Genomic DNA, 144,179 nt, shown 5'->3' with positions numbered 1-144,179 from the left:
CAGAGCACCCGGAGGAAATCCACGCAGGCACAGGGAGTACATGCAAACTCCAGGCAGGCAGCGTCATGATTGGGATTCGAACCAGTGACCCCCTTCACTGCTAGGCGAGAGTGCTAACCACTACACCGCTGATGCTACCAGTGCTTGTACACAGGGTGGAAGTACTCTCGTTGCACTGTCTATTTCTGTAGAGTAATCCTTCCTCTATGAGACCCCTCTGGTTCTGCCTCAGCAGTGTACTCTTCTGCATCCTCCTCTCCTTCATCACCTTGCATAAGAACCTTTACTTTCACATTCTTTTTTGCTTTTGCTTTCAAATACTTCTCAGAATGCTTAGCATATTGTAAAACATCTAAAACTGATGCAGTTCGGTAAGTAACCATGTTTTTAACAATGTAATCCTTATGATCCTGTTTCAATCCATTTAAAAAGCAATCTTTAGCTGTTAATATGCACTATTCACATCCTCAGCTTCGGGGAGCCCGGAGAACACTCTAAAAATCTCTCGTAATTTATTTAGGTAGTCACTGACACTTTCCTTGTCTTCTTGTACTGTCATATTTTTTTTTTTTGCCAATCAGTCCGTTGTACCCATCTTAGCTGGCATCTGTTCAGTAGGGCAGTCAACCTGTTTCCTAAGTCTGGGCTTTCTGGAGGCAATGGATCCCCCCGTCCATGTGCATTTGCTGGGGCGCAGGGGTCCCAATCCCCCTTTACCGAAGCCCAATCTGATCCTAATACTCTCCTCAGGGCTCTCTCTACTTCCACCCCATTCAATTTATAACTGTTCCGTAATCCCTCTATGTTTTCAATGAATTCAGCTGGACCTAATTTTGGATGTTTTATGTGTTCTGTAGCCTTTTGTATATCACTGTCAGTCCATGGTCGAAAAACAGTCATAGTCAAGGGATATGGCTGGCCCAGTGCATCATTCTGTCCTCCCCTTGGGTTTGGGACCTCTATCAAGGGGTATTCCTCACCGTCCTCCACACCATACCTAATAGGAGGTTTACTTAGTCTCTTGGCTCCTGCTGGGGCACCCAGTGCATGAGTTATGGCGTCAGTTAATGTTTCAAGGATCGATCTGTTCATCTCCAGGACTGAACTACTGTCTGGAGAGATTGAGGAAGTGGAGTTGGGGTTTTGTTCAGAGGCGGTTCCTTTGACAGGGGTGGATGTCACAGGGAAGGTGTTACTCTGGGCAGTTACTTGCACCTGAGGGGGAGGACCACCATAGGGAGGTGGTCTCTGGGTACAGCAGATGAGATCATCCTCTTTGTCCACTAGGGGCAATTGGGCTTGGCATTTTTCCTTTGTTCTTTTTCCTTCTACCCTAATTTTAGCATGCTGAAGCCAATACTCCGCCATTTCCAACCCATACCTTTTTTGAACTTTGGGTCCTGACATTTTAAGCTTATCCACAGGGCCCCAAAATAGAACTTTCTTTCTTTTTAATTTTTTTTTAGTATTCTGATTCAGAACTTAGCCTTTTGACTTATAAATGTACACAAATATAAACAGCATTGCATCATTAACACTTCACAGTTGAAAGTCTATGAATTCTAAAAATAACTCCAATCCAATATAAATATTTACTTTAAGACTATTATTCAGACTCTTTTCCCACCAAAAGTCCTAATATTTTCACAGATGCACAAATTAACCTCTGTCAGGCAATCTGCATTTTCTTGTTTCTGAGAAACAGCTTCTTAACCTTCATAGCAATGAAAACATTCTCAGCCTTTTTTTTTTTCTTTTCTTTTCACATTCATCAAGCCACCTGATAATTCTACACATTCTATTTACTCCAAAATGCCATCTACCTTCTTTTTCTTTTATGCTAAGTTTCAATATATACAATATAACCCTTTTGTATTGTCATAGCTAATCAAGGGTTAACATTTACAACTTCTGGCAGAAGCAATCCTTCCATGAGGGGAGGGGGAGGGTGAGTGCAGTGCTTAGGTGAAGAATGACTTCTTATCTCCTTTTAGAAACGAACAAAGCAGCAATACAAGAGAAAAAACATCAGCACTCCCCACACTATCGAGAGAATCAAAAAGGGTTAAACATGAACAAAGCTAAGTAAACACACAGAAAAAAGATAGCCTTGCGATCTTTGTAGATCACTTAACTAAACAGCGCTGAAATAGTCAGGCATTCAACCTCTGACATTCGGTATACCTCAAATCTTTTTGTTATCTGTCCGGACAGCGGGCGACATAATTTTTTACAACGTCCCCAAGTGTCTCTGTCTACGAGCACTGGATCATCTAGATATTATACGATCAATACCAATGTCGGCAATTACAACACATTAAACCAGAAGCAAAGAGAGAAGAAAAGACTCTTAGAAAGAATTAAGAATAATTTAAATTATCTTACCTCTCAAACACCTGGACTGGATCACACAAGGTTCGGAAACAGACAGTGGAATCCAGATCTTTTTTGCCCCTGCCCCTTTTTCACCAATAACTTTGATTGGGGGGACTTTAAATCGGTCGGTGAGCTTCAAAGTCCAATACTCACCGAAGTGTTGTCGGGGCAGTCTGATCTGAAAACCAGCGTGTTGCTCCCGGCTCGAAAGACCAAAAATGTTAGGAATTTCCCTTGTGATCAGTAAAAAAACTTCAGGTGTTCTGAGAAGCAGGAAAATGTATTTCTGATGTGGCCCACAACAGAGAGACATGCTTACAGGACGAAAGCTGAAGAAAAATGTCTGCCAAAAGACTGTGTTCCGCCCTCACATACCCCATAAGAATAACATCTCTATGCTTCTATTGGCTGAGGAAACATAAATAACGTTGTCATGGTACGAACTGGTACCTTTATTCTTTTAGCTATGTTTCCTGTACATTCTTAGGCTATCATATTTAGTTAAATCTAATGATTCTACAACTTACTATGGAGTTAATTAAGACAAAACAATACAATGAGTTAATACAATAATGTGCTCAGAAGTAAGTTTTTTAACAAATCAGTCTCAGGACTACTGTTTTTCTAATAGTCACACAATAAACATTTAAAACTTTTCTAACAGCCACCATCCTATTCCCTTTTTGGGTCTGTTGGGTTACTTATCTGAACGTGGCCAAAGGTAATGCATTCACATTCAACACCTGCTCTCTTTTTGAAAGCAATGATTTTTCATTTGAGACTATGACCGACCAATTTACTCATTTATTTCATCTCTTTATTTAGCGATTTTTGATGCATCCCACTCCTGATGATTGGCTGAAATCGCCATGAAACGCGTAGAGTCCATACTCAGGGATGCCAAGTCAAGTTTGCTACAATCATGAATTTCTTTTATTCATTTATAGTTATATTTATTAGGATAACCATGTTCACCTGCTCTGTATGTCCATTCAATTTTTTAATTGTGATTGCTTGTACCAATTATGTCTATCCATTATATACATTAAATATGTCAATATGATTATTACTACAATTAATTATGCTTCTTGTTGCATGACCCATGTATTATATATTATGATACATTATATATACCTACTATTCAGTATCTGTATTTAATTTATTGGATTGATTGGCAACTCTTTATGGGTATACAGATTTTTCCCGCAGGGACAGTGACAATGAATAACATTTTAGGTATCCTAGACCAATTCAAACACATATCCATGCCTCATTTAAAGTCCCACAATCCACTTTCAATGTCTTGTATCATGTCCGCAACCTCTGACACTTCCTGTATCATGTCCATAGCCTCTAACCATCTCTTGTATCATGCCCACAACCTCTGACCATCTCTTGCCTTGTATCATATCTGCAGTTTCTGACCATCTCTTGTATCATGTCTGCATTCTCTTACCATCTTTAGTATGATGTCTTCAGTCTCTGACCATCTCCTGTATCATGCCCGCAGCCTTTGACACCTCCTGTATCATGTCTGCAGCCTCTAACCATCTCTTGTATCATGTCCACAACCTCTGACCATCTCTTGTCTTATATCATGTCTGCTGTCTCTGAGGCAGTCTGGAAAGGAGTCGAAAAGTGGGAGAGCCACCAGGATGGGGGTCACGGGAGAAGTCAGATGTGTATGGACTGTGGAGAAGAGACTATAGGATAAAACCAGAGCCACCAAGCTGGAGCCAACTGACCAAGCCCTGCACAGCGCACCTGAGAGGAGGTCAGTGACAGCACCACCAGGCCAGTCTGAGGGGGGGGGGTCCCTGATGTAAGTGGGGAGTGAATACAATAATGTAAGGGGGCACTGATATAAAGGTTTCCCCCTTATATCAGTAACCCACCCCCCTATTCTTTCTGTGAAAGGTAGTCTCTGGTCAACAGTGTTCCCCCCACGTTCCCAGTGTTCCTGGGGTCCTCCTTAATGATTGATCACTTTAACACTTTTAACTGCAATTAGCTTTTATATACTGTATATAAAGCCCTGTGTGTTTTTATATCTGTCTTCTCTATATATGATACACTCTTCAAATGTGGTTTAAAATGCTTGGTTTTCCCTTTCATGAACAATAAAATAATGACGTTATGATGTTGGGCTGGTATGATATTGCTATGGGGCTGGTATGAAATATTTTCCAGGGCTGGTTTTTATTCTCAGTCCCGCCCTGATTTTAGGATTGTGTTATAGTGTTTTAGGGTTTTTTATTTGCAGCAGCAGTGGAATTGCTTTTCTATTTTTGTGGTTGGACATTTTACTTAGCAGATCACACTGTCACTATCCTGAGCGCAGACTAGGTGAGATCCAATAAATATGTAAAATGACAAACAATAATCATTGAGGTATGACCTGGTACAAAGAGGAACTGAAACAAATAAATATAGAATAAAAATTAAATATTGCATCTGTGCACAGGAAACGAAACTATTAGGACATGTTTCACAGATTGTATATGCAACATGCAGAATTATGTGAATATCTGTTACTGTTATTACAGGAAACAATAAATGTAGAAGTCACTTATACCTTCTGACCTCACAGAGCTCACTCCATACAGACTATTGGCTGGGGTGCACTCACACAGTAAAGTCAGTATACATAATCTAAGTTTGTCAGGGGCACTCTCAAGTCTTGAAATAGGAGCTAGTTTATTACATCAACATTTGGAGAGAGGGCTGGCCATCTTTATGAAGAAAGACAGCAAGCGTGTTATAGAAACAACGGCAACATATAGGCACACAAATTCCTCCCCCCCGATCGCCCCCCCCCCCCTCCCAGTCACAGTGTCACTGATTGCAGTGATCATTTATTTACTGATCACTGCATTTAGTGTCACTGGTGCCGCTAAGTAGCTAGTTAATTTTTTAGGTTCACCGCCAGGTTTTTATAGCGCTAGGTACCCCGATATACTAGCCAATAATGGTTTTAAACCCCTGATTGCCCCTAGTTAACCCTTTCACCCCCTTTTGCCAATGTCACTAAGCAAACTTTTTTCTGATCGCTGCATTAGTGTCACTAGTGTCGCTAGGTAGCTAGTTATTTTTTTAGGTTCACCGCCAGGTTTTTATAGCGCTAGGTACCCCCATATACTACCCAATAATGGTTTTAACCCCCTGATTGCCCCTAGTTAACCCTTTCACCCCCTTTTGCCAGTGTCACTAAGCGATCATTTTTCTGATCGCTGCATTAGTGTCACTAGTGTCGCTAGGTGGCTAGTTATTTTTTTAGGTTCACTTATGCCCATAGCATGTGTGAGCAATATATCATTTAGTGACAACTTTGTGGCAAAATATAAAATAGCTTGGGGTGTCTACTTTCCAAAATGGGGTCATTTGGGGGGGGGGGTTGTGCTATTTTGGCATTTTAAAAAATATATATTCTATGGGCTCAACATGCCCCTCAGCAATTTCCTTGGGGTGTCTACTTTCCAAAATGGGGTCATTTGGGGGGGGGGGTTGTACTGCCCTGCCATTTTAGCACCTCAAGAAATGAGATAGGCAGTCATAAATTAAAAGCTGTGTAAATTCCAGAAAATGTACTCTAGTTTGTAGACGCTATAACTTTTGTGCAAACCAATAAATATACGCTTATTGACATTTTTTTTACTAAAGACATGTGGCTGAATAAATTTTGCCCTAAATGTATGACTAAAATTGAGTTTATATTATAACAAAAAGTAAAAAATATTTTTTTTTCCTCAAAATATTCGGTCTTTTTCCATTTATATCGCAAAAAATTAAAATCGCAGAGGCAATCAAATACCATCAAAAGAAAGCTCTATTTGTGGGAAGAAAAGGATGCAAATTTCGTTTGGGTACAACATTGCATGACCACGCAATTACCAGTTAAAGCAGTGCAGTGCGAAATTGTAAAAAGACCTCATGTCCTTAGGCTGACAATTGGTCCGGGGCTGAAGTGGTTATACAAAAATACACTCAAATATACACATATAATGGAGGCCTTAAAGAGGAATTCAACCCCAGGGGTTGATTTTATTATTAACCCCTGTCCTAGAAATTTTGGCCCTACGGAGAGCACACAGCCAAATCTCCTGTTTTCCATAATAATAACATTTCCGTCTTAATGATATAATACTTCTTACCTTCCAACCCACTCATCCAAGTATTCATACATCACTCGCATTCCTACATCCTCTTCTCAGCCTGGCTGCTCCTCCACTAGGCCCCTCTGGTTCCCCATTAAAGAGACATCACCAGAATTCTTACATTCTCCAATCAGTCAGCATCTGTGACCTCTCTGAGCTGAGCAACCTTTTATTTACATTTCAACAGGAAGCCACACCCTGGAGGGTTTGCCTCCGACAAAGCTTGTGACCTCACAGCAGCAACACAGGATGTGAACGACCATATGAGGACAATACAATACAATACAATACAATACAGAAGAAAGTGGTGTCTTCACAGACAGCCAATCAGACATTTGTTTTCCTTCAAAAGAACCAATTACAGACATGTATACATTCAAATAGTCAGTGACGCAAACTAAATGCTTTCAATGATGTGAACCATACAAAACCAATGAACGATGACTACAATTCCATTGATAAAAATCATTAATATACATTGTTCCAGAGAACAATGTATACCTGGATTATTCTACACTTCCGTGTGGATGGAAGCTTATCCACAGATGCATGCTGCCCATCCCCACATATGGTGATCAGACACAGCAGAAACAATGAGTGCACATCCGCCTACAACCAATCCTTGCAGAGCAAGCATATGCCCCCAGACAATCGTCTGTATAATGTACAGGGGCCCTTTTGCTGGCAGACATACCCCCACTCCGCAAACACCTCTTTCCAATCCCAGGAAGTTATCCACTACCTAACGGATCTCAACCAGCATCAGTCTGCCCCAGTCAGCTCTTTTAGAGCGGGCTAGGGGAGAATGAAAACAGGGGGACTCTTATGACAATACATATAAAAATACATCTAAAATTTTCCACAACAGCTCCTCCTCTTTGTCATATGATCCCATGTGTCCCTCGATGACTTTCGATCTTCTTCTTACACCTGGCCTTACAGTCCATATAAGTCCATAAAAAGGAAAACATGGCTTGACATGTAGACTCTGTTCCTCAGGAGAGATGACATGGTGAGTTGTAGTAGTCGCTGGTTGGTCTGGGATGCTCTGTGTCTTGTTCCTGGGTCGGGCTTCTTGGGTGTCTCATTGAGGAAGATGTGCTCATCTGCTCCGGCTCTGGTCATGCGTCCAATCAGGCAACAGGAGCATATAGAAGGAATATAAACAAAAACAACATGAGTAAATATACCCCTATTTCCTTCAACTATGATCCGCTGCAAAAAATAAAAATTAAATGCCCACAGATTCACAGACCCTTGAGGATTCCAACCTTCACTAGCTATAGCTCTGGCTTTGCCTTTTAGGTTTCTTAGCCTTATCCATATGGGCCTGAACTTTGTCACCAGTATCCCCGATCCAGGTGTAGCAATCTTTACATATGAAATCCCAGGAACCACCCTTGGATTGTGGGAACTTCCTCATAGCTTCAACAGTTACATGAAAACATCCCATCCTCAATGGATGAGAAATTCTTCAATCGTTTCATAAGCTCATGCCCCCACTGTGTACAAGCAATTCTCTTCCAGCTTTCCCTGCCATTCTTACCTTCTCTCGCGCCATCAGATCCTCATAATCGCCTGCAAGATAAGATGCTGGGACAAGATTCACCAGCACACATGAACCTCTTGTCTTAGGGGAATTACCTTATAAGCTGTAGAGCCACATTAATACCAAACTAAAGTTGAAACACGCTTGTGGGCTACCTAGTTATCCCGATACCAAAGCTGGCAAGATCCAGAGCGATTGTTAAAATTATAATGAATTTTACCCTCTACAAATGTAGATTCGTTAAATTCTATTGACAAGTGTCTGTTTGGATTTTACTAGTTTGTCAAAACTCCTCACACCAATATGCCTATATATATCATACACCGTGCCTTTGCTGGGGCACTTAGAGCTCAGTGAAGACTCAGAGTAGACCTAACCATGTGTCTTGTTCGCTTTCTTAGATAGTTGGGAAATAAACTTTAAAAATATAAATAAAAAGATACTTCTCATCCTTGTCTCATTCTTCAATCTTCTTTCCAACGACCCAGTCACCTGTCACAAACTTGGCTAGAATTAGAGTAGTTAGTATCATCGGTTTGAAAAAAAATGGTCATTCTCACCACTCTCACCCACCCCCCCACCCCCCCCCCCCCCCCAGCCCCTTTTTCCTCATTACAAACTGGAGGAAGACACACAGGGTTTAGAATGGTGCAGAAAAAAAAACAGTGAAATAGCCTACGATACTTTTATCTTCTTATACACTTTCAGAAACTCCTTGGACCTGAAAAGATACTTATAAACAAAAGTTATTACTCTGTCCTTCATAAACAATACAACATTTGTGTACATTGGTAAATTGTCAATGACATTCCTCAAAACCGATAATAACTAAACCCTCTGTAACCCTTACTTTCACGTTCTTACTAAAATACAACACCCATGACACGTAAGAGGGCTGCCGCGGTGGGTTCAGACATTTTCTTGTTACCACATACAAACAATGAGAATACTAAAACCTGAGACAAACACTTAGATACAAATGTGGGGGAGATATTTCATAGTTCCCAATCAAAAATTAAAAATTTAAAATGACCAAATGGAATTCTGCCTTCACTCTTAGAGATAGAACAAAATATATACAGTGGGAAAGACATGACAACATCTCAGAATATTGTATGGACCAGCCACACAAAGTTCTAAAACGGGCATGAGAATTTTAACCACAGTTCCTCCTCTGAGAATCAAAAAAGCAAGTACTACACATCCATCAATGCACTCACCATTACAGATTTCTGAAGCCGCAGTCGCGCTACATCAACTCCAGAGGGATACCCAAAATAGTATGTCAATCTTTAAAGGAGTCTAATGGCCTAAGCCCCAAAAATAGGCTCTTTTTGTACTGTGCAGCAGTCTGACTGTAGGAAGCCTCCAATCCTTCCCTTGCATGGACCTCCTAGTGCCCATGGCGATTCAAAACGGCTTATCGTCTTATCCCTGCGTCCAGGGAAACCATTGCATCTATTTAGGAGAGCACCGCCAGGTGTCTTCTTCTGTGGTGGATTGACAGACTACAGCTAGTCCCCCAACATGAAACTCCATCCGAGGTGTTATCACCCCAAAGTGTTTCCTTTGTATGCCTATATACTGCATCGCCAGATTAAGCCGCACAGAAAACACAATTACGCCCGCTTACTCAACAGAACAATGTGGCTTCTCACTGTACCTAGATATTACAACAAACAACATGGATGCCTCCTTTTTGCTCTCTACCCAAAACTGTATTACAGTATAAAACTAAAATTGTCAAACACTCTTTCAAACTCCAGTGTTTTCCCATTGTCCTTCGAAACATGAGTCAGAAGACCGCTGACTCCTCCCACCAACTTCCTGTGGATACATCAAAATGTTGCAGCATGAATCCATCAAACTGGTTCATTCACATATCAATGTTACAGGAAAAGGGAGGGGGAGCCTAGCTCCATATGTAGGCTATACAATACAAGCCTAAAAAAAACAATGAATTGCCCTCTGAGAAACTCCCATACATTTGTAAAATAAAAATAACACACAACGCTGTGTACAAAAACTCAGTTAAAGCTGGTTTCACTATCCACTGAAAACCAAAATTCAATACAGAAAATGCAATAGCTTAACTGAAAAATCATGTAAAAAGTACAAAAATAGAATTCACTTAAAAGGAAATGGTGCCTAGAGAGAAGGTGACGGCCCAGACCACATGGCCTAGGAACAAGATGGTGGCTCATGTCACATGGTTTCACACACAAGGCAATGGTGTCTGCACCTTCTCCTATAGGAAGATTCAGAGATCCTCAAAATGGCCACTGACCCTGGTCACATGGCAGACAATGAAAGCTAGGCTATGACAAAATGGCGATTTTCCCGCCAAAACCAAAATCCAATACAAAAATTGCCACTCTTATACTGAAAAGTTGATAAAAAAGTACAAACACAGAAAAGGAAAATGATGCCTTAAACTGGGCCTCTATAAACCAAAATAGCAATTCCACCAACAACACAGCGGACACAAAATGGCAGCTGGGACAAATGAAATCAAGACATGGCCACATGCTGCCTACAAGAAAAGCCAGGCCACAACAAAATGGCGATTTTCCCGCCAAAACTAGCACAAGCTTCCCTACTAGCCAAACCTTCTCCCCAAACAAACTGACAAAAATGGGACATCATATTTAACACATAGACAAACACTTTAGGCTAACTCACATTTAAAAGTGTTAGTTTCATGAAAAAGCACAACTTAAAGCGGAGGTCCACCCTAAAGTGGACCTTCCGCTCATCGGAACCCTCCCCCCCTCCGGTGCCACAATCGGCACCTTTCAGGGGGGAGGGGGGTGCAGTTACCTGGATAATCCAGGTAACTGCACCCACTTCCGGGATAGCTCTCTGCGGAAAGGGGCGTAACTTACGCCCCTTTCCGCAAGTGCCCGCCCCTTCCCGCAAGTGCCCCGCTGCCTGCTGGGAAACACACAGATCCCAGAGGCAGCGGGGACCGTCCTCATTGCGCAGCGCGGCTCGCGCATGCGCAGTAGGGAACCGGGAAATGAAGCCGAAAGGCTCCATTTCCTGATTCCCATACCCAAGATGGCGGCGGCAGCACTCGAGTGTCGATCTAGAGATCGGCTTCGGGTGCCGACATCGCGGGCGCGCTGGACAGGTAAGTGTCACTATTTTAAAAGTCAGCAGCTGCAGTATTTGTAGCTGCTGGCTTTTAAAAAAAAAAAAAAAAAACGCGGAGTCCCGGTGGACTCCCGCTTTAAACATACCACCTTGTCCCCACCTAAAATTCATATACTCACTGTGGCATCAGCTTCCATAACAAGCCATTGAGACATAGTTATGTTTGCTTAGAACATAAGTTCCCTTCCCACAGGGTGTACCCCGTTCAACACAAAACATTTTCCTATTGTCCACAACATTCGGATAGCTATCTTGGCTGACCCTCCCCCAAGCCACATGGCACACAAACATGCAGTTACAAACTGCTCTACAAGAATCATGCAATCTACTTGTCCCATACATAGGTAAAAAATCTAAATTCTTCCATTTCTCATTCAGTTTCTTACACAACACTCGAGCTGATCCAGATCACACACACACACACACACACACACACACACACAATCAAACTTACAGTATTATCTCAAAAAAAGATGAAAAATGTGTTCTTTTCACAAAGCAGAACCTCCCCAATGTATCAGGTAGAGAAAATGTACCCCTTTTGTCTCAGGACAACAAAGTTTTGATGTCCTGGACTGGGATCTGTTCTCCCCCTTTCTGCCTGTGCAGAGGGGGGCTCTGTTTGCTCCATAAGACCATGGCCCACCATTGATGTCCTGGAAATTTTTGCTGTACACAGAGCACACAGCAAAATCCCCTGTTTTCCATAATAATAACATTTCCGTCTTAATGATATAATACTTCTTACCTTCCAACCCACTCATCCAAGTATTCAGACATCACCCGCATTCCTACATCCTCTTCTCAGCCTGGCTGCTCCTCCACTAGGCCCCTCTGGTTCCCCATTAAAGAGACATTACCAGCATTCTTACATTCTCCAATCGGTCAGCATCTGTGACCTCTCTGAGCTGAGAAATCTTTTATTTACATTTCAACAGGAAGCCACACCCTGGAGGGTTTGCCTCCAACAGCTAAACACCTTCTACAAAGCTTGTGACCTCACAGCAGCAACACAGGATGTGAACGACCATATAAGGACAATACAATGCAATACAATACCGAAGAAAGTGGTGTCTTCACAGACAACCAATCCGACATTTGTTTTCCTTCAAAAGAACCAATCACAGACATGTATACGTTCAAATAGTCAGTAACGCAAACTGACTAAATGCTTTCAATGATGCGAACCATACAAAACCAATGAACAATGACTACAATTCCGTTGATAGAAATCCTTAATATACATTGTTCCAGAGAACAATATATACCTGGATTATTCTACACTTTCGTGTGGATGGAAGGTTATTCACAGATGCACGCCACCCATCCCCACATATGGCGATCAGACACAGCAGAGACAACGAGTGCACAACCGCCTACAACCAATCCTTGCACAGCAAGCATATGCCCCCAGAGGATCATCTGTATAATGTACAGGGGCCCTTTTGCTGGCAGACATACCCCCACTCGGCAAACATCTCTTTTCAATCCCAGGAAGTTATGCGCTACCTAACGGATCTCAACCAGCGTCAGTCTGCCCCAGTCAGCTCTTTTAGAGGGGGCTAGGGGAGAATGAACACAGGGGGACTCTTATGTCAATACATATAAAAATACATCTAAAATTTTCCATAACACCCCTTATTACTTTGTATGGTAGACTGAGCTGGATTAGCATACTCATCAACCAAGTGAGTCCAGCACTGTCTCACTGTGATCCGCTGAAGGACACAAAAATCAGGGTTCCATGCCGCTATCTTCTTCGTGACCTTATCAGGAGGCCAGCTATCTCTTCTAGATGCTTGAAAATGCTGACTGTACATGAGCAGTGGTTTCTGCACAGGATTCAGGTACACTATGATTGACTGCAGTGCAACTTGGGAAAAAAAGATCCCACATAGGAAAAGGACTTCTGGGAGCTACCTCGAACTATGGGGGATGTAGTCTTCAGGAGACTGCCTCTATATACGTTTTACTAAACCCACAACAGTAAAATCAGTCTGTATATACAGGAAAGCATGATTCTTATACTCAATGTGGAACCTAAGGGGTTATTTCTCTGCATTGTGTAAAAAGGCTGTTTGATCCTGTTTCCCCTGATCTTCCACTTTCCATGATCCACCTCCTGATAAGACAGAGCTTTTGGAGTCAAATTGCACATGCTTAGTTTGGTGCGTATTATTAAAGAGTTTTTTTTTTCTTGGGAGAGTGCATGTGATCAGCGCAGGGCCAATCAGCACTGTCCAGGCAGAGGGCCAGGAGTCCTGCAGCCTCATAGTACAGTCAGAGAAGAATGAATACTCCTCCTACAAGATTTAACCAGACACTGATAGTCACAAGTCACAAGACTGCTCTAACTGTTGATCAGAAAAGGTATTTAGACGTGTATATTTACAAAAATAATTGCATCTCCATGTTCTTTGTGCTGTGGGAGACCAGATATAGTGAATACAGGGTTCTGGGTTTAGTAACACTTTAAACAAAGTACTGTATGGGACCCCTCAGCAAGCTGTGTGCACTCGTGTAGGTGTGCTCCTAAGTCAGGCTGTGTGTGTCCATAGACACACACAGCATGACTCGGTCCCGCCCCACTCTCTCCTCACATGAGTTGATTGACAGCAGCAGATGCCAATGGCTCGTGCTGCTGCCTCTGTGCCCTGTGAAAGCACAGCAAGTGGTAAAATATATTTTATGTTGATGCAGGGAATGCATTACGGTAAAATACATTTTACCTTTATAATCACCTGAAAGCCCAATTCCTGAAAATTTCTTTTAAATGGAGTGCCTAACAGGAGGTAAAAAAAAGTAGTGCAGGTTGTACATACCTTCAATCTGGAGCTGTTGCCCCACAGTATTCGTTTTTTTTTGCCTGAGATGTCCTCAGTCTGTTGAATTGAATGATGTCTAGTGTTACTCAGGCTTACAGACTGAGGAGATACTGGGAGCTCAGGGCCTTGTTGGCCCATATTCTAAGATGGCATCACTACAGCATTCTTTATTCACAGTATAATGATGTAGAGGACTCTCTGAAAGCAGGGGAATTGTGGCAGAAATGTCATATCCTGCTTGTGTTATTGACTCACTGATTGTGCCAGAAGTCTACAAATACAAATCAGATTTATGGCATCCTTGCAAAAAAAATCATTTTTGGTGTGATAATCCCAAAGGGAAATCATTACTAAAGGGATGCAGACCCTGCAGTTTTCCTCATTAGAACACTGCAAGTACATTAGTTGACGGATAATTATGAAATCACTCCCATTCACATTAATTTTGCACAGACAAACAAACAGCTATTTCTTCAGCATAACAAAAGGTGGGAATCTGCAATAAAGTTTGTTAAAATCCCTGCAATGTACATAAATCACCCAGAGAGGAATGTTTTTTTCCCCAACACAAGTGGAGTCGCTCTTTAACCACTTCCCACCCGGCCAATGCACATATACGGCCGGGTGGGAGCCGTCTACTTGCACCTACGCGCGCGCGATCCCGATGTGCTCGTGTCACCCGGACACGGCACATCTCAGATCGGCAGGAGGGCTCTGTGATTGGCCCTCCTGGTCACATGAAGGCCGTGTCCAATCACGGCCGTCATGTGATGTAAACAAACAGCCGGTTGCTAGGCAATCGGCTTCTCCTCTCCCCACACAGAAGTCATCGCTGAGGAGAGGAGAGCAGAACGCTGCAGCCGGCTGATGATCAGTGAGTATGAGCTGTTTTTTACAGCTTTTTACTCACTGATCATCAGTCTAGTGTAAACACACAACACACCACACAGTATAAACACAATGTACCCACATATGTCCCCAAAACACACATGTCCCCAAAACATACATGTCCCCAAATAATAAAAACACATGTCCCTAATAATAAAAACATGTCCCCCACATATGTCCCACTAAAATCACATGTACCAATTATTATACACTTAACGAAATTTATTTTACCAAAAATATGTAGCAGAATACATTTTGGCTTAAATTTATGACAAAATTAGATTTTATTGGATTTCTTTTATAATAGAAAAAAGAAAATATTGTTTTTTTTCCAAATTTCCGCTTTTTTTGCGCTTATATCGCAAAAAATAAAAAACGGAGTCACGAATAAATAACACCAAAATAAAGCCCCATTTGTGTGAACAAAATGATAAAAATTTCATTTGGGTACAGTGTAGCATGACCGCGCAATTGTTACTGAAAGCGCTAGAGCGATGAAAGCTGAAAATTGGGCTGGGAAGGAAGGGGGCAAAAGTGCCCTGTATTGTAGTGGTTAAGTATAGCAGCTTATTTATCTTAGACCCAACCATGACTTTTTATTATTGAAGTAACCACTTTCTACCCAGGTAACTTGTTTACAGGGTTTTTTTTTTCTATATTCTAGTTTGTTTATCTTTATAGCAAACCATATTTTAGCTCCTTTGTGTGTGTGATACACTAAGCAGAAAGTGGGTTCAGTAGTATTATCTAAAGGATATACTCACCCAGAAAATGAAAGGTCTAAGAGCTCATGCACACTGCAGCTAACAAAAAAAAGCTGCTTTTACAGGCATTTGAGCTTTTCTTTCAGCTTGAAGAAGCTTGTGCTTTTTTTTTTTGCTCTTGTGCGTGTATTTATTGAGCTGCGTCAAGCTCCTTTGAGCTTCTTTGAGCATTTTTTTTCACAAATCCTCCTAGATAGTATTTTCTTAACCACTGTATAAACAAAACAAAAAGCTGGAACAAGCGTTCTTGAGCTTTTCCAAGCTTTACTGAGCGTTTTTGAGTTCTTTGGGGTACTAGCTCCACTCAAAAATGTGAGTTTTCTGCCTGTAGGAGCGTATGCCTGAAAAAGCCAAAGTGTGCGTGGATACATTGGCTAACAGGGAGGGGAGTTTGCAGGCAGAGAAAAATAAGAGCTCAAAAGCCTGTAGGGGCTGCTTCTTTGAGCTCCTTGCAGTGTGCATGAGCCCTTACAGTCTCTCCAAAACTTTTCCCACTGGTGAGGTTGATGCCTAGGTTCACACTTATGTTAATTAGATGTGAGATTTTTTTCGCATCCAATTCGCATGACAGGAGATTGTGACAGGCTCTCAATGGAGCCGGTTCACACATCTCCAGAGCGGCTGCAGAGTTAATTGCACAGGAGTCCTGTGCGTCTTTGGCTCCTTTTCAGGTCTGACTTCAGGCAACAATTTGAGCCTGATTTGTCCCTGAAATGTAGGATGGGAACCCACCACACACTGCTGTCAACTGCATCCATTTTAAGTGTGAACCCAGCCTAAATGTTTGGGTCCAGAGTTCTGTGTTGGAGAACGCAAGTAAATTTGCAGTCCTATGGTAAGGGGTGTAAGTCCACAAATCAAGTTGGGGTGGTGCTGTTCCTTTAAGATGAGGGTACTGAGAGGAGGAGTGGAGAGTGTCACGGGGGACCCCAGAAGAGGAGGTAAGGAGCACTTTGTGCAATACAATTGCAGAGAGCAACTAAGTATAATATGTTTTTCATTTTAATTTGAAAAAAAAAAACAGCCTTTAGAATCACTTTAAAAATAATCTTTGGTGAACCAGGCCAAGACAAATCTAAAATTGTCAGCTCATGTGGGAAACCAATATGTATTCCATCCAGGACAGATAAAATCTATGATAACTTTTTATTTCTCCCTTCATGTTCCAGGGAGTAGCAGAATTACTATTGGTTTTATTAGTAAATACCATGCATAGTGGGAAAAACTTGTTCAGATGTTATCTGGAAGATGAGTGTACATATAGTGCTTTAGAATACTGTACTTAATGTTATTACAATGATATTGCAAAACTATTACATCATAAGAGCCAGTCAATTTTTACAACCACTGTTGGTAAACAAACAAAAGTCAAGTTTTTGCACTAAAATATTACCCCTAGTCAAATCTTAAAGCCGTTGTATACCCGCACATGTAAAAAAATAAAAATAAAAAAGGAAAAAAAAACCCTGTATGGCAAAGGCATAATGAAATACCGTTGAACGAGGTCCCCTTATTGCAGCCTGGTCCACGCCAAGGGAGCTGACATTTTGCACTCAGCATTTCTTCCAGGTTCGCAGCTTCGGCGCTGTGAGTGGCCGGAGCCGCAATGATGTCACTCCCGCATGTGGGAGTCTTCTTCCGGCAAGGTTCGTCAGCGGTTGCATGCAAAGGGACATTTTTTTTTTAAATCAGCACCAGGGACAATACTTACATGAATGGCAAGTGTCCTGCTGGTATCTGCAGGTATCTCTTTTCTTTAAAAGGGTAACTCCACTTTTGTGGGGAAAAAAAAATAGCAAATAAAAAATATTATAGTATATACAGTTGCAACACGTCATATTGTAATTGAATGTTGTTAAAAATTATATTTAATTTTCAATCTGCAGCTCTGTAATTTTCTGTAAAATGCAATGCAATATGGCTACCTGGAGGTGTTCTGTACAAATGCCCCCCCAGAAATGTAATTTCCTACTTGTGTGATTGGCTTACAGGTTTTCCCAACAGTCTGCACTAAGATATAAGTCAGATATCAGGCACCCCCTGCAACAAAAATATCATTTTTGGTGCGATATTCCCAATAGGAAATCATGTCTAAAGGGATGCAGACCCTGCAATTTTCTTCATTGGATCCCTGCATGTGCAGCAGCCAATTGATAATTATAAAATCACTCCCATACAGATTCATTGTGCACATTGACACAAACAAACAAACAGCCATTCCTTTCAGAATAACAAAAGGTAGAACGTTTGTTAAAAATCCTTGCAATGTACATAGATAACCCAGAGGGGAATGTTTTTTCACAATGAAATCTCCTGTCCCCTGCCTCCCCCGCAGGGGTGATCTTCTGATGCTGTAGTGGTTAATGTAAGTGGCTTCAATTGCAACAGATGCTCTTCAAAAATGCCGGCTAAGCCCGTCCTTTCCATCCCCCTGCTCCATTCATAGCAGCTGTGCTATCACTTCCCCCAATGAAAAGAGCTCTATGAATGGAGGGAAGACAGATGAATGAAAGGTCTTCCTCCTATAATTTTGGAGCGCCATTCCTTATGGGAACTGATAGTGTTATCACTAACAGTCGGAGGAGTTTAAAGCTTGAGCCTATATACAGAGTATGTACTGTATGTAAGTATGTACCATTCATATTTCAGAAGTCTGGGTTGGGTAATGTATATAGTGCAGGGTCAGGTGAGTAACGTATAGTGTGGAAGTCAGGTGTATATAACCCCTTGCCGCTGCCTGTACAGCCTCATTGAAGAAGGTCTTCTTGAGTGAGGCATTTGTTTGTGCCAAGAGTGTGCTACACTGTGCGCTCCCAGCACAGGGACTGGGCTCTTATTGAGAACCCTGGGTCTCATGCTAACGCTCAAGAATTGTTAGGCCCAGTTCCCAGTCACCTGATCACTGGGATTGCCAATCACAGGCTATCACAGTGATCAGTTACTGTTCAGCTTACCACTGTGTTTTTTTTCTTCTTCTTTCACACGAGCTTTCTGATCGGGTCCGCCTGTCAGTTTTTCAGGCGGACTGGATCGGACTCTCCATGCACCTCTTTTGAGCGGGGAATAACATTTCCACTGACATCTGCTGCTATCCAATCCTATCCTGTCCATGAAATCCAGATGGATGGAAAACCTATTTTCCATCCATCTGGAGAATCGGATTGGATAGGATCGGATGAAAACAGAAATGCAGTCTGTTTTCATCTGACCTCCATAGAGGAGCTTTGATGGGTCCAGTGAGTGGAGACGGACCTGTCATCCACGCTGAGCAAAGCGGAGTCCGTACACGGACAAGCCCGTGTGAAAGGGGCCTAACTGGAGAGAAAGATACATTGTATCTTTTTCTTCTTGTCAGAGGAGAAAAGTGTAAACAAATAAAAGTATGTAAGAAAAAATGCAATTCCTGATGTAAGCTTCCAATGTAAGCCCAATGGCCTGAGAAAGAAGGGTTAACAACCTGGACATATATGAATAGCTATATAAGGGCTCCTCGGACAACACAGGGCGGATCTGAGGAAGGAGACCATGCCCTCTGAAACGTGTTGTCCTGGCAAACGCATAGCGTCCCCTGCCAGTCTGTTCCATCAGAAGCTCCACCTGGATTACGTGGTGGAGGTTCCCACAGCCTTGTCCTGACTGTCCGACATCTGGAGTCAATCAGTGGCTTGCTCACAGCCTGTTGGCAGCTGGGTGGTTAACCAGCACTTATGTAGGTAGTACTCATGCATACATCCTGTGGACGATCCCTCTATCTTGGCACTCAGATCTGACCCTGTTCAGGGCTCCATACAGGAGGATTCTGGACGCTTATGTTCTATCTACACTTGTAATGCCATGTACACACAACTTTGACGGACTAGGTCCGACGGACTTACTGAACGAACGGACTTGGCCTCACACGACCGGACTAAGTCCATTCGAAAGTCAGTTCATTTTGAACATAATGACGTAAACGGGACTAAACAAGGAAGTTCAATAGCCAGTAGCCAATAGCTGCCCTTGCGTCGTATTTGGTTTGTCGGACTAGCACAGAACGGTTTTCCTGATTTTTAGTCCGATGGATAGATTTGAAACATGTTCTATTTCTAGGTCCGTCTATTTTTTTTTTAATAAAAAGCAGTCGGACTAGCCTACACACGATCAGATTGTCCGACAGACTGATCCCGTCTGACCTAGTCTGCCGGAAAGCCTGGTCGTGTGTACGCAGCATAAGTGTATTCATTTTATTTCCTTTATCCATTAAACAAATGTTATTTGCACCATGAGCATGTGCGCTGGTATCTCCCTTTATGTTTTCCCAACTGTCAGTTCCCTGCTAATCACAAAGCTGCAAGGAGAGTGGTGTTAGATAAACATTTGATATTAACTCTTTCGCTGGAGGATTTCCTTGGAGATTTCTCCTTGGACTGTGTTTTTGTTTTTTGGACTCCTTACACAGCTTTGGGTAGCTAGTTGCCAAACGGGGTTATTTTGGGCCTTTGTACTGTCCTGGAAAATATATTTGATACTTTTTAATAATGGACAGAAAGGGAAAGTTTTTTTCAATATGTTTGGTCTATTTGCCTTTATAAAGTAAAAAAAAAGAAAAAAAAAGAAAAACAAACAAACAGTGGTCATTACATGCCAAACGGTAGCTAGTTATGTCTTGAAAAATATACCTTTCTATCACAGCTGCCAATGTATGGGGTATTCTTCCCAGTTACCAAACGCTTCATTTCACTAAATTCTCATGGAAAGGAATGTTACAATTTTCCAATTGTTGCTGTCTACCTATTTTTTTGTTCTTTAACCACTTGCTTACTGGGCACTTAAACCCCCTCCTGTCCGGATCAATTTTCAGCTTTCAGCGCTGATGCACTTTGAATGACAATTGTGTGGTCATAAAACACTGTACCCAAATGTTATTCCCACAAACAGAGCTTTATTTTGGTGGTATTTGATTACATCTGCGGTTTTTATTTTTTGTTAAAAAATGTAAAAAGTCCAAATTTAATTATTTTTTCTTTTATATTTTGGGCGCTTATGGGTGACAGTAATAGGAACTGATCGGCACCACTGCTGGGTGGCACTGATTGGCACCATTGGTGGGCATTGATAGGTGTCACTCATGGGCATTGATAGGTGGCACTGGTGGACACTGGCAGGTAACAATGGCAGGTGGCACTGGCAGGGGATACTGGTGGGCACAGACGAGGCATCATTTCCTCTTCGGGACCGATGTCCCTTGCAGATAAGCCGGTGATCGGCTTTTTTTTCTCCTCATGCTGTCCCCTGGCATGAGGAGAAAAAAGGGGCCTTAGGGGAACAGCTGTCCCCCTAAGGCCCCTGCCCGCAGCCACAACCGGCCAGTGTTATCGGGAAGAGGCCCTTGGCCTCATCAACATGTGGGCAAGGTGCTTTGGGGTGGGGGGCGCAGAGCAAAAGCACCCACCACCCCATGCTGAGGGCATGCGGACTGATATGGTTCAAGAGGGGAAGGCGTTTGCTCGCCCCCTCCCTTTCCTGACCTACCGGGCGTCATGCTCAGATAAAGGCCTGGTATGGATTTTGAGGGGGGCACCCCATGCCGAATTCATACTAGACCTGAAGAGCCTGGTATAGACCTGGGGGGTAACCCCATAGCATTTTTATTGTGATTCTTTTTATTGCGGCAATTTATTTATTTTTTATATATTCAGCTTTGAGCGGGGAAGCCCGCTGACAGCTGATTATTCATCGATTAGTAAGGATGCGGTGGCCGGCTTCCCGGCCTCCTACTTAGCAACCATTTATATACAGTTTAAAATAACAAAAAACATCAAAAATCGCATCACAAATACAACACTTACATTTTTGATGTGGTTCCATTGAAGTCTATTACCTGAAAATCGCAGGAAAAAAGTCCCCGGACCCTTTACAAAAAACGCATAGATGTAAACATGTACCATAGGAACCTATGTTAAATGGACTGTAGTGCATTTCTGCAAAACGCATAGGTGTGAACCTAGGGTTATTCTTGTAGAAGAGGGTGTTGTGGAATCACCTCACAGTGTTATAGCTAGCAACACATTGTATTTTTAGATTGATTTTTGCATAGATTATAGCAGCCAATTTCAACCAGCGTGCCCAGAGGTTTCTTCGGGGGTGTCTTGGCAAAATGCTTAAAAATTGCCCCAAAATTGTATGCAAGCTCATGAGTGGATGAAGCCTGCCTTTTAGTTACACAAAGCCCCAGGTTTGGCACACCATTAGAACCTTCTAGCCACCAACCTCCTAGCCATCAAATGACATCATCAGTTGATAAGGAGGATGTCAGTCGCCTGCATATCATCTTGTTTGACCCTCCCTTGCCTCTCTCCATCAGCTTTGGGGTCTTATTAGATAAGTGATGGAGAAAAACTGAGGGAGAAGAGAAACATTGGAATACTAGTCAATACCAGTTTACAAAAAAGTATTTTCTTTGGAAGAATAAATCACCTTTAATGTTGGGTGTCTACGCATGGATGTTGCTGCATTATGTAAAACGATTAGAATAGTTTTTTCATTTTAGAATGGGGCGCCTCAAGCCTGTCCATAATTTTGGAATGTGCCTCAAGATTGTCTAGAATTTTAAAAGGTGCCTTGACTGAAAATGGTGGAGAAACACTGGCATATAGGAGGTATTGTGGGCTGCACTGATTGAGATATAACTATTAATATGTTACATGTTAACTATTAATATGTTACATCAATATGCTGTGATCTGTAGATCTAGGATTTATTAGCAGATCTGACATTATACTTCCCATGACCATACTGCCTTGGTGCCAATCGCTGCCTGGCACATACAGTGCCTTGAAAAACAATTTAAATCCCTTGAAATTTTCCACATTTTGTCACGTTACAACAAAAAATGTAAATGTATTTTATTGGGATTTTATGTGATAGACCAACTCAACTAAGTTCCCAGCCCCACTAGACTTGCTGATCCACTGTCACTGGATCCCCTGAGCTCTTCCAATCTTCTCACTGAGTATCTTCCTCAAGTGCCACCCCCGCGCTCCTGCTGGATCCCTAGCTTGGCACTCACAGATACTCAAGCGTCACCCCACTAGCCTGCTCGGTCCTTGGCTTGGCACCCAATATTGCTCTGCAAGCATCACCTCCACTGGCTGGGTCCCTGGCTTGACACATGCTGAAGTTTCCCAATTCTTCACCATCCCTGGTTGGTGAGAATATGAGAATACTGCCCTGGTACTTGCTGTAGCTACTCACAGTGGCCCCTGGTAGTAAGGTGGATGGACCCTTAGTGGCAAGCTTCCCCTCTACCTCCAATCACGACAGGTTCTCCGGCCAGCAGAATGGTCACTTCTGGTTTGAATGCAAGCCACATTTCCAACCCTACGCTGCTCTCTTGCTTCTGGGTAGGCCCTCAGTCATGCTAGCACCCAAATGTCCCTGGAATAGGCCTCAGGCTCTGGCCTATCATCCCCGGGCAGCACAACACACGGCCACCCAGACAGCCATCCAGGTGGCACAGAATCCTGATCACCTGACCTCAACCAAATAAATAGGCTCCGGATACCCAGCCATCTAGTGACAGAAGAGAGAAGTTCAGCAATTCCATAATTAGGGTGAAATCAATTGATCTCCTATCAATTGGCCAAGGCAACTATCACTTTGCAAATCAATTTACTAGCAACCCTGCCTAAACATCAGAGTGCTACAAAAATATCTGAAAAGTGTGCCGTTTATTTGTATTCCCCTTTTACTCTGACACCCCTAACTAAAACTCTAGTGGAACCAGGGGTCAAGTGAAAAAGTGTGGGAACTCCCACCCAAGATCCACTCCCCAACCAAAAAAAAAAAATGATACGCTCATATGCACGAACACTACAAAAGTGGTATTTTTCATCCAATTTTCGTATTGTGTGTATGAAGCTTAACTGTTATTACATATAAAAAAAAAAAACAGTCCTCAATGAACATAAATACGGTAATTTTCTGAATAATCAGCTTTCATTCAATTGTGCTTCCATGCAAATGTGAACATCATGTTCTGATCTTTATTGGGGAATGTTATTTTGTATATAGGGTGTTTATGTGGTGAGTTTACACTTTTCATTGAACAGAGTTTGGATAACACAGGGTTAAATGGAAAGGTCATAAATTAACTGCACATTATCTGGACAGAATGCTTAGGGAGATAGTGATGTGTTCCTGCTTAGGAGATGTATGTTAGCTTGGGGGGCTGCAAACTCTGCAGGGCTCCAACACACACTCGCTGCTATTCCAACCCTTCACATATTTACACATCAACTTCCATCCTGGCATTAAACTTTGCCAGGTATTGTGCTCAGCTTACCACCCCAAACTGATGTTCCTCCCTCAGCTCACCTCTCTCCCTGCATGTCCTGTGAGCAGAATAGCTGTGCTCCTCCTCATTATATGGCACTGAAGTTAGAGGAGGGGGGGATTCAGCGGGACACACAGAGCAAGTATGCAGGAAACTGGGGGAGAGGATGAGGAGACAGAAAATCAGGCGGGGCCGGCGTGGAGGAGCGCATCACGAGAGGTCTGACTAAATACAATCTCAGCAGGGACCTGATCTACCCATCAGCGAGCTGTGATTGACAGGTAGATCGAAGAGGAAGCTGTCATGGGGCCCCCTACTGGCAATGCCTGAATGGTCAGTCCACCCCTGGTGTGTGGCACTTACTATTGCGAGCTGTGTTGGCGGCTGCTGGTGTAGCACCTGCCACACACCTTGCATACTTCAAAGTCTTGCAGGACGCGGCTGCTAACGGGAACTGAGTTCCTGTTGTGGAAAAAGTACAGGAACTCCGTTCCCATGCGTTCCCGCAGGACTTGAGCCCTGAGTGGAACCAATTGCCTTCAGAAGTCACCTCATTAGTAAATAGAGTCCACCTATGTAATTTAATCTCAGTATAAATGCAGCTGTTCTGTGTAGCCCTCAGAGGTTTGTTAGAGAACCTTAGTGAACAAACAGCATCATGAAGGCCAAGGAACACACCAGACAGGTCAGGGATAAAGTTGTGGAGAAATTTAAAGCAGGGTTAGCTTATAAAAAAAAATCTCAAGCTTTAAACATCTCACAGAGCACCGTCCAATCCATCATCCAAAAATGGAAAGAGTATGGCACAACTGCAAACCTACCAAGACATGGCCGTCCACCTAAACTTACAGGCCGGCCATAGAGGGCATTAATCAGAGAAGCAGCCAAGAGGCCCATGGTAACTCTGGAGGAGCTGCAGAGATACACAGCTAAAGTGGGAGAATCTAAAATTATTAGTCGTGCACTCCACAAATCTGGCCTTTATGGAAGAGTGGCAAGAAGAAAGCCATTGTTGACAGAAAGTAATAAGAAGTCCTATGTGCAGTTTGCGAGAAGCCACGTGGGGTGCCCAACAAACATGTGGAAGAAGGTGATCTGTTCAGATGAAATCGAAAAATTGAACTTTTTGGCCTAAAAGCAAAACGCTATGTGTGGCGAAAAACGTATGCCTTGTACACATGGTCGGACATTCCGACAACAAAATCCATCTGATTTTTTCCAATGGATTTTGTGCCAAACTTGTCTGGCATACACACAGTTGGACAAAGTTGTCAGAAAATCCAATCATTCGGAACTAGGTGATGTTTGTGGCGTACAACAGGACTACGTACAGGCTAGTAGCCAATAGCTTTGGTCTCGTAATTTAATCTGAGCATGCGTGGCACTTTGTCCGTCAGAATTCTCTACAAACGATCAGAAAAAGTCTGATCGGATTTTATTGTCGGGAAATTTTAGATCCTGCTCTCAAACTTTTTCTGTCGGGATTTCTGACAGAAAAAGTCCGATAGAGCCCACACATGATCAGATTTTCTGACAACATAATCCGATCGGACCTTTTCCGTTGGAAAATCCGACTGTGTGTACAGGGCATAACACTGCACAGCACCCTGAACATACCGTGAAACATGGTGGTGGTAACATCATGTTGTGGGGATGCTTTTTTTCAGCAGGGACAGGGAAGCTGGTCAGAGTTGATGGGAAGATGGATGGAGCCAAATACAGGGCAATCCTAAAAGTAAACGTGTTATGCCATGTACACACGATGAGATTTTCTGACAACAAATTTTGGATGTGAGCTTGTTGGTTGAAAGTCCAACCGTGTGTATACTCCATCGAACATTTGTTGTCGGACTTTCCACCAACAAACGTTGGCTAGCAGGTTCTTAAATTTTCCGCCAAAAAACGTTGTTGTCGAAATATCCAATCGTGTGTACACAAGTCTGACGCACAAAAGTTCACGCATGCTCGGAATCAAGCAGAAGGAGCCACACTGGCTATAGAACTTCCTTTTTCTTGGCTCGTCATACTTCTTGTACGTCACCACGTTCCCGTGTTTGTAATTGTTGGCCAACATGTGTGTGACCGTGTGTATGCAAGACAAGTTTGAGCTAACATCCTCCAAACAAAAATCCACAGTTTTGTTGGCGGAAAGTCCGATCGTGTGTACAGGGCATTAGAGTCTGCAGAAGACTTGGGACTGGGGTGGAGGTTCACCTTCCAGCAGGACAACGACCCTAAATATACAGCCAGAGCTACAATGGAAGGGTTTAGACCAAAGAAGATTCATGTGTTAGTCCAGACCTAAATCCATTTGAGAATCTGTGGCAAGACTTGAATATTGCTGCAGACACTCTCCATCCAATCTGACAGAGCTTGAGCTATTTTGCAAAGAATGGGCAATTAGGGTATTTCACTCTCTAGATGTGCAAAGCTGGTAGAGACATACCCAAAAAGACTTACAGCTGTAATTGTACAGAGGTTTTACTACAAAGTATTGATTCAGGAGGACTGAATACAAATGCACACCACATTTTTCACATATTTATTTGTAAAAAATAAAATAAAAAAATGAAAACCATTTATCATTTTCCTTCCACTTCACAATTATGTGACACTTTGTGTTGTTCTATCACATAAAATACATTTATATTTTTGGTTGTAACATGACAAAATGTGGAAAATTTCAAGGGGTATGAATACTTTTCCAAGGCTCTGTACATTTACCCATACCTCCCAACTTTTTGAAATGGGAATGAGGGACACTTATCGGCAAAAGCATGCAGGCATAGCACACACCCCATTGCCATGCCCCCTTAAAGGAGAATTGTACAAAAAACAAGATTGGTTAAACCCACAAGTGCTTTTTTTTTTTTACCACTACTATTCCTTTATATTGGCTTTTGGAATGTACAAATGCAGCAATTTAATAATCAGATGAAAGGTTTAGCTCTGGAAAACACTTTTTTGATAGATAAAAAGTGCATTTTATATACAACTATATGGATCAGACCAACATTAGGGACAAATAAGGAGGAAAGAGGGACAAAGGGACATTGCTCCAAATAAGGGACAGTCCTTTGAAATCAGGGACAGTTGGATGTAGTATGCATTTACCTGTCTTCTCCCTTGCTGGCTCCAAGAAAGTTGATTTGATATGTAATATATACATATGTGTGTGTGTGTGATCCCTCTCCTTCCTATATGTGTCACATATAGGAAGAAAAGGGATCACACACACACACACATATATAGGAAGGAGAGGGATCACACACACATATGGGAAGGAGAGGGATCACACACACACATATATAGGAAGGAGAGGGGTCACGCGCATATATAGGAAGGAGAGGGATCACACACACACATATAGGAAGGAGAGGGATCACACACACATATGGGAAGGAGAGGGATCACACACACACACACACACACACACACATATAGGAAGGAGAGGGATCACACACACACATATAGGAAGGAGAGGGATCACACACACATATGGGAAGGAGAGGGATCACACACACATATGGGAAGGAGAGGGATCAAACACACACACACATATAGGTAGGAGAGGGGTCACACGTATATATAGGAAGGAGAGGGATCACACACACACATATGGGAAGGAGAGGGATCACACACACATATAGGAAGGAGAGGGATCACATACATATATAGAAAGGAGAGGGATCACATACATATATAGAAAGGAGAGGGATCACATACATATATAGAAAGGAGAGGGATCACACACATACATAGGAAGGTAAGGGATCACACACATACATAGGAAGGTAAGGGATCACACACATACATAGGAAGGTGAGGGATCACACACACACATAGGAAGGTGAGGGATCACACACACACATATAGGAAGGAGAGGGGTCACACGCATATATAGGAAGGAGAGGGATCACACACACATATAGGAAGGAGAGGGGTCACACACACATATGGGAAGGAGAGGGGTCACACACACACACATATAGGAAGGAGAGGGGTCACGCGCATATATAGGAAGGAGAGGGATCACACACACACATATAGGAAAGGAGAGGGATCACACACACATATGGGAAGGAGAGGGGTCACACACACACACACATATAGGAAGGAGAGGGGTCACGCGCATATATAGGAAGGAGAGGGATCACACACACATATAGGAAGGAGAGGGATCACATACATATATAGAAAGGAGAGGGATCACATACATATATAGAAAGGAGAGGGATCACATACATATATAGAAAGGAGAGGGATCACATACATATATAGAAAGGAGAGGGATCACATACATATATAGAAAGGAGAGGGATCACATACATATATAGAAAGGAGAGGGATCACATACATATATAGAAAGGAGAGGGATCACATACATATATAGAAAAGAGAGGGATCACATACATATATAGAAAGGAGAGGGATCACATACATATATAGAAAGGAGAGGGATCACACACATACATAGGAAGGTGAGGGATCACACACATACATAGGAAGGTGAGGGATCACACACACATATGGGAAGGAGAGGGATCACACACACACATATAGGAAGGAGAGGGATCACACACACATATAGAAAGGAGAGGGATCACACACACACACATATAGGAAGGAGAGGGATCACACACACACACACATATAGGAAGGAGAGGGGTCACACACACACACACACATATAGGAAGGAGAGGGATCACACACACATATAGGAAGGAGAGGGATCATACACACACATATAGGAAGGAGAGGGATCACACACACACATATAGGAAGGAGAGGGATCACACACACACATATAGGAAGGAGAGGGATCACACACACACATATAGGAAGGAGAGGGATCACACACACACACATATAGGAAGGAGAGGGATCACACACACACATATAGGAAGGAGAGGGGTCACACACACACATATAGGAAGGAGAGGGGTCACACACACACATATAGGAAGGAGAGGAATCACACACACACACATATAGGAAGGAGAGGGATCACACACACACATATAGGAAGGAGAGGGATCACACACACACATATAGGAAGGAGAGGGGTCACACACACACATATAGGAAGGAGAGGGGTCACACACATATAGGAAGGAGAGGAATCACACACACACATATAGGAAGGAGAGGGATCACACACACACATATAGGAAGGAGAGGGATCACACACACACATATAGGAAGGAGAGGGGTCACACACACACATATAGGAAGGAGAGGGGTCACACACACATATAGGAAGGAGAGGGGTCACACACACATATAGGAAGGAGAGGGGTCACACACACATATAGGAAGGAGAGGGGTCACACACACACATAGGAAGGAGAGGGGTCACACACACACATATAGGAAGGAGAGGGATCACACACACATATAGGAAGGAGAGGGGTCACACACACACACATATAGGAAGGAGAGGGATCACATACATACATAGGAAGGTGAGGGATCACACACACATATATAGGAAGGTGTGAGGGATCACACACACATATATAGGAAGGAGAGGGATCACATATATATATATATATATATATATATATATATATATATATATATAGAAAGAAGAGGGATCACATACATACATAGGAAGGTGAGGGATCACACACACACATATATAGGAAGGAGAAGGATCACACACACATATAGGAAGGAGAGGGGTCACACACACATATAGGAAGGAGAGGGGTCACACACACATATAGGAAGGAGAGGGATCACATATATATATATATATATATACACATATATATATATATATATATATATATATATATATATATATATATATATATATATATATATATATATATATATATATATAGAAAGAAGAGGGATCACATACATACATACATACATACATACATACATACATACATAGGAAGGTGAGGGATCACACACACACATATATAGGAAGGAGAAGGATCACACACACATATAGGAAGGAGAGGGGTCACACACACATATGGGAAGGAGAGGGGTCACACACACATATAGGAAGGAGAGGGGTCACACACACACATATAGGAAGGAGAGGGATCACACACACATATAGGAAGGAGAGGGGTCACACACACACATATAGGAAGGAGAGGGATCACATACATACATAGGAAGGTGAGGGATCACACACACATATATAGGAAGGTGAGGGATCACACACACATATATAGGAAGGAGAGGGATCACACACACATATAGGAAGGAGAGGGATCACATACATACGGGAAGGAGAGGGATCACACATATATATATATATATATATATATATATATATATATATATATATATATATATATATATATATATAGAAAGAAGAGGGATCACATACATACATACATACATACATACATACATACATACATACATACATACATACATACATACGAAGGTGAGGGATCACACACACACATATATAGGAAGGAGAAGGATCACACACACACACGTGCTGGGAACATCCCTCTAAAGGGCAGCGCAAGAGTTAAACCGCGGCCTGCCGAGCCTGGATGACGTCATGCGATTGTTCGGCCAGCCCCGCCCCGCACGGATTTTGTCCTGTCTGTGTTGCCATACGCGTCTCCCGATTCCATCGGATCCTGTCATCCCAGGGATCGGAGCGATCGTGTCACTCAGGGATCCCAGCGGCCACCAATGACAGCCGGAGATCGCCTTCCCTCTACTACTAGACAGGATCCCTACACAGCATATATACTGCGACCATGACCGACATCAGCATCGACAGCTCCAAGCTGCCAGGAGTCAAAGAAGGTACGGGGGGGGGGGGGTCTGTCTGTCTGTGTGTACCCCTCTTCCACCGATCTCCCCTCTCTATTAACCCTTCCACCCCCCACAAGCGATCACTGGTATTATTGTGGGTGGTGGTGATGGGCCCTCTGTGTGTCCTATAGGAGATCTCTGATTATTCATTCCCTCTATATGTCCTGCCCATAGTGCTCTGTATACACCAGGCACAGCATTGTCTCATTGCTTAGTATCTGGAATCATCTCTCCTGTGCAGTATATACCTCCTGATTCTGGATCCGTCTTCCTCCAACTCTGACAACCTTCTATAGGAAGGAAAAACTTTTTTGTCCCATGTTGGATACAGAAGACTAAGAGTTAATGGTATTGGCTCACATTGGAGCCACATGACAGGTCAAATCGCATGACCAGTTGCAACCATTGTTGTCAATCGCACTGTTCAAATTGGGACGGCACCAAATGTGTGGTGCTGCAGTGTTCTGCACTACTTTTGGTGATTTTTGGGTGCAACTTCCATAGACCTCTGTGCATGAAGCCACGCAGATGTCTTCCAAATCGCACTGACACGCCGCTTTGAAATGACTTTGTCTCTGAAATCGCACAATGTGAACGAGGGGTTCAACACAAAACCAAAAGTGTAATCTATTGCAGCTCACCAATCATTAGATGTGGTGGCTGCATTTCTTTTCTTTTATTTGGGGGGGCGCTCTTTTTACTCTGTTTTCATTATATGATGATCTGGTCAGTAACAAACCTTGTTTTAGCTTAGAAAAAATAAAAATAAAATAAAAAGTAGAAAAGTGAGCAACAACTCTGGAGGAATGAGAACAGGAGGCACACAGGGTGGATTTGATTTAAATCAAGTCAATTTTAAATAACATTTTAAATTTCTAATAAAAAGGCTTGATTTAAAGCAACTCGATTTAAATAATAATTTTTAAAGCGCAACTGTCATCTCTGTCCTGGAGCGGCTGCTCCTCTGACTCGCTGACAGTCTCGTTTACTTTAATGGGACAGCTGGTGATGCGGCAGTGACACAACAAGGTGAGGGATGTGGTGGCAGTAGGTGAGTGGATGCCCGCTAACGGGCACTGCCATGATGGATCTAAATTGACAGGTGCTCTTTAAAGGTAAGGACATATTCTTGCTGTTAGTTAGAATCTCTAATATTAGGAAACCTTCATTTTGTTTGCAATTTCGAATAATAAGCTGTCAGGTTAGTAAAACATCGATATCATAACCGATTCAATCATACCGTTTGTAGTGTACATAGATTTGCAAAACAAAGGAATAAAGGAATATTCCTGAACATTGGTTTATCTCATGGTTACTGTGAAATTATGTGAATGCATCAATGTATTTCAGCTTGCAGAGCTTGGATTCATTGAATGAGTTTACCAAAAAATTTAATATTGCAGACTAAACTGACTTGTGTTACATAACTAAGCTCCTTTTCATCCTGAATAAACTACATTTTTAATTTATCTTAAATAGAAAACTATGTTTTAGATATATTTTTTTACTCCAAAAGCCTTTTTGTTACAATAAGTTTGATAAAAATGAAAAGCATGAGATTTAAATCTTCCAATCTCTCTCCCCCCCTTTTTATTTATTTTTTATCATTGATTTATATTCTCTCTGGAGGCACACAGCAGGCAGCAGAATTGTCATTTTAGGGGAGTGTTAGGTGGATTAGCAGGTTTAGATAAACTAACAAATTAAAGGCAAGCTGCAGCTCACACTTTATAAGCAGTTACAGCAAAAAAAAGTGTGTGTGTGTATTAAAAAAAATAAAAAATGTTTATATATATATATATATATATATATATATATATATATATATATATATATATTTTTTTTTTTTAAAGATAAACTTTTTTGCATATGTAAATAAAATACTTTTTTGTCCTGCAAGCACACCGCCCCACACAGGCTCTCACACTGGAGTGACAGGAGAGGCACTTTACAGGCGCTATTTTTAGCAATAAAATGCCTGTAAAGGTACTCAGTGTGACAGTTGCCCAATAAGCACATCTGTCAGTGTTAAAGCAATTGTAAAGTCTGTTATTTTTATAGGAAAAAAACGCATTCTATGAAATTTGGTTTTGTAAAGAGCAGCCCAGATTCTCCTGTTCTTGGGTCCCTCTTCAGCTCTCGTGCCCCCACAGCAAGCTGATTGCTATGGAGGCACCAGAGCTGAGCCACTGCTCCCTGTGTCCATTCAGACACCTAGCTACGGTTTCACCCCGCCCCCCCCTCTCTCTCTCTTGATTGACTAACTGACTTTAATTGACAGGGAGCCAATGGCGCCGCTGCTGTGTCTCAGCCAATCAAGAGGGAGGCCAAGACACTCTTGGACTTCACTGGACAGAGATGGGGTTCAGGTAAGTATTTGGGGGGGGGGGGGTCCTTCTGCACACAGAAGGATTTTTATCCTAATGCATTAAGATTAAAAAAAAAAAACCTGACTTTACAACCTCTTTAAATGGTTTGTCTCATTCCTGTGAACTGATACATTCTGCTGGAGAGCTTGTTCTTTTGAAAAACAGACTTACTGGCTGAATCACCAGATGAAAATAAATGAAGGTCTAAAAGAAAATATACAGCCATCACATCTATGAATTGGTAAGCTGCAATATGATAAATATTTGCGTTTGGGTTTAAAGGGGTTGTAAACCCTCAAGGTTTTTCACCTTTAATACATTTTATGCATTAAGGTGAAAAACCTCCTGTGAAGCAGCTGCCCCCCAGAGCCCCCCTTTTACTTGCCTGAAACCGGTCTTTCCATTGACAGGGATGAGCATCCCAGCTCCAGCTGGTGTCTCAGTCCTGATTGAATAGAGTGATAGCAGCACAGCCATTGGTTCCTGCTGCTGTCAATCAAATCCAATGACCCGGGGGTGGGGCCGAGTCCTGCTGTCTGTGTCAAGACGCAGCAGCAAAACACAGGCGTGAGCCCACACGCAAGTGCCCTGAGGGAGAGCGGCTTTCCAACTGGGCACTTGAGAAGAGGAGGAGCCAGGAGCGCCACTGAGGGACCCCAAAAGAGGAGGATCGGGGCCACTCTGCAAAATCAACTGCAGGTAAGTATGACTTTATTTTTTTTTTTTTTTTTTTTTTTTTTAAATGAACCTTTATATATTCTTTAAGGCCTCATGCACACTGGTGTTTTTGCAGCTGCTGTTTTGGGTGTCAGGTGTTTATTTATTTTTTCTACTGCAGCCTGTAAACTCCCCAGGATGTTATCGTATATGCCCATGCATATATAGGCTGTTCTCAACGCTTTTTGGCAGGAGTGTTTCCAGGCTTTTCTCTTGCCATCTGTGATCTAAGAGATTTACTTCCACTTCCTGTTCTGTAGACACATCAGGATGTGAGGGCAAATTTTTCCCAAAGTGGGGACTATACCCTCATAAGCCCACAGCACATGGGTCAGTCTGTAGAATCTATTTAATTTTATTATCCAATTGCAGACATCCCAATCTGCAAAAACTCCTTTCAGGGAGTGCGCCGATGCTGTCGACTGGGCACACAGCAGGGCATAGGGCACATAATGGGGCACACAGTAGGTTACATCACGAAGCACACATCGGGGCACTGGGCACACCACTGGCTATGAGGCGCACACAGTATGGCACACATGACGGCACTGGGCACATCGTAGGACACGCAGCAAGGCACTGGGCACACCATGGGACACACAATGGGGGAAACACAGCAGCAAGAGCCAAGCAGCTGCTGTTTACTTGCAGAATAGCGTGGGAAGTGGCTGTCATTAGACCTCTCATGGCACACTCCTCCCCGCCGGCCCCTCTTCTCTTGTCCTTCCCAGGTGATGACAGATCTGGTCCATGCAAAGCGGCTGTCATTAGACCTCGTGGCACACTCCTCCCCGCTGGCCCCTCCTTCTCAGCCGTCCACCCTAGAAGTACCTGGGGTAGATGGAAGGGGAAGAGCATGCCATGAGAGGTCTAATCACAGCCACTTTGCAGGGACCAGATCTACCCCCTTAAATAGCTGTGATTGATGGGTGGATCACTATCATAGGGACCCTCATTGGCAAGGTGCCACTTCATCAGTGCCTACCAGCACAGCCTCTGGGTCCACCAGCTGAGCGCTCTGTCCCGCCCCCTCTTTTCCTGTTCTGTTGACAACCTAGAATGTTACAGAGAGAACAAATGGAGAGTGAGGCCACATTCTCACAGGTGACTTTGGTGATTGTTGGTGAGAATCAGTAGTTTCTGGCTGGCAGAACAAATAGTGCATTTACACAATGGGGTTTATTTACTAAAACCCCTTTCACACCATGCAGCCCATAGCGTTGGCGGTAAAACGTCGCTATTTTTAGCAGCGTTTTACCGTCAGATTTGCGGCGCATTTCAGCTGCTAGCCGGGCGCTTTTACCCCCCCCGCTAGCGGCTGAGAAAGGGTTAAAACCGCCAGCAATACATCGCAATAGCTGCGTTTTTGCCGGCGGTATTACAGCGCTGTCCCATTGATTTCAATGGGGAGCAGCGGTGGAGGGGCGGTAAACACACCACTCCAAAGAAGCTGCTGGCAGGACTTTTCCCTGATGTCCTGCCAGCGCACCGCTGCAGTGTGAAAGCCCTCGGGCTTTCACACTACAGACAATGGTGCAGCTTTTTTAGGGCAGATTGCAGGCATTTCTAACGCTATAGCGCCTGCAAAACGCCCTGGTGTGAAAGGGGTCTTAGACTGGAGAGTGCAAAAGCTGGTGCATCTCTGCATAGAAACTGACTTCCAGGTTTTATTGGCAAAGTTTAATTGTACAAACTGAAGTTAGAAGCTGATCGGCTATGACGCACAGCTGCACTAGATTCTGATTGCCCCAGTGTGTTTGAGACAAGCGGCTGACAGGAGTTTCTTTTAGGTGACAAGCTTCACGCAAGGCTGCAAAACTGCATTGCGCTTGACCATTACATATGAATGGCACCTAGACATGCGTGGTGTGTTTTGTCAACATTGCAGTGTAATGCAGAATTGTGGCAATTTCTGCTGGCAATCCAAAATCGCCCGATGTGAACCGGGCCTTAATGGGATTTCTAGCTGCATACAAACAGGGTGCAGCTAATCGGCCAGTTTGTAGGGGGTTATGCTGCCTACAGCGACAGCAGCACACTTTCCCCTGCCACCCATGTGAATGGTGCCTGAAGCCTGCTAGCAGGGACACAGACACAAATGGAAGACCTGACCGGAGTTCTGATCCTTCCACACTAACCAAAACCCCCAAAAAATTATAAAATGTTCTTGCCTTTAGGTAGACTTTATTATTTGAAATTCAATTTTGATATAAAGAGGTATCAAAAAAATAAAATAAATAGATTTTAAACGCACTGGACTGCATGTGGTGTATACCGGCCCTAAGGCTAGGTTCAAGTGTGGTTAATGCATTTTTGAGGCCTGTTTTTCCTGCACAATTTGCATTTTTGGGATGTGTTAATGTTGCTAGGAGGAGGTGTCTGTTGTCATGCAGGAAATGCACCAAAAATAAATTTTAATGTGTATTCCATGCATTTTTTTTATTTTATTTTTTTAACTTTTTTTCTTTGCAATTCCATTGAAGTCTATGGAGCCAAAAATGCAGCGTGTTTAAAAAAAAAAAGCCTGCACTTTTCAAAAAAAATGCACCAGTGACCACTGCATAGATGTGAATGTGACCCATAGGAACTAATGTTAAATGGACTATAGTGTGTTTCTGCAAATCAGCAAACGCACTGAAAAATTTATAGGTGTGAACCGAGCCTAAGACAGGAAGTGTGATACTGGCCAGATCACCATGTGAAAATAAAGGAAAAAAACAAAGCCTATACAAATAAAATGCAGCCGTTAAGATGGTTGGATGGATGTCATCAGTGCTGCACTATTAATATCTGCAAAATGCTTATTTAAAGCTATACCAAGCATATCTAATTACATGCACTAAGATTATCTTAAAGGTAAAGTGTCTCCGTGAGGCCATATTTTGTGTCAATATTGCAGTTTAATTTAAAAGTGACTGTTGCTATTCTAAAATATAAAAAGAAGTAATCTCTGCTTACATAGCTGTTCTGCAGCACATGCTGCCAAACTTTGCGGTTTTGAAGAGATATACTTGCTTCTGCATTTGACATTGGATCTAACATCTCGGTCCCCCGTTGCAGTGTGTGGTTTCATCCGCTGCCCCCATGTCGGCAACATGACACAATAGTGGTATAGGGGCTGCATGGATGCAGCCATAGAAGGCATCAGGGGACCAGATATTCAACATTCAACATATTTAACTGCTTTTAAAAATTCTCCAGCAAGTTTGTCTCTTCAATTCATCCTTCCTATGTAGGAGGATTTTTCACCTCTGTCTCACTTGAGGCCAGTGGCGGCTGGTGAAGTTGCACATCATATACCAGGCTGCACATTATACACCAGGCTCTGCACATCATATACCAGGCTGCACATTATACACCAGGCTCTGCACATCATATACCAGGCTGCACATTATACACCAGGCTCTGCACATCATATACCAGGCTGCACATTATGCACAGGGCTCTGCACATAAGGAACTTTTTATTTTTATTTTTTTATGGGGGGGGGGGCGCCCCCTATGGACGGGCCGCCGCTGCTTGAGGCCAATCACTGGATATATGTGAGGGTAAGGCTGTGGTCACAGGACTGTGCATGTGTTGTGCATTGGGATATTGTGATTCAATTCATTCTTAATGCCCACTCACATGGGTTGTAGCACACTGCAATGCTCTCTTGTGCGTTGTGGTACACTGCCGTTCCAAAAGAACGTCTACGCACCATTTCTTTGGTGCAGTATGGCAGCCTATTAATTAGAATGGGCTCCCTAACACAAGTTGTGAAGTAAAGTGCGTACATTTGCTCTGTGTTAACGCTTCGCAAACGTGTGGAACCAACCTTAAGTTCTCTTTGCTGGGAGGGCTCTGCTTTCCTGTGTGTGTGTGGTGGTTTTTTTTTTTATTTTTTAGTCATTTTTGATGTCACTAATGTTTTTAAAGCTTTTACTTCCTTTTTACATTCACGAGACTTTGTTATGATATGGCGAATATATAAACGTACAGTATAGTACATACCATTCATGCTTCATTGATTGCAGTCTTCCTCCTCCATGTAGAGCTAGAGCAGTCACTAGAATTTTCATTATCTGTCATTTTGCAGATGTGTCAGGTGCCTATGTCTTTTTCCTGTGCCTCCCCCCCCCTTCCTCAGCCACTGTTACTAATGTGTCCCTTCATAATGTCTGGAAGGGAGCCATAGCATGGGGACATGGGCATCCCATACACCTGGAAGTGTCAAATACTGAAGATTCTAGAGGGGCTGTACCGTTACAAGAGTGTGAAGACTGGAGTCAACAGAGTACAAATGTTAAACCATAAGTAAACTCTACTACTGAATTCTACCTATAGGTAGTATAAATATCTCCTAGACGTACACTATTAAGGGCCGGTTCACACTGCGAGCCGCGGCGAGGCGTCTCCGACTTCCTCGCCGCGACTTGCAGGGGGGGTCAGCGGCGACTTGCAGAGGACTTCTGCATAGAAGTCAATGCAAGTCGCCCCCGAAGTCGCCCCGAAGTAGTACAGGAACCTTTTTTCTGAGTCGGAGCGACTCGAGTCGCTCCTCTCAGAACGGTTCCATTGTACTCAATGGGGACAACTTGCGGGAGCGAGGCGAGGCGAGCCGTGTCGCCTCGCCTCGCGCCGCAGTGTGAACCGGCCCTTAGGAGATATTTACTGTACATGCAGCCAGTGACATCACTGGGGCATGTGCTCTAAAGAAACGGACTGTGCTGTTTCTTCAGAGCCCTGTGCCATGACCGGCGGCTCTGCATGTACGGAGTGACATCCCTGCAGCTCCGGGCAGTCATGGCGCCAGAGCCCGCAAACCTGGAAGTAACTTGGGGTAAGATGTCAGCCCCCTCAGCGGTGTGCGGGCACTGCTGGAAGGCTTTGTTCCAAGGTAAGTATTTACACATAATGAGTTTGTATGTGATGCATATTTGCTCATTATGCCTTTCGTCTTACAGGGTTTCTTATTATTTAATTTTTATTTATTTTTCAAAAGTTTACAACTGCCTTTTAAAGAAGAACTTCACCCCTCCATTCCCCCACTTGTGTGTTTTTTTTTTTTTTTTTTTTTTTTTTTTTTTTCTGGCCTCCAGCTGCTGAGTGTCCCTGCTTCTGTAGCCTCCTGGGATATATGATGGAGATATCTGATGAGATTACTGGAGCAGAGATGCACCACTCTTGCATAGATGAGAATGCAGGCGGGTGGGGGCTCATGCAGCAATTACCTGCAGATGATTGGCCCTGGATGCACACTGTCTGCCTCCCAGGGCTGATCAGCCGCAGGCAGTCGCTGCATGAACAATTAAATGCAATCGGCTACGAAAAGCTGCGGGAGCAGTCCGCCTTCCTATGCTTTTTTTGGGACTTCCTGCCTGCAGCAAATTATAGTTAACCCTCCACTGGGTTTCCTGCATCTAATTGCAAATGGCCGCATTTGGGGACTAGCCCAAAGCCTCATACACACAATCGGACTTTGTACAAACTTTCCCTTGGACTTTTGTACAAAGGGCGTTGCCCGTGAAATTTGTATTGCATACACATGATCAGACTTTTTAGGCAACAAACCCGAACGTAGTGACGTTTCAATGTACTGACGACACTTCAAAAGAGGACGTTCAATTACTCCGGCGCCACCCTTTGGTCAACTTCTGTATTGTTGTCTGATCTTTTGCATTGGTTCTGAGCATGTGTGTTTGTACTTTGTACAAAAGTCCGATGGTTTTGTGTACACACAATCGGACTTTGCTCCATCGGACTTATGTTGTCAAAAAGTTTGTCCGTTCGCACAGCCAACAAAAGTCAGATTAAAACCGAAAAAGTTTGTCCGAGTGTACACACGGTCAATGTTGCCTTAAAACAGCTAATTTGCATGTTTGTTGTCAAAAAGTCAGATCATGTGTACAGGCCTTTAGACTAGGTTACCATCTCTGTGGCTGGGAAACACACGTTTCCAACCTGCTGATAACACGCTGCACTTTAGCAGATGCATAGGTGTGCCCTTAATTCTTAATGACACCCCCATGCATTGGCAACCCCGGCGTGTTTTCTTTGCGCAAAATCGTTGCACCATACGGCTAGGTGTGGCACGAGATATTAATCAACAATCTTTCATGATCCTGACAAATGCATGCAGGTGAAAGGTGAGATGAAATCCTTGAAGGTGGAGCTATAACGCTACACAAGTGACATAAAGTGCAATAAAAACCCAGTCGAATAAAAGAAGAGATTGCATTGCTGCCTGTTTCCTTGTTTAAATCAAATCTGAATGTAATCACTAAATTCTCATATAAACTTTAAAGGGGTTGTAAACCCTCAAGGTTTTTCACCTTAATGCATTCTATACATTAAGGTGAAAAACCTCCTGTGCTGAAGCTGCCCCCCAGAGCCCCCCATTTACTTTTTACTTATTTAGGGACCCTAGAAGAGGAGGATCTGGGCCACTGTGTGCAAAACTGCACAGAGGAGGTAAGTATGGAAATCACCGAAGATGAACGGCGCCTGCGCCGTGAGTCCAGGTGCAAGCCCCACCATCCAAGTGGACATGGGGCTGCACATAGTTAGAGGGTCGCTCGCCACGCTTCAGGCACGGCCTCGCTTCTCTTGGCTCTTTTTATTCTAACTCTATGTCCACTTGGATGGTGGGGCTTGAACCTGGACTCATGGCGCAGGCACCGTTAATCTTCGAATATTTTCGGAATCTGCTTGTCATGTGTACTGCGCATGCGCAGTACACAACGGACACTGTCTGACGGGTGACAGTATTTGACAGGACACCGGAAGACAGCAGGGACCATTCAGAAAGCACAGTAGGAAGCATGCATTCACTTCCTGTTTCCCTTAGTAAGGATGCTGGCGCCTGGAACTGAGGGATGGGTCGGCTTTGGGTGCCGTCATTGCTGGCTCCCTGGACAGGTGAGTGTCCTTTTTATTAAATCAGCAGCTACAGTATTTGTAACTGCTGACTTTTTTTTTCTACCCAGATGCAACTCTGCTTTTAAAATAGAAATGAAAGGAAAAACATTTTTGTTTGGATATAAACAAGCAATATAAAACTTTTTTTTTTTTTTTTTTTGTACAAGTGATCACATTCTGTCTGTTCTCAGCTGTATGCGAGCTGGGGGGAGGAGAAACAGTAGCACACTGAGCTTCCTAGTGAATGACTGTACAGTGGGGCAATGTCAGGACAAGTCTGATCCCAGCATGGCTAGAGAACTGACCACTGTGCTCTCCTGCTTAGTGTGGTCAGTTTTTGATAGGAAAGCAAAGGGACTAACGGGAACACCAGGGATTTTATACAAAGGCAGCAATACAAAGAGAGCAAGATACCTTCTCATACAAGTATATGGTACAGGAAGCGCATAGCAGGAATATGAAGTGTTCCTCAGCCAGCAGTCAAAGGGACACTTCCCATTTGCTGCAAGCAATGCCACTTGTACTGATTTTCTTTAACTGTTTTGCTAAACTTGGACATTGGCGAAGCATGGCAGGTTCCTTTTTTAAATAATGAAACATAATAGGGCCTTTTCACATTGGTGCGCTTTTCCAGGGTGACAAAAAACGATTGAAAAACCATTAAATTCTATGTAACTATTCACATTTCAGGAGTGCATGCACTTTGTAAAGTCCTGCATACTGCATACATTTCAAAAACGCATCAAAAGGCACCTTCCATTTTAAGTCAATGGGAACGCATCAAAATCACATCGCAAATGGGCCCTAAGCTGCACAAAAGCATATCCATGTGAAAGGGCCCATCGTTTTCCCTATTTGATAATGAGATTTTTTGTATACATCCGATTAAAAAAAAAAACTTCTAAATGTATACATGGAGGTCCTTGTTGTGGGTTCTTTTTCATGTGTTGTATAGCTATTGGCCATGTTGTAGTGATTTGTGTGAGTCTGTGGTCTTGTTATTTCTATTTAAGCTGATTTCCTCTACCCCCATGCTGTTCTGCAGCTGTCCTTATGTTTTGGGTTTCCTTGCAGGAGACCAGTTGGGATTATTCTGGAAATCCACATGTGTTTCTGTCAGGAAGTGATGACATATTTTAGACATGTAGGCCGTCTTTTGATTGCGCAGCGGGCAGACTTGCATTGTTATGTGTGACTTAGAAAAACACAAGTGTTAGGAAAAATGTTGTTTATGTCTCTAAGGCTGGAGCCACATATCCAGTGGCAGTGCTAAAAAAAAAAAAAAGACAGTTGCTGCCAGCATTTTGCAGACTTTGTTAATGTCATTTGAAGCACACAGTCACTGTCTCTAGTGTTGTCTGGCTCCTGCGGCCTACTCATAATTGTCTAGGCCAGCCGTCCCTCAGGTTTACAACCCTACAGTTGTGTGCGCAATGTAATACTTTTAAAAATAAACGACGCAAGTTTGTTTCTTTAGGGCCCTTTTACACGTGTGGACCGTTAAGATCTGCTGATAAAAACTGACAGGCGGATCTGAGCGGTCTCTCCATACTAGAGGCGACCGATATGGGTTTATGCTGATATTTAGAAATCTCAATGTATGATGCCGAAATTCCCCCCCATCTCATAAAATCTAACAGTTAGACCCCTTTCACACTGGGCCATTTTTCGGGGGCTTTTGGGCTTTCACGGTGGAGCGGTAGGTGGCAGGGCGTCAGAAAAAGTCCTGCCAGCAGCTTCTTTGGAGCTGTAAACTCGCCGCTCCTCCTCCGCTGCTCCCCATTGAAATCAATAGGGCAGTGATATGATACCGCTGGCAAAACGCCGCTCTGGCGGCGTTTTGCAGGCGGATTTAACCCCTTTCAGCCACTAGTGGGTGGTTAAAACTGCCCTGCTAGTGGCCGAATAGCGCCGCTTTACCACTGACGCCAGTGGGGGGGTCTTACTGTTTCGTTTTTTTTTTTTTATTCATTGAAGTGTGTGTTTTTTTTTTTTCGCCAAAAAATGCGTTTGAAAGACCGCTGCACAAATACCGTGTGACATAAAATATTGCAACAACCGTTATTTTATTCCCTAGGGTCTCTGCTAAAAAATTATATATAATGTTTGGGGGTTCTAAGTGATATTCTAGCAGAAAAGTACAGGATTTGTACTTGTAGGCAACAAGTGTCAGAAAAGATTTAGTCTTTAAAGCGGAGGTTCACACAAAAATTGAACCTCCGCTTTTCAGAAACCCCACCCCCCAGTGTCGCATTTCGGCACCTTTCGGGGGGAGGGGGGTTCAGATACCTGTCTAAGACAGGTATTTGCACCCACTTCCGGGCATAGACTCCCACGGGAGTCTGTGCCTCTTCTCGTCCCACCACGCTGTCTGCTGGGACACACACGGGTCTCAGACAGCAGGGACCATTCGGATTGCTCTGCGTGACTCATGCATTCTTACTGAAGATGGCGGTGGCAGCATCTGAGGACCAAGGGACGGTTTGGCCTCACGTGCTGACATCGTTGGACCCTGGACAGGTAAGTGTCCTTATTTTAAAAGTCAGCAGCTGCAGTATTTGTAAACTTTGAACTCCATGTGTAGGAGTTTTCAAATTCACAGTCCATTGATAAGTATAAACATTTTATCTCTCTTAGCTTCTTTTCTCAGACTTGGCAGGTTGCTCAGATAGGAGACAGGTCGCTGCACGGAAGACTTTAGGCAACCTACATTGACTTCTATTACAGAAGTCATTTGCAAGTCGCGCTGAAGTTTCAGTTCGGCCTTTTTTTAGCAGCCCAATCGGCCGATGCCAATTAATAAAAAAAAAAATGACAAAAATAGGCCGATATATTGGCCGATCTCTACGCCATACATATCTATGTAGCGACGGCCATCAGCGGTGACATGTCCACTGAGATGTGACCCGCCGCACAAAATCCAGAAGGATGGCGGATCGGATGAAAACGAACAGGCGGTGCGTAATCATCCCATTTCTATTCCCCCCCCCCCCCCATAGAGGAGAGCGATCTCTCTGACAGGTCTTTCCCTGCAGTGTGCAGAGACTGACTTGTCATCTGCCAGCTCAGCAGGGATCAACGGAGCGATCCCTGCTGAGCAAGCGGATGGCTGGATACGAATCCACACATCTTAAAGGGCCCTAATGCTTTCTTCTGAAGACTTGTGTAGCAGCCCCCTTTTGTCCAACAGAACCCGATCAGTCCTGCTGTAGCGCTAATCAGTGTATATTGACAGGGGAGGAGTTAACTCTATCAGAATAGCAGTGGGGGTGGGGCATGAAATGTCCCCGCGCACCACATATGGGATGCTGGCAGACAAAATTTTTTACGTTTTTATATATATATATATATATATATATATATATATATATATATATATATATATATATATATATATATATATATATATATATATATATATATATATATATATATATATATAATTATTTTTTTAACCAGTTTTTGTCAGTTTATTTACTTATCTATGATTGGCTTATGAAGGTCAATCAACGGTCCTGGCACAAGCAGGGATCTTTAAAAAGAAGAAAATGCGTCATTAGCAGTGCAGTCGGCAGGGGTGTGAATAAAGGGGCACATCCATCCATCCATCCCTCCCTCCCATGTCACAGCTCACGTTATGAGGATTTTGTCCTTTTTTGTTTATAAAAGTGACTTTGTTATTGTTTTGTTAGCTTGAGCTTTAATCGTGTTGTCGTTTAATATATTTTATATCAGTATTTGATTACATGCTGTTAATATAAGTCTACCTATAATAAAAGGCCGCGGCCATTTGAATCCACACAAATGAGTCAAGTGTTTTATTGCATGTTCTGCCTAGCGTCCCATACAATGTCCCTGTGGGGGAGATTCCTGGATCCACCTCCCTTGTGTGAACACAGGAATCTGAATTTTTATTTTTTTATTTTGTCCAGCACTTTGGTTGAGTAAGTAAATAAAACCTAGTATGTACCCAGCTTAATACCTTTTAACCCCAATGCATATCCTAATGTTTTTTTTGTTTTTTTTTTGCAAGATTCCTGATGCGTTACAATGCTCAAAAGGAAAAATCCTATTCTCAATGGTCTCATTCATGTTTGAATGTTGTCGCTTTTTGCAAGAAGCTCGAAAAAAGTACACAGGCTTTTTTGGGGTAGAATTTTTTTTTTTTTTTTTTTTTGGCATGTAGACTTTAGTAAGAGCCTTTTCACACTGAAGGCGCTTTTCAGGCGTTATATGCTAAAAATAGCGTCTGATTAAAGGCTTTTTTTATACCCTTCTTTGGGGTTAAAAGTGACTCGCCCCTGTCTGCACAGCGCCGGGAAAGTGCTGCTAAAACGAGCAGCGCTTTACTGCTAACCAGTGTGAAAGGGCTCTTGGGGTGCTTGAAAATTGTGTGTTTAAGTGCTTTTTGTTCAGGATACTTATTTTGAAAGTCTGTTGGGCTAAAATTTTTGCTCCTGTATTTCAATCTGTGCTTAAAAAAATGTGCATACAGATGCATAAAAAAAAATCTGTGCTCAAGTGTGATTGGGGGCTTACAGACAAGCATCCAAAGGGGTTTGTCCATGCGCTCCTTGTTGCTTAGTGCATTAGATATAAGAATTTGATACTGAGAGCGTTTTTCAAAGCATTACACTTGATAGTGCTATACTGTATATCTAGATTGGAGCTTGTATGCGTAATCCCTGCTACTAGTTTTGGTGATTTTACTATGCATGGCAGATTCAGGTAGAACTTAAGTGCCGGTTCACACAGGGGCGACACAACTTGCAGTGCAACTCAGACACGACCTGCACACGACTTCAGCAGCGTCTTGCAAAACGACTTCTGTATAGAAGTCAATGCAAGTCGCCTGAAGTCGCTCCAAAAATAGTACAGGAACCTTTTTCTAAGTCGGGGGGCGACTTGAGTCGCTCCTATTAGAACGGTTCCATAGTACAGAACGGAGCGCGACTTGTCAGGTGGCTAAGTCACCTGACAAGTCACGGTAGTGTGAACGGGCACTAATAGTCACACTTTCACAAAGTGGTGTTCTCGCAGTGCAAAATAAAAAAAAGGACTTCTGGTTGTGGATAGTGGAAACTGGTGATAATTAAGACCAGGTCTAACTTGGCGTACAGAGACCAGCATAGTGTTTGCTGCAGTTACCAGCCTCCTGTCCCACCTGCCGCTGGTTGTCTGCTTCTAACAACTAGTGATGCTGACCATGGACAGAACATGATGGGGAATCTGAGACGCTAGTTTCTCATCGGGTCCGCTCTATCCTGGTGACTGGCAGCAGACAGTGGGGGAATTCTATAGCCAGTAGCACACTGTCTATTGGCTATGGATTTGTCCACTGCTTGCTGTCAAACTCAAATGGAGCTCATGGGGAACTAGTGTCCATTAGGTTTCACCCACCCAGCCTGAGCCACTGCACTGTCTATGTGGCATCTGCGTGGGCAAGGATGGAGCTTTGCTGCACTTATGGTGGATTATTCATTTGCATACTCTGGTCTCAGCAGAGCCTCCACATGTGTTGCTTGTCCAAAATTCTTGTACCTAATTACAATTACATCAATGTTTTGCGTGCACCAACATCTGCAGTGCAGAGGCTTGACCGAATTGGATAGTGTCGTAGACGCTCTTCATTAATTCCCCAGAACAGGGTTTCTTAACCATGGAACCCAAGATTTCCTCCAGAGGTTACCAGGGATTCCTTGAGCAGTTTCTGCCTCTCGGCTATGTTCCCACTGACACCATTGATCCTTTTTTAGATACCCTGTTTCCCCGAAAATAAGACTTGGCGTGATTGTCGGGGATGGCTGCAATATAAGCCCTACCCCCCAAATATGCCCTAGTTAAAGTCCTTGTAGGGCTTATTTTTGGGGAAAACAGGGTAGGGCTTATTTGAGGGGTAGGACTTATATTGCAGTCATCACCGACAATCATGCTAGGTCTTATTTTCGGGGAAACTGGGTATCTGTAGGAGGGAGGGCTTTCCAGTGACCACACGCGTAAGGTGCTTTCTTCCCACTGACCATCACAATAATCCATCACAAATTGTAGATATAGTCATTTTTAGCAGATGTTCCCTGAGTTGGAAAAGTATTTCAAGGGTTCCTCTCTGTTGAAAAGTTTGAGACAGGCTGCCCCAGAATATTAGTTTCATAACCCATAGCTAGCAACTGGCCAGGTTTTACTTTGCTGTTGGCTGGATAGGGAATTCCCACCTACCTAATCTGGAAAACCCCATTGTATTGTGATAATGAAATTGTTTTTCTCTTGTAGGTGAGGTCCTCTTGTCGTGTCTCTTTTTATGAGATTCTTTTGTGGTCTGTGGTTTTAGTTGGCTAATGACGATATAATGCTTAGGCATAAGCTTGCATTGTAGTGTAATTGTTTCAATTATTTCTATTGATTTTAAGATTTAATTTCAGCTAGCTATGGTATTTATGGGGAATTCTAGTCTATTCATATTTGATAAAAGTACCAAACCTACCAGGTTTTTGCAAATGAAGTTAAAAAAAAAGTGAATTAAATGGAAATGATGGGCCAGTAGTCTGTTAATCAACTTCTTTAAAAAGACCAAGCTGTCCAGAAAAAATGGCAGTTAAAGGGTTGAGATAAACCATTTAACACCGACGGGTGGGCTTACAATGATCAGCTTTTATTAATTCATATAAAACCTTTATCCCAAAAGGAAAAAATACAGATGCTGTGTAAATGCTTAAAAGATAGCTGGGGATAAGGTTTGAACCACTTTCCAGCCATTGTACTAATATAAACATCCTGGACGGCAAATGGTTATACCAGGAGCCATGATCCTGGTATTGTTTTTCACAGCCGGCGAGCTAGTAAAAAAAATTTAAAGCACCCCTGTGCTACGTGCAAATGCACACATATGTAAATGGTGATTGCATCACACGTGAGGTATCGCTGTGAATGTTGGCATGAGGGCAATAATTCTAGCACCATAGCTCACATGGACAAAAGTTTGTCTGGACGTGTTTGTTATGTATTTACTTGACACAACACCAGCTTCTATATTTTACCCAAAAAATAAATGGATATTCTATTGTTTGTGTGCACTAAAAAATAATTTTACAGGAGAGGCACAATGGCGATCTGCCTAAGTAAACAAGGCAGATCGCTGTTTTGATGGTAGAAGATGGAGATCTTGTGTTCCTGCTAAGCAGGAACATCGATCTCTGTCTTCACCCAATCAGAGCAACCCTCACACAGTAATAAAGCACCCCCTAGGGACACACTTATTAACCCTTTGGTCACCCCTGATGTTAACCCCTTCCCTGCCAGTGTCATTATTACAGGAATGGTGCATATTGGCACTGATCACTCTATTGGTGTTACTGGTCCCCCAAAAAAAGTGTCAAATGTCAGATGTGCTCTGCAATTTTGCAGACCCGCTAAAAATCGCTGATCGCCGCCATTACTAGTAATAAATAAAAATATCCCATCATTTGTAGACGCTATAACTGTTGTGCAAACCACTCAATGTACGCTTATTGGGATTTTTATTTTACCAAAAAATGTAGCACAATACATATTGGCCTAAATTGATGATGATAAAGAAAAATGGAATTTCTTTACTGAACTTTTTTTGTTTAAAGCACAAAAAATAACCGCAGAAGTGATTAAATACCACCGAAAAAGCTCTAGTTGTGTGAAAAAACAGACCTAATTTTTTATTTTTTGGTACAGCGTCCCATGACCACGATATTGTCAGTTAAAGCAATGCATTGCTGTATGGCAAAAAATGGCCTAGTCACTCCAATTGGTGTGTGTGAGAGGGGGCGGGGGGGGGGGGGGGTAGGGCCCCCCCCCCCCCCCCCCCCAACTTTCCATTTATTAAATCTTCTGCCCTTTTATTTTTATTTTGGATAGTAAAACTTCTTTTTTTTTTTTTTTTTTTTTTTTTGCCAGTAAATATCTCATACAGCCCACTTCCTGTTTCTTAACTGGTAAAAAGCCTAGGCTTATGACATCCTGCATCTCTCTCTAAAAGCGACCCACTAGCGGGCGAAAAGGGCTGCGAAAATGAGGCTTTACCGCTGATGCCCGGGCGCTGTGAGTGTGAAAGTGCCGTCTCACTATCGTGAGTTTGTCAGGAAGGGCGGGGAGATGAGTCATAAGACGGCCAATGAGAGCTGCAGAGTTGAAGGTGTGTGTCTGTGTAAATCCAGGAAGTGAACAGACAGCAGCTTCAACTGCCCACAGTTAAAATGGATGCAGCCAGACTCGGTGGAGGGAGATTTCTGCTGCATATTTGGCAAGTACAGAATCACAGTATATATAAAATATGCAAAGTGGTTGGAGGGAAGCTTCAGAATAGCAAAGATGTTTTATTACAAATTTATGTGAGCAGACTACAGTTCCTCTAACCGCTTAAGGACCAGCATCTGCGGCAGATTGCCTCTCCTGGGCGTGTCACCGTCATTGTACACTGGGCGCTTTTAGACCTTGGACCAATGCGCATGGCTGGCGGCCGTGATGCCCCCCCCAGCCACCCGGGGATCTCCACCATTCCTAGTAAAAAAAAAAAAGGGATAATAAACATAAATTAAATTAATTCCCTATTTTGTAGACGCTTTTGCGCGAACGAATCAATATACGCTTATTGCGATTTTTATATTTATTATTAATCCTCCTCCCTCCTCCCTCCATTGATGTTCTCTCCCCCCCCGCAAATAGAGCTTTCCTTTGGTGGTATTTGGCCATCTCTGCGGTTTTTATTTTTTGCTCTATAAACAAAAAAAGCGACAAACACAGAAGTTTTGCTATAATAACTATCTCAAAATAAAATTAAAATAAAAAATGTCTTCATCAGTTTAGGCCGATATGTATTCTACATATTTTTGGTGAAAAAAATCGCAATAAGCGTATATTGATTGGTTTATGCAAAAGTTATAGTGTCTGCAATTTTTTTGTTTTTGGCGGTGATCCGTGATTTTTTATTTTATTTTTTTATTTTTTTGTGACTGCGACATTGTGGCGGACAGATTTGACCCTTTTTTTTTTTTTATTTTTTTTTTTTTTGGGACCATTGATCTTTATACAGCAATCAGAGCTAAAAATAGCCACTGATTACTGTATCAATGTCATTGCCAGGGAAAGAGTTTAATACTAGGGGGGAATCAAGGGGTTAACTGTTTTCCCTAGGTGTGTTCTAATTGGGAGTGGGGGGGGGGGTGGGAGGCGGATGGGACTGACTAGGGGAGGAAACCGATCGGTGTTCCTACTTAGTAGGAGCAAACGATCTGTCTCCTCTCCCCTGAGAGAACCAGGATTTGTGCGTTTACACACATGGATCCTGGTTCTTGCGCTGTCACCAATGATTGCGATTGCTGGTGCCCGGCCTGCAAAAGCGTCTTAAAGAGCCCACATACAGCTACTACGGCTCGCGCAAGGGGGCCATCCTGCCGCAGTATAACTGCGGCGGCTGATCGGGAAAGAGTTAAGATAAAAAGCTTTCTGTGTGCAGCAGCTCTCTTAATACTTACCTGGGCCTCATCTCTGTCCAGTGATGATCACGAGTGTCTTTGCCATCCGAGATTCTTGCTCCTGATTGGCTGAGCCACAGCAGCGACGCCATTTGCTCCCGGTGCTGCCAATCAGTCAGTTAGCCAATCAGGAGAGAGGGGATGGGGCCTAGGGTGGGGCTTCTTGTCTGAATGGAGCTAGACTTGACTCAGGTGCCCCCAGAGCAAGTTGCTTGCTCTGGGGGCACTCGACAGGAGGGAGGGGCCAGGAGCGCAGAAAGCGCAGCCGAGAAGAGGAGGATCCTCTTCTATTGTCAAATGCCCCCTCAAATACTCGCACTCGCTCTCTCTCATCAAATACAGTGATGAGGGGGCGGTGCCAAGCTGCACTGTGCCTATAAGAACCAGCTTGGCATCCAGCCCACAAGTGTGCCACCCTATGGTGGCGCACTGAGAAGAGGAGGAGCATCGGCGGGGGACCTGAGAAGTGGAGGCTCTGGCCTGTTCTTTGCAAAATCATTACATGGAACAGATATGTATGATGTGTTTTATGGAAAAAAAATGCAAATGCCACAATGGCAGACATTTGAATACCGTATTTAAAAAAACAAAACCTTTTGAATCCAGTGTGTTTCACAAAAAAGGAAACTACCCCATTTTTATAATGGGCCTTTATAGTAAGGTGTACTTGGAAGGGCTCTGCACTGAGCAAAGAAAAGGAAAAAAAATCCACTCACAGTATGTTGTGTCTAATGGCTTCCGTTGTGATTCACTGCCGCTGCCCAAACACTGCACAGGATTGTTTAATTATTAACTTCTCAGCGGTGACCCATTGAATATTTGCTTGAAATATTCTCTGATCTGTTTGGACAATTATAGAAGATTTCTATATTTCGCCTTTTCATTATACTTTAACCCTTAGGGCTTGCTTGAATGCCCCTCAACCCCTCTAAAAGCAATCAGTGGTGAATCACATTCCAGAGGCATTTTGACAGGTGATGAGGCAATATGTTGCCTTCTCGCTGCCTTTTTTTAAACATGTAAAGGCTGCACCAGCATCGCATGTGGTTGTGGCACGGCCCCATAGACTTGCGCAGATCGTGTTCATTAATGATAATGCCTGCCGAATGCAACATGCTGGTTAACTTTTGCCACGGCCACGAAGAGCAGCAATATGGCTGTGGCATGTGTATAGCCCGAAGTCGCATGTACGCTACAGATTCTAAACTTGAGTTTAGGAGCTTTTGGCGTTTATTTATTAAACTCAACTTCATAAAAGCCTATGTGTCTATGTAGACATCGGCTTTTTACCAGCGTTTAGAAACTGCTGCACTTGGGTGAGGATCAACCACCCTCAACCTCCCCCTCCTGAACGTGAAAGAATCGCATTTGGGATAGGAACATCTTGACTGCCGGTCACAAAATGCGGTAAAATCACAGTGCACTTTTGCTGTGTTTTTGTATTTTCCGGTGGGCGACAGTCAACCTAGTCTGTGTGTACATGAGCCCTTCGTGGCTGCATGTTGGTGTTCATAAGGGTGGTCGGCAGTGGTGGTAAAACCCCAGCTCAACCAATACAAAGTTACCCTTGTATTTTTTTTTTTTCTAGCTTCAATACTCTAACAAGCTAACTATGAATGGATATGCAGATCAGGAATTCTCTATCCTGGCATCACTAGTTGTTAGTTTAATTTTGGAAGGTGTTGAAAGCAGAGAAAGCCAGGTAATGAACATTTTCAGAAGGTCAGCAGAGACGACCTAAATATTTGTGTAGTTGTGTTTTTTTTTTTTTTTTTTTTTTTTTTTTTTTTTTTATGATGGGTAGGGACAGGCCAGTGTGGCAGCTTCTAGACTGAAATTAGTGTCTTCGTAATGGAGCTCCCTGACTTTCTGGGCGTGCAGGTCATATAGAAGCCGACAAGGGTCATTAATAGTCTGGCATCTCTGGGTGCCAGGAATTGTCTCCTGATCTCAGGTTATTGTGTATCATTTTCATATTACTGTCCAGAATCCAGAGCAGCAGGATGCCATTATAGAAAAGAGTTCATAGTACAAGTTTAAAGTGATTGTAAAGTCTCAGTGTTTTATTTTTATAAAAAAAAAAAAAAAAATGTTATACTTTTCCTGGTCTGTTGCAGTGGATTTGCAAAGAGCAGCCCGGATCCTCCTTTTCTCAGGTTCCTCTTCGGCTTTTCTGGACCCTCCCTCCTGTCGAGTGCCCCCATAGCAAGCAGCTTGCTATGGGGGCAGCTGAGCCATAGCTCTGTGTATCCATTTAGAGATGGACCCCACTTTGGCACCGCCCCCCTCTCCTGATTGGCTAACTGACTTTGACAGCAGCGGGAGCCAATGGCACCACTGCTGTGTCTCAGCCAATCAGGAGGGAGAGTCCAGGATGGCTGAGGCACTCATGGACATCATTGGACAGAGAGGGGGCTTGGGTAAGTAATTGGGGGTGCTGGGGAGGCTGCTGCACATGGAAGGCTTTTTACCTAGAATGCATTAAGATAAAAAACCTTCTGCCTTTAGACCCCTTTCACACCACACCGCCCATAGCGTCAGCAGTAAAACGCTGCTATTTTTAGCAGCGTTTTACCGCCGGATTTGCGGCGCATTTCGGCCGCTAGCGGGCGCTTTTGCCCCCGCTAGCGGCCGAGAAAGGGTTAAAACCGCCAGCAATACGCCGCAATAGCGGCGTTTTGCCGGCAGTATTACAGCGCTGCCCCATTGATTTCAATGGGGAGCAGCGGTGGAGGAGCGGTAAACGCACCGCTCCTTCACCGCTCCAAAGAAGCTGCAGGCAGGACTTTTCCCTGACGTCCTGCCAGCGCACTGCTGCAGTGTGAAAGCCCTCGGGCTTTCACACTACAGACAATGGTGCAGCTTTTTTAGGGAGGATCGCAGGTGCTATTTCTAACGCTATAGCGCCTGCAAAACGCCCTGGTGTGAAATGGGTCTTACAATCCCTTTACCAATTGCAGAGAAATACCAGCGTATCCCAAAACAGGAACCTGGCTTGATCAGCAGCTTTTCAAATTCCGTATTTAGTGTCACTAAGGCTGCTTTCACACTGGGGCGGTATCAGGGGCGTAACTATAGGGGGTGCAGCAGTCACGACCGCAACCGGGCCCTGTGATGCAGGGGGCCCATGCAGCCCCCTCTACATATGGCCAGCAGCAGCATAGGCAGCTAGGGGTACCAGTGCAGCATGCACACGGTTGGCTGGAGGTGGAGGGTGACTAGCAGAGCTCCATGCTCGACTATCGCACTGGCTGCTCTTTAGTTGTGCATTCCCCGTGTGACCTGTGTCCTCGGCCAGCTCCTCAGCGTACCCCTCTCCTGCTCCATGCATTGCTGCTCAGTCCGATGTCTGTTCTCCCCAGCCAGAGTTTCTTTCTGGGAGATATGCTGATCGCCCATCCAGCACACTGGATGGAGCCCAGGCCAACATGGATGAGTGCGCGGCCTACAGCTTGGTCATGGTGAGTGAGAGGACCCCATCCCCCACACCCCATTACATACCCCCTCCATCTCCCCCTGGGGACAGGGACCCCCACCTCCCCTGGGGACAGGGACCCCTTCTCACCTGGGGGCAGTAACTTCATCTGCCCTGGAGAAAAGGACCTCATCTCTAGTGGGGACGGGGACCCCATCCTGCCTAGGGACAGTCCCCCAATGGGGCACCTAAAAATTAAAAAAAACTACTGATACCAGTGGTGGAACTACAGGGCTCACAAAGGTCATACCTGTGACCACGCCCTGGAGTTCTACCGCTGGACTCAGAGGGAAGGGCCCTGGCTGGGGTTCAGGGGGGGCCTTCATGGTTTCTTGCATCGGGGCCCTGAAGGTTCTAGTTACGCCACTGGGCGGTATTCAGGCGTTACAGCGCTAAAAATAGCACCTGTGTAGCGCCTGAAAAAAACCGGCCCCTTTCCCTCCAGTGTGAAAGCCGGAGGGCTTTCACACTGGAGCGATGCGCTGGCAGGACGGTGAAAAAAGTCCTGCTAGCCGCATCTTTGGAGTGGTGAAGGAGCGGTGTATTCACCGCTCCTATACCGCTCCTACCCATTGAGATCAATGGGACACCGCGGCAATACCGCCGGCAAAGCGCCGCTGCAGCGGTGCTTTGCGGGCGGGTTTAACCCTTTTTCGGCTGCTAGCGGGGGTTAAAACCACCCCGCTAGCGCCCGCAGACCGCCGCTAAAACGACAGTAAAGCGCCGCTAAAAATAGCCGACGCCGCTCCCGCCCCAGTGTGAAAGCAGCCTTAAGGTAACATTTGTTTATTTTATATTTTTGGATGATGTGGAGAGGGATTAGAATCCCTGTCAGTTTTTACTTCTTCAACCTCTCTATTAGTTCTGGTTACCGTTCTCATTGAAAGTAAGAAAAAAATAAAATAAAAACAAATTTTGGTTGACATCAGAACAGGTATAGAGGTGAAGTCTTACAGTGGGGACACTAGTTCTGACACCCTGGTGCGAGGGGGGAAAAATGGGTTTTGCGCCATTTTTGTGCAGATGCAATGCGATTTCAGCCATGCAAACTGTGGCTAAAATCGCACCGCACAGACATTGCATGTGATGTGCACAGGAATGGCATGTGAATCACATACGATGTCTGCAATCACACCAGTGTGAACCCAGCCTAAATGTCAATATTTTTTTTTTTTTTTTTTTTGACTAGAGGTGTTTTTTTTTTTTTTTTTTTTTTTATGCATACTAATCATGCAATAGTCATGTAAATGAACTGGATGTGGTGGAGAGTGCTGTCACAATGTGCGAGATGCTACTTTGTTTACACTCTTCCATGATCCTATGCATATTAGAACTAGAATATACTAAATGCAGCCACGTGACTTTTGGTGAAACCACAAACCTGTTTTTGGATGACCCATTAAGACTGCATTCATATCTATATGCATTTCAGGAACACAGGCAGAAATGCGTGTTTCTCCCCCGCGTTTCCTGAAACGTGCAGAATACAAGGCAGAATGCCCTTGCTTTATAATGGCACCCTAATCATGGGTAGCAGTCCTTCATTTTTGCATGACAAAATGCTTGAAAAACGCAAAAGGCGCTTAAGTTACTTTGGCGCTTTTGTGCAGCCTATTAAAGTGAATGGGCTGCTCTATGCTTTAGGATGACAAACGCACGAAGAATGCAGCAAAAGTGATGCCTTGCTCAGATGTGAATGCAGCCTAAAGTTGAAATAAAAAAAATTTCTCTACAGCTTTGTTGACTTGATTTACCTGTAATGACGTTGGGCAGACAGCTGGATCCTGTACAAATAATCTGGGTAGGGATACCCTGTCCTCTTTCTGTCACAGAACATCTGGTGCTGCAGGAGTTAATAGTTTGGGTCTTCTATGAAGGTGCAGTGAACACATTCCCAACCCCTCACTTTCATTGTGCTGTCACATCAGAGGTTTGTTACTCCCCCATGTGATAGAAGCAAAAATGAATGGAAACGCGCACACTGATCGCAGACATACAACATTGCTGCTTTGTAACCTGCCTGTCAGCAACCCTCCCTGCTCTGTGGCTGCATTCTACTTCCCTCCATGTCCCCTGTGTGCCCCCTGATCACTACTCACCCCCCCCCCAGTGAATTTCAAAGGGAACGCAGAGTAGGCCAAATTTTGGTTACACAACGGAATAATCGGTGACAGGTGGGCTGTGCACATCGAGGGGATCAGTAAATATATGCCTATTGTAATTAGCAATTGCTAACTAATTCTAAATAGACAGTCAGTGGTTAGTACTGATCCCTTCTGTGTCCATTCATGACAAAAGTAATGGTAAACATCAGTCATATGTTTTACCTTCCAGTTTTGAATGAACGGGTAAAAACCCTGTATAAAGAACTTCTTCTCCTTCATCAGTAAGTGCTGGGCTGTGGGGAGAGAGAGATTGAGGACTTTGGGGGTTATTTACGAAAGGCAAATCCACTTTGCACAACAAGTGCAAAGTGCACTTGGAAGTGCAGTCGCTGTAGATCCGAGGGGGGCATGCAAGGGAAATAGCATTTTTAGCTTGCACATGATTGGATGATAAAATCAGCAGAGCTTCCTCTCATTTCAGATCTATCCCTAAAGCCTCAAGATTGGACTTTGTACAAACTTTCCTGTGGATTTTTGTACAAAGGGCGTCGGCCGAGAACTTGTATTGCATACACACGGCAGGACTTTTTCAGCCAACTTTCGCCAAATCACGTGCTTTTCTGCTCTTTACCGCCACCTTTGGTCAACTTCTGTATTGTCTGATCTTTTACATTGGTTCTGAGCATGCGTTTTTGTACTTTGTACAAAGGTCCGATGGTTTTCTAGACACACGATCGGACTTTGCTCCATCGGACTTTTGTTGCCGGAAAGTTTGTCCGTACGCACAGCCACCAAAAGTCCCATTAAAACCGAAAGTTTGTCCGATGGAGCGTACATGCGGTCGGATGTTGCCTTTAAAACAGCTAATTTGCATGTTTGTTGTGAAAAAAAAAAAAAAAAAAAAAAAAAAGTCTGATCGTGTGTATGGGCCTTTAGATTTACTTCCAAGTGCACTTTGCACTTGTCGTGCAAAGTGGATTTGCCTTCCGCAAACAACCCCCTTTTTGTGTCCTCAATTTTTCTATTCTTATTTCATTTTTTATTTTTATTTTTTTAAATAACAGAACCTTAATCCTTAATCCTTCGGTCACAAAGCATCAAGAGGCAGCATATTTCTGTGGCTGGGAGTCGCATGTGTTTGCAGACAGGCTGACAGACGCCGTGGCTGTACAGATGTAACCACGCATCTGAGCAGCTCCATGTGTACAGGGATGGATGAACAGCCTGGAACGCAAACCATGTGTCCAGGGCTGCTCGTTTTTGTTCTTGTGTCATTTTTAGGGCTTGAAATGTTTTGTATCTATGTACGCAAAACGACTTCATCTTCAGAACTGGGTTAACCCTTGTGTTTGCACTAAAATTAACTTGTGTCTTTTTTTAAAAAATTGGAAAATATGGGTAAATATTTGCACTAATATTGTGTCCCAAAAATTGGCAAAATTTTGTTTTGGAGATTTCAAATAATCTTCAGGCCTAAAAGTGTTCACAAATGCATGGATGGCTCTGTCAGAAAAAGGGTTAAACAAGCTGCTAGCAAACAAGCAGTGCTGAAGCTTGCTAAAGCCTGCTAGCAGCTTGTTTAACCACTTGTCTACCAGGGCTAATTTTTTGCACACATGGGGGGAGGGGAATCGGCATATAATTTTTTTTTTGTCCTAGAAATTACTTTAAGCTTTCTGTTTGTCACAGTCCCAGGCCCCTTGGGGTGACAAGAGAGCCAGGAAACCACAGTGGGCAGTGCCATTAGTGGTGGGGGGGCTGCTTGGATCTGTTTTTGTTTGAAAAAACCCTTCTCTAGCTGTGTTTAAAGAAAAATAAAAATAAAAATCAATGGAAAGCTTACGGCGGCATAAGCTTGCTTTAACTTGTATACCATGCAATTATAAGCAAACATATGTTGGTAGACCAGGGGTAAAGTGACAGTCAGCAATACCATTTAAGATGTCAGTTTTTAACTTTTGCAAACTGGAACAGAATGAAAATGTAAAAGTATTTTTTTTTGTTTGTTTGTTTAAAAAAAATACAGTATCTCACAAGTACACACCTCCATATTTTTGTAAATATTTTATTCTATCTTTTCATGTGACAACACTGAAGAAATGACACTTTGCTACAATGTAAAGTAGTGAGTGTACAGCTTGTATAACAGTGTAAATTTTCTGCCCCCTCAAAATAACTCAACACACAGCCATTAATGTCTAAACCGCTGGCAACAAACGTGAGTACACCCCTAAGTGAAAATGTCCAAATTGGGCCAAAATGTCAATATTTTGTGTGGCCACCATTATTTTCTCACTTTTGTGAGATACTGTAAATGCTTCATAAGGCTTGGTTCCCACTGGGGCAGCTTCAGTCTTCTGACTTTGAAGCTGCCCCACACAGCACAACTTTAATAGACGTCAATGCAAGCTGCTCTGAAGTCACTCCCAAGTAGTGCAGGAACCTTTTCCAAGTCCAAGCAACTTGAGCCAACCCGTTTTTAGAATGGTTCCATTGCACTGAATGGAGTACGACTTGGAAGGTGACTAAGTTGCCCCAGTGTGGAATGACATTAAGCATTTTCTGTACACACCATGTTAGCCACATGCACTCAGAGCTTAAGGCCCCTTTCAACACGGCAAGCCCGCTTGGATCCACCTGTCTGTTTTTCAGACGGATCCGAGTGGGCCATCCATTGATTCCTATGGGGAGATGGATGTCAGTGGAGATGTGTCCACTGACACCCGTGTGCCATTCGATCTGCTAATATTGGACGTATGGCGATACGTTCACCATCTGTCGGATCGTATTAGATCTGATGAAAACGGACATGCTGTTCGTTTTTAGTCTGATCTCCACATAGGAATCAGCGGCGCTCTGACAAGCCCCTCCCTCCTCGCTCAGTAAGCAGAGATGGACCTGTCATCCACCGGCTCGGTGGCGAGATCTCCTGCTGAGCTGGCAGACTCCGCTGAGTGGATCTGCCTCGTGTGAATGAGGCCTAAGGCTGCATTCACACTGGAGCGTTCCAAAGTTGTGTGATTTTTATTTTATTTTTTTGCTGTGTTTTTTACCTGGATATTGCCACGATTTTGTTCAGGTCACCAATGTAACAGGTGGAAAAAAAAATGGCTGTAATCTGCCCCAAAGAAGCTCATGTTCTTTTTTGAGCTTAGGGCATTTTTGCTTCAAGTGACAAAACGCTCAGATGTGAACAGGTGCCATTGAAATTAATGGGATTTTTTTCTTGGGTGTTTTTTGGGGCGTTTTATGAGCTGAAAACGCTCAGGTGTGAATGCAGCTTAAAGGATAAGTTTGCCTTTCGTAACATTTTACGCTCTGAATATGGGCGTAACATGTTACAAACGGACCGGCCCCCGCACCTCCCTGATCCTCACTATGACAGCTAGTGGGGTTCTTCTCCCTCCCTGCTAGCTGTCACAATTTAAAAAAAAAAAAAAAAAAAAGCCGATAGGGGCTCCTCTCATCCAGCCGCGTCACTGATTGATTGACAGTTCTCTGTGCATGGAAAACTTCAAGGTACAACTGCCTATGAGGCTGTCGGCTTGAGGTTTTCAATGAACTTCCACAATGCTGCGGGCGCTGTGGTAGTTCCCTTAATTCTTCCTGTCAGATTGTATCTACTTACCCGACACAGGATGTACAGCAAGCAGCTACACTGGCAGATCTGCTGGAGACCTGCATGGCACCAGCCGATCGCTGGTGCAATGCTTTACAGCAGGGGACTCAAACTGGTGGCCCTCCATCTGTTGCAAAACTACATGTCACATGAGGCATTGCATAGCTGACAGTTACAAGCATGACTCTTACAGGCAGAGGCATGGTGGGACTTGTAGTTTTGCAACAGCTGGAGGGCTGCAGGTTGACAGCCCTGTTTCAGTAATGTTGCCAGTGCATAAAATTTCCCAATAACCTAACCTTTCCACTTTACACAACCGTTATCTGTTTCAGCCCTACCCATTGTAACAGTATTTATTTTGGTGGAAGCTTTCAGTGGTTAGTTAGTTTTGTTTATCGTTCATTCCAAATCAGGTTCTTTGGTGGTGACTAATCTGAAATCTATATATGGAACATGAAGCCATGCTTTTATTATTGGCGGGATGTCTAGAGGATTGGTTCTCTTTTAATACGTTTTGATATTAAGAGATGCACATAAATGTGCTAGTGTAGTTTATAGTCATATCTTATTGCAAAATTTTAAAAATACTAAATGTATATTACATGTGCGGGCAAACACATTTTAAAAATGTGTGCATGAAAAGGTCTAAAGTCAAATGTTTAGTTGTCTGGGGTTGTCATTGGATCTGAAAAAATATTAATAAGGTTCATGCTCGCTCTTCTGTTATTCTGTATGTGTGATATTTTTTTTTTATATATATATATATATATATATATATATGTGTGTGTGTGTTTGTATATATGCACTCTTGGTGAAAGAAACTGTAATGCTGCATAAACCTGAATAAATTGAATGGGACCTCAAACTGTCTGATTTTTAGATTGAGACCTCACAAAAATTGGATTTCCTAATAAAATCCTTTGAATTACTCGAACAATGAGTAAGGGTCCTTTCACACGGGGCGGATCAGTTCTGATCCGCCCCGTGGATGTCCGTTTGCTCAGCGGGGATCACTCCGCCGATCCCCGCTGAGCAGGGAGATGACAGCTCCATCTCTGCACACTGCGCAGGGACGGACCTGTCACAGCGCCGCTCTCCCCTATGGGAGATCGGATGACGACGGACCGCAGTGCCCGTCGTCATCCGATCCGATCCGCAGACGGATGGAAAAATAGCTTTTTCCTCCGTTACACTTTTTCGGATCGGAGCGGGTCGGATGTCAGCGGACATGTCACCGCTGACATCCGACGCTCCATAGACCTCTATGGAGCACCCGTTCAGGTCTGCCTGAAAAACTGACAGGCGGGCCTGAACGGGACGTCAGTGTGAAAGAGGCCTAAGACATCTGTTACTGCTCCAAGTTTGTATAAAAATCCTCCGCCTCTGGAACTCAGGGTGCTGACCAAAAAAAGGTGCCAGTCATGCTGCAGGAAGTCGTACATCAGTGCCAGGTATGGATATTTTTATATGGCTGTATTGGTCCAGTTTGGATCAATGTAACTATGTGTATATATACCATACCTGTGGGATCCCACTAACCACTGTAACACACACTGCTGTTACAGTGATCTTTTCTAGCTTCCCAGTGCAATCTAATCCATTAATGCTTTGTATACACTGAAAAAATTCCAAGCATTCCACAATGCAGCAGGGAAGCTGCAAGGTGAATGACCTGGAAGCTAGTGAAAATCCCTGTAGTAGTGGTGTCTACTACAGTTGATTCCGGCTTCTAGAGGGATCCCACAGTCATGGTACATGCATAGATAAACTGGTTCAGTCTAGATCTATATATATATATATTTATTTATTTATTTTCTCTTTAAAAGAGTAGTAGAGCTAAAGCTCGTTTGGCTGCACTTCTGTGGATCATAGGAGTGCAGTTTGTTCTGTACTCCTGTGACCTGTTTTCAGCTGAAAGCGGGCTGAAGACACAGAGCTGGTCCAGGCTCGGGCAAGATCGGCACAATGAAGTTGGGATCCGCCCACATGCCTGGACTAGCACCTGGCTCAGCCTCTCAGTGGGTCACTGAGAGTCTTAACCGGCCGCTGCAGCCCCCTCCAGGGGGCAGAGCAGAGAGCCGCTGACTCTGAGTCAGAAGCTCTCTGCTCAGGGAGCACTGAGACTTGAACGTGAGTTATGGTGTTTGATCACTCAGTTCTCAGTCTTAAGCCCCATACGCCCCATAGATTTTCTGCTGACTTTTTTTTTTTTTTTTTTTTCTTTTTTTCTTTCAGATTTACCAAAACCATATAATATGAGGTCAAGCCTTGGGAGTTTAAAAGTGTATGCAATCAGGCAGGCCCTTGCACTAATTGGTTTTGGTAAACCTGAAGACAAAAATCAGCAGAAAATCTCATGGTGTGTATGGGGCTTTAGAGGCGCCGGGAGACAGATGCAGCATCGGACTGATGCTTCATCCACCTAGGTAAGTTTGCTTCTAAAATAAAAAATAAAAAAAAGTCTGTACTTCTCTTTTTTAATAAAGTTGGCTGTGACCTAACTGTGTAACTTGGATGCATTGGATGTGTGCAACTTCCTAAATTCCTGCCAACTTAAAAGAGAAATATAGGGAATAAAAAAAGAAAAACCCACCCAGGTGGATGCTGCATCTGTCTCTAAGACTGAGTGATCAAAGACTGCTGACTGATCGGTTCTCAGTCTTCAGTGAGCAGAGAGCCACTGACAGTCACCGACTCATCGCTCTGCCCCCCTCCCTAACTAGGGAGGGGTGGAATCAGCTGGCTCAGGCTCTCAGCAGCTCGCTGAAAGGCTAAGCCAGCTGCTGGTCCAGGCATCTGGGTGGGTCCCAACATTAAAATCAGGATTTCTCCAGAGTGTGGACCAGTGAGTGACATCAGCTGTCGGCGGAATTTAGCCTGCTGTTACCTCAATACAGGTCACAAGAGTGCAGAACTAGGTGCACTCCTGTGGCCTACAGGAAAAGCGGGGCCAAAAGAGCTTTGACCCTTCGCCTACAGGAAAAGCGGGGCCAAAAGAGCTTTGACCCTTCTCCTACCCTACTAACCTCTACCGTCTCCTTTTAACCACTTCAGCCTCAGAAGGCCCTTTAATGATCAGGCCATTTTTTGCGATACAGCACTGCGTCGTTTTAACTGACAATTGCGCAGTCATGCGATGTTGTACCCAAACAAAAATGATTTTATTTTTTTTATTTTTTTTTATTGATATTTTTTATTTATTTTTTCCTTCCCTCAAATAGAGCTTTCTTTTGGTGGTATTTGATCACCTCCTGCATTTTTTTTTTTTTTTTTTTTTGTAGTATTAATAAAAAAAATCTGACAATCTTGAAAACCGTATTATTATTATTTTTTTTTTCTACTATAATGCATATCCAAAAAAAAATAAAAAAATAAAAATGTATTTTTTTTCTGTGTCCCATTTCGAAGATGTCTCTTCACTTCCTGTCCCATAGCCAAACAGGAAGTAAGTAGAAATCCCTGTGTTTCATCACATATGGCAACCCATCACATTTGGCTACTCACTGGAGTGCGCATGCGCGATGTCGGATTCCCCGACCCGGCAGAATGTGTAACGGAGGTGACGTTCCGTTGCTGCCATCATCTTGCTACACCTTGTACTTCTCTACAGTAAGCATACACTGAGAAGGGGAAAGTGGACATCTTGTTGCACCCACCAGAGTTGTGCATTTTATACTTTATTTTTAAGAGTAAAGTGAGTTTCTATAGTGAAATGCAGTACTTAGAAGTCCGTCTGACTGGTTAGTTGAATTTTAAAAGCAGCGGCAAGCCTGCTCATCTCACAGGTTTGCTGATCTGACAGAGATTCGCTGCTTTTAACATTCAACATCTAACCAGTCAGATGGAGTTCTAAGTACTGTATTTCAATATATAAACTCAGTTTACTGGTAAAAATAAGTGTAAAATGGCAAACTCCAGTGGGTGTAACAAGATGTCTGCTTTCTCCCTTCTCAGTGTATTCTTACTGTAGAGCAGTACGGGGTGTAGCAAGATGGCGGCGACTAAAGGCCACTTCCGTTACACGTGCTGACGGTTGCTTAATCTGATGAATCATATGGGCAAGTTACGCATGAGCAGTGTGAAATTTCTCAGCGGAACGTCACTTCAGTAGCCAAATGTGATATGTCGCCGAATGTGAAGAAACGCCTGCAAACTAGGGGAATCCCCTCCTATTCCTTTTTTGGGGACAACCCAAACTTTGGACTTTATTTTACCTTGGCTTTCAGTGATCATGGTAAACAGGGCAAATAGAGGGTGGATCTCCCTAAGGCCTCTTAGACACATGTGTAACTTTTTCTGCGACTTTGGACATCAGTCGCATGACAAGTTGTACATCAGGACGTAGTCCCTGTACTACTTTGGTCAACTTTGTGAGTTGAGGTCCATAGACCTCAAGTTTACACAGGCATGCCCTGAAATTGCAGCAAAATCTTGCATCTTTCAAGGCGCGGCAGTGCGAAAGGGGCCTGATAAGGGAGAGGGGGGGCAAAGACGGTAATACCTCGCACAGGTTCTAATCCCTCTCCACTCTATTCAAAACTTAAAAAAATAAATAAAAAGAAACGCAACAATGGAGGAAGAACATGAGGAAAAGAATCTCATTTGGGCAAATAGTTTAGTTCGTTTTTTTTTTTTTTTTTTTTTTTTCCATTGTTTTCAACTACACAAATTAGAGCCCATTCACACAGGGGCAACAGGACTTGTAGGCGACTTGATCAGGCTACTTGGACACGACTTGACAGCGGCGACTTGGGACGACTTCAAAACGACTTGTGATGACTTCAAGCGCGACTTGGGACGACTTACAAGTCGCCCCAGGCCAGGCGACTTTTGCCGCGGCCAAGCAGAGAATGAGCTCAAGGGGAAACTCCACGGCAAATTTCTGAAAAAAATTTGGCGTGGGTTCCCCCTCCGAGAGCATACCAGGCCCTTAGGTCTGGTATGGATTCCAAGGGGAACCCCCTACGCCGAAAAAACGGCGTGGGGGTCCCCCCCAGATCCACACCAGACCCTTATCCGAGCACGCTACCCGGCCGGCTAGGAAAGGGGGTGGGGACGAGCGGGCGGCCCCCCCCTCCTGAGCCGTACCAGGCCGCGTGCCCTCAACATGGGGGGGTGCCTTGGGGGAGGGGGGCGTGCGGCCCCCCCACCCCAAAGCACCTTGTCCCCATGTTGATGAGGACAAGGGCCTCTTCCCGACAACCCTGGCCGTTGGTTGTCGGGGTCTGCGGGCGGGGGGCTTATCGGAATCCGGGAGCCCCCTTTAATAAGGGGGCCCCCGGATACCGGCCCCCCACCCTATGTGAATGAGTATGGGGTACAATGTACCCCTACCCATTCACCTGTGAAATAAAGTACAATAAAACACACAACACAGAGAAAAAGTATTTTATTGCACAGCCGGGGGTCTTCCGTCTTCGGGGGTCTTCTCGCCGGACTCCTCCGCTATGTGTGTGTAGCTCTTTTGCCAGCGGAGGAGTCCGGCTTTCTTCCTCCCCGCCGCCGGCCTCTTCTCCCGACTTCGGGGGTCTTGTCCCCCTCTTCGGTTCTTCTGCCGGGCCACCGCGCCTGGTCCGGTGGCCCGGTCTTCTGTCGCCGTCTTCCGTTCTTCTGTCGCCGCCTTCGGTTCTTCTGCCGGGCCACCGCGCCTTCTTATAGCTCTTTTACAGGCGGTGGCCCGGTCTTCCGTCGCCGTCGCCGCCGCCTTCCGTTCTTCTCCTTCTTCTTCTCCTGGAGATGTTGACTCGACGAGCTCTCCGGCCACAATGCCAGGGACGCGCTCCGCTGCCTCTTATATAGGGACAATGGGGCGGTGTCACATGGGTTGATGTCACATGGGTTGGTCACATGGGTTGATGTCACATGGTAAGGGGGCGGGGTCACCATGTGACATCAACCCATGTGACCAACCCATGTGACATCAACCCATGTGACACCGCCCCATTGTCCCTATATAAGAGGCAGCGGAGCGCGTCCCTGGCATTGTGGCCGGAGAGCTCGTCGAGTCAACATCTCCTGGAGAAGAAGAAGGAGAAGAACGGAAGGCGGCGGCGGCGGCGGCGACGGAAGACCGGGCCACCGCCTGTAAAAGAGCTATAAGAAGGCGCGGTGGCCCGGCAGAAGAACCGAAGGCGGCGACAGAAGAACGGAAGACGGCGACAGAAGACCGGGCCACCGGACCAGGCGCGGTGGCCCGGCAGAAGAACCGAAGAGGGGGACAAGACCCCCGAAGTCGGGAGAAGAGGCCGGCGGCGGGGAGGAAGAAAGCCGGACTCCTCCGCTGGCAAAAGAGCTACACACACATAGCGGAGGAGTCCGGCGAGAAGACCCCCGAAGACGGAAGACCCCCGGCTGTGCAATAAAATACTTTTTCTCTGTGTTGTGTGTTTTATTGTACTTTATTTCACAGGTGAATGGGTAGGGGTACATTGTACCCCATACTCATTCACATAGGGTGGGGGGCCGGTATCCGGGGGCCCCCTTATTAAAGGGGGCTCCCGGATTCCGATAAGCCCCCCGCCCGCAGACCCCGACAACCAACGGCCAGGGTTGTCGGGAAGAGGCCCTTGTCCTCATCAACATGGGGACAAGGTGCTTTGGGGTGGGGGGGCCGCACGCCCCCCCTCCCCCAAGGCACCCCCCCATGTTGAGGGCACGCGGCCTGGTACGGCTCAGGAGGGGGGGGGCCGCCCGCTCGTCCCCACCCCCTTTCCTGGCCGGCCGGGTAGCGTGCTCGGATAAGGGTCTGGTGTGGATCTGGGGGGGACCCCCACGCCGTTTTTTCGGCGTAGGGGGTTCCCCTTGGAATCCATACCAGACCTAAGGGCCTGGTATGCTCTCGGAGGGGGAACCCACGCCAAATTTTTTTCAGAAATTTGCCGTGGAGTTCCCTCTTGAGAGCTGATAATTCTGTCAAAGTCGCCTCCGTATAGACAGAGATCCGACTTGGAGGCGACCTCCATTGAAATCAATGGGTACCGGTCGCCTACAAGTCGGATAGAAGTAGTACAGGAACCTTTTTTGAAGTCGGAGCGACTTCAGTAGTGTGCATTAACACGGCTCTCATTCACTTACATTGATTTTTAAATGTTGTCCGACCTGAGGCGACCTGAGGCGACTAGGGGCGACCTGAAGTCGGATCAGGAGTTGCCCCTGTGTGAATGGGCTCTTAAACTGAATTGAATTTATAGTTTGACACATTAAATAATTGGCAAAGCCTTGAAGTATAACCAACTTAAGGCTAAACTTTTATTCAAAACTAAAAAAAATAAAAATAAAAAGTTTATCCTTTTTAAGTTTGTTATACTTCAAGGCTTTGCCAATTATTTAATGTGTCAAACTATAATCTAATTCAGTTTAATTTGTAGTTGAAAACAATGGAGAAAAAAATAAAAACTAACTAAACTATTTGCCCAAATGAGATTCTTTCTCATGTTCTTCCCCCATTGTTTTTTTTTTTTTTTTTTTCAGATGGTCCTCATTTAATGTCTATAATTATCTGCCTTTTTTATTTTATTTTTTCTTGGTAGCATTCATTATTTAGTCCATGTTGCCTGTGATGAAGTATGTTCTGAAGTACAAATTAATTGGAAAAGCTCCGTGTGGGCAGATGGCAGTGGTTCTGTTTTGTGGTTAGGCAAGGGTCATCGCAGTACACATACGTTACATTGCATCTACTCTTTGGATAAGTTAGGAAAGAATATCACTAGTACTATCGTTTCTACATGTGAAGAGTGGCGGAGCCTCCGAAAAAAACACTAGCCCCTCAATCCCTCTCTGTTTTGCTATTTGCAGGATGGGCTGGATGCTACAATTGTGCAACCGCTGCAGGCCTTTCAAACTCTGCACATGTGCAGTGCACTGTCTCCTCTAGCTGAGCTCTGCCGCTCCAGCTAGAGAAGGTGAACGTATATTGTGCATACAAATAGTTTGAACAGTCTGAAATGACCGCTAGGGAGTGCACAATTCTTGCATCCTGCAAATGCCAGGACCAGAGTGGTTTTCAAGATAGCGGCTTTTTGTGGAGAGGCTGCTCCCACAGCTGGATGTGTAATTGAAGTGGGCGCAGCATTTAACAAGGAGTAGAGCCGGTACTATTTAGGGGATTGGGAATTGCATTGGGGGCTTTTCAGAAAATATTGGAAAAAAGGGGCATTTACATATTATTTTTTAAAGCTAAACTCCAGAGAAAATTTTTTATTTTTTTTGCCTCCCATGAACTACCTCTATTGATGACTCTTTCATGTGTGGTTGCTGTTACTTTTGAAAAAAAAAAAAGCTGTTACTTTTAAGCCTGTACAGTGTCAAACATCTGAGCTGAGAATTAAAGCTCCATTATAGTACAGCTCTGACAGCAGGTTGTTTGCTTTCCATCTTGTCCATTAAAAAAAAAGAAAAAGTCTTGCATTAATTTCACAGAATACAAGGCATTCTGTGATTAAACAAAAGGTGATTGTGATGTTTATTCATACCACCTCTATTTGCATCCTTCTTTTTTATAGTGTCTAATCTATAGGGGCTCATGCACACAGGACATGCTTTTTTAGCATGTTTCAATAGCGTTTATGCGCATTTTTTTTTGTTTTTTTTTCTTTTTATTTTACAGTAGCACTGCCTTATATCCAAATGCGGCTAAAAGCTTGTTACAGCGTTAAGCGGCTTTAAGCTGTGTTTTAAGTTTTTACAGCCTCTGCTCCTAAACGCTTTTGCCTCCAACTTTTGTGTACATGGACACATAGGCTAACATGGAGGAGACTACAGAGGAAAAAAAAGCCAGATGCCCCTAAAAGCCTCGGCAAAAATGCCCTGTGTGCATGAACCCTAAATCCCAACGAATGATCCAAAGAGAGACATTTGCAAGAGCAAGCAGATAGAATTGAACGTGGCATCAAACTTTAGATATGCACTGGAATAATTTAAAGTGGTTGTAAAGGCAGAAGGTGTGTGTGTGTGTGTTTGTTTTTTCCATCTTAATGCATTAAGATGAAAAGCCTTCTGTGTGCAGCAGCCCACCTTAACATTTGCCTGAGCCCCATCTCTGTCCAGCGATTTTTTTTTTTTTTTTTCCATGAGTGTCTCAGCCATCTGGTTCTCCCTCCTGATTGGCTGCCACTGCTGTCAATCAAAGTCAGCTAGACGATCATGGGAGGGGGCGAGTATGAGGCTCTGTGTATGACTGGACACAGGGAGCTGTGACTCGGCTCCGGTGTCCCCATAGCAAGCTGCTTGCTGTGGGGCCACTGAACAGGAGGAAGGGACCCAAGAAGAGGAGGATCCGGGCTGCTCTGTGAAAATTAGCTGTACAGAGCAGGTAAGTATAATATGTTATTTTATAAGGGGGGGAAAAAATAAATAGTCTTTACAATCCCTTTTTAATATGTGCTCACTAAAATGATAACCATACTTTTGCTTTAGATAGTTTAACCATCTGCTTCTTCAAATAATCTCAGCTATCTGAAATATTCAGTGGCTAGTTTTCATAAAGCGGAACTAAATCTTCCTTTTTCAGCCAAGGAAGCTGCCATCTTAGTATCGGTTTGATCTGCAACTGTCATGGTGCTGCACATGTGATCAGTTATGTCACCAACTGTTTGGTTTGACCGTTTGGTTGAATGCACAACCAATGTGACAGTTGGCATTCCAGGAATATAACTTTTTTGAAATCATTAAATCAATTAATTTTAGTTCTACTTTAAATCAACTTTGAGGTTTATTTTTCAGATGTCCAGTTACCAGTAACCATGGTTTAATTTTATAAAGTTCCTATGTCATGAAGTATTATCCACAAACACAGTGGGATTCATCTATTAACCACTATATAAGGAGCCACCTTCATGACCAGGCCATTTCTTGCTATTCAGCACTGCTACTTTAACTGGCAGTTGCGCAGTAATGCAACACTGTATACAAACAAAATTTGATATTGTTCTTTTCCCCACAAATAGAGCTTTCTTTTTTTCTTTTCATTCCAAAAGCTTCTAAACTCCACTGCCTACAAAATGACTATGAACAACCCTGTGTGCATGTACTGTTAAGATGACATAGAAGAGAGTTCAGGGGCAGCTGAAAAAAACACCCAACTGCTCCTAAATGTCTGTTTACCAGCAGCAGTGTACATGAGGCCTAATACAGTGATTAGGGCCAATAATATACACTTACTGTACTAATGACACAGGCTAGGAAGGAGTTACCTTTTAGGGGAAATAAAGTGGTTAATTGTGTGCCTAACAATGTTTAGTGTGTGCTGTTTTTACTAAGCAGTGCAGCAAAAAACCTGCACATCGTTGCGGTCTGTAGCGAGCCCTGTGTTGTTTACACAGGGCTCTCTTCTGTCATTCACTTAGCCGATCAGTGGGTGTCGGGCATAAATCATTGAACTTTCTAAGCAAACAATCAATTTACTGTTCTTCAGACTTGGGGGGGGGGGGGGGGGGGGCTGGCCTAAGGGCACTGGGAGTAGAAAATGTTCTGGGCTCACTGGGAGTAAAGCGTGCCCCATTTTTGGTATTCAGGGGTGAATAAGTGTCCCATCATTGGTATCAGTGGCAGGAATAATGCACCATTGTTGGTGTCAGTGGGAGAAATGATGCAGAATTGTTTGTGTCAGTAGAAGAAATATTGTCCCAAGGGCCAGATAAAGGCCAGCAAAGGGCTGCCACTTGGAGATCACTGTATTAAAAGAACTGAGGCTGTTCACTCAATGAACTGTTCATTTTTTGCCAGGCTCAGCTTACCTTTTTTTTACTGGATTGTCAAAAGTCCTGCAAGCAGCTCCTTTGCAGCGCTGCAAATAAGCTGCTTGCAGGACTTTTTTTTTTTTTGACGCCCTGCCAGCGCAGAGCCTCAGTGTGAAAGCCGGGCATTCACATTGGGATTGCAGATGAGGTTTCTTTCAGGCACGACTGAAAAAACGCCCCAGTGTGAAAGGGGTCTTAATGTTATCAGGGCACTAGCTTCCTGTTTCTTGCAGCCCCTTAATAACGTGCATGTGTCACAGCACATCATCAGAGGGTCGGCAGCAAAAGCCTGGAAGAGAGCCAGCACACTGATGACGCGTGCACTGTAGATTGCCCTGAAGCCTCCTGGGGTGCGTGATGTGGTATCCCAGGGAGGCTATGGGCAGTTGCTTAATGTTCTCCTGTTCTAGTTGAAAAAGCTGAAAGTGGGGGGCCAGATCCTGAAAAGAAGGGGTTTCTAAATGCAAAAAACACATTTAATGTCCCATTGTGTACCAGGAGGTGGGAGGAGGAAGAAAATGATGAAAAGAGACTGAAGAGGGAGAAAGTCCACTTCAGGTGAACCTGTGTTCATATGCAAGAAACTGATTTCTGCTAGCACGTGATTGGTTGACTCTAGTGATCTTTTGTGCAAAGCTCCACAAACATTCACTTTGAACAGCTGCTATTATATATATATTTATTTATTTTTTGGACTCCGCTTGGTCAGTGGGGATCGCTCCACCCTCCATTTGGATTTGGCAGACAGGATCGGCTAGCGGTGGATGCTAACAGACATGTCACACTGCTGACATCTGCCATTCCATAGAGGTGAATAGAGGGTCCAATCAGGTCCACCTGAAAAACTGACAGATCGAAGAGCCGCATGAATGGAGCCTTTAAGTTAATTCCTCAAATTATATTGACTTCTACATGGGCTAATTGCAGGCAATATTCAGATATTGTCAGATAGTAGCTGGTCTGTGTTGGGTTGCTATTTCTAATTCATGGTGATGGATAAATGCTTGGAATTTTATGGACAAGGGCCCTGTTTTGTAGTTTTTGTTTGTTTTTCCCAAGGGGAGGACAGTTCATTAACTGAATCTGCACAACCGTGAGCAAACGTTGTTTGTTCCTTTTTTCAACCCCTTCTGTGTAATGTTTTTTGCCTTTTTTAAGTTATTTTAATTGTTTTACAATTCTTAGAATGAACCCTCTGAGAGATTTGGCACTACTGAAAAAGGGAACTGTAAGGTTAGGAGGAAAGTTTAATGTAATCTGTATTTCAGTTCCTGTTACAAATGTCATCTGGGTTGGGAAGAATGCAGTAGTGCTTACCAATATAGGTAATGTAGAACTAAAATATAGCCTCGGATGTGACTATTTTTGCATTCATGCTAATTATCCCAAAATTACATATCATGTGAATCACTAGTTTGACATTTGGCTATTTGTATCTAAAAGGAGTTGTAAAGGCATAAGGTTTTTTTATCTTAATGCATTCTATGTATTAACACGGGAGTCCGCCGTTTTTTTTAAAGCCAGCAGCTACAAATACTGCAGCTGCTGACTTTTAAAATAGTGACACTTACCCGCCCAGCGCGCCCGCGATGTTGGCACCCGAAGCCGATCTCTCGCTCGTCTCTCGGGTGCTGCCGCCGCCATCTTGGGTATGGGAATCAGGAAGTGAAGCCTTTCGGCTTAATTTCCCAGTTCCCTACTGTGCATGCGCGAGACGTGCTGCGCAATAAGGATGGTCCCCGCTGTCTCTGGGATCCAACAGGCAGCTACTATACAGGTACCTGCACCCCCCTCCCCCCTGAAAGGTGCCAATTGTGCCGGAGGGGGGGAGGATTCCAATGAGAGGAAGGTCCACTTTAGGGTGGACCTCTGCTTTAAGATAAGAAAAAACTTCTGTGTGTAGCAGCCAATATTATTAAATAAAGCATATAGACGACGCTTTACATCACAAAGGCAAGCGATCTGTGTCCTCCTTCAAATGAGGTCTAAGCGTTTCGCAAATATACCACTTCTTCAGGACCCACAAAAGGTTTTTGTACATTCAGAGAGCTTGTTCACAATCAAAAAAACAAATCTATAGAAAAAGGAATAGAGAAAGCAATTAACAAAATAAACTATTGCATTGACATTCCATAAGTACAGGACTGGTCACATTTTACGTGAGATGCACAGAATTGATACTTGATAAAGACAATTGTGACTAATGCACCAATGCAACATTTTGGATTCAGGGATTACATGTTTTGCAAACCTTCATTTTGTCAGCTTGGCTTGATTCGGGTATGAATGTCTGATATCTTGCGAGTGCCTGAAGATCACAATATTAGTTTGCCTGAATGCTGAAACTGGCTGATTAACTATGTCCAGTATGCACACTAGCTTTTGATTTGTACAAATCTGATAGCTGCCACTGACAGCTACTGCAGACAGACAGACCAGGGAATGCACTATAACCCCAACAAGAAGAATCTGACAGTTTAGTTCCCTTTTTAGAAGTACATGTGCCTAATTCAGGCAAGCATTTATGTGTTGGTAACTTTACCGAAACGTGTGGAAAATTCAGGTAGTTCTTATTACCTCCAATTTTTTGAAAAAAAAAATCTTCTTTTGGGAAACTGGCAGCGATTGTACAACCAACTGTGATCTGGTGTACAGAAGTCCACCAGTATGCAGAGCTTGCCATTCCTGTGATGGGAAGCTATCAAATATGTGGCAACTTCCTGCACAGGGCGTTATCCCCTGCCTCATTTGGCGGTCAGTCAGGAGATCCACTGGCCAAAGGCTACATGTAAACAAGAGCTGAGGTTACAACTGATGTCAATGTCCATATTTGGGAAAACACTTGCCACTTGGTGGGCAGAGCCTGATGGGGAAATGAGAGACTAGTTCATCATCCTGTCCGCTGCACTTTTGATAGTACCAGTGCACCGCATTGGGCAAATTCGAAAACTGGTATTGGACTTAATAGCAATCCCAATCAAAGTGGAGCAAACCTGATGGGGAATTAGTCTCTCAGTTCCTCATCCAGCTCAGTCCACTCACAGTATAAAACCCCCTGGCCAAGCACCTGTCGGTGTGATGGGTGTAGTGGCCAGGGCACTGAGGAAAGAGTGTCAAGGTGTGGGGACTCATTTCCTAGCGCATACATTGGCAGATTCATGTACTTGTTTGTTATAGGTACACGACTTGGGTGCAGGCATCGACCCTTTTGGTGCTGCACCTGAAACAGAATTCTAAAGCGTGGCTACGACACCCTGTAGGATTTATTTTTTCCCCAGAGAGTGTACAGGCAGTGTTCTCTACTGCTGGCGATCCTAGTGATTCATACACCATTGCCAGTGTAGCCGTAAAGCTGAGTTCCACCCAAAAGTAGAACTTCCGCACATTTGTCTTCGACTGCCCCCCCCCCCCCCCCCCCCCTTCCACATTAGGCATCTTTTGGTGGGATGGGGGGAATGGATACCTATCTTTGACATGTCTGAGTCCAGGCTGTGGCGCATTATGTCACAGCTCTGCTCCCCCTCCTCCTCCCTTCGCCGCCAGGCCAGAAAAAGAGCACAGTGGTGCCTCGTGTATGCCTGGTAGGTACCCGGCCTTAAGCTTTAATGCTTCACTACCAGGTTTCCTTACAGGCAATGGCGGTGGCAGCACCCATCGGCTGCGTTGCCGACATCGCTGGACTCCAGGACAGGTAAGTGTCCTATTATTAAAAGTCAGCAGCTGCAGTATGTCGCAATAGCAGGAGGTTTTGACCGGCTCGCATATCTCTGCAGCGGGTCTGGTGCGTTATGCACAAAAACACTGTGCGTCTTTTGGTCCGTTTTCAGGTCCGAATTGCAAGTCTGTCCTAAGAAGAAAAGGGAGCGTCTCATTAACATACACTGAGCAAGCCTGGCTTCTAAACCTTGAGCCTTTTGTTAGGACAGACCATGTTCAAATCTAGTTACAATTGATATTTAACCTGTTGCACGTGTGATGGTAAAAAGGGGCTTTAACCCCCCCACATGCTGCACATGTGCTTCACTGGCAGGCTGAGCTTTCTGTGCTGAGAGCATGCTCCCAACACAAGACAGCTCTTGGTCCCCACTAATAATGGATAGCCAGCAGGACTAGCTCCCCATCATGTGACTACTGTGACAGCCAGTCATAGAGATCACATGATCACTGACCCTTCCTGCCTCCTGGGCATTCAGAACTTCGGGGATGCTGGGGTGGGCAGGAAGGAGTTAAGATCTACCCACACCATACAAAGAGGGTTAATTATAGCAAACACCGCTGCCCAGCCCCATCATAAATGAAGAGAACTATGTATGATTTTACAGTGTTGGAATTTTCCAGAACTGAACATCTAAAAAAAGTTATGTGATGTGAATGAGAATATGTAACAAATATAAAGTAGGTGTTATCCCAATTTGCCTGCAAAATAGAAATACACTTTAAGCCAAGGGCCTTGGGGCTCGTTTACATGGGCAGCCAGGGGTTGGTAAAAGCAGGTGGTTGAGCTATGTTTATACTGACCTGACCACCTAAACTAAACAAACATGCAGCCTCTCAGAACTGTGCACATGCTGCAATGGTATGCTTCACGGCTGCTGCTGCTGCTGCAAAAAAAAAAAAAAAAAAAAAAATGGCATGGCATATTTGACGGGCATTACTGCCACCAAACACGACTCTTTTTTTTTTTTTTTTTTTTTTTTTTTTTTTTTTTTTTTTTTTTTTTCGGTTTTAAATATAAAAATCTTTTTATTAGGGTTCTCTTCACCATATTATTTGGGCATGAAGAACACAAAGAAAGTATTTTTCTAGATGAAGCTCTCAAAATAAAATAACAGAATCAAACCTTACAAGTACAGAGCGAATATATCTAAAACGTTTTAAAGGCAATCAATATTCCGAATGAGTGTAAATCAATATTTTTTGCAAAACAATACTTATCTTCAAGTTCCTCTAGCTCCCTGTACATGGGTTTTGGATGTCCAATAATTCAAGAGACAGAAATGCATTTAATATTCATCAAGTAAGAGCTGTTAGGAAATTGTGTAAATCCCCCCTTTTTTACTTGTTTCCTTTTCATTTTGGCTGATAAGCATTTTTAATCTGGAAAATTTAAATTTGCCCTTTGAAGAATGAGCAGAATCACATGACCTGTTAGTACTGGGCTTTTGCTTTACGATCTGAGTTTCTCTTCACTGTAAGGGTAGTGAACAGTGTCAGAGCAGTGTGTTAGTAGTTTTTTGTTTTTATTATTTTCTCTATTTTTTTTACAATTTTGTTGTTTATTTTTCTTTTTATCACTTTTTTTTCAATATTTTTTTCAAAGTGTCTCTGGGGAAAGGAGGGGAGGGGGGGGGGGGGGCGAGGAGTATGTAGCGGTGATGGTGTCAGTAGGGCAGTGGATGGTGTCAGTAGTTTTTGTTTACATATTTATTTAATTTGTTTACAATTTTAAATTTAAGTCACAATGCTTTTTGGTGGGAGGGGGTTGGGGCAGTGGACAGTATTGGTAGGGCAGGGGGTGGTGTCGGTAGTTTTTTATTTTATATATATTTTTTTTTATAATTTTTTGTTTACTATTTTATTTTATATATATTTTATTTTTTTTAATTTTTTTTAATCAACCCTTTTGGGGGGGGGGGGCTTTGGTGAGATATCAGGGGTCTGAAGAGGAGCTGGAGAAGGGAGGGTGGGCTGTAAAAGAATGAGGTAGAAGGACACGGAGGGGGGCTGGAGGAGAGGAGGATACAGGAAACAGTCGGGGGTGATCGGTGCAGCAGGAGGGACATTTGTGATCACCGATCTCCCCTGTATAGCTTTTTGGCCGACAGCCACAGGAGGGAGAGAAGGAGAACCGTCTGTCACCTATACAAGGGAGATCGGTGTTCACAGAGGTCCCTCCTGCTGCACCGATCATCCCCGACTGTGAACCAGGGGACCATCCAGGATCAGCCCCGCAGCCAGGATATTGGGCAGCACTTGGAGGTGTCCGGGAAATGCGGGAGACTTGGAATGTCTGCTTTAATAAGATTTCAGTGCGTAGTGTTCTTTTCATTTTTGGCCTTAGGTCAACTTTATGATTATCAGGTGAAAAAACTGGAAGCAAAATGAAGATATTTCCCCCCCCCCCCCCCCCCCCCACCTTTTTTTTTTTTTTTTTTTTTTTTTTTTTTCTTTTCACTTGTTACTGTGTTTAGATCGTGACAAAGAGATGGGAGATACCAAGACAGCCCCAGACACAAATCTTTCACCACCACTGCTTCTTTCTTTAGGAACTTTTCAGTCATGGTCTTTTTGGCTAATAATAAAATTTGCAGACCCAGATTAATAGGACCTTAGTTGACATCCCAAACATGGCTCATTTAAATGTATTGGGTTGCTGGTGGTTGTACTGTGGTAGGTTGGCATTTTACGGGTTAAAAAAAGCATTGAGAAGGAGACATCGCATCACTGCCTGTAAAGCACCTTCTAAAAAATAGATGCACTGTGGATTGCTTTTCAGAGGGGCGTTGATAATAGCATGTCTGAACGAGCCCTTGAAGCATCTTGGATGGTTCTGCTATCACGGCACAGCAGCTAGGGTTCATATTGAAAAAGCCACGAGATGCATATGGGAACATTTGTTAATGCATTTGCATCTCATATTAGCATTTTGCATGCGTGTTCTGTGCACTAGAAATATATATTCGTTTTGCATAATTGTGTGACCAGGTAAGGACCACTGTCGTCCTCCTCCTTCCTTTCTTTTTTTTTTTTGTTACCCGCTAAATTACTATGTCAAATGCAGAAATCTGCCCCTGAATTGCATTTGAAATAAAAGAAGCAACAGGTTAACAGCCTCAAACAAATAGGTGTCCTCTATAGTTTTTGGTTTACACTTATGCCCTGTACACACGGTCGGAAATTCCGAAGGAAAAGGTCCGATCGAATTATATTGTTGGAAAATCCGTTCGTGTGTGGGCTCTATCGGACTTTTTCTGTTGGAAATTCCGATGGAAAAAAATTGAGAGCAGGATCTCAAATTTTCCGACAACAAAAGCCGATCGGACTTTGTCAGATTGTTTGTACAGAATTCTGATCGGACAAAGTGCCACGCATGCTCAGATCAAATTACGAGACCAAAGCTATTAGCTACTAGCCTGAAGGTAGTCCCTTCGTAACGAACAGACGTCATCACGATCGGATTTTCCGACAACTTTGTCCGACCGTGTGTATGCAACACCAGTTTCGGCCAAAATCCGTTGGAAAAAATCAGACGAATTTTGTGGTCGGAATGTCCGACCGTATGTATGGGGGCTAACACACGAAAGGAGATATAACAGCAAGTTAGAGGGTCATTCACACAGGCGCTCAGCCCCATACAATGTTAAAAGTTCTTTGTTTACTTTTTCGTCGTGATGCTAAGACAGGCTCAGGCAGCCCATATTAGTGAATGGATAAACATTGGCTTTAGGCCCCTTTCACACTTGTGCAACTTGTCCTGTGACTTGGGACTGCAAAGTCGCATGACAAGTCATTCACCATGATCACAATTTGTATATGTGCGAGTTCATGTCGTGCTGACTTCAAAGTAGTCCCTATGCTACTTTGGTCTGACTTTAATGCGAATTGAGGTCTATAGACCAAGTTTACACAGGCATTCCCTCAAATCGCAGCAGGAAAATCGCGGTAAAATCTTTTTTAAGTTGTGGCAATGTGAAAGGGGTCTAACAGACTCTCTTCCACAGCCACATTTGACAGGTATGCGGGGATGGTTGCACTGCCCTGGATGCATAGGCTCTGTGTCGGTGTTCATGCATCCATTTTCTACGTACGTGACAACAAAGGATGAGGCTGAGTGCCCATGTGATTGAGCCCTAAAAGTGACATTATGTGAAGAAATGGTTAATGAGACCATAATACTAATGTAACACACTCAGAGCACAAGTTTGCAAATTAAAAGCAAATGGAGCTGGGCTGAGGCGGTGAGATCTCCTCATACTTTACATATGTCCAAATTCAACCATACCTCCCTCAGTGGAACTGATGGCCTACAGCTGTTCTGTCTCACAAAGGAAAACTCATCATTCTAGACCAACATGGATAAAAAATACACAATGTTTTTATTTGTGTGTGTTTGGAAAATATGACTAGGGAAACATATGACATGTTTGAACACTTGTGTAAAATTCGAACAACCGTTAGAAAGCTTTATCTTTTGTTTGATGGAGTGTGTGGGAAGGCCTTTCTTGAAGGAGTACTATGTGTACATGATGTGTAGGTTTTCTGAAGCTTGTTGGACAGCCGTGATCTGCTGCCTTGCGTATGACATATATTCACTTCAACAGCATGTCCTTTACCATGTGAACCTCATCACATTTCAACAGATGCCTACTAATCGTTTCAGCCCGAGGTTTATTTCTTCCCTGAGTTGTTAATCTAATAGGTTAGGGAGGAAGACCTGTGACTGTTGCAATATCAGGTGTGTTCCTTTTTATCTCCCACTTAATAATCACCAGTTCAAAGCATCTGTAAATGGAATCCGTAGTCATACGGTGGGGGACATTTATCATTCTCGTCTCATCCTTTGCATCCAGTAAACGTTCGCAATGCACATTTTAGAGCAAAAGTGCAACTTGGTGTCCATTCTTTACAGTAATCGGTCCATGAAAAAAAGCCACAATAGTCGCACCATGTAAAGGTGTGGCTGCTGATTTGATTTTACCATTTCAGCGCATACCACAAAGTGTGGAGTTCAAATTGCTGGGGTCAGTCTGGATCTAATCACTGAGTGGTATGTTAGAATTCTGGTAAAACACCAGCCGTCACAGGAGTATTCTGATAGTGACAAACATAACCAGGAAAGGAGCAGTGTGACTGTCGGATGTAGCCTGGAGAGGAATTTTCTGACTGGACACGTCTGGGAGAGGGGTTTTCTGACAGTGGTGGAAATGTCTGGGAGAGGGGCATTCTGATTGTCAGGGTAAATGTAAAAGGAAAATAGCCGTGCTAATTTAATATAACAATCTTAAATTTAATATGTGTTCAATGCATGAAAAAACACTGTGAGTAAGTGAATAAATCATAAGAGACTATACCTATCCATATCAGTGAAAAAGAAGGCAATAGGAAAAAATCCACATAAATTCATATAATGCAAAAAATACATATGTATGAAACATATTTTCCTTTAGTAAATAACCCCCAGAGTGTATAAAATTCAAGTGTAATGAAAGCTGAGTCCAATTCCAAAAATATAAGGAAAAAAATAAATAAAAACAGGAGAAAAACCGCTGAAGATGGAGACTACAGGTTGATTCCACCACCACCAAGTGGACGAGGGTTGAGCCTCTCCTTGTAGCATACACCAAAAGAAGATGGAGACCCTTACCATATGTGGTGGACCTCCTGTCAGTAGCGAGGTTGTTGTTGCCTGCAGATATAACCCTCTGCGAGGTGTTTGGCCAATCCAAGATGCCTGAACACCCAGACTCCTAGCGTCCTTCTCCCACCTTACACCTCTTTTTCGTACAATGTGGGGGACTCTCCCTCTAGTGAGTAACCAATACACTCTCTCGGACCGGAACAGGCCGTAAAAAGGTAAAAAGGCAACTCCAATAGTGTGTTATCTTTAAACACTAAAAGGTTTATTCATAAAATAGTTCAGGATACAAATGCAAAAAGTTATAAAACGATTTTGCCGGCAATCAAAAATCTAAAACGACCGCCCGTGCTTCTGGGGTCACGTAAACCGTGGTGACGTCAATGCGTAGTTCAACTCTGACATTTACTTACGAGGAAGCAACCAAGCCTCTTTCTCGTATGGTGGCCATATTGATGAAAATAATAAACCAACCCTTGTTTTCCGTTGTTATAGGCAGGAATGAAGGCGGATAAATGGCCAGCATTTCTCACTTTCACCCACCCCTCTTCCAAATAGGGCCAGCCAAAGCCAAGCCCCATCCTCACAACCAGCCTCACCCGGAAGGCTAGTTCGGGCTATTAAAACATGTATTTAATCAAATAGTCATGTTCTTGCACCAAAAAATTCAAAACGAACGTCCTATCTCGCTGTATCTGAGCCAATCAGCACATAATGTGATTTATTATAACACATGGTGTTCGTAATGAATGAATAAATAAATAAAATGTTACAATTAAAATTGGGGCATGAAATGTCACTACCAGACGCACATGGATATAAAAAGTATTGATATAGCAGGGAATTGTATACAATACTAGAGATGCCTCCGATTATGGGAGTCCAAGGAGACTACGGTAAAAGGTTATATTAAATTGAATATAAACACAGAGAAACACTCTGAGATTCAATTGTAGATATAACATCCGTTTGTACAAAAATAAAACATTACTCGATATACACAGTAACCGTCAGAAGAGAAAGAATGATGTAGAGGCAAGTTCATGAATTCTAACTCCGGTCTATCAATTATCAATAAGTGTTGATCTCAATGTCAAGCCTTCAGGTTTGAATGCTAAGACATTTGACTCGATAAATCCAACTCATTTTGAGTTTGAATATGGCCCTTCTTTTGGGGACACCTCTCCAATGAGGTTTGAGTTTATCGATGGCCAAAAAAGACGTGCCTCTGTGGTCACTATTTTATAAACCTCCCGATAGTGCCTAGACACTAAATGGCCCCTGAAGCCCCTCCTAATGTTACCGATATGTTCATTCAGCCTAACGTTAAGGGGTCACACAGTGCATCCGATATATTGTAATCCACATGGACAGATAAGATGGTATACCACATGGGTGGCAGAACATGTGATAAAGGACTTATCAAATTCTTGAAGTACTGTTAGACAAATTTAGGAGTCTTCCGGTCTCTAATATGATTTATGCTACAAACTGCACATTTGTGCTAGCCCACCAAGTTCTGAAAGAACATTAATTTATTACTTGGGGGATCACAAACGCTAGGGGCCAAAGAATCCTTTAGAGAAGGTACTCCTCTAAAGACTACACAAGGTTGTTCAGGAAGAATGGGGCCCAACACTGTCTCTTTAATCAAATGCCAGTGTTTGCATATCCCTTCTCCACAAATCTGTTAGTCAAAACCTTAGCCTGTACCCTAAAATCATCTAGTTTAGTACAATTGCGTCATAAGTGCATGTACTGGCTCTTGGGTGCTGAATTAAGCCACGAGACATGATGGCAGCTATCTCGGGGAATGAAGACATTTCTATCAATGGACTTAAAATGTGTTGCAGTGACAAAATAGCCTTCCTCTATCCTTATCTGCAAGTCCCAAAAATTTATAGTATTTTGATCTGCCTCACACTTGAACTGTATGCCCCGATCGTAATCATTCAACGATTCCATGAAGGAATCCAATGACTCCTTGGGCCCTTTCCATGGAAGGAGGATGTTGTCTATATACCTAGCCCACAAGACCAATTCAGGTCTGCGTTTGGCATAGACATACTCCTCCCATTTGCCCATAAACAGGTTGGCCAGGCTGGGGGCAGACTTTGCCCCCATAACCACTCCCCTGTTCTCAAGGTAAAACCTGTTCTTAAACCCAAAAAAAATGCGTTGTCGCAAACCTTAAAAGTTCCTTAATAAACCTTTGGAGGGTAAACCCGAATCTCTATCCCAAAAAATATTTAACTGAAGAGATTTCCCAATGATTGGGTATGATGGAATATAAAGACATAACATCTGCAGTAACTAACCACAGATTGTCTTTAAATGGGAAGTTGCTCAATAAATTAAGCACATGCCTACTATCTTTTTTTTATATATGCAGGCAGGTATTTAACCAGAGGTTGAAGATACCCATCAATGTACTTCCCTGCCCTAGATGAAATGGAGTCAATGCCACTAATGGGACAACCAGAGGGGTGGGTGGGGTTCTTGTATATTTCTGGGTAAGTAGTAAATGATGGATATCCAGGACGATGATGGTGCAAGAAAAGCCTTTTCTTCTTTTTTTTTTTTATTTTTTTTATTTTTTTTATTGAATATACCTTAACTGAAACCCTGCTCTACTACTAATATTTTCCAATACTTTCCTGCATGATGGACGGGGATCTGCTAGAAGGGGGGTTATAAGTATCAGTATCTCCAACTAGATTCTCCAATTCTCTAAGATGGTCTCTCTCATTCAAAATCACATTTCCGCCCCCCCCTTATCAGCGATGCAGATAATTTCTTTTTCCTCACATAGTTACTCTAACCCTGGTTGTAAAGATTTTTTAGTTTAATTTTCCTAATCTTTTCAAGATCCCTCAAGAGGACATCCCTGAAGACCCTCACTAATGGAGTCAGTCCTCCGGGGGGATTAAAAAGAGCAGCATTGGCCAAATTAGAATGCTGTACGTCAGTCTGATCTGTTTGGTTTTAATAGGGTTGGACATGATGTATCTTTTAACACTCAATTTTCTAGTATACTTGTGAATATCCATATACGTCTGGAATTTATTTTATTTTTGTGGTGGAGCAAATTTAAGTCCCTTGTCTAAAAGGGAAATTTCTTCTGGAGAAAGGCTAATAGTGCTCAAATTATAGATTCTCTGACCAGCTACTCCCTTTTCCTTTTGGACCTTTTTGATCTCTGACTCCTCTCTTCATTCTATAGGCCTTTTGTTGGTTCTGATCCGATCTGGGAAAACCCCACTGTTGGGGATGTTCTTCCACGGTTCCTGTTGGTAAGAATACTCATATGATCGATCACCTCTCCTTTGCTGGAGGGGGTTGGGTAGGATAATGCCAAGGGGGCCTATCATTCCAATTCCCCCTAACTGAGGTGCGATTATCCTGATAATGATCCCATTCTCTCAGAGAGTAATCTCCATCATGGAGTGGTTGGAAGCTATTATATGTAGATGCATAATAATCTGCATGCTGTCCTCCCTCATTAGATCTCCTAGGAGGTCCATTAAAACCATTATCCTCCTGACGGACAGATTGTGGCTTATGACCCTTCGTCTTATGCTGCGTACACACGACCGGGCTTTTTCGATGCACTAGGTCAGACGGTTTTCCCAATGGACTTTCGGTGGAAGTCCGATAGACTTTCTGAACGTAACGGACTTGGTCACATACGACTGGACTAAGTCCGTTCGAAAGTCCATTCGTTTTTGAATGTGATAATGTAAACGGGACTAGAAAAAGGAAGTTCAATGGCCAGTAGCCAATAGCTGCCCTTGCATTGTATTTGGTCCATCGGACTAGCACACAGACGAATAGGTTTCCAGATTTTTAGTCTGTCGGACTTGAGTCCGTTGGATAGTTTTGAAACATGTTTTATTTCTAGGTCCGTCTGAATTTTGGGGAAAAAAAGTCAGCTGAAGCCCACACACGATCGAATTGTCCGCCGGACCAAGTCTGCTGGAAAGTCCGGTTGTGTGTAGGCGGCATTATTCCTCCAAGCCGGAGACTTATGCCGCGTACACATGATCAAATTGTCCGGCGGACTTGGTCTGGCAAACAATCCACGGACCTTATAACGAACGGACTTGGCCACACACGGACACTCCGAAAGTCCGGCGATTTCTAACGCAATGACGTACAGCACGTACGACGGGACTAGAAAAAGGAAGTTCAATAGCTAATAGCTTCCTTCTCGTACTTGGTTCAGAGCATGCGTCATTCTTAGTCCACCGGACTAGCACACTGATGAACGGATTGTCCGCTGAAAGCCAAGTCAAAAGACAAATTTTGAGTCAAAACGACTTTCTAAGTCTGCCGAACTTTTACGATGAAATAGTCCGCTGGAGCCCACACACGATCGAATTGTCCGGCGGACTTGGACAATTCGATCGTGTGTACATGGCATTAGGAGGGGGTCCTTTTGGATAGATGTTGTTAAGCTTAGGTCTCTGTGGAAGGGGTGGGGGTCTATGATTCCTCTCAGGGGATATATATGAAACCCTCCTAGACGACTTATTGGACCTACTTGGAGTTTGGGAGTGAACATAAGAGTTTGGTTACCAGACTCTTGTCTCAATGGAGGAACAGTAGCTACTACATCCTCCTACATCCCTGTTGTATTTCTTCCTCCTTTTTTTTTTTTTTTTTTTTTTTTGTTCTATCTCCTCCTTTTCTAAAAGTTTCTTTAGACTAATAGACCGCGCCTTATACTCCTCACTATTGATATGGGGTAAAAGTTTGTCCTTAATTAGTTTAATCTCTATATCCGATCGTGTGAGTTTACATTTCTTTCTTTGAACCAAGAATTCTAAAAACATGACACCTGCCTCATTTAAATATTTGAACCATTCTAAGAGTTCCAGTTCACCTTTTTGGGGACTGACTTCCCATCTAAGGTTTCTGGGTACCATGGCATCAGACACATACTGTTCTAACAAAGCTACATCCCATTGGGTGTGGATTTCTGATACCATGAGATTTTTTAAATCTTGCGACGAGACCTCCCAAGTCGCCCTCAGGGTCACCATTGACTTCAAAAACAGTCTTTCCTAATCGCTCTTGAAGAGCAATACTCAAAAACGTCCATAATGAAACCTTGAAAATGCCAGTGTCACAGCCTGGAGAGGAACCTTCTGACTGAGGGGGCGGGCATGACCTGGACTGGAGAGGGTTGGTGGAATAGAAGGCCTGGAGCAGAGTGATCTGACTGGGAGGGAATGATGGGCAGGCGAGGAGCTGTAGAAATGGACAGAGAACAGCAGCAGGATTGGTATATTTGCACTAAATCAAAAAGTGATCAGAACTTCTTAGCTGTGTAACAACTTTGTGGGGTTGATTTAACAAAGGCAAATTGTGCACTTTACAACTGTAGTTTTGTTCCTTTTCCCTGGAGCTTAGTGAATGTGGTGAAGCTTTAGTTCTAGCTTTACTAGAGAATGCCCTATGAGGGGCAAGGTAAATGCATTTTTGCCTGCACATGATGTAAATCAGCAGAGCTTTACCACATATACTAAGCTCTAGGGAAAATTAGTGCAACTACACTTGCAAAGTGTATTGTCTGCCTTCAGCAAATTAATCCCTGTATGAAATGTTCGGTGCAAATATTTTGTTAGAGCATAGGTGCTGTTTGCAGAGTCATGCAGCTACTTGCAATTAAGCTGCAACAGACACTAAAAGTGAACAGTTGCATTGGTAAAAAAAAACATTTATTTAGCTTAATTTTAACCACTTGCTTACTGGGCACTTAAACCCCCCTCCTGCCCAGAGCAATTTTCAGCTTTCAGCGCTGATGCACTTTGAATGACAATTGCGTGGGCATACAACACTGTACCCAAATTAAATTTTTATCATTTTTTTTCCCTCAAATAGAGCTTTCTTTTGGTGGTATTTAATTACAGCTGGGAGTTTTATTTTTTGCTAAACAAACAAAAAAAGATGCAAAATAAAAAAAAATTAAAAAATCATGTTTAATAGTTTGTTATAAAATTTTGCAAACAAGTAATTTTTCTCCTTCATTGAAGTGCGCTGATGAGGTGGCACTGATGGGCATAGTTAAGGTGGCACCAATAGGCATAGTTAAGGTGGCACTGATGGGCACAGATAAGATGGCACGGATGGGTGGCACTAAGGGGTACTGATAGGTACCACTGATAGATGGGACTGATGGGCACTGATAGGTGGCACTGATGGGCACTGGTAGATGACACTGATGGGCACGGATATGTGGCACTGGGGTGCAGCACCGTTGTTGAGGCAGATTGCGGGCACTGCTGGGTGGCACTGTGGGCACTGCTGGGTGGCACTAACGCGGGGCACTTATTTATTGATGGGTGGCACTGGCAGGGGGCAGGTGGGCACTGGCAGGGCTGGCCGTGATCGGGACTGATGTCCCGATCACGGCCGCCGGTGATCGGCTTTTTTTTTATAAATAATAGCCGATTGCCGGCTCCGTTGTATCACATGATCAGCTGTCATTGGCTGACAGCAGATCACGTGGTAAGGGGTTGGGATCGACCCCTTGCTCGGATCGGTGATCAGGCGAGTCTCATAGACTCGCCGATCACAGAGCGCGCCGCTCGTGCACGGGACGACGTCAATAGACGTAGTCCCGGCAAAGGAGGTCCGCGCTGTAGCCGTCATTTGGCTATAGCGCGGATCTCAACTGGTTAAAGATTGTGAACCGTTGGTTGATTTGTTTTTTAAAGTGTAAGTAAACACCCTCTATCGTTTTCAGTCAAGGAAGCTGCCATCTTTCCCTCTGTTTAATCGACAACTGCCATGATGCTGCACATGTGATCATGTATGACACCAGCCATAGGATAATTTGCCAATTTGGTTGAGAGCACAACCAATGGGAGTGTTACATTTCCGGCACGTTTTTTTTTTAAACTGCTAAATGGATGATTTTACTTCCGCTTTAAATGGTAAATTATAAAACATATGTGCAATCAATTTAAACCATTATAGCCAAAATATTGTTTTAAAAGAAAGACCTTGAAATTTTTAGCCTCATTCACATGGGCTGTTTGAACTCCTAGATGGCAAATGCTGCATGCAGGCAGCTCATTCATGTCTATAAGGATGATAAGTATTGGCTGCATGGATGCAGCTGCTCGTCCTAATGTGACTGGTGTAGGTGAGTAGCCCTGAATGCACATGATCTGCTTTCAGGGTTGCTCTCCCAGACACGTGTCCTATTAGGACAAGTGGCTGTGGCTATTCAGCCGCTGTGTCTTCATAAACATTGAATAAGCCACCTGCATACAGCACCTCCCAGCTTAGGGACTCATTAACACGTGGCCGTGTATTGGCCTCAGAGTCAATGAGTCAATGAGTTAATGAGGAATTACAAGCTTATTCAAAAGTTTTCTTTTTGTATTGATTTGTGGATTGGTCATCTGTGGATAGAGCCAAGCACAACTACTCTGAAAATGAAACGCTGCAGGTAGAAAAAAACCCTCAAGTCTGGTAATTGGGTAGGCGGTTTGAGGGTTGGGGAAGATGACCGTGTTTCAGGTTACACCATAAATATGGGTGTTACATGAAACATGGTCACAAAGGTGGATGGTGGACTTAGTCGTTACAGCTGAACTCTGGGAAAATGGAAAGTAAGTATTACTTCTCAAAATATGCCCTCACCAATATTACACTGTACTGTGTTAATTTTCAAGCAAAATAAGTGGTTATGAAATTAGCCATTTGATAACATTTAATTTTAGGAAGTTCATAATGCTAACTTTTTTTTACGTGTGAATATTATTGCTTGTTTCTTTCTGCTTATCGCTTGTATATTAAGTGTTCTAATTTTTTTGTTCTGACAGTTTGCCGTGATTTTGCAGTGCTGGAAGATCACAGTCTTGCACATACCTTGCAGGAGCAAGAAAGTGAGTAATAGGTTGACAATTTTGGTGTAGTTGGGGGGTCTGACGTTTTTAATTTGTCACAGACCCTATTTTTACAATTCTATCTTTTTTGTAGTTGAACATCATTTAGCTACAAATATACAGAGGAACCGTCTGGCCAAACATGATCTAAAGGTGGCCAAACAACTTCAGGAAGAAGAGGACCTCATGGCACAATCCCAGACTAAGCACCGTCACAATAAACTGTGAGTACTTCCTAAAGATTTCTGTCAAAGTGTTAGACGTTACTATTTTGAAGACATACTGCAATTGCTTTTAGCCAATTCAATATAATTTTTTAATGTTTTCAAGCTTATTAATGCAAAGCCATACCTACGACCATGAAAATAATTCCCAATATGCCACTTGGATTTGATGTTCATTTATCCAAGAAAAACATACCTACAAGCTTGGTGAATCCTAGATTGTCCTTTCTTCCACTACACTCTTCCATTGCAAATATCGGCGGCCTTCACCATCATCTTGGTTTTATTTATCAGGAGCCACTTGTCTTTTCCTGGTTCTTGCAGCTGGCCCCTTCATGATGCGATGCTAGACCTCCCAAGACTGGCCTTGTGTCTTTCACAGTACTGTTTCCATAGTGTTTGGCGATTTTTGCCTTTAGCCTCCTGGGATACATATCCCGCATCCCAAAAAGCTGCAGGCTGTAGGTGCTGAACTCGCGCTAGATCTAACACTGGTAACATGTAATATGATAAAGACATTGTGCTAGATCTCTGTCTGCACATACACTAGATCTGGTGCCACATCTTTCATGTTCCATCTTGCCATAATGTCGGGAGATCTTGCAGGAGTACAGCATCTACAGCCCAGCAGGCATCTGGTATGCATGTCGCATATTCCAGGAGGTTAGGGGCAAAGAGTGGCTTAGGCAAGGCATTAGGAAGTTAATAGACCAGCATAAAAAAAGTATTTTACTATAGGGGGAAAAAGTAGAATGTAGTAAGCTATAACATGGAGAGCGAAGGAAAGAGACGAGACTCAGTTGTAAATGTGGTGCAAGGCCTGCTTTTTACAAGTTTTGTAATTGCTTCTACAAAATGTTTTCTCTCCCCTCTCCTTTTTTATACAGTGCCTTGCACCCCCTTGAACTTTTCAACCTTTTGCCACATTTCAGGCTTCAAACATAGATATAAAATTTAAATTTTTTGTGAAGAATCACCAACAAGTGGGACACAATTTGTGAAGTAGAACGAAATCTATTGGATTTTTGAAACTTTTTTTAACTAATAAAAAAATGAAAAGTGGGGCGTGCAAAATTATTCGGCCCCCTTGCGTTAATACTTTGTAGAGCCACCTTTTGCTGCGATTACAGCTGCAAGTCGCTTGGGGTATGTCTCTATCATTTTTTCACATCGAGAGACTGAAATTCTTGCCCATTCTTCCTTGCAAAACAGCTTGAGCTCAGTGAGGTTGGATGGAGAGCGTTTGTGAACAGCAGTTTTCAGCTCTTTCCACAAATTCTCGATTTGGATTCAGGTCTGGACTTTGACTTGGCCATTCTAACACCTGGATACGTTTATTTGTGAAACATTCCTTTGTAGATTTTGCTGTATGTTTGGGATCATTGTCTTGTTGGTAGATAAATCTCCGTCCCAGTTTCAGGTCTTTTGCAGACTCCAACAGGTTTTCATCCAGAATGGTCCTGTATTTGGCTGTATCCATCTTCCCCTCAATTTTAACCATCTTCCCTGTCCCTGCTGAAGAAAAGCAGGCCCAAACCATGATGCTGCCACCACCATGTTTGACAGTGGGGATGGTGTGTTGAGGGTGATGAGCTGTGTTGCTTTTACGCCAAACATATTGTTTTGCATTGTGGGCAAAACGTTGGATTTTGGTTTCATCTGACCAGAGCACCTTCTTCCACATGTTTGGTGTGTCTCCCAGGTGACTTGTGGCAAACTTTTGACAAGACTTTTTATGGATATCTTTGAGAAATGGCTTTCTTCTTGCCACTCTTCCAGGCCAGATTTGTGCAGTGTACGACTGATTGTTGTCCTATGGACAGACTCTCCCACCTCAGCTGTAGTTCTCTGCAGTTCATCCAGAGTGATCATGGGCCTCTTGGCTGCATCTCTGATCAGTCTTCTCCTTGTCTGAGCTGAAAGTTTAGAGGGACGGCCAGGTCTTGGTAGATTTGCAGTGGTCTGATACTCCTTCCATTTCAAAATGATCGCTTGCACAGTGCTCCTTGGGATGTTTAAAGCTTGGGAAATCTTTTTGTATCCAAATCCGGCTTTAAACTTCTCCACAACAGTATTACGGACCTGCCTGGTGTGTTCCTTGGTCTTCATGATGCTCTTTGCGCTTTCAACAGAACCCTGAGACTATCACAGAGCAGGTGCATTTATACAGAGACTTGATTACACACAGGTGGATTCTATTTATCACCATCAGTCATTTAGGACAACATTGGATCATTCAGAGATCCTCGCTGAACTTCTGGAGTGAGTTTGCTGCACTGAAAGTAAAGGGGCTGAATAATTTTGCACGCACCACTTTTCAGTTTTTTATTTGCTAAAAAAGTTTAAAATATCCAATAGATTTCCTTTGCACTTCACAATTGTGTCCCACTTGTTGGTGATTCTTCACAAAAAATTTAAATTTTATATCTTTATGTTTGAAGCCTGAAATGTGGCAAAAGGTTGAAAAGTTCAAGAGGGGCAAATACTTTTGCAAGGCACTGTATATCTAAGGTCTGACTATACACCCCCCTTTAGGATAAGCCCTCTGAAGAGCGATTCACTCACTCCTCTTTCCTATGCACACCTTATATTTCCTTGCTACACACACACACACACACACACACACACACACACACACACACACACACACACACACACAATTTTTTTCAACTTCATTGGCCTTGATCTATTAATTTTTATATATGTTTACATTTTTCCTCACCGTTAAGATGGCCGCCGATTCACTTCCGGCGACCATGTCGCTTGCAATATGGCCACGGCCGGACTTCCGACGGCTGTTGGCTTCAAGAAAATGACCACCGAACCATTCCAATTTACACACACATAAAAAGATACCTCTGTGGGCACTAGTCATCCCCTAATGAAGTCATGTGATCGTGACGAACATGCGTCAGGACTGTGACACCGGAAGTGACGCAGATCGAGCTCGCCGCTCTTTTTTACACTACCCTACTGTTATTTGTCAATGTGAGTACCTGTTAAAGAGGAAGTAAACCCTGATGAGTTTACTTCCTCTTTCATTCCCTGTAAAGGCAAAGCATAATGGACTACTATGCATCGCATAGTAGTCCATTATGTGTCACTTACCTGACACAGGAGCCAGCGAAGTCACCGCTGTCCCCTGTAGTTCCGAGCGTCCATCTTCTTGGTGGGTCTCGCTGCTCCGCCGCTGTGATTCGCCGGAGCAGCGATGACGTCACTCCCACACATGCGCACGGGAGCTGAGACTCGCGGCATTGCCGTCATTGACGATGCCCCGCTCAGTGCGCCTGCGCGCCGCTGTCTACGGCGCATGCGCCGTAGATAGCGATGCCCGTCTTCGGGCAAATATCTCCTAAACCGTATAGGTTTGGGAGATATTTCTTGGACCTACAGGTAAAAGTGGTTTGTAAGGGTTTACAACCACTTTTAAACCTTTCTTTAATAAAAAATTGAATAATAGTACACTATGAGGCATCCTTCCTCTCTAACCTATGGTACACTGGCAAGGTCCCTTACCCTGGACACCTTAAAGGAGACGCCACTGCTGACTATAGGCAGGATAGGACCCGGGTCACCATGATACCCCAAAGACATATAATTATATGCTGTTACCTTACAGCAGTAAGGTAAGGGAACACCGATATATTTAACCAGCACGGAGGAACGCATGGTTCATCTATCACCTAGTAGCACTTTACCGAATTGTGTTTACCAGCACCCGCACTTTATTTATTGGATCCACAGGATCACGTTATATTGCACCATTAGTATTTCTTGGTGTTGAAAGAACATTTGTGGACACTCTTTTGTGCATTCACCGTCTAGTACGATGCAACATTTTTTATAATATATATACTGTATTGGCGTATAACACTCACTTTTTCACCATGAAAATTGGGTGCAAATAGCGTGTGCGTGTTATACGCCAATATTAAATAAATAATAAAATGTACATTTTTTTCCCCTGAAACTTCCCTCTTAAAATGAATGTGCGTGTTATACGCCGATAAATAGTGTATGTATGTATATATGTGTATATATATATATATATATATAAATATATAATATATAATATAATATAATATAATATAATATAATATATATAATATAATATAATATAATATAATATTATATATATATAAATTTTAAAAATTTTCCTTCTGTATTTTCACTTGGGAGACGAGCACTTGGATTTTATGCACTAAGTTTTGGCAGCTGTCATTATTTGCACTTATATTTTGGGTTTATTGTATACCTTTTTAAGCTTACACTCAATATGTAATGTTTATGGACACTTCTATTTTGTATTTATTTTATTGATGTGATATTTCTACCCTTTTTTTTTTTTTTTTTTTTTTTTTTTTTTTCCTTCTAAAACTAAACTTCTTGTTCTTGACTATAGGAGCTGACAATTATTGATCATAACCTCTCATTTGTCATTATCATTTTAGTAACACTCTGGCACTTTTGCACATCATGTATTCATCTCTTCTGTGTATACTGTATATCTTTTGTGTAACTACCTTTAGCAGCATATTAATCTTCTAGTACAGCGCACCACTACTTCTTTTACCACTTTGGATTGTTTGTTGCTTTGTGCACAGTTAATGGAGCCATTTGCACTTCTAGCTATAAGTCGGCTCCATCAGCATCCAACTGCAGAATCTAATTCTGACCTTACTGCTCCTCCATATCTAAATTTACCTTAGGCCCTTATTATCTGAAGCGACAGTATTTTAGAAAATTCTTAAGACAAGTGTTTTCAAAGAGTAGTTTCTAATCTATTCTTTTATTTTATTTTCTATTCGAGTCTTTTAGAGCTCTTATGGCTGCAAAGACCTTCCCACTTTATATTTTTAAAGCATTCCTCTGAAGAATGCAGACAACCTGTTGACTCATGGAACCCTTATGTGAAGGAGCTTTTTCCCTTTTTAAAGGTTTTTTTTTTTGCCAAGTGATCTCTGCCTACTGTAGAAGCCCTAGTCATACACCTTCACAAGCATGCTACCAATCAGTATAATTGTTTTCTCACCTTTTTGGGGATTTCAATGATGGAAAGTCAGACTTCCTACTCGGTTCTCAGTTTAAATTAACTGGCGCAAGCCTCTGTCCTCTGACAGAGACTTTGATTTATGAAACCATCTCGCTGTAGATCACCTGTCTTTTTTACTAAATGACCCCTCCATCACAAGAACAAACCCTTGTGTCTTGAAGCTTTTAGAATACATGTCTGGTGATCTGAACACTTAGTAAATTCATCAAAGCACACAGAGTGGTACTGTGGATACATGAAGGTGTAAGCTTGTGCCACGTCCGAATATATCATGAGAATGAGAAAATGAGGGGCTTATGGACTTTTTAGGCACCATAGACAACACAAAATCGATAATATAAAAGATATACTTTATTGTTTAAAACATAACTTAAAACCATATTTCACAATAATACTCATAATTTCTTTATGTATGACATACAGTAATAACCGCTAACTAAATTCCATTTTTTTACAAAAAAGGCTCTAGCAGTAGTAATAAACAATACACATTGACTTCAATGTTTTTCATATACAGAAATAGTACTGGCGGTATAGTATGCATTATTTGAAGAAGAGGCTCAACATGTTTCGTGTGAATTGCACACTTCTTCTGGAGCTTGTGTTATTGTGACTAGCAGAAAACCAATAAAAAAGCAAAAATTATTATATAAATTTAAGTATAAGCTAACTTATATTTATATAAGCCCCTCATTTTCTCATGTCTGGTGATCTGTGCTTCAATGGCCTCTTAGAAATATCTAGTTTTCATAGATTTGTACAGTTCATAAAGTTTAAAATGTAAAGTCTTGTTTAAAAAAATAAATAACAAACCCGTTATACTTACCTGCGCTGTGAAGTTGGTTTTGCACAGAGCAGCCTGGATCCTCCTCTTCTCGGGTCCCCCTTCGCTGTTTCTGGGCCCTGTTGAGTGCCCCCACAGCAGGCAGCTTGCTATGGGGGGCAACCAAGCCGAATCGCAGCTCTGTATGTCCGCTGGCCCCACCTCCATTCTCCCCTGATTGGCTAACTAACTTTGACAGCTGTGGGAGCCAATGGCATCGCTACAGCGTCTTGGCCAATCAGGAGGAGAGTCCTGGACAGCTAAGACACTCGTGTACATTGCTGGAGAGAGATTGGGCTCAGGTAAGTAATTGGGGGCGGGGGTGCTAGGGAGGCTGCTACACACAGAAGTTTTTTTTAATCTTGATACATAGAATGCATTAAGATAACAAACCTTCTGCCTTTACAACTCCTTTTAAGGGTCCTATCGTCTGCAATCCTTGTCTAGATGGGTATAAACAATCTTGGGTCATTTGCGAGTGGGCCCATCTGACTCAAATCTTCGCCATAAAAAAAAAACCTGTGGACCTTTTACCCTGTCCTGCGGTATAGCAGATCTTTTCCACCTCAATGTTTTTGGAGGTTAAGAAATTCCCTTTTTGTGATGGTTCCTACTTTTCAAGCAGTCTCAGTACTTTTCTGTCCTTCCCTTTTTGTGTTGGGGAGTCTGGAATTTGGGCAAGACATCAAGCTTTTCTCTCTTCAGACCAAGAAGTCATGGATGCTTTTCCCTAGACTCTGGCCAGGGTGGGGATGGTCCATCCACTATTCTTAGTGGGCTCCCCCAGTGGATTCATCCTCTGGCTTACTTCTTGAATATGGTTCTCTAGAATAGACCATCAGGGGATCCCTCTGTTTTGGATGGTCTTTATCTGGAGGCTGCATGATTGTTACCTCTGGAAACATTTGAGGACGAACTCTGCAACAGACCAGCTGTTCTTCTCCCTACACTGGGCAGTGTTAAGTATTTTATTTTTAACCACACTGTTTTTCCTAGAGTCAAGATCTTGTCTTTCAGAGTCTCTTTTGCAATGATCAGCACTTTGAACAGTATGGGTTCTGCGCGCAAATGCCCCTACTTTTCTTCCTTGCAAGGAAGTATCCATTACTGTGAGGTCCTGGACTGTCCAGGCGGGTCAGTGGGCAAGAAACAGTGTAAACTTGCTGCAGGTTTTCTATAAGTAGAAGTATTGAAGAAAACGGGTCTCGCCCTCTTTGTTATTGGCTTCTGTAATGCTTGCTTACAAAATTAGGTATAGACTGCGCTTTAGACTAGATATCATTATAGGACAAAACTGCTGGACTAAAACAAAGTTTTGGGGTGTTTGTTTTTAAGTTTGCCTGGAGTTTTTAGCTTTCAACCATTTGTTGTTGAAATTACAGCAATTTTAAAATCTATATTTTTAAGACTGCTTGTTTTTATTATGAAGAAAACCTGTAAGGAGCTATTTTTTTTTTTTTTTTTTTTTTTTTGTAGAAATCAAGTGACTTCCCAATCTTTACTATACACCTACAGTATATTTCTGATCATTTGTTAAAGGAGACTTCAGCTAGAGACAAGTTTATGATGACCAATCAAAGCCTGAATAAGGCCAGCCGGTTCAGCAGGTAGAGGCCAAGATTAGAACCGTTAATGTTCAGGCTGAATGTACCAAGTTGATAGATCACCCTGGGTACAACCAGCCTGACAGATTTTGCTTGGAATTATCGCAAGTAGCTGCTATAGCCGCTAGCAATAATCAGCTAGAAATTCGCACAGTGTATGGCCTACCTTAGTGTGTTGAATTTTGAGTCATAGGAACATGTTTTACAGTGATTTATTGTGGCACTAAAGCTTCAGTTTTTTTTTTTTTTTTTTTTTTTTTTCCCCCTTCTAGTGAAGATTTAGATGGAGAAATAGCTCAGGAAATTCAAGAGAAACTGGTGATTGAAGCAGAAAGCAGACGCAGACAGGAGGAGAAAGACGAGGTCAGTGCATTTCTTTTTTTCATTGTATTAAAAGGGTATTAGAAAATGCATGAAATGGTGATGGCAGAGGGGATGAATTGGGTGCATAATAAATGTGACCGTAGACATTGAAAAATCAGGTGTACTTAAAGCGGAATTCCAGTCATTTTTAAGTTTAACTGCTGTCCCACAGTCCAGCGATTGTGGCTGCCTGAAGCATCGCTCCTCTCCGTGTGCCGGCATTGCAAGTGTGGGCACCCAGCTGTGACAGCTTTCGGCTTCTCGGTTGGCTGTGCACTGCGCAAGCGTGAGTTGCGCTGCGCCAGAAGATTGCAGGGAGAGTAAGAGTGGCCTAGGAGACAACAGCAGAATTAGGAGCTGAGTACTTGTCAAAATTAGGTACCCACTCCCACCCCCCCCCCCCCAAAAAAATTACATGAAAATGTGACATGTGAGGGGGCAAGGAGTGCTTAAAGCGGAAGTTCCACTTTTGGGTGGAACTCCACTTTATAAATTACAGTAGTGTATGGGTTAATGAGTTTAGACTACCATTCCTCAGCATGCTAAGGGATCTGTTAATCTATGTCACATGACTTATGAAATAACTGATTTCCATTGAAGCTGTTCACATGTGCGCTCCATCCCCAGTGCAAATTTAAAGAGTTCTGTGCATTTCCTGAGCACTACGCTTCTGAATGTAACCGGTTTAGTTGTGTTCAGGATGTCAGCACCGATTGCTCTTCTACTACAGGAGTTGACACCCTTGATCTATTATGTATTGACCTGAACTGAAATCACAGCTGTGACAAAAATCCATTCTGAGCCTTGCAAATTTGCATCAGAACCACATCAAAAATGCACCTGAACCACCGAACAAATGCTGTGTTTTTTGTTTTTGTTTTTTCATAGTGAAAACTGGCATACAATTTGCACCAAGCATGGGTGATCCCAGCCTTAGGCCCCTTTCACACTGGGGCGGTGCGGGCGTCGGCGGTAAAGCGCCGCTATTTTTAGCGGCGCTTTACCGCCGTTTTAGCGGCGGTCTGCGGGCGCTAGTGGGGTGGTTTTAACCCCCGCTAGCGCCCGAAAAAGGGTTAAAACCGCCCGCAAAGCAGCGCTTTGCCGGCGCTATTGCTGCGCTGTCCCATTGATTTCAATGGGTAGGAGCGGTGAATACACCGCTCCAAAGATGCGGCTAGCAGGACTTTTTTCACTGTCCTGCCAGCGCACCGCTCCAGTTTGAAACCCCTCCGGCTTTCACACTGGAGTAAAGGGGCCGGTTTTTTTCAGGCGCTACACAGGTGCTATTTTTAGCGCTGTAACGCCTGAATACCGCCCCAGTGTGAAAGCAGCCTAAGTGTTTTGTTTATAACCGAACATGAGGGTTTAGCTGACCCTTTACCTGCAAAAGTGAGAGAGACACTGATAGCTGAAGCTGCAGCTGCAGCCGTCTGCACAATACAATGAGTGAATGAATACGTTTAGTACAATATGTTGAAAAAAGTTGGATTTTGGACTTGGCTATAAAATCTTTACATGGAGTCTATGGGGGGATACAGGAAATATTTAATCTTTTGGGTTTTATTGCTACCTGCAGAAAGAATGAAAAAAACTAGGCAATCCGTGTCCACTCCTTCATACTACCAACATTTCTCCATTTTGTAGCAAAGTAGTACTGAGAGCATGATCATTAACATGGAGAGGTGTATTGTGCTTTTTAAGGACATTTTCCCGCACAATATTTACTAAGTAATTTTTAACGAAGATATTTTTAAGATACAGAATCAATCTATATGACACAGTCTATATATGTGAAACTTCTTCACGGAGACGAGTGATCATACAAAATAGTTACATTTATTGGTTGACAAAAGACAGATATTTACATGAAATATTAAAATACAGATTACATTACTTGATCATTTTGACAATTAATGGAAACGCCCTCAAACTGGGCGTAGTAGTACCTTGGACACAATTATCACCATTATCACTTCTCGGTAGAATCAATAACCTTTTAATAATTGACAATTAAACAGAATGTCTGTATTTCACACGTCCAACCGTTACTATACTGCAGGTAAGTAAGTGGTTAACAATGTGAAATAAATTAGACATTTGTTTGTCAATAAAATTGGCATCTATGCAAAAATAAATTTATAATGAAAAGTTAAATTTAGAGAAAAATCTAAAAGGCGGTTATTGATTCGGGAGAAATATTTTCAATAATAGAATATTCAAAAAATTCAATATTTAAGAGAACATAGAATAGATGATAAACATATATTTACCCATTTCCAATATGGCTATTAGTGTGGAGTGTTGGTTACCAGGAATTGGCTGCCGTGGCTTCAACATGGATCCTTTTACAGAGGAATTACTTTGTGTGACCTCCGAGTTCCAAGGAGCAGGGATCTTCATGAATGAAAAAATGTGTATTCATGCATGGTGCATGAGTGTTAGTCTGTCCGGGAGTCTTCCAGTGTCCCTTCTCAGGGGGGGTCCCTAAGCTTCCCCCTGACTCTCTCCCCCCAGCTCTCCTCCGAGCTTTCTCTTTTTTTTTTTTTTTTTTCTCTTTTTTTTTTCTTTTTCTTTTAAGGTTCTTAAATATCCTCTTAAAAAAAAAAAAGATCCTAAAATTATACTAAGTTCTGCCCAGAGGGTATGTGTCCCTTTCCTATTGGCAGGCAGACTTAATGATCACCTTTCCCAGTAGTCTCGTGATTTTAAGGTAATAGCACCTTCAACCACCAGGTGTCTCACATGTGTTTTTTTTTTTTTACCAAAATATGTAGAAGAATACGTATCGGCCTAAACTGAGGGAAAAAAATGTTTTTTTTTTTTTATATATTTTTGCGGGATATTTATTATAACAAAAAAGTAAAAAATGCGTTTTTTTCAAAACTGTCGCTCTATTTTTGTTTATAGCGCAAAAAATAAAAACCGCAGGGGTGATCAAATACCACCAAAAGAAAGCTCTATTTGTGGGAAAAAAAAGACGTCAATTTTGTTTGGGAGCCATGTCGCACGACCGCGCAATTGTCAGTTAAAGCGACGCAGTGCCGAATCGCAAAAAGTGGTCTGGTCTTTGACCAGCAAAATGGTCTGGTCTGCAAGTGGTTAAAGATGATTTAGTTTGTCCAAACAGTTTTTAAGAATTCACACAATGAGTTGTGTTAGCTACTCTAACACGATAGTTTAACCTTTTGTCTTCATGGCTGTTATTTGTCGCTTCTGTTTATCCATTAACACCAGGTAAATATCTCCTTGTTTTGTGACGAGATACACCATTGTTCCAGCGAGTTTCTGTCTCAATGCATGCTTGTAAAAGTTTTCAATAGTTGATGTAAACATGAGATCATGTATTTTGCGTTAACGTTCTCCAAGAGGGTAACAGTTCAATGATGGCAAAATCGTGGTTCATCTGTTCTTGAGGCCTAAACAAATCTCACCTCTCTGACAGTAAATATTAAATGTATTATTATTATTTTTTTTCTTAATGAATTCACAACAGGTGGAACCTGTATTAGTCAATATTTTCAAGAAAATAACTTTATGGCGAGTACAAAAAGCCTAATCTCCCTATCGTCCATTGAGGGACATAGGAAATCTTTTCTTTTGGGATGCCCAAAAGCAGTCTTGGGGGTTTGCATCACAGCAAATAAATGAACAGGCCAATAAAATGACAGATAAATAGTTACTTCCCACATCTCAAAGAGGGGTCTGAAAGAAGCAGTGGCTGAGAGATGGACTCTCACAGTCCAAACCACATACAGACAATGGAGGTGAATTTGCCTTTTGGTGAACTGGAGCTAAACAGAGGTATGGAAGATTGATGTCCAGGTTGAGGTGAAAGGCAGAAACTACCTTAGGCAGGAAGGAAGTCTTGGGCCTCAACACCACCTTGTCCCTATGCAAAACAAAATAAAGGTTCCCTGCAGTATAAAGTCGCCAGTTTAACATTCCCCTTGCACAAGTCATGGCTACAAGCAGTACCACCTTGTAGGTAAGAACAGAGAGAGACGGGGGCGTAGCCGACAGAGATGGGCGATTGGGGAGAGAGCTCCGTGCCTTCCAGCTCTCCCAGCCGACACAGCACGCCGACTGAGGGACCAAAAGCAGCCTGTATTTACCAACCGCAGACCCGACCGCAACTAAAGGTAAGCGAAAAACGAAAGGGGGACCCATGTAATTGACAGAGTTCTTTGTCTCTGCAAGCACGCCGAAGGGACAAGATGCCGCCGCACACAGACAGCAGCACGCTGTTCAGAGCGGCACACACACGGAGGCAGAGGAGACAGAGACAAACCCCCCCCCCCCCCCCCCCGTCTCTCCCAGCCATAGCAGTCAATCCTCTCCAAGCAATACTCCGCACCAGAGCCCACATAAGACAAAGCGCTCCTCTGCTCATACATATGCAGGAGAAAGGCAGGAGGGACACACATCGCTTAACAGCACAACTGAATACTATGACCAAATACATGATTTCCCAACAGGTCAGCCACTCAGCGACACTACCATGAAAGAAATGTTGATGTCCCTGAGGGGATCCATGCATAGAGATCTACTGGAATGTGTCTCCCAAGTTAAAACTGATATAGCTGAGATTGGTGATCGGGTTAATCATATAGAGAACAAAATGGCGGAATTTGCTACTGCTCATAATTGGTAGATGCGCACAATGATAAAGATGAGGAACTGGAGGCGCTTAAAGGTAAAATGGGGGACCTATAGCATAGATCCCGCAGGCATAATTTCAAACTGTGAGGCAGTTCGGAAAGAGTGGCCCCCTCAGACCCGCGGCAATATGTACAACAGCTAATAAGTGACCTGTTGCCTGACACGCCAGCTGGCGAAATTATGGTGGATCGAGAGCACAGGCTTCCAAAACTACCACGGCCTCCAGACAAAATTCCGCGTGACGTCAAAGCGTGTATCCACTTCTACCATGTCAAAGATAACCTGATGCGGTTTGCAAGACAAAATTCACCTCTACCTAACCCTTATGCAGGGCTGGCTATATATGCAGACTTCTCCCAACATACTATACTGGCAAGAAAGAAGCTAGTACCCCTCACCAAAATACTAAGGAATAACCATCTGGCATACTCCTGGGAATTCCCGACTAAACTCCTCATCACTAAAGAAGGTCGCACTTTTACGGTGAGATCACTGGAGGAAGGCCTTAAACTTCTAAAGAGATGGGATCTCCTCCCGGGAGAAGAAGAAGCGTTTAAAACCAACACACCAGGACACGTTTCGCCGGACTGGACCCAAATCAATGCAACTTGAAACTGCTTCTGGGTACTCTTCGCGCTTGCCACACACAGGCCCCTTTTATTTGAGGCCAGGACCACTGCCGGAGGCTAGGAGCTAATACCCCCCAGTATTTCAATGCAATGTAATTTGCACAATAAGGTACAATTCCTCACTTTTTTAGGTTTTTACCGTTCAGTTGTTAACGTTTTTGGTTCTCTTTTTTTTAGTTTTTTGTTCTTGTTTTACCACCTATGGCTATGCACGGAATACAATTCGAAAATTCTCTGGACTATAAATGGCACAATCGGCTTAGGACTGGACCAACACGCAATGCCTGCGGAAATATTCAAATTTTGTTAGCAGGTATATGTGCTAGTATCCGTTTCCCACATTGAAACCACGCTTACGCTTGAACCCTTTTTGGTTAGCCAATGGTTCTTAATTTTATATCATTGAATGCACATGGCCTTAATAGCCCCTTCAAAAGAAGGGTGATGTGGCAACAAGCAAAGATCTTGCATAGGGATGTCGTGTGCATCCAAGAGACGCATTTTGCGATACAGAAACAGCCACTAGGCTCTAATAGACTTTACCCACATGTTTTCACAGCATCAAGCCCTAGGAAAAAATGTGGGGTGTTGATGGCGATCAGCCACAATGTTGCCTTCAAACTTCACAACATAGTTAAAGATTCAGTGGGGAGGTTTATTATTCTGGTTTGTGAGCTAAACAATGTCCTGTATACCTTTTTAATTAAATCTCTATGCTGCAAATGGCAGGCAACTTACTTTTCTGAATGCTCTTAGGAGGCTTGAGACAGTTTGAGAGGCTTGATGATATATTGCGGGGATTTTAATTGTGTTCCAAATAAACCGTTGGATTACTCTGCCCCGCAACGATCAGCACGCAGCGAGATCCAAACGTTTCTACAATTAGTGGATATGTACGATATATGGCAATGTGTTAACTCTGAGGAAAGGTATTTAACTTACTATTCGGCTTCCCAGAAATCATACTCTAGAATTGATTTGTTTATCTCTGATATAAGTGTTAAACGTTATATCAGCTACAATTCATTCTATCACTTGATCTGATCACGCGCCGATCTCCGTCTCAATTAAAGAACAAAACACAGCATCGCCAGTGCACTTATGGCAGAATAATACTTCTATATTTGCCAATCCAAGATACAGGAGTAGGTTACATGATCAGATCAAGGATTTTTTCACCTATAATGCCAATCCGGAAACCTCTGTTTTCTCACTCTGGTGCTCGCATATAGCAGAGGCCTGATCATTCAAGCAGCATCAAGAGAAAAGAGGAGGAAATCATTGGTATTGTCAATTTACTATCTAAACTTAAAAATTTTGAATCTCAACACAAAGCAAATCCCTCGCCTCAGATCTACTGCACTGTATCAGACTAGACAGGATGTATGCAGACAGTTAATCTCTGAACACCATTATTGCTTCCAGAAATTAAAAGCCACTTGCTACACCCTGGGTAATAAGGCGGGTACATTTTTAGAGAAATATATTGGTAAAAAACAGGTAAAAACAAGACTTCCCCACCTTATTGACCCTGGTACAGGAAAGACTATATATCATCCTACAGATATTGCTAATGCTTTTTGTTCCTACTACAAACGGTTGTATAACCTAAACTCGGACAAAGCCACACCTCAACCTTCTGAGATTGATATTAACTTCCTTACATCTATTAATTTACCCACTTTGGATAATGTGGAGTTAAATACTTTAAAAGAAGATATATCTGAGGATGAAATTTCCCAGGCCATTCGATCTTTACCACCCAACTGGTCACCAGGGGCCGATGGCCTTTCGGCAGAGTATTATAAAACTTTTCAGGATTTACTGATACCCCATATGAGCCATTTATTCCAACGAGCTATGGCCACGACAGAGTTCCCAGAAGAAATGCTCCAAGCTTGAATAGCTCTCCCAAAACCAGGAAAGAAATCAGAGGAGCCCCAAAACTTTCGCCCTATTTCCCTGCTTAACACAGACTTAAAGATTATACTCAAATCATAGCGAACCGGTTAGCAGAGGTGACCTCTAAGTTGATCAAGGCCGACCCAGGTGGGATTCGTGAAAGGCAGGCCAGCCCCAGATGGAACCTGCAGAATGTACAATCTAATCAAAATTGTGGAAATTTTGTTTTGTAACACTATGGGATGGGATGCGTCAGGGGTGTCCACTGTCTCCTCTGATATTCTCATTTGTGATGGAACCATTGGCGGAGACTATCAGACAAGATGCACTAATTAAAGGTATAGGAATAGCAGGAGTAGAACATAAAATCGGCTTATTCACGGATGACGTAGTGCTCACCCTGACCTCCCCGGAAAACTCCCTTGAAAAAGTTTGAGAACTACTAGAAAACTATGCACATACCCGCCCCAACACTCAACCTGTTAAAGGCAAAATTCCCCTTCCAATGGGCCACCAAAACGCTACAGTATCTAGGAATAAATGTTAGCATTCCCCTCTGAATCCACATACGAGCATAATTATCCTGCCCTTTATAAATAAAATCAAACAAGACTTGACACACATCAACTCACTTGGCTAGGAAGAATAGCCGCTTTAAAAATGACAGTTCTGCCAAAGATAATATACTACTTCCGTACCATACCTTTTAGTTTACCAAAATCCTTTTTCACTACCGCAGACAAGATATTTAGGAAATTTATACTATACTACCTGGACCAAGAGAAAAAGGCGGATCAGGAATCCCTAGCCTACTTAAGTATCGCCTTGCGGCACTGCTGGGCCAGGCTAAATCCTGGTTCAATAAGGATTCAGATAAATGTTGGGTACAAATAAAACAGGCGGTGGTTGCTAATAGAGATTTGCCCTCACTACTGCTAGCTGCCTCTACACAGAAATCTATATATTATCCCCAATTCCCATCAATAGATACAACTATCATTGCATGGAAAACTCTCAACGAACAAAGGGGGTACCAAGGAGTACCTGCTTAGAAAAGACATTACTTTAGGAATGTTTGAATACCTTATTCTCCCTCTTCTCCCTCTTCACAAAGGGATTTACTCTAAACACACATACACTCAGCTTCTAGCCAAACGACCTTCCAAGACATGCTTTGCTGATATTTAACTTTACCACTACCATCTTAAAAACCCTCTTATCTCTTGTACAATACCACACGATGTATGGGAATACTTGTCCTCCCAAATCCAAAAACCTAAAGGTCTTTCTTGGTTTTATAAAAAGCTGCAGGAAAGCCCTCCCTATACCAAGATGTCAAGTATGACGAATTGGGAAAAGGATCTTAAGAAGCCATATGCCTTGTCGGAATGGGATAAAGTGACCCAAGTTAACTACAATTACACCTGTTGTACCAAATCATTGGGAGATATCATCTAAAATACTACATAGGAGCTACTTGACACCAGTGAGACCTGCACAGGTCTTCAAAGACTCTGAAAAATATTGCTGGTGTAACTGGGGAGCTATGGGGACCCTGTTCCATACACTATGGGAATGTAAATCGGTGAGGAGTTTCTGGAACTCAGTATTTTAATCTATTAGCAAAAATCACAGGTATTAACATCCATAAAGACCCTGCCTTGGCCCTTCTCAGCCTAGGGATTAACAATATACCCAAAAAATATAGATGTGTATATATCCAGGTCTTCATGGCAGCTCGCCTAGCTATCACGTCAAAATGGAAGTCGGATGCAGCGCCAAACTTATCAGAAGTATTGAACAGAGTCAAAATGCAATACTTCTATGAGAAATGCTTTGCTTGCTCCTCTAGTACAGTTCCGTCATTCACAAGAAACCTGAACTTTGATAGCGCTGTGAGTCAAACCCTGGTGCAAACCAAGCTGTAGGAAGGAGAGGATTCATTCTGTGGAGAAACTTTCCCACAGGGTACCATAGGATGGAGTCTGTCTTCTGCCTCTGTCATGGGAGCTCGCTCTGCCACCCTGCTCCCTTCTTACTGGCTATTTACAGCCGGGGGAGCCTATGAGGGGCAAGAGAGCCACTGCTCTCATGCACATTGCTGGATCAAGCTAAGGCAAGTATAAGGAGGGGCTGCACAAAGGTGTGTGGTTTTTTTTTTTTTTTTTTTTTTTTTTTTTACATTAAGGTAAGGAGAAAAAAAAAAAGAACAAACCTCGACCTTTAGAACCATTTTAAACTGTATGTTGCCTGTATACTGTTGTTTTTTGTATTTGTTTTTCCATGAGCTGTAAATGGATTTACAAGTGTAAAGCCAGGAGCTGGTATATACTGGTTAAACAAGAATCATGCACAAATGACTAACAGGCGGCACAGTGGTGTAGTGGGCACTCTCGCCTAGTGCTACCTGCCTGGAGTTTGCATGTTCTCCCTGTGCCTGCGTGGGTTTCCTCCCACACTCCAAAGACATGCTGGTAGGTTAATTGGCTTCTGTCTAAATTGGCCCTAGTATATGTATGAATGTGAGTTAGGGACCTTAGATTGTAAGCTCCTTGAGGGTAGGGACTGATGTGAATGTTCAATGTATATGTAAAGCTCTGCTTAATTGGTGGCGCTATATAAGTACCGTATATACTCGAGTATAAGCCGAGATTTTCAGCCTCTTTTTTGAGGCTGAAAGTGCCCCCTCGGCTTATACTCGAGTCACCTCTGTCTGACTGCTCGATCAGCGTATCGAGCAGACAGACGGCGGACATTAAAATTTAAAAGCCGCGCCTCCTTCTCCGCCTCCGCCTGTGATAGGCGGAACACTGAATTTCCCAGCAGTCAGTGTTCCGCCTATCACGGACATCCGCTCATTCTCATACTACGGACGAGTATGAGAGGATGTCCGTGATAGGCGGAACACAGGCTGCTGGGAAATTGAGTGTTCCGCCTATCACAGGCGGAGGCGGAATTTTGAATTGTAGAATGGCCGCCGAGAAGAGCGGCGATCCATCGGCACGGCACGGGACGGAGGAGGCTCGGGACGACGGCGGCTCGGGACGGAGGCTTGGGACACAGGTAGGCTGGACACACACACAAGGCTGCACGGACACACACACACACACACACACACACACACACACACACACACACACACACACACACACACTGCTGCACGGACACACACACACACACACAGGGATGGATGGATGGATGGATACACACACACACACACACACACACACACACACACACAGGGATGGATGGATGGATGGATACACACACACACACACACACACAGGGATGGATGGATGGATGAATACACACACACACACACACACACACACACACACACACACACACACACACAGGGATGGATGGATGGATGGATACACACACAGGGATGGATGGACGGACACACACACAGGGATGGATGGACACACAGGGATGGACGGACACACACACAGGGATGGACAGCCATGTCTCACCCTCGGCTTATACACGAGTCAATAAGTTTTCCAGTTTTTTGGGGGTAAATTGGGGGCCTCGGCTTATATTCGGGTCGGCCTATACTCGAGTATATACGGTACCAATAATAATATAAATAATAAATTGTGTACTTTGGTTTTGTGTGGGGTTTATTTATTTTTGATTTACTGCCATGAAGTATTTTGCTGCATGGGGCATTTTCATTTTTTTTTTTTTTGAAAACTGACAGTTTTATTAATTGCAAACAGAAAAACAAAAGGGGAACAGAAACAAGAGGGGATCAAAAAAAAAAAAAAAGGAATAAAAAAGAGAACAAAGCATTTCCAATAAAGAACACAGGATGATGCATAGTACAGTAATAATCACAACATCAGATTGTCTGTCAGTTAAACCAGCATCCCGAGTAGGGGTAAGAGTAGGTGGCGGTTCGTAAAGTTTATGACCCCTGAGATCCTAATAAGCTACTATAGAATAAAAGGGCCGCAATAGCGGATCTCCTGTGAGAGGTCACTTCAACATATAGCAATAGGAGCATTAGAGAAGGGAAAAGCTAAGTCAGGAAGAGGAGAGAAAGAATAGAGATAGGGTGTAAGAGGGTTAAGGCAGCCTCCCGCCCCCAGAGCCCAGGGCTGTCCCAAAAAACAGCCACCTCAGGCAGCATTAGCCCCAAGAGAAGAGAACCGTGCATCAGTAGGCATCTCGACTAGGACCCAAGGCCCCCAGATTCCGTCATGCTTATCAAGGGTGTCATTCAGGGAAGCCGTCAGATATTCCATTCTCTTAACATCTCTAATCCTGGTATGCAGTTCAGATAGGGAGGGGGGGTCCGTCTGTTTCCATTTTAGGGCCACCAGGCAGCGGGCTGCGGTTAATACATGCGACAATAGTTTCTGTGACATTTTAGTGAAGGAAACGGGTGGCAGACCCAACAGATAGATTTTGGGATCCAAGGGCACCTCCGCGCCGAAGATAGATCGGAGCAAGGACTGCACCATCAGCCAGTATGGGTGAAGTAGGGGGCACGCCCAGTAAATATGGAGTAACGTTCCCCTATCTTTATGGCAGCGCCAGCAACGGGAGTCAGTCAGTGGGTATATGGAGTGGAGCAGGTCCGGGGTCTGATACCAATGGAATAAGATCTTGTATTGGTTCTCCTTGTAGAGCGTGCAAATGGAGCTTCTGGAAGCCTGCGACCAGATACGCTGCCAGGTGTTTAGGGGTATAGTTTCACCCAGGGCCTGCTCCCACTTGTCCATATAGGCATGTCTCGGCCCGTCCGGTGAGGGGGATGCAATCGGAAGCTGGTAGGTGCGGGATATCATACCCTGTGGGGAAGAGCCCTCCAAACATATTTTTTCAAATTCAGTTAAAGGGGAAAAACAAAGGTTGGCCACAAACGATTGGGCATAGTGCCGCAGTTGCAGATAACTGAAAAAGGCCTGTTTGGGTAGATTAAAGGTGTTCTGTAAGTCCTGGAAGGATTTAAAAAATCTAGTTCTGGGGTCTATCAGGCGGCCATAGTGGAATAGATCCCTGTCCATCCAAAAGTGGGACATCTGCGAGGTCAGGCTGTCTGGGATATTTGGCGTGAACAGGAATGAGGTCACCATGAGGAGGCAGTAGTAAGCGGATACGACAGTTTCGCACGCCGCCAAAGCGCGCGCAGCAACGCCATGGGGCCCAGGAGGTGTGCCCCCCCATGTGTTATATCCGAGCTCCAAAGCATGGAGTTCGGGTGGATGGGGGCTAACCACAGTTTCTCAATCTGCGACCAGCGATGAAAAGCGTGGAGAGTACACCAGGAGGCCACAGGACGCAACTGGGCAGCCAAGTAGTATTTGGCTATATTGGGGAATGCTAGGCCGCCCTGGGTACGGGGGGCGTACAGAACCGATTTGCTGATCCGGTGTCTCTTATAGTTCCAGAAAAAGTTTAGAAGGTCACCCTGGAGTTTTTTAAAGAGTGAGGCAGGGACAGGGATGGGCAAAGTCTCAAAAAGGTACAAGGCATTTTCATTTTTAAAGAGCGAAAAAGTTGAGAAGGTATGAGTGCTGAAATGGCTTCCAACAGATGCTTGATAACATAAATTTGCACAGACAAGTAGAAACTTGCTGCCACATTGAGACTTTGAAGACCATCCCAGTTTGATTTTTTTATCTGGCAACCATTAAATTGAAGCATTGCTCTAGCTGCCATTCCACTGTCCTTCTATAATTATAGTGAGTTTTTGACATGCTCATATTTCACTGTAATACATTTTTGAAATTGTATGCCCCGAGGCAAGTATCCTTTTCTGGATTGTTGCCAAGAACAGAAGATGTTCTGATGTGGTCTGAATGGAAAGTATTCACTCAGCAATATGTAGTAATAAGGTGTCACCGCTAACTATTAAGACTTGCTATAGCATTAGCTTTAAAAATTGTAATATGAAGAGACTGACTGCCACCTATGTTCTTTGTAAAAACATACACATGGACTTGTGGTTCTATGTTTAGTACCATTATAGGCAAATCTCTGCCTGGAGGTTTGCTCCAAGGTGATGGCATATTTCTCAAACTAGGGGCAAGCCAGCACCTAGCTGCTATTCCTTGAAATGACCAATAGTTGGGATTAGGAGTCTATATGCCTATTTGTATGTGTGTGTGCAACGCTGTGAGTGCTCCCTTTTTATTATGTAAAGCCCCATGCTCTTTCTGGAAGCAGTGGTCCCAGCACACCTTTTGCTCAGTCAGTTGGAACTCTCCAATTAGGAGAGCATAGCTGCGAGTGTGGTGTTCAGGTCAGTGCACATGTCCAGGATTTTTTATGTGTTGGGGACACAATTCTACAGTACTTAGAGGTGGACTAGTCTACCAGCTGGTTAATGTTCCAAGTATACTTTAAGAGCCATGTCCAGAGTGTCAGGATTTATAGCATTCATTGTTTGCATCTGGCCCAAAAATCTGAAATGTGTCGCTATGGGTTACTGAGGTTAAGACCTAATCACCATAGTTTAGACTGCTCTATTAATCCCTTCCTGACCAACTACTGTAACTCTCTCTACACAAATCTCTATTAAACATTGCACAAAACCCTCATGGAAGATGTAGAAGTGGTAATTTTGGAGCTCTTATGTTATTTTAACTTCTCAGTTTTAGCTAAGCTCATATTATCCTGTAAATATAATTCACCATGAGCAGAGAGCTGGTGACAGAGCCAGCCGCGAGTTCAGTGGAGCGCTGGGCTGTGGGTAAGGGGGTGGCGGAAGTGACTTGCTAAGAGGCTAAGCCAGGTGTCAGTCCAGGACTATCGTTGGATCCCGACCATATTGTCGCGATCTTACCCCAGCCTGGACCGCCTCTGTGATGCTTCAGCCCGCTGTCTCCTGAAAACGGGTTACAGGAGTGCAGATCGCTTCTGACCCACAGGAGAAGTACAGCCAAATAAACTTTGGCTGTACTTCTCCTTTTTAAAGTATAACTATAGGCAAGAATTTTATTTTTTATTTTTTGGATAGAGTGTAGAGAAATTAGAACGCTTGTCAGTTTCTATTGCTGTCTCTGCCCCCGTTAAGATTTACCCATTCTGTTTGTCCCCCATTATCATTTTAAAGAAAATCAAAGATTTTGGGTTGTCCCCAAAAAAGTAATAGAGGGGAATTCTTCCAATGATGACACTAGTCCTGTGACCTGGGGGTCCCCATGGAATTCCCTTAATTTGCAGGGATTTCCTCTCACTTCCTGTTTTGGCTGTGGGACAGAAAGTGAAGGGAAATCTCTGCAATTATAAGAGAAGCATTTATTACTGATGGCGGAAAAAAAAATCTGATGGTCTATATAACCCTCCCTTGTCCTAACCAAAATGGGAGGGGGTTGCCCACAGCTCTACTTTAAGTTGACACATTCTTATACTTAAATTTTTTTGCAATGGCCCAACTGGATATTAACCTCATCCCAGGCTGGTCAGTGAATTACTACCATTGCACTAGAAAATGCCTAATATCTACAAATCTAAAATGTACACGCCTCTCTATAAACCATGCAGCACTGGCATATGTATCAAAATCTGCACATTTGGGCTTACATTAACCCAAGTTAAAGTGATTGTGATGTCCAGAAGGTTTTTTTTATCTTAAAGGAGAACTCCATTTGTAGTACTTCAGAAAGCGGGGACTTGTATTTCTGTCCCCACTTGCTTTAGTGGGCGGAGGGCTCTCCTAACAATCCCTGCTGCTCTGATGGGCACAGGTGAGCTGCGCTGATGAGCACTGGTGAGCCACACTGAGGCATCACTAATGGACAATGATAAGCAGTGGACGTCAAATAGCTTTAAAAGAGGTTTCCACCATTCCCGCAGTTTGGTTTTTTTTTGTTTTGTTTTTTGTGTCTCATTTTCAGTTTGTGTATTATTATTATTATTATTATTATTATTATTATTATTATAATAATAATAATAATAATAATAATATGTGAGGTTTTTTCTCATGCTGACATTTACTTGTGCCACAAGCTGATGTAAAGCAGTATGGCCTGGCTCTTTCTTTCTGTGGTGCGCCTAGTGATGTGCTCTTATACAACATACAAGAACTGATTTCTGTTAGGAAGATCTCAAAGCTACAGCAAGAAGATATATATTTAGCTTACTGAATTACAGCGGGTAAAATAGATCATTATGGGCATGTGTCTACAGTTCAGTAATGCTTACATAAAGCCGGCATTACTAAATGGGGGGCCGGATCTGGTCCCACGGTCGTGTCCTTTAGGAGCCGCTTTGCTTCCCCTGCCACTGTCATTCTCTGCATGTCGGGAGGCAACATGGTAATATTTCCGGAGCGGGAGGCACAGCTCAGCATTGGGGGAGAGTAATCAGCGGAGTGCTGGTATTAAGCGGACTTCGGAGACACAAATCTGTATTGGATGGGATTGAGAGCTGCCAGCTGCTTTTCATATTAACCAGAAAGTGATTGGTGGCTAGGACCGCAGTGCTATGGGTGACAGCGCTCACTACTGTGTGTGTTCTGTGTGTGTTGGTGATGTGAAGAAGTCTGCACAAAAACTTTTTTGTCGATTCCCGGAGTTCTGCTTTAATGCATTCAATGCATTATTGATAAAAAAAAGCCTTCTTTGTGCAGCAGCAGCACACCTCATACTTGCGTGAACCCCATCTGGGTCCAACAATGTTGCATGAGACACTCAGCTGGCTGGGACTCTCCTCCCTCATTGGCTGAGACGACAGCGTGTTGCCATTGGCTCCCACTGCTGTCAATTAAAGTCGGTCAGCTAATGAGGAGAGACGGGGTGGGGCTGGACTGTAGCTCCGTGTCTGAATGGACACGAAGCTGTGGCTCGGTTTAGGTGCCCCCATAGCAAGCTGCTTGCTGTGGGGGCACTCAACAGAAGGGAGGTGCCAGGAGCATAGAAGAGGGGGATCCAGGCTGCCCTGTGCATTAACCCTGCACAGAGCAGGTAAGTATAACGTGTTTGCAAAGTCTCATTTTTTTACCTTTAAAAAAAAAAAAAAAAACTTTTTAAATAGGAGAAATAAATTGGAATATCGTTAATTATTCAAAATATGTTATGCATGAAATAAAACTTTTTTTTTTTTTTTTTCCATTTTCTGCACTTATTCTAAACGTTTTGTTCAGGGTCTTTTGAAAAACATCTCCAAATGAAGGCCCTATAGATTCTAATAGTGTGAAAACTATTTTATCATGCCAAGCGGTTACGTTTTTGTTGCGTAAACCACTGCATACCAAATTTTGGTCTGGTCACAAAGTTCTTGTTTACTGCTTGCAAGGGTTGCCGAGGTTGAACAGCCTTTACAAAGCCAGCGTATCAGGCTGGGTTCACACCTATGAATTGGATGCAGGTTTAACCGCATCCAATTTGCATGGTAGGAGATTGTGGCCAGCTTTCTATGGAGGCGGTTCACTTATCTCCGCTGCGGCTCGGGAGCAGATTTGCACAGGGGTCCTTTGCGTCTTTTGGTCCGCTTTCAGGTCCGAATTCGGCCAAAGAATTCAGGCTGAAATGGTGAAATAATGAAAAAGTGTGGACCCAGCCTCAATATTTGTGTCTCTATGAAGTGTGTGTGTGTGTGTGTGTGTGTGTGTGTGTGTGTGTTTAGCCGTTATTGCATCTTGAAGAGCAGTAAGATGTTTTAATTCATTGTTTCCTTAGTAAAATCTCCTGTTTTACCAGCTCTTGCACACTCTGGCATCTCATAGTGTATGCGAGTCTGGGCAGTGTGCCATATGTCTATAATTTCATTAGATTTCAGTCTTGCCATTAGGTAATGACTTCATAACCTACTCAAACCATACCTGCTATTTCCCCATGGAGTCGGAGCATTACGTTTTATTTATCCTTTATTTGCTTCTAATAATGCCTTCTACGTACAATGCTCTCTGAGCGCAGGAATAGATTGGCTTGTCAGCTCATGTTCAACTGGCATCAGCAAGAACACTAATTTGATTACTGAACTATATAAAAGAGGGCTCTTTCATTCAGTGTGCAGTGCACACAGTGGTCACTTCAGTTCTTTCACATTGCAAAGAATATATTTACTAGTAGACATATATCAAAGTTGCTGCCTATTATAACATGCCATATATTTAATTAGCCTATAGCAGCCATGTTGGAGTTTGACTTCCATTATTCAGACAGTTTTTTGCTTTAAAAAAAAATACATTTTGTTTGTAGCACCCACACGGGTGTTATATTGTTTTTTCTTTTTCGTACATCACTGGACACAGAGCCACAGTAATAGCTGTATGGGTCATATGGTACCTTCAGGTGATGGACACTGGCACACCCTAAACAGGAAGTTCAATTCCACATATAACCCCTCCCCTTACCGGGAGTACCTCCTTCTTTTTTTTTTTTTTTGCCAGTGTCATAGGTGTTGGTCACGAGTAAAGATGTGCTGTGCTGAGCTCCGCTGGAATATTCCTTACTGGGGCAAGTGCAACTGGATCCATTCAAAGTGTCTTTTCCAGACCGAATTGAATGGTACCTGGGCCTCGTGTCTGAAGAAACCAGGATTTACCTGTAATGCTTCTTCTCTTAGAGAGCTGGACCCCGGGATCCAGTATTTTTTTTTTTTTCTTTTTAGCCATATTCCTGGCAGGGTGCTTTTTATAGGCCCAGGGCTGTGGATCCCCTGCTAAAAAGGGGGCCCCAGTCCCTGAAGATATTTTTTTACGGAGCCCACCATGAGAGGTGAAGCTTGGTTCTGTTACCACAGAACCCTGCAGCTGGATAAGGTAAGGGAGCCATTTTTCTAATTCGTGTGGGTTTTCTCCTTTAAATGTTTTCATGCCTATAGTCACCACCGGGTGCTGTCAAGAGCATTTATCTGTTCCGTGCTTGTCAGTCTCGCTCTGTGTACAAGCTGCACGCTTCCTCCGGCCCAGGCTCCAGGTAAAAGTTGTGGGAAAGGGTTTTATATTTTCTCCTAGGAATGTCCTCCCACCTGGATAGCTTTCCTCCAGGAGAAGGGAGCATGGCCTTAGATGGCAATGTGCTATGCTGCTACTGCCGCCATTGCGGCGGTTCCCTTCGGCAGCTCTCCTCCACCCCAGTCCTCCTCCATGCGGGCCAGTCAGGATCAGAGCCCGCTCATGCGGGAAAACTTTCTATTTAATAATAGATGATGGAGGTGGGTGGTCGGAGGAAGGAGGTGGTGCTTAGCAGCGTTGGCGTCTTTCAGCTTCCACAACGCAGGCTGTATAGCTATAAAATGCTCCTTTTTCAGGTGCATACAGCTAGGAGGGACACAGAGCGGGCGGGTAGCATGTGAGTGGGTGACACAAGAATTCCCAGGCACATTTACTTAAAGCATCAGGCTGAGCTTAATAGCAGCAGCAGTTGCTGGACTATTGTATTATTTTTTTTATTTTGGTGGTACCTCTGCGTTTGTACTCAGCACTGGGACCAGAGGAGGTGGTTCAAATGCCACAGAGACCAAGGCCACAAAGGGGTCGTCCTCAGGTCCTAAGGACCCTCCCTCTGCAACACCATCCCGTTCTAAGGAGGCTGGTCTGAGTGAGCCACCAGAGTCATCAGGGGCTGCAATTGCTTCTGACATTTCAGCCCCTGTCTATATAACTGAGCAGGTTTTGTCCTCAGCTATGAGTGGTTTAGAGGAAAGGTTAGTGGCTTTTAATCACGTCTTCAGAGTGGAAGAAAACGCACTAGGTCCCCTTCTACTACCCAGGATCCTCAAAGGGAGGAACTATGGGAGGGTGAAGATGAATCTCCCTCAGGGGGCCGTGAACAGGCTGATTCCTCTTCCGAGGAATCAAGTTGGGAAGGACCTTCTTCAGTTTCACATGCTGAGAAGTTGCTGGTGCATTCTCTTACTGAAATGGTCCGTGCCACATTTAAGCTACCCTTAACTGAGTCGTCGGTTGAAGAGCCCACTTCCTGTTTGGGTTCACTAAAACCTCCACAAGCCTAGCGTGCCTTTCCTGTCAATTACTAGAAAAGCTTATGTATTCTGAGTGGAATCACCCAGATAAGCACTTTTTTTCCCTCCTAAAAAGTTTTCAACACTATCCTATGGAGGAAAATTTTACAAAGATGTGGAGTATACCAGCAATTTATGCTGTTATACTTTGTCAACCGGACAAGTCACACTTTTATTAACAATGTGCAAATGCTTAGGGATCCAACTGATAAAAAATTGGAATTCCTGTTAAAAAAAAAAAACATTTTCTCCCTGGCAGGTTCAGTGGCTCAAGCTGCAGTGGCGGCAATTGGGGTATATTAGTCCTTGAGAGACCATTTGAAACTGGTACTCGAGGTGTTCCCTGAACAGCAGGCTCAAGAATTAGCTGAGCTACCAGCAGCTTTGTGCATTACAATTGACGCAATCAGAGATTCTATTCTTCAAACCTATTGCCTTACGCTTGGGTTGGTAGATATGCGTAGAATCTTTATGGTTAAAAAGTTGGTCAGCTGAAGCGCCATGCAAAAAACTCCTGGCTGGTTTTCCTTTCTGTGGTGATAAGATGTTTGGGGAGGATTTGGACCAATATATCCAAAAAATATCAAGTGGGAAAAGTACCCTTTTTGCCAGTTAATAAAAAGTTAACGACCCTCATTTAAACTGGCTTTTTTTCCAGTACTAGGGGCATTAGCATCCAGGCAGTCGTGGCGGCCTCCACTGTCAGGTTCAAGAGGTAAACCTCAGGGTCAACCCCAGGGACAAAAGAAGTCCTGGGGGGCGAAAACCCGCAAGACAGAACGCTAAAGCCTCTTTATGAAGGGGCGCCCCCGCTCACTCGAGTGGGGGGAAGACTTCTGCAGTTCTCAAAGGTCTGTCAGGAAGAATACCTACCTTGATTAATGCAAGGAAGCCAGCTTCCAGAGTCATTTATTATAGAATCTGGAAGGCATGTGTTTCTTGGTGTGAATCCAGGGGTTGGCATCCTAGGAAGTATGTCATAGGTAGAAGTCTTGCCTTTCTGCAAATGAGACTAGAGATGAAACTGGCCTTGAGTACTATCAAGGGCCAGGTCTCAGCCTTGTCAGTATTGTTTCAGCGTCCGGTTGCTTGGCATTTTTTGATCCGAAGCTTTATAACAAGGGGTAACATGGCGTAATCCACCGGTTAGGGCACCCCTGAACCCTTGGGACTTGCATTTTATTTCTGTCGGCATTACAGAAACAGCCTTTTGAGCCGATATGACATATTTCTTTGGTCCTTTTGAAAAGGAAGCTAATTTTTCTGGTTGCCATTTCTTCTGCAAGAAGGGTATCTGAGTTGGTGGCTCTTTCTTGGAGTTGGAGCCATGTTTAACCACTTCCCGACCAGCGCACGACGATGTACGTCGACAGAATGGCACGGGCAGGCATATTGGCGTACATGTACGTCCAATATTCGTTGCCGCCGTGCCATCGGGAGCGCGCCGCCGGCGGCGCGCTCCCGCGCTGGTCGGGACCCCCGTGAGTCCGGTCGCGGGACCGTGGGCATCCCCACGATCGTCTCGCGGAGCGGCCGAATGGAGGAAATGCTGTATAAACAACATTTTTCCATTCTGCCTAGCAACTAGTGACGCTGATCTCTGCTCCATGTGATTGGAGCAGAGATCAGTGTACACTAAATGAAAGCCCAACCCCCCCACAGTTAGTAACACACCCCTAGGAACACTTAACCCCTACACTGCCACCCACTGGTTAACCCTTTCACTGCCAGTGTCATTTACACAGGAATCACTGCATTTATATAGCAGTGATTACTGTATAAATGACAATGGTCCTAAAAATGTGTCAAAAATGTCCGATGGGTCCCCCACAATGTCGCAGTCACAATAAAAATCGCAGATCGCCGCCATTACTAGTAAAAAAAAAAATAATAAAAAATTATTAATAAAAATGCTATAAAACTATCCCTATTTTGTAAACGCTATAACTTTTGCGCAAACCAATCAATCGCTTATTGCGATTTTTTTTTTTACCAAAAATATGTAGAAGAATGCGTATCGGCCTAAACTGAGGGAAAAAAATGTTTTATATATTTTTGGGGGATATTTATTATTACAAAAAGTAAAAAATAATGCGTTTTTTTCAAAATTATCGCTCTATTTTTGTTTATAGCGCAAAAAATTTAAAACCGCAGGGGTGATCAAATACCACCAAAAGAAAGCTCTATTTGTGGGAAAAAAAGGACGTTAATTTTGTTTGGGAGCCACGTCGCACGACTGCGCAATTGTCAGTTAAAGCGACGCAGTGCCGAATCGCAAAAAGTGGTCTGGTCTTTGACCAGCAAATTGGTCCGGTCTGAAAGTGGTTAATCATTCACAAGGATAGAGTATTGCGTCCTCATCCTAGCTTTCTGCCAAAGATGGTTTGAGGTTTTTACCTAAACCAGGATATTGTTTTACCTTAATGCTTTCATGAACCCTGGTCTAAGGACAGAGAGGTCACTACTCTTTGGATTCAGTGAAAGCAGTCAAGATCTATTTGAAGGCGACTGCACAGATTCGGAAAACAGATCCTGTGATGTACGATGAAGAAAATAGGATTTTTATAACCGCTTACCTGTAAAATCCTTTTCTTGGAGTACATCCCGAGACAGGTCTCTCCCCTCTTTCTGGTTACACGTGTATTGCTTTGCTACAAAACTGAGGTACTACCGGTAAGGGGAGGGGTGTTATGGGGAATTGAACTTCCTGTTTAAGGTGTGCCAATGTCCATCCCCTGACGGTGCCCTATAACCCATACAGTTATTACTGTGGCTCTGTGTCCCGTGATGTACTCCCAAGAAAAGGATTATACAGGTAAGCTGTTATAAAAATCCTATTTTATGCTTTGTTTAAAAAAAAAAAAAAAATACATTTTGTTTGTAGCACCCACATGGGTGATATTATTTTTATCTTTTTAATGTTATGTTTGCCAATTCTTCTTCCCTTTTTTTTTTTTTACTTTTTTATAGGACATTGCAAGATTATTGCAGGAAAGGGAAGAAAAAAGAAGAAAGAAGTTTAACCCACCACATGGCACGGAGGAGCCATATTATCCTGACCATGGAGGTATGAAGTGTTGTGTGCAAGATGTTAAATTGTTTTATTTTGAAAGCATGTGGATACAATGGACTGGCTATTAACCATTCAAATGTAATGGGGAAAACCTTACCTTTGTACCTTTTGCCTGGTTTGGCACAAACCAGTTTGATAAGCTATTTCTTGTCCGATTCTAGTGCTGGAAGCCTGACAATACATTTTTGGCATGTAGTTTTCAGTGACAAAAACAAATGTGGATGACTTTGTTCAAATCCATGTCCTCTAATTCGTAACCTGTCCCTATCATCACATCCCAACACTTAATGCTACCTCTTCTTTTCTAAACCAAATTCCCAATGTACTCCTTTACACTTTAGAGAAACGAGATGAAAATATTAGTTGTATTACTGATTTGTTCTTGATGGTGCAATCTCCGACTATTGTCCCTGTCCTTCCCTTGGTGACTGGGGGGAACCCACCTTTTAAAAAGTTTGTAAAGATAAAGTGGCAAGCAACCCAATATTTGTTCGAGTTCATTTGTCTCAATAACAAGAATGACAGCTATGTTGCATGCGCCTTCAAGAAAATGAGTTTGGAGTGTCTTAACTAAAATGTTAGTTGGCGTGGCCTTCCCCCAATTACATCTTAACATTCTTATGATCAATTAATTTGGAGAAGGTAAAGTATAAATTAATTTTCTGACTGGTTACCTGTTCCTTTTATTCTATAAGGAGATGCTTTAAAGGGGTTGTAAAGGATTTTTTATTTTTTTTTAAATAACAAACATGTTATACTTGCCTCCACTGTGTAGCTCATTTTGCACAGAGCGGCCCTGAACCTGGTCTTCTGGGGTCCCTCGGCGGCTGTCTCAGCTCCCTCCCGCAAGGACTTCACGCGTGAAGTCCTTCTCGCATGATGTGGAGTGCTTTTGGGCGTGCTCCCTTTGGCTGTATCATTGACAACAGCGCGAGCCAGTGGCTGCGCTGCTTTCAATCCATCCACTTCAACCAATCAGCGGCCAGGCCGACCGGCGAAGAGGATGTTGGGGACGAGCGTAGGACTTTTGAGGGGTCAGGTAAGTATAACCGGGGGGGGGGGGGGGGGGCGCCAGTATTGTCAGATCTTTTTTTTTCACCTGAATGAAGGTGAAAAAAACTTGTATCTTTACAACCCCTTTAATGTTCAGTAGAGCTGATCATTTACCTTTAAAATCAGGTTTACTTGTAAATGCTGTGCAGTCCCAGTAATCCTGGATTTGATCCAGACTGATGAAGTACTCAAATTTGGGTTTTACATTGTCCATACAGACAAGTTTATAAACTTGTTGTGCCGTAACATCACATTGCCCATTTTCATTTTGGACATGTAGCCAAAGCGGTATATTTATGTTCAGTATAAGCACAAATAATTTAATTGGCTAAATACACCCCAGGTGTGTTTTGTTTCAAATGACTTTTTATGCTATTGCTAACTAATACTGAGGATACATTGTGGAAGTAAGGAGGGTCTGGCTAGGACTGAATTAACTAGCACTAAACAGGAAAGATGAGAACAAACCAAGGTACCAAATATAGAAGATAAACCTCTACCAGTGAGGACAGTGGCAAGAAAGCTCCTTACACCTTTGATTATTGGGAAGAGCCCCCCCCCCCCCCCTTAAATTTACAAAAGTATCTGAAGATGTAACTATAACAATTGTCTGTGCTTTAGGGGTCCAAGAGGGACTAGTAGGATTATTAAATCATAGTTAGAAAGTGGTAAAAAAGTGACTGTTACTTGCCCGATCAGTTACAAAGAAGCATTAAAAATAAAAGGGGGGCAAAGAAGTTGGATATGTTAAAGTGGAACTTCAGTCATTTTTTTTTTTTTTTTATCACTCCATCTATTAAACCCTCTGCCCTTGTTGTTTTCATTTTAGATCGTAAAACGCTTTTTTTCTGACAGTAAATACCTTATACAGCCCACTTCCTGTTTCTTGTCTAGTAAAAAGCCTAGGCTTATGACATCATGCACAGCTCTCTCTTGTGAGTTTGCCAGGAAAGGAGGGGGGTATGAGTCATAAAAGGGCCAATGAGAGCTGCGGAGATGGAGGTGTGCCTGTGTAAATCCAGGAAGTGAACAGGCAGCAGCTTCAACTGCCCACAGTTAGAATGTTTGCAGCCAGATTCAGTGGGGGGAAATTTCTGCAGCATATTTGGCAAGTACAGAATCACAATATATGTAAAATAATATGCAAAGTGGTTGGCGGGAAGCTTCAGAACTGCAAAGATTGTTTTTATTATAAATTATGTGAGCAGACTAGTTCCTCTTTAAGTCCAGATATTTTAAACTTTTTTTTCTTTTATGGTGCTGCTCCATTGCTTAGGGCATCATAGGGGTAGACATAAGGAACACATGTCTGATTTTGACAGACACCATAGACATGAAAGACCTGAGAGAAGAAAGGAGGAAAGCCATCCAAAATCTAAGCAGCGTTCCCACTGTGATGATGATCGAAAACGTGGAAGATCAGCAGAGCCACGGTCTGTGCAAGGTGATAACCCTGATCTTCATAGATCTGAAAATCGCATCAGTAGGACTTCTGACAAAAAAGAAAAACCTGATAGACCTCCACCGCCAAGCACTAACAGACATGAGCAGCCTGAAGATAGGGCGCTTAGTGGAGCATATTCTATTGAAAATGTACCAAGAAAAGGGAGGTCTCAAAGTCATGACTTATTAAGCACAAACAATGCTGATGTTCGAAGACATCGGCACAGCCCCAGCTCTCCATCTGACAGAAGAGGAACTGAGCGTGCAAATGAACGTGGAAAGCCCAGAAGGAGAGTTGACAGTGATTACGAACATGAGAGACCCAGAAGGAGAACTGAGAGTGAATACGAACATGAAAGGCACGGAAAAGGAGCAGAGGGTGAAAACGAACACGAAGGCCACAGAAGGAAAGCAGAGAGCAAATCTACATATGAAAAGCACAGACGGAGAACACCTTCTCCTAACCATGAAAGGCAGCCAAGTGATGGAGGTATAACTGAGCTTCCAGTATGGTGGTGGTGGTGGTTTTAGTAATGACCTCTTTAGACAAACATCTGATCAATATTTATTGCAAGCCAAATCTTTTGAAAGAATATTTTCCCAATCATTCAGTTTCTTTTTCAGGTTATATTTTCTAAATGAGCTTTATTTTTCTGCCTTTGCTTCTATTTTTATTTTCTCATGCTTTGCTACGTTTGATTTACCATGTTTGATTTACCTTGCATCATCTTTCTATGTTTTGGTTTTGCCTTATGTGCTGTTAGTACAGTTTTACCCTGCACCATGCATTTATTTAGTAAGAACACAAATTAGTATAGACTGAAACTGTATACCCACTGAAATCCTTTGGTGTAATTAATGCATTAATGCATTTTTAGGCTGTTTCGTGCAGCAGAAAAAAATAGGGATTATGTGTAATAACACAAGTGCAACAACCAATATTTAAAATCTAATCTAATAAATTGTTTAGACATTTTATATATAAAATTTGAATAAAATTGGCCTTAGTTGGGGCAATTTATCTTTTGCTCAATATGGTGCAGACTAAAACTGTAGCACTAAAAAAAATGAAACTTGTTATATTTCATTAATTGTATTCCTCTAACGTAGGTAATAGGCCAAAAGGACACAGAGATGTCCCTCAAGGAAAACTTCATATAGGTGGAAGAATGCGTGATGAAGACGATGCAGAGATTGCTAGAAGGCTTCAGGAAGAAGAACTGAGGGTGAACTGAACATTTTTTATTTTTTGTTATTTTTATTTTTTCTGTTGAAAAATGTTACCACTGTTTTCTACGCAACTCCCTACCTATCTTTATACAGATGTAGTAAACTTCAGAAAGTTGGCTGGTATTATATGTAGAGGTTTTAAAAAATAAAATAAAATAAAATAAAAATAATAATAATAATATACCTGTCAGTAAGCAAAAGCCCCTAAAAGAATTGGTAACCCCTCAGCTAGTTCTCAACCTAATAATGAAAGTCAAGTACTGCACATTACAACATGTTTTTGGGCTAATGAAATTAAGCTTTTAAAGGTGCGTAAAGGCAAAGAAAGATGCTTGATTTTTGTTAGGACGTCTAGTTTACGGTGTTGTCTACTGACAATTCTATTGTAAAGTGACCCTGTCAGATGAATAAAACTGGGCACGAAGCTGTCTTTTTAAATGAAGAGCGTAAACTTAAAGTAGGAGTCCACCTTAATACTAAAATCCCTGCATCTACAGACATCCACGATCTAACACTAACCTATCTAACCCTGAAAAGAAGAAATCCGTATACATAACAAGTCAATCTGATTCTGATCCCACGCTGAGCTGTCAGCTGGGGCTCCGCTGTGGAGGCAGAGGACACATCCGACAACAGAAGCCCCATAGTAAGTCTATAGGTGACGTCACGCCCCATTCATTTCAGAGCCATTGTTGGCTGTGTCCTCTGCGGAGCCTCCTCCGCTGGCGATCCGATCGGCTTGGCTTCAAAAAAAGTATTGGCGATTTTTCTTTGTTACAGGGCTAGATAGGTCAGTGTTTGCTCATGGATGTCTGTAGATGCAGGGCTTTTAGTGTTTGGGTGAACTTGCACTTTACATTTTTCACAACTTGCAATGCCAAATGTTACTCAATGGCAACCTGCTGAAAAACGAACCCTTCCATAAGTGTCAGATTCCTGGTTGCTTGCTGCAAGCAGTTTCCCCTGCAGAACTCCATAGTTGTGTGTTGTGATACCATGTTAGGATGAATATATATTCTGGTACTGCTAGGGAAACCATGTTCAAACCACACAGCACCACAGGTACAAAAGAAGAAACGGGCTCCCGCTCTATTTTTGTCACTTTGACATTTTATATTGTACAAACCTACCCTTTTAAAAAGCAGTGGGATCATAAATTATTGATGCTTTTCACACTCAATGGTGCTTATTCATCATTGCTGTACCTGTGTTGACATGAGGCATCAATGTAAATGGGCCCCTAAATAAAGTGGTCTTCAAATTTTCCTACTGTAAACCTATTTTTTTACGTACACTGTTAAAGGCATCGAATAGGTTTTCCGGGCTTGATGGCGCTGTATGTCAACATTTTAATGCCGATCACAAAAGCCCTTCTCCAGTCAGAGACTTTGGAATATGATCATGTATACCAGAGGCAGGTCTGGTGCAAGGATTTTTAACACCCTAGGCGAAACCTCATTTTGTTGCCCCCCCTGACGCTACCCCCTTAGCTCTGCTCATGTATACCCCCACCTTTTTAATGAAGCACTAATCAAATGCAGCCTCACCTGCACCCATCAATGAATGTTTGCATGCTTCCATTCATTCGGGAGTTGGGACACAGCACAGTCACCTGCAGCGCCTCTGACACTATGTGTGAACAGAGCGGCAGCTGCCTGCTGATGCTGAGACTTAGTTACTTGCTGCAGAGAGAAGAGGGTAGGAGTACCAGTGGCTGAGTGCACTAGGCAGCAGTGCACCCTAGGCGGCTGCCTAGTTTGCCTATTGGTAGCACCGGCCCTGACCAGAGGTCTGAATCTCATGTTTGTACAAAAGACTCAGATCCTTCATATCTCTTGCCATCCTTTTTTTACATTCGTTTCCACAGACCCCCCTTACATCACGGCTCTTTTAAAGAAATCCCACCTGACATCACAGCCCCCCCTAGCTATGACATTCCACCCTCCACAGCAGTAGCCTCAGTCCCCCTTCACATAGCAGTAACACCTCCCCACTTTAATACCTTGCATCGCATTCTCCACCTTCACATCCAGTGCCCCCTTCGTATTCACAGCCCACCTTTTTTAGTCTTCCTTTACACAGCGGGTAAAAAGGTACGCGGTGCACAGGTCTAGACAGAGGGCTGAAGCTGCCTACTTTTTCATGTTAACAGCAGGTGATTGGTTGCTAGGATCACCCCACATCCTAGCAACCAGTCACTCATTTGTTAACTTGAAAGGTTGGGCACCTTCTACCCTCTGCCCAGACCTGCCCTACTTCTTACCCTCTGCCCTGCAGTGAGGATGATGGCAGTAGTGGGGGGGGAGGGGGGGAGACACCAGAAAGAGGACACCCAGCCTGCTAAATGGCATTGGCTGCTGTCCTAATAGGACTGACACTTGGTTCAGGTTCAGACCGCACTCCGCCATTTAGTGATACCTGATGTATGCAGGGATTTAAACAGTAAGTTCAGGAAAAAAGGGTGCACAATACCATACAATTTAATCACTTTTATTATATATAGTTTGGTTAATTTTTCATAACTGTATTACAAAAAAATACCAATTTTTTGAGTGGTTGGCTTAGGAAATAGGGAAAAAGTGGTGTAGCACTAGTGAGTGAATTGAGGAATAACTCTAAAAATTGTATGTTAAGAGGTGATAATAATAAAACGAATACTATAACACATACATGTGACAGAATGTGCAAAAATGCGTAAAAACAAAATACAAATATTCGCTAACTGTGTGGATACACAATTTATATATAGGTGCACATAAATCTTGGTGGATATCAGTGGCTAGAATATAAGTCCCAACAAAACAGTCCCCATATATTGGGTAATGGAAAAGTGTCAGTGTTGGTCTTCCCAGCAAAAAGATCAGGCCACCACACAATTCAGTTGGACCGGGAACAGCGACTTGTCTGTAGTGATTTCAGAGAGAAATAAATACTCTTACCAGAGAAAATGGACACATCTGTCGTATGACAGTGGGTCAACTGCGCTTGTAATCCCAGGTGATGTCAATCAGATGTTATGTGTTGGTGGTAGGTCCACGTGAATCACCGCACTGTCTCCGGATTTCACGGACTCCCGATATCAGCAGCTGTAACGTGCGTCTCCCAAGTCTCCCTGGCTTAGGAAAGCCTGCGTTTTTTCTCCTGCGTTAATTATAAATAATCTCCCCATTAAGTCCAACCTTAGTGATTTCTAAGGCCACTGACTGTTTTTGAGGTCACAGTATGTCATTTAATTTGGCTGTTTGGAGGTACTGATATTCAGAATATTTTTTTTTTTCTTTCTTCTTATTCCATAGGTTTTTATAGAATTTTTGAGAAAGTTGAACATTGATATATGTAAAGTACATAACCAAAGCTTTTGTTTACATGACATTATTGGTCTGAGACAGCCACTCATAGGCATACATTGCATTACAGTGCAATATATTAGCCCCTAAATCTCAGACAGCAGGGAGTAGAGGGGACAATATGAATGTGTTGTGTAGAGCACTAGATTTTATTCTCTATTGTCATGTAAAGTGAGAGAGCACCAGAAAATAGAGAGAAGATGGCAGGGAGAATAACATCCTTTTTAGTATTTTGCTATTACCGTACTTGACGCAAAAGCTGGTCTTACGCAAGAGTCCCTGCATTTAGCCAAGAGATCAATGTTTATTACATTTGATTTCTTAGTCTAGTTTTTCCGATAAATTTGATTGTCTTAGCTAACACTGCAGAAAAATATGATCTATAGTGTTTGCTTCTAGCATATTGCTGTTTAGTTCATCTTGAACCAAATTTTAAACCTAGATTGCTTCTTTGTTTAATTTTCTTTCAGGTGAACACTGTGGATTACAAAACTGCACAATTGGCTCAAGATGAAGTAAGAATTAACTCAAACTGTTCAACCATGAGAGCAAAAAAATAGAATGGTCTTTTGTTAAACAAAAATGAATGTTCTGCATGGTCTTTCCTGTTTTCAGTTCAGATTTAACATGTAGTTGCTACTGTATTCATTGAAGTGTAGCCTATTTAGTTTTATGTCCTTGAATAACCTGCAAAAGAAGACTAAAAGGATAATGTGATTGACAATGTGAGAAAGTTGTCATCTGCCTGACTGTACTGCGGAAGGTGCTTTTTGGCATGTCAAACGGTTCCCAAGTATTATCTGTGGGGTTCAGCTTTAAGTCAGCTTTGGGTTTTAAAGGTTGAATTATTATTTTTATTTTTTTTAACCACCTCAATACCAGGCACTTAAACACCTTCCTGCCCAGACCAATTTTGAGCTTTCAGCGCTGTCGCAATTTGAATGACAATTGCGCGGTCATGCTACACTGTACCCAAATGAAATTTTTATAATTTTTTCCCCACCAATAGAGCTTTCTTTTGGTGGTATTTGATCACCTCTATGGTTTTTATTTTTTGCTAAACAAATAAAAAAAGACCGAAAATTTTGAAGAAAAATTCTTTTTTTTGTTTCAGTTTCAAAACATTGTAAATAAGTACATTTTCTCCTTCACTGATGGGCACCAATAAGGCGGCACCAATGAAGTGGCACTGATAGCTGGCATGGATAGGCGGCATTGTGTTGTACTGATGGCTGCCAATCAGTGCCAAACAGTAATGCATGCCAATCAGTGATGCCCATTGTGGGCACTGATTGGCATCCATTGTGGGCACTGACTGGCATCCCTGGTGGTCTAGGGTGGCATACCTGGTGCTGGGCATCCTTGGTGGTCCAGCGTGGGCATCCTCAGACTGACACCCCGCAACAACGATTGCCGCGATGTGCGCCCCCAGGGGAGCGCAGCGGCTCAAAATCCTGAGAACGTCCTATGACAGTTTTTTTTTTCTTTGGGTACCCCACTAGCGGTCCTGATTTCCCCCCCCCTCCTGAGTGCCCCCAATAGCAAGCCTCTTGCTATGGGGGCACGCAAGCAGGCCCAATCCTGAGCCGTGCTACTGTAAATGAACATTGTCTATTAACACACTGAGTATGGCTTGGCCCCACTCCCTGCTTCCGCCTCATTGGTTCACTGGCTGGGATTGAGCCAATGGCTCTCGCTGCTCTGTGTCACTGGATTGAGATTGGCTCAAGCAATTATAACCGGGGGGGGGGAGAGATAGCATTAGGGTAAAAAAACCTTCTGCCTTTATAGCCACTTTAAGTGTACAGCACATTATAATGTACTAAATTCTTCTGCCTGTTTAAATGCAATGCCTTGAATGTTAAGATGCATACATTTTAATTTGACAAAAAAACTTTTTTTTTTTCTTTTTCTTTATATACAGGAAATAGCCCGCTGGTTAATGGAAAAAGAGGAGAAATCTTATAAGAAATCTAAAGGGCGTGAAAAAGAAAGGAAAAGGGCAGATGAACAGGAGGTGAGTGTAAATCTTTTTAAATCTTTAGAAATTATAAGATGGTAGCAGAAATGAAGACAAATGTTATCACGTACATGTTAAAAATATTGGTGCTTTCAGAAGATAGCAGCTAGGTTTGTGTAAACACTTGTTTGTCGAACGTAGAATTTTTCCATTTGATTGCAGAGCTGTTCAAAGGGATGGATTTGAATGCAAATTTCACCTTTTTGCAAGAAAATGTGTTTTAACGTGCTTTGTCTGCAATCCATACCTCAGTAGAACCTGTTCTATCTGGGGGGGGAGGGAACAACAACAACAAAAAGCACGTTAAACAGCCTCTGAACTCATTTACACTACTCTGCTGAAGTAGTTGGGAATCTGCCGTGGAACGTGCAACTTTTTTTAACTTTCAGTAAGGCAAGAGAAGAAACCAAATCAATTGACAGAATTGTGCCCTGGGACAGTTTTTCCCACACCGCTCACCAGCCATGTAATCGGGAGGAGTGGGCTCTGTAAGGACCCTGTAATGTCATCATTATGGTCACAATGTAAATGACTTGGAGTAAATACAGTGCCTTGCAAAAGTATTCACCCCCCTTGGCGTTTTACCTATTTTGTTACATTACAGCCGCTAGTTCAATGTTTTTTAATCTGAATTATATGTGATGGTTTGGAACACAATAGTCTAAGTTGGTGAAGTAAAATTAGAAAAATATATACATACAACTATTTTTCAGAAATAAACTGATAATTGGCATGTGCGTATGTATTCGCCCCCTTTGCCTAGAGCAGTTTTGCAAGGAGGAATGGGCAAAAATCCCAGTGGTAAGATGTAGCAAGCTCATAGAGACTTATCCAAAGTTACTTGGAACTGTGATAGCCAAAAAGGTTGCTCTAGAACGTATTGACTTTGGTGGGGGTGAATAGTAATGCACATTGAATTTTTCTGTTATTGTGTCCTATTTGTTTGCTTCACAATAAATAAATAAAAACTTCAAAATTGTGGGCACATTCTGTAAATTAAATGATGCAAATCCTCAAACAATCCATGGTAATTCCAGGTTGGGAGGCAACAAAATACGAAAAATGCCAAGGGGTGAATACATTTGTAAGGCACTGTGTATATATAGAAATAAATCAGAATGCATGCATAAGAACACAGTACTATTGCTTTTTTAAACTCGCATATTCACAAGCTTAGGCATATACTCATTTAAAGTCGTCTTTTAGTTCACAACTATAACATGCTTTTTGTTTCAGCTAAATACACCTGAACGCGTTAGACTACGGTCAAAGGATGAACATCACCGCTCCAGAAGTGACAAACCATACAGGTATAGGAACCTTATTTATATTTGCAGTATGTGCAGTATATAATTTAAAACCTATTTAATATTAGGGGAAAAAAGTTTTCTGTCCATTATAAGGCCAGGTTCACATAAGTCTGGTGCAAATTTCCCCTCCGTTTTTCACTGTAAATTTCCAAAGCATCTGTTCAGCTGCGATCTAGATACAGTTCAGATGTGAATTTTTGGAGCTGGCGGGCATCGCCGTCTTTAATAATATCTGGATCTTAAGGATCAGGTCGGGAAGCCGGTCGTCGCGTCCTTAACAGATGACTCACCAGCTGACGGGGTTCCCCACTGACAACTGAATGTAAAAGAAAACCATTGCTGGCAATAAAAAAATGTTAACAATACAGTGTAGTGGTCCACCCCAGTCTATACCCTATCTTTAGGTTCTGGTACAGATTTTAAGGGGATCCCCATGCCAAAATGTTAATAAAAAATATAAAAAATACAGTGGGGCAAAAAAGTATTTAGTCAGCCACCAACTGTGCAAGTTCTCCCACTTAAAAAAGATGAGAGAGGCCTGTAATTGTCATCATAGGTATACCTCAACTATGAGAGACAAAATGTGGAAACAAATCCAGACAATCACATTTGTCTGATTTTTGAAAGAATTGATTTGCAAATTATGGTGGAAAATAAGTATTTGGTCACCTACAAACAAGCAAGATTTCTGGCTCTCACAGACCTGTTTCTTCTTAAGACGCTCCTCTGTCCTCCACTTATTACCTGTATTCATGGCACCTGTTTGAAATTATTATCAGTATAAAAGACACCTGTCCACAACCTCAAACAGTCACACTCCAAATTTTACTATAGTGAAGACCAAAGAGTTGTCGACGGACACCAGAAACAAAATTGTAGACCTGTACCAGGCTGGGAAGACTGAATCTGAAATAGACAAGCAGCTTGGCGTGAAGAAATCAACTGTGGGAGCAATAATTTAGAAAATGGAAGACATACAAGACCACTGATGATCTCCCTCGATCTGGGGATCCACGCAAGATCTCGCCCCGTGAGGTAAAAATGATCACAAGAACAGTGAGCAAAAATCCCAGCACCACACGGAGGGGATCTAGTGAATGACCTGCAGAGAGTTGGGACCAACGTAACAAAGGGTACCATCAGTAACACATTACACCGCCAGGGACTCAGATCCTGCAGTGCCAGATGTGTCCCCTTGCTTAAGCCAGTACATGTTGGAGCCCGTCTCAGGTTTGCTAGAGAGCATTTGGATGTTCCAGAAAAGGATTGGGAGAATGTCATATGGTCAAATGAAACCAAAGTAGAACTGTTTGGTAGAAACACAACTCGTTGTGTTTGGAGGAGAGAGAATGCTGAGTTGCAACCAAAGAACCTCATACCTACTGTGAAGCATGGGGGTGGCAACATCATGCTTTGGGGCTGTTTCTCTGCAAAGGGAACAGGACAACTGATCCATGTACATGAAAGAATGAATGGGGCCATGTATCGTGAGATTTTGAGTGCAAACCTCCTCCCATCAGCAAGGGCATTGAAGATGAAACGTGTCTGGGTCTTTCAGCATGACAATGATCCCAAACACACCATCCAGACAATGAAGGAATGGCTTCATAAGAAGCATTTCAAGGTCCTGGAGTGGCCTAGCCAGTCTTCAGTTCTCAACCCCATAGAAAACCTTTGGAGGGAGTTGAAAGTCCGCGTTGCCCAGCGACAGCCCCAAAACATCACTGCTCTAGAGGAGATCTGTATGGAGGAATGGGCCAACATACCAGCAACAGTGTGTGACAACCTTGTGAAGACTAATGCCGCGTACACACGATCGAATTGTATGACGTACTTAGTCCGTTGAAACACATTTCAAAGGACAATCCGATCGTGTGTGGGCTTCAGCGGACTTTTTCAGCGTGAAGTCCGGAGTACTAAGAAGGCCGGTTTGCACACCAATCTTCCCGTCGTACTTTGGTTTCAGCGGACAATACGTTTGTCAGTATGCTAGTCCGACGGACTAAGAATGGCGCATGCCCAGAAAGGATTTACAGGGCAGAAGAGCTCTGTCTTGTAAAACTAGTGTTCGTATTGAAGCTAGCATATTCGTCATGCTGCTAATTTTGTGATCTTTTAATATAGCACATTCCTTTCTTCCTCATAATGCGAGAAAAGTGAAGTTGCTTTGCTGCTTATATTCACACAGAGTTATCACAAATGTCTTTATTCATCCTCATCCTATGATTAATATTCCAATTCGAGAATAAATAAAAAAAAATAAAATAACGGACAAATTAAGCTGAAGTCTGAAAAGCGCGAATCGTCTCTAACCAAACTTCCACTAACGCAAAGTCAGCAGAAGGAGCCCAAAGGGTGCTTTACTGTGTCTTGGACTTCTTATTTCTAGTCTCGTCGTACGTGCTGTACGTCATCGCGCAAGCTTTCGTCTGACTTTTTGTGTATCCGTGTGTGGCCAAGTCCGTTCGGTAGAAAGTCCGCCGGATTGTATGACGGACTAAGTACGTCATACAATTCGATCGTGTGTACGCGGCATTACAGAAAACATTTGACCTCTGTCATTGCCAACAAAGGATATATAACAAAGTATTGAGATGAACTTTTGATATTGACAAAATACTTATTTTCCACCATAATTTGCAAATTAATTTTTTAAAATAATGTGATTATCTGGATTTGTTTCCACATTTTGTCTCTCATAGTTGAGGTATACCTATGATGACAATTACAGGCCTCTTTCTCAGACCCCAAAAAATAAGATTGCTCCCTGCCCATCACTGTTTCCCGCCATCTGCCTGCTCTGGCGTTTCACAGTTCTGAATATCTAAGGGGCGGGCCCCTCCTGTGACCTCATCGACCCAGCATGCACTGCTTGATGACTTCTCCAGGGGGCAGGGCCCTGCTCCTTAGCTGTTTAACCACTTAAAGAACTGAAGGATTTGCCCCCTTAATGACCAGGTAATTTTTTTCTATACGCCACTGCGCCGCACTATTACACACCAACCACAACAGTCGCACCACCTTCCATGCCGACATGTTCGCACACGCATACACACTCACCCATGCACACACCGCAAACCACATATACACTAACACATAAAACTTGTGCGCACAACATTCCTGTACATGCGCATATATAATATATATATAGCCACACACTGGGTGCTGTTCATCTGCGCACATGCCGCTATCCTGGGACCCAGCCAGAGAGCGCAGGCATAAAGTGAGGAGACTGGGATTGGAACCAGCAACTGCGGATGCCAGGCAACTGCACACGCTTGCGTACGCTTTCATCCTGGGACTCAGGCAAAGCCAATGGGCCCAGCTTAACCAGGAATCAATGGTGGAGGCTGGGATTGCATGCCACGGCAGACAAATACTCTGCTTGCGTTCCGTCATAAACACAGCTGCGTACCTGGTCTGGCATGCGTGTCGGGGTTTGCCGACCCCCTGCTCTAGGTTGTCCTAATTGTGTAATGTATTGTTATTATGTAAATCCTTATTTTAAATGTAAACTTGAAATAATACACATTGTATTTCTTTTCAAACAGGCCTCTCCCTCCCCCTCCAGATGAAGATTACAATGATGATTATAGTAATGATTGCGTAAATCGCAACTCCCACAGCTCTCCCCGTCCCAGCTCAAAGTCTCAGTCCTCCAATAAAGGTATGCGTTAGAAAATGATTTTGAACTTCACTGCCTAAGCTGGATCATCTTTACGATTTTTGCCTCCAATGTTTACCAATTGCTTACAGTGCACTTATACCCCCTTCCTGCCCAGACCAATTTTCAGCTTTCAGCGCTCACACATTGAATGCCAATTGTGCAGTTATGCAACACTGTACCCAAACAATTTTTTTTTTTTTTTTTAAGTTTTTCACAGAAATAGAACTTTCTTTTGGTGATCTGTAATCGCCACAGTTTTTTTTTTTTTTTGTTTGTTTTTTTATTTGTGCTTGAAAAAAAAATGGTGCCAATAACCAAAATAACAGGCTTATGTTTACTTCCGTGGTCACCCGTCATTGGCTGACAGATGATCATGTGGTAAAGGTGCTACCCTGCTCTGTGATGAGCCAAGTCCAAAGGACTCAGCGATTATAGAACACACTAATGATCATGGGAGGACGCATATAATCTCTTTCCCGCCACTGTATTCTACAAAAAAACTGTTTGATCCGGCTGTTGTCTATTCCCCCCTTCAGTTCATGTCCCCAATTCAGCTAGGGATTGTACAGTTGTGGTGGCAACTCAGTTTTCAGTGAGTTTCTATGCTGAGCATGTCCTCCCTGTCACATCTGAGCAGCCCATGTGACTATACCATCACATGTGGGCTTATGTACAGTGGTAAATAACAGCTCACATCCTGCCGCCTCCTCCATGCCCACTAACTAGCTCAACACAATGGGGGTGGGATATTACATGTAGATTAATGGAGGCTTCACCTCCCTCTTATTCTAAGACACAGGCTGGAGGGGCGTGACGCAGCCCATGACTGGCAGAACTATGGGCCACACCATGTTGTTTTCACAAAATAAAGATTTAATTTCAAATTATATATTTGTATGCCAATAAAAAACGTTAAAGTGGTTGTTACCTTCCAAAAAATGCACTTCCAGCTCCTCTCTTGTACCCAGCCATAATGCACTCTGTAAGAGTTTTTTTTTTTTTCTTTTTTTAAACAAAGCCTCTAAATACCTTTTAAGCTATATTCAGGCTGGTCACATGACTCCCGGCTGCTCTGCTATGCCAATCCAGGGCTACAGTGGGAGGGGCCGAGATCTCCTTCTGATGTCAGCCGGGGAGGTCCCGTGTCCACTCGGCTCCTCCCACTGTAGCCCTGGATCAGAGTAGCAAAGCGGCTGGGAGTCACGTGACAGCCCTGAATATAGCTAAAAAAAAACAATTATTAAACGTCTTATTTTTAACTAAGAATAGCGTCGGGGGGGAGAGACACATGGAGCAGGAAGGGGTGAAGGGGACAGGAGAGCTGCGACTGATGGAGTAATAATGTCGCAGTCCTAATAAAAATCGCAGATCGGCAACATTACAAATAAAAAAATGTAAAATAATAATGCCATCAAACTATCTCCTATTTTGTAGACGCCATAACTTTTGCGCAAACCAATCAATAGATGCTTATTGCGATTTTTCTGGTAAAAAAATAATGTAGAAGAATACATATTGGCCTAAACTGAGGAAAAAAATTGTGTTTTTAGATATTTTGGGAGATATTTATTATAGCAAAAAGTAAAAAAATGTTTTTGTTTTTTCTCAAAATTGTCACTCTTTTTTTTGTTTATACCGCAAAAAAAAAAAAAAAACACAGAAGTGTTCAAATACCACCAAAAGAAAGCTCTATTTGTGGCAAAACAAGGACGTCAATTTTGTTTGGGTGCAATGTCACACGACCGCGCAATTGTCCAAGTGCTGAATCACAAAAAGTGCTCTGGTCAGGAAGGGGGTAAAATCTTTCGGGGCAGAAGCAGTTAACATGCTATAAGAAAACAGGTTGTTTTCTTTTTTTTTTTTTTTTTGTTTTTTTTTTACTCTATTCCAAAGGCAGTTTTTTTTTTTTGAACATGTGACCAGCAGCAGAGGACTAGAAACTGTAAAGCCCCATACACACTATCAGTTTTTCTGCTGAGTTTTTCCTTCAGATTTACCAAAACCATGTAATGAGGTCAAACCTTAGGCGTTTCAATTTGTATGCAATCAGGCAGGCCCTTGCACTACATGGTTTTGGTAAACCTGAAGGAAAAACTAAGCAGAAAAATGGATAGTGTGTATGGGGCTTTAGATGTACTTTAGACGTATTTTTTTTTTTTTTGTTTTTTTATTAAAATAATTACAGTGCCATCATCCATATACAGAAGTCATTGGGACACTGTAAATTAAACAGTGTGTGTTTAGTATCACTTTAATTATGCAGCTTGAATGCCTGTTACAAAATGAACAGCTAGAACTGCTGAAGCACTTATTGTCCATCTAACATAACGGCATGATCAATCACAAGTGATTCTCAAAATCATGAGCGTTGCATGTTGCATATTTTATAGAATACTCTTGGTTAAAAAAAAAAAAAAAAAAACAGGATTCATAGTTTACATATATTGCAATACGTGTTCAAGCTGGCCAACTATGTCAATGTGATCCCTCGCTACATCTGCATGGCAGTGACACTAATCTATCAGGTTGGGTTAGTTCCCTCCAAATGGGTCAAGGCGGACTGCTGTTTCAGAGTGGGTGGAGCAAATATTTGGAGCCTTATGGTTTAGACAGACGGTTACAAGCATTAAACCTATATCCAGCATTGGCCTGGTGTCTATACAGATGTGCAGGTTACCCTAGTGGGTCCAAAGGTGGTTTACATCTGTGTCATTTAGGTCTATAAGAGCCCCTCTTTTTACCCACAGGCCAATTCCTTGCCTCTGAGGCCCACTGCTGTTGGTCCCGCCCCTCTGTATTTTTAGTTCACGTTTTGTAGTACTGCCATAAAACTGAGGCATGCTGAGGTGGGGGGTTATATTGCATGCTGGCTTTCAAATCATCCTATAGGCAGCAGTATAAACTAAGTGTGTCTGACTTTGTGTCCTTCGATGGACTCTAAGAAATACATTTTACAGGAAGTACAAAAATCTAATTTTGCAACCTTTTTCCGTCCATGGTAAAATCACTGTCTCCCCTTTCTGTATCTACACATTGCAGTAAGCAGATACACAGGATTTTTCAATCTGCAACTCTTTGTTCTTTCCAGGCTCCCATCACAGACAATGAGACACGAGTCCATGACCGTGAAGCTTGGAACCTTGTGGAACACCGGTGGAAGCATCAAGGCAGTGTACTCCTCCCATTGTCTTCCCTACATGTGACAAACACTGTGCAGCATTATCTGGTTTCTGAGCAGCTGGCAGCGTTAGTATTGCACAAACATTTTTTGCAGCACTGTCAAAGGAAAGTAATTGGTCCAGTTGACCTGGTGGTTATAGCTTTGAAGACCCTAGTGAAATATTGATATCCTGTATAAAAAAAATACAGCTTAGAAACATTTTTCTAGAGAGATACACAGTGAAAAGAATTGGCCAATGTAGGTGTAATTTCATGTGACTGCTTACTGACTAATCGGTAACAAGGTTAAAGGAAAACTCCAGTCCAGGGTAATCCATGTATACATGCATATAATATCCATAGGAGTGCCCATGCAGTGATGGTTATAGATGAATTGGTCTCGGGTATGGATGCTTTTTGCGTGTGTTGGGGTGGGGGAGAGGCTGTAAGCTTCAACTCCAGTATGTGATGGCTACCTGTTTTCTTGGATGGGCTTTATTTTATGCTATTGGTTAACTGTTTTTTTTTTTATTTTGTTTTTTTCTAAAAATGCATCCAAAAACTCTAGTGAATTGGCTAATGATGTTGCATAGTCATTGCTAAATTGTCATTTGACTGGAGTTCTCCTTAGAGGTCATTTGAAGCTCATATATAAAGATTGAAGCAGGGAAAACAGGAAGTGGTACCTAGAGCATCCAATCAGATTAACTGTTCAGTTTTCAACCTGCACAAGACAAACAATGGCTGGAATCTGGTTGTTGCTTGCTGCTAGTAAACTTCAATTTACACATACTTTTATTTTTTACCATTTATCCAATGAAGACGCACTGCTGATTAAGTGGCATGTTCTTTTTAAGGTATCCTCCTTTTTCTTTTTTTTTTTTTTTTTTTTTGCATTGTTAAAAAGATCATGATGCGTGACCTTACAAAATGTCATATTCTCAGTGTCTGCTGAATTCATACAAAGTATGTAACGCATTGGTTTAAGCATATCCATCGCTGCATGTTTGTGTAGCTGCAAGATAATGACCTATAGTAGAAACTGCTTCCAATCACGGATCAGCTGGTTTCCTCCTGAAATCTGTAGTTTGCTTACACAATCATGAATTCCCTTGTGTATCTCCTCAGGAAACCACTGCTTGTCACTTCCGGTCAATGCTGTATTCTGTTTGTCTTTGTATCCCACTTCCTTTTTTTGAATCCATATCCAGTGTTATGAATTAAAACTGCACAATATATGTACAGGTAGAAAACGAAATCTAAAGTGCCATTTTTCTATTGTTGATTTTGTACTCATAAGTTTGTGTATCCTCCTAGCAGTCAGGTTTTGTGTAAAGCTGCAGAAATACCATGTATTTTATATTTTGTATTCATATTTATTCTTAATGTTACAATGTGAGCCAGTCTGATGTAAGATTTAATATGTATTTTAATAAGCATGTCTCTCTTGGGGTTTGTGATGACTAGATAAATACGACTGCAGTTTTGCTTTGAAACTTAATTTCTTACAATCTGCCTTTTCGTCATTTAAAGCTGAAGTTAGGGTAGGAATTTTATTGGATAGTTACATTGCTCCAGCTTGAACCTTGAAGCTTGATGTAAGTTTGCATATATCATAAATGAGCTATCCCAATGGAAGCTGCAAAGAATGTGATAGCAACAGTCTTCCAGGTCCAGAGCTGAGCAGCTGCAATTCTGCATATAAACCACAGTGGGTCACTTGCTCAATATTGCTGCCATTCACAGAAGGCCTTGTATTTTTGAGTGCATGCAAGGCATTCTCTAATTGAATGATGTGGAGAGGTGGAGCAGTAATGTCACAATATCTACCATGTCCAATCAGAGAATGGCTTGTGTTCAAAGAAAAAAATACAAGGTGTTTTTTTTTTTTTTGAATGACAGCAGTGAACCTGGAAGGCTTCTGTGATTGCTGTACTAGGGGTGGCTACTACACTGATTTGCGATTTCCACTCATTGCTTACTTGCATTGAACCAATATAACTATGATATAACTAAACTTCAGCCCTAAGGATCCTGTTTCATGAAACTTGACTTTTTCACTAGATACGGATCATGTAGCTTGTTTTATTTGGGCCAAATAACCACTAAAGTACATCATGTTACGACAGGAATAATAGCTTCACCCTTCATGCACAAAGCATTCCAGATTGTATTATTCTTATCAGTGTGTTAGGATCAGGAAAAGAAATATGGCACCTAACACTTGATTTTGTGAGGCACGTTAGACCTAGCATATATGGACACACATGCTACACAAACGATAAAACTTCTTTTCTACTGAGTGGTGTACCACCTTATCTACAATCATCTCTTTAGTGGCACATTGATTCCAATGTGTGGGGAATTCAGTCATCGACAGCCAATCATTCAATGTCCATAGCAAAGTGATTACTCACCTGTGCAGCCCTTACCTATGTGACTAATCCAGAATCAAGACAGATTGGCATTTTATTATCACAGACTCCAGATTTTCTTCAATCTCAAATGTGTATTTGTTTATGACCCCCCCCCCCCACCCCCCCGCACTGCAATTCGAAATGTTAGTGTGTAACTGGCCTTATCGTGTACGGATATAGTTTAAAAGGAAAATGCAAATTGCAGTGACTGTGCAGAACACAATAACCCATAATGGCCATTCCAAGTCCTTCTCATAATGGCAGGGATATGCAATTAGTGGACCTCCACCTGTTGCAGAACTACAAGTCCCATGAGGCATTGCAAGACTCTGACAGCCACAAGCATGACACCCAGAGGCATGATGGGACTTATAGTTTTGCAACAGCTGGAGGTCCACTAATTGCATATCCCTGGTCTAAAGAGTAGACTTATGCTGGCCATACACTATACGAAAAATTGTCCGAAATTCGGTCATTTAGACAGTTTGTTTTTTAGCCAATTAATGGGCACAAAATCAATAATCATTGGGACGTTTTTGAGCTGAAAAAACGTTTGGAAATGTTCTGCTGGATGGGCGGGGAACACATTCGAACTGTCTGCACTAGGTATAGTGGTATAGTACTAGGTATAGTGTTTTCCGCTCAATGGGCGGGGAACACATCATTTGAACTATCTGCCCTAGGTATATTTAAAAAAACAAACAAAAAATTCATCCATTTATGTCCACTGAACGATTTAACGGTCATTACACAATGGCACTATCGTTTGCACTCACGGCCGAATGTTCGTTTTTCGAAAATGGGTTTGGCCAATTTTTTTTGTATAGTGTTTGGCCAGCATAAGGCCCCTTCACACAGATGCACTGTTCGTCTGCTTTTTATCCATCCGTTGACGGACGAAAAATGGACATTAATGCATTCTTATGGGAAAAAAACAGACGATAAAGGGTGATCGTCTATTTAAATCCGTTTTTTATCCACTTCTATCAACATCCATTTTTTATTTTTTTTGTAAACGGGTCAATTTTTGCATGAAAAAAATGACTCAGACTCTAGTGGTTAAGGACTATAGCTGGCAGATGTAAAAAAAAAAAAGATGAAAAAGGAATGAAAAACTGATATAAACTTCATCCATTTTTTTTCTTTGAAAAAAGTGACTGAACTGATCAAACAGTCCACATGTGTGAAAGGGGTCTTAAGGCTTGGCCATACATGGTCGAATTTTGAAAAAATATTCTTTTGAAAATCAGAAAATTTGTGAGTTTTGTGATCTGCTGGTGCCACCATTGATTTAGAAATTCGTCCAACCAAGCTTTCAATTTCACTTCATGTTGCTACAGAAAATAATTTTTGTGGCTGGGAATCTTCTTTTTCTTTCTGGGAATTTTCTTTTCTTGCACATACACATTTCTTTTTTTGATTACATTTCTTGCACGATTCTCCCATCATTGATTAGAAAATAGCAAGTTTTTCAAAAAAAATTCCAACGTGTCCGATTACTCAAATTCGGTGGCTGCACGAAAATCGGCTGTTGCTACTAATGGTGTTAAATATGAAAGAAAATCCTTAGATAAGATTTTCAAAAGAAAATTCTTTTGAAATTCGACCCATGTATGGGCCTGCCTTAGTCTTCTTGTTATGGATTGTAGCATTAATACTGCATTTTGTGCTGCCTTTCGAAATAAACCCATTGATGCTAGTATAATGGCACAATTGGCAAAACCATTCAAAGCAGACTTTGCAAGAAAATGCAACATCTCCATAATGTATAATTATGGCATTAGACATGAACAAAAAAACGGTAAAATATAGATGGCTTCTGCTGACGGCTCCTAGCAGATGTGATACTTTTGGCAAGATCCTGGTAATGCTATAGATCTCAAATATCTGTGTGAGCCTCTTCTCATAAGATTTGGGATAGTCTGCTTTCTGTGACGCTCTAGTGCAGAAGCTGATGTTTTTTTTTTTTTTGTTTCTTTTTTTTGTTTTTTGTGGACTTTCTATTTTTTTTAATGATTCTTTACAATTCTACATAGAGGATACAATAGCTGGATCTTATATTTTAATGGAACTTCCACATTAGGGAATGGGCATAATAAAGTGATTATGTTTTTAATGTTCACAACATCCTGGAAATATGATCTCAGGGCATTAAATGTGACCTGTAATGATGCTGGCAATGTATTTTGTATTTGAAAGAGACTTGTATACTTTATGTAGCTTTTTTTTATATTTAATGCCAGTACCTTTTTTTTTTTTTTTTTTTTTTTTTTTAAGTTGTGTTTTTTTTGTTTGTTTTTTATAGCAATAGATTTGACTTTGATGTATTAGAAGTTAGAAAAATTAGCTTTCTACTTGTGGATGGTTAGGAAGTAAATTTTCTCTTTTGAAAGTGTAAGTCTATGATTATATATTTTCATATGAGCCCGATAATGAATTGTAAAAATGATTGCACTGAAATTATATAGCTGATTTTTTTAATGGTAGTATAAAGGGATTTTCGCTCTAAAACTCAATTCAACGTAAAGAAAAACAACCTCTGCTAGTGAGTTTGTTGTGGATGTGGTTTGATTTCCTCAGTGCCATTGCTGAGCAGTTCTTCATCCTGAACATTATTTTTCACACCTATGTACCAGCATTTCATCCCTGTGCTTCAGTCAACATTATTTAATGGTGAGAGCAGATGAAGATGCATGGTTTGCACCAAGTTCCCCTTAAAGAGAAAGCATAATTGTTTGGGGTCAATTTTATTCAGGCGTAAAAGGTTTTTAAACATTTTGGTTATATCCATTGAACGCTGCTGAGAATTCTAATATACAGTGCTTTGAAATGCTGAGAAGAAAACTAGAGCTCCACCTGCTGGCTGAATAGAAGTCTACATAATAAAGCATAGCTGAAGTTGTTAAAAACCATTACTGCTTTACGTAATCTATTTGTTTTGTTTTTTTGGGGTAGAAAAAGCTTTGTGTGTGTGTCCCTTGGCAAAGCACATGTAATGATGCAAATGGTGCACAAGTAAATAAATGCTGATTAGATGATATGCTAAAGATGGGAAAAATAGTTCGATAATGTCCATAAAGGGTTAATGCATGTGTTGCAACTCCTTGGACACTGAAGAAATCTCTTTAAATATATAAAGGACCACCAGATGGCATTAATCTGAATGTAGTAATGCACAAAAACTTTAAAGGATAAGTTCACCTTTTAAAAAAAAAAAAAAAAATATTTGCATTGCAGGTAAAAAAAAAATACATTTTTATTTTGTTTTTTATTAGGAGCCTGAAGAGCTTTACACCAACGATCAGCAGATTGTGGGTGCAATGCAGGGTTAATTAAGCCTGTCACTGTAAGCTGTCTGCTCGTACCTCATACGGTTAGGCAGTTACACAATGACAGGAACCATCAATGCACCTACCTAGAGTGCTCACCAGTGCTCTGGTAGTTCATTATAAACTACAGGCAGTCAGCCACAAAGGCTGACGGTAGTTGTAGTTTTCCCATTCACAGAACTGTGAATGACTGACATCTCCAGGTAGGTTGACCGCTGTCTCTAGAGATGGCGGATCAGGGTGAGGCTGCAGCAGTAGGGAACATGTTGCATGTTCTATCCTAAAAATGGGTGAAACCTGTTCCCAAAGGTCAACATATCCTTGAGTGGATAAAGGCAAAGTGGCAACGCACATTTAGCAGAAAATCGTAGCACTCATCACAATATATGTAATCCACAGTACATAACTCTGCACACAGGAATCTTGGGCATGATCCAGGAGTTGTAGAGCACCACTGCTGGCCAGATTGGGACATCGGCAAGCAGTAAGCAGACCTGTCTGTGGAACACGGGGCAGAGCCGACAGGAAGTGACCTCAGCTGCGAGAAGCGTTCCTGTGTGCAGAGTTATCTGCCATGGATGACATCTATTTTAATATGTGCTCCTGTTTTCTTCTACATGCTACTTTAGCCCAGAAGATTTGGCTGCTCAATGACCAGGCCATTTTGTGCGATACGGCATTGTGTCACTTTGACAATTACACGGCCATGCGACATTGTACCCAAACAAAATTTACATCATCCCCCCCCAAATAGAGCTTTAAAAAGAGGGACAATTTTGAAAAAAAAAAAACACAATATTTTGTACTTTTTGCTATAATATACCCAATTTTTTTAAAAAAAAGCTATTTTTTTTTTCCTCAGTTTAGGCCGATGTGTATTCTTCTACAAATTTTTTGGTAAAAAAAAATCGCAATAAGCGTATATTGATTGGTTTGCACAAAAGTTATAGCATCTACAAAATAGGGAAAAGATTTATGGCATATTTTTTTTTTTTTACTAATAATGGTGGTCATCGCCGTTTTATATCGAGACTGTGACATTATGGCGGGCAGATCATCGGACACTTATGACACATATTTAGGACCATTGGCATTTATACAGCAATCAGTGCTATAAAAATGCACTGATTACTGTGTGAATGTCAGGGAAGCGATTAACACTAGGGGTTGATCAAGGGGTTAACTGTGTTCCCTAGGGAGTGATTCTAACTGGGGGGGGGGGGGCACTGACTGAGTGAGGAGACCGATTGTTCATACTTATTATGAACATGAGATCACTCGCCTCACCCCTGACAGCACGAAGATCTGTCTGTTCACACTGACAGATCTCCATTCCATCTCCATTCCATCTCTGTGTGGAGCGATGACGGGTGCGTGGCAGTCATCGCGAGCACGCGCATCAGTTCTGACGTCACGCCCCTAGTGGTTAAAAGGTGAACTGACTTAACTGGGAAGCCAACCTGCTACAGTAAAACTGCGGTGGCTGGTCGGGAAGGGGTTAAAGTTCTTCTTCTTTTTTTTTTTTTTGTGCATTACTACGCTCAGATTCGCGCCCATTAGTGTTACTTATCTTGCCAAAACACCTGCTTTTTTTTTCCACCATTTTTTTTTTTTTTAAATATACACTGCCTGCTACATATGCACTGTGCAGTGTAAACTTACAGTGTCTCTAAAGTGACAAAGAGTAGAGCAAGGTGCCAGGATAATGCACCGACTGACCGCTCAGTTACCAGGTGTGGGAGAAGAATTGGAAATAGGCTCTTTTAAGATTAAGCCCATTTGTTATGTGAAATGCAGCCAGGTCACAGCAAAGCCATGTTCACAGGCACTTGAATCTACAAAGGTTTTTGTTTTGTTGGGTTTGAATGCCACCCCAGTGCATATAAGGAACACTCCTGTGTTGAGCTACCTTGTGTCTGTGGTGCGTTGTGTCAGGAAAAATATTGTGCGCATGTTTTTGGTCTGCTGTGGTGCATTGACAGCCCATTCAAATGCCTTAATATAATGCACATTAATCTGCAACATAACGCTCATGTGGTCAATGCACTGCAGTTTTGGATAGGGCCTAACCTTTTTCTGGGTTTTATTTTTTTTTTCATTCCCTCCCCAACCAAATCTTTAATTTCTTCAAACATACGCATCCTTACAATAAAAGGGGTAGACCATGTGAAATAAAGCTAACCACTGTAAGCACCCCATGCAATGGTGAACTTTGCTGTTCCTGGAAGTTTAAGCCTCCGTTAAGGTGGAGAAAATATAAAGCTGTGCAAAATTGAAAATTTGTTTTTGAAGCAAATGTTTCTTTACCTTTTTTAATAAGCTAACTTTTAAACATGGCTTGCAAAGTTTCATCTTTTGTCCACTTTGAAAATAGGATTGACTGTTAAATATTTATTGAAGGTTTTAGTTCATATGAATAAAAAAATGAAACCGAGTTTTAAAAGCCTCTGCAGAAAGTAAATTTAAAGAATAAGTTCACTTTTGTAAAAAAAAAAATGCACTTTTTTTTTACCTGCAAAAAAAAAAATGCATTTATTTTTGTTGCAGGAGCCTGTAAAGCATTGCACCAGCAATCAGCAGATGGCTATTGCAGGTCTCCTGCACACTGTCAGTGTATCGGCTTACCCATACATCCAGTATGGGTAGGCCGATACTGACAGGAAGACTCAATGAACTACCACAGCACTGTGGTAGTTCATTGAGAACTACAGGCTGACAGCTGCTAAGAATGTCAGGGCTTGTAGCTCATTCAGACACACAGAGCTGTGTATCTGACTGACGCGCCCATGTGGGCAGAGCTCTGCATGGCCATGCTGTTTTTATTTTTCAAACCGTGGCAGCTAGTATGGGGAGATTCTCCCCATACTGCTGCCACAGAGGTGGGGGCAGCGGGGGACAGCTTTAGCATTGGGAACATGTTGCATGTTCCACCTTAAAATCGAGTGGACCATGTAACATGTTCCCAAAGGTTAATTTGGCCTTTAACAAAATGTAAAGACATACCATACAAAACAATTTGCTAATTGTAGTTTTATATAGTACGCTTTTAGTCAATGTGAAGGGTAGTAATACTATGCATAGAGATTACAATCCATAATGGTCTATGATAAGTAAACCATTTTGGCTTGATGGGGACTTTGTACTACTGCCCAGTCTTCACTGCTTTTTTGCAGTTTTGTGGAAAGAGACCAGATTTGTTTGGTTTCTTGATTGGCATGACCTATCATTGAGTTAATAGAAGAAATAGCAGAGCTGAAACATAGTAACCAGACCCAAGTTTTCGTTCCTTCTTTTCACTGTTTAAAGTGGTTGTAAAGGCAAAAAAGTTTTGTATCTTAATGCATCCTGTGTGCAAACTCATTTCACAGAACAGATAAGTATATCATGTTTGTTAGTGTTTATTTTTCTTTCTATTAAAATATGACCATGAGTTGTATCTAAAATG

General features: G+C 42.7%; 1 protein-coding gene and 1 long non-coding RNA gene across 3 annotated transcripts; one reads left to right on the top strand and one right to left on the bottom strand.

Moving 5' to 3' along the window:
• The first annotated feature begins 30,574 nt into the window (after window positions 1–30,574).
• CCDC50 (coiled-coil domain containing 50) lies at window positions 30,575–139,803 on the top strand. 2 transcript variants are annotated; one of them, XM_077487536.1, is made up of 12 exons: window positions 30,575–30,818; window positions 87,442–87,504; window positions 87,599–87,728; window positions 95,484–95,574; window positions 117,657–117,753; window positions 120,089–120,745; window positions 121,366–121,481; window positions 125,303–125,347; window positions 126,757–126,849; window positions 128,089–128,162; window positions 131,714–131,829; window positions 134,918–139,803. In XM_077487536.1, the coding sequence occupies exons 1-12, from the start codon at window positions 30,770–30,772 to the stop codon at window positions 134,935–134,937; spliced, it is 1,551 nt and encodes a 516-aa protein (XP_077343662.1). In that variant the 5' UTR covers window positions 30,575–30,769; the 3' UTR covers window positions 134,938–139,803. The 2 variants fall into 2 exon arrangements, with proteins under 2 accessions (XP_077343662.1, XP_077343663.1); XM_077487537.1 differs by lacking the exon at window positions 120,089–120,745 and having other exon boundaries at window positions 30,577–30,818.
• Window positions 49,136–55,701, bottom strand: LOC143990170 (uncharacterized). The gene is made up of 2 exons (XR_013277193.1): window positions 55,543–55,701; window positions 49,136–49,339 (listed from the first exon to the last, which is right to left on the bottom strand). It is a non-coding gene; the product is annotated as an uncharacterized LOC143990170 (long non-coding RNA).
• Window positions 139,804–144,179: the final 4,376 nt, after the last annotated feature.

This window comes from Lithobates pipiens, unplaced genomic scaffold (assembly GCF_037356315.1).
Source record: "Lithobates pipiens isolate NorthernLeopardFrog02 unplaced genomic scaffold, aLitPip1_a1.2 Scaffold_18, whole genome shotgun sequence".
NCBI classification, from domain to species: Eukaryota; Metazoa; Chordata; class Amphibia; order Anura; family Ranidae; genus Lithobates; species Lithobates pipiens.
This window is presented reverse-complemented; position numbering and strand designations above follow the sequence as displayed.

What these genes read in the sequence shown, in the direction of transcription:
- CCDC50 (XM_077487536.1), top strand. Translation starts at nt 30,770, where the DNA reads ATGACCGACATCAGCATCGACAGCTCCAAGCTGCCAGGAGTCAAAGAA. An exon ending in GCTGCCAGGAGTCAAAGAAG is followed by an intron (nt 30,819 to 87,441) that starts GTACGGGGGGGG and finishes TTGTTCTGACAG; the next exon opens with TTTGCCGTGATTTTGCAGTG. An exon ending in AAGCACCGTCACAATAAACT is followed by an intron (nt 87,729 to 95,483) that starts GTGAGTACTTCC and finishes TCCCCCTTCTAG; the next exon opens with TGAAGATTTAGATGGAGAAA.